Consider the following 144,179-nt stretch of genomic DNA (forward strand, 5'->3'; position numbering starts at 1 on the left):
GCAAACACGGTCCTTAAATTATTTTTTCGTTTCCACATGGTTAAAATGCAACTGCACGATTGTGATATCCCTGACTTATTTCCAGGCTGTCCACATGGGACTGACAGGCACAAAAGAGGGAGGTCAATACGACTGCCTGCCAGCTGTTTGAAAAGAAAAGACCCTCACATGGAACAGAGGGCGACAGACAGATGGCCTGTCAGTTGTCACCAAAGTCATGTGCCATAAGTGCACACATGCATTATACATGTAAATACAGACTGCCTTCAAATGATCATGGATTTTTTTTTTTTTTATGATCAGTATGTCATGTAGTGTCACGTGAGAGCACATCGTGCCATTTCAATATAAAGTAGGGTTGTCAAACGATTAAAATGTTTACCGTATTTTTCGGAGTACAAGTCGCACCGGAGTATAAGTCGCACCTGACAAAAATGCATAATAAAGAAGGAAAAAAACTAATATAAGTCGCATTTTGGGGGGAAATTTATTTGATAAAACCCAACACCAAGAATAGACATTTGAAAGGCAATTTAAAATAAATAAAGAATAGTGAACAACAGGCCATACTTGCCAACCGTCCCGGATTTTCCGGGAGACTCCCGAAATTCAGCGCCTCTCCCGAAAACCTCCCGGGACAAATTTTCTCCTGAAAATCTCCCGAAATTCAAGCGGAGCTGGAGGCCACGCCCCCTCCAGCTCCATGCGGACCTGAGTCCGCTTTCCCACGATATAAACAGAGTGCCTGCCCAATCACGTTATAACTGTAGAATGATGGAGGGCGAGTTCTTGGTTTCTTATGTGGGTTTATTGTTAGGCAGTTTCATTAACGTCCTCCCAGCGCGGTAACAACACACAACAACAGCAGTCACGTTTTTTGTCTACCGTAAAGCAGTTTGTCTGCCGTAAACAGCACTCTTAAAAAGGACAATACTGCCATCTATAACATCAATAACATATACGGCTTTTAGAGAGTGCAGTGCACAACTGCGCACACAACAAGGAGACGAAGCAGAAGAACGAGGAAGATACAGCCATGGCGACGCCGACGACGAGTAAGATGAAGAAATATGCTTTGTTGCACCTTTCCTGCCTGAGTCCGGCGATTAGTTGCAAATCTTGCTTTATTGATTGCTTGCACACAGCCAATCCAACACAAAACAAACTAGTCCCCGCCCGCACTCACGCTACCACTCCCTCTCTTCTCTCGCCCACACACTCACTGACGTCACTCACCTCACATGCTCACTTATTAAAGGGCCACACACACACATACGCTACTCTCATAACAGCTTGTAAGTTCCAAGCCGCAGCTGCGATTGGACCTGGATAGCCTCCGGGAAGAAGTAGTGGACTACCAAGTGCTTGGCACCGAAGATCTTCCTCAGGAAGCAAAGATTGACCGGTTTTGGGCCATGCTAGGGAGAGTTAGAAGATTCCAGACTCTAATGCATTTGATGAAAGCACTTTTGTGCGTGCCACACATCAATGCATCATCAGAGAGGGTGTTCAGCATGGTTAGAAAAATAGTGACAGAGAATAGAACAAGGATGGACAATTCAACCCTTAACTCAACAATGAGTAGATGAGTGTTATGTGTGTGTATATGTGTAAATAAATGAACACTGAAATTCAAGTATTTATTTTATTTATATATACATATATATATATAATAAAATAAATATATATATTTATAGCTAGAATTCACTGAAAGTCAAGTATTTCTTATATGTATATATATATATATATATATATATATATATATATATATATATATATATATATATATATATATATATATATATGAAATACTTGACTTGGTGAATTCTAGCTGTAAATATACTCCTCCCCTCTTAACCACGCCCACCCCCTCCCCCCACCTCCCGAAATCGGAGGTCTCAAGGTTGGCAAGTATGCAACAGGCTGAATAAGTGTAAGTTATATGATGCATAAATAACCAACTGAGAACGTGCCTGGTATGTTAACGTAACATATTATGGTAAGAGTCATTCAAATAACTATAACATATAGAACATGCTATACGTTTACCAAACAATCTGTCACTCCTAATCGCTAAATCCCATGAAATCTTATACGTCTAGTCTCTTACGTGAATGAGCTAAATAATATTATTTGATATTTTACGCTAATGTGTTAATAATTTCACGCATAAGTCGCTCCTGAGTATAAGTCGCACCCCCGGCCAAACTATGAAAAAAACTGCGACTTATAGTCCGAAAAATACGGTAATTGCGATTAATCACAGTTTGTTCATAGTTAACTCAAAATTAATTGCCATAATCACAGATAAATACATATTTTTTTGTCATTAATAAGTCTAACCTGGGCAAGAAAATGTTCATGTTTTTAATGCAATGATTGGACAATTAATTGTTTAATTAAATGTTTGTTTGTTTTTTTAACATTTTGCTTTTTAAACAGCTCAACACAAGGGAGTAGCGGGGGGTGTATATTGTAGCGTCCGGGAAGAGTTAGTGCTGCAAGGGGTTCTGTTGTGTTTATGTTGTGTTACGGTGCGGATGTTCTCCCGAAATGTGTTTGTCATTCTTGTTTGGTGTGGGTTCACAGACGGTATCGTACCGAAAATTATTCATTAGTATCGCGGTACTATGCTAATACCGGTATACCGTATAACCCTACGACAAACTGAAATAAGAACCCAACGTTAGGATTTTGATATACGTTAGTTTTTGCCTGCTCGTCAAAAATGAGTATCAAAACGGTTCTTTGTCCTATATTGTGTTGTCTTAGGCTTGTAGAAATGTGTATTTCGCAAACATTGCAACATTCCTGTACACAGTGTCCCCAGATCCGAACAATCATAGTTTATGATCTATGCCTCTATTAGGAATCTGAAGCTCGGTGGCGCAACAATGCCCTCATTCATCAACCGTGCATAAATAGGCCATCTCTGGAAAAAGGAAGAGGTCTTCATTACTGCTGGGAAATCATTATTCAATTGAAATATGTCAGTCACACAAATGCAACTGTGCATACTGGTACTGTACGGAGAGGGCAAAAGTACATGTACTGCTGCACACAGGTGATATCCATCATTGATATTATGTTGAAATACAGATTTATTATTTCATAATAAATCCATGTATATTACAAACAAACTTATGAGACGCGATGCAAGTGTAAGTCATTGTGCCAATATTGTTCTTATTTTTTTTAATTATTGTATTTTTTTTTTTTATAAATGACTGTGATGATGTAAATGTTATGTTGGAATTTTTATTAATATTGATACTTTTGTTGATATTATTCATTTTTGTTTGACTACTTTTGGATTGTTTTGTGTCATGTTTTGTGTGTCTTCTCAATTGCTCTGTTGATTGCTATTCTGAATGTTGCTGGGCCGGGTTTGGTTTTGGAATTGGAATTGTATTATTATGGTATTAGTGTGTATTATTTTGTTGGATTGATTAATAAAAAAAATTGCAATAATAAAAACTGAAAAAATATGAATTGAAATAACCATAAAGAGTGATTAAAAAACTACTTATTTTTAACTGACACTAAATGGTGCACATAAAAATCCTAAACATTTCTTTTAAGAATTAAATTAAAGGGGAGGAGCACTTTTTGGGGAATTTTGCCGATCATTCACAACCCCTATGTAAGCCAAGAATAGAATATGTTTTTGTTCTATTTTTTATGCATTCTAACTTGTAAATAAACGAGTCTCGATTCCTACAGATTCTCTCAATATATGATTTTGTATCCAGTTTTTTTTAAACTGTGAAACTTAAAACTTGAAAAAAAAAAAAAAAAGCTCATCTTGGCTGCTGACGTATATGAATATGAATCAATTTCAAATTTAAGATTGGAATGAAGAAGAATCGCGATTTGGATGTGAATAAAAACAAAAGAAAACTATATTAAGACAAATACATTTTAATATATATATATATATATATATATATATATATATATATATATATATATATATATACGGTATATATATATCAGTACAGGCCAAAAGTTTGAGCTTCAAGAGGTAGTCACCTGAAATAGTTTTCATTTCACGGGTGTGCTTGAAGCTCATGGAGAGAATGCCAAGCGTGTGCAAAGCAGTAATCAGAGCAAAGGGTGGCTATTTTGAAAAAACTAGATAATGTTTTCAGTTATTTCACCTTTTTCTGTTAAGTACATAACTCCACATGTGTTCATTCATAGTTTTGATGCCTTCAGTGACAATCTACAATATAAATAGTCATGAAAATAAAGAAAACGCATTGAATGAGAAGGTGCGTCCAAACTTTTGGTCTGTGCTGTATATATATATATATATATATATATATATATATATATATATATATATATATATATATATATATCCATCCATCCATTTTCTACCGCTTGTCCCTTTTTTTGGGGTATATATATATATATATATATATATATATATATATATATACTGTATATATTTATATACATCCACATTTTGTTATGTTGCAGCATTTTTCCAAAATGAAATAAATTCATTTTTGTTGTCAAAATTCTACACACAATACCCCATAAAATGTATTAAAAAGAAAAATCACATATACATAAGTGTTCACATTTTGAATATGATGCCACTAGCTTGGCACATCTATCTTTGGTCAATATAATATGTTAAATGTTATTTCTAGAAATGTTCCTAGTTCCAAGCACTAGTTTCTTCTTTTAAGTAATTGACTTTATGTCATCATCTGAATTTTAGCATGACTAATTATGTTTTAAATGAAAAAAAAAAAAAAAAAAAAAAAAAAGAGAATATAACTATTCACCTCAGATATTTTGGTTTTACCTCCATAGAAAAGTATTCTTTAAATATCCTGCAACATCCTGAGGATGCTCAATTAGAGCAGTGTTTTTCAACCTTTTTTGAGCCAAGGCACACTTTTTGCGTTGAAAAAATCCGGAGGCACACCACCAGCAGAAATCATTAAAAAACGAAACTCAGTAGACAGTAAAAAGTTGTTGTCGCAATTGTTGGATATGACTTGAAACCATAACCAAGCATGCATCACTATAGCTCTTGTCTCAAAGTAGGTGTCATGATCCGCGGTCCGGATCATGTTTTGTTTAGTTATGTTCTGTTAGTTTTGGACTTCTTTAGTTCCCGTTTAGGCTTCCTTGTTTGCTTTTGTCACCATGGCGACTAATTGTGTTCACCTGTCTCTGATTAGTGCTCGCCCGCTCACCTGCTTCCCGAGCACTAATCAGAGGCATTATTTAAGTTGCCTTTGCCAGTCAGTCGGCCTGGCTTCATTGATTATGTCACACTGTTTATGTCACCCCTGTTCCAAGTAAATTGTCTTTTTTCCTTGCCATAACTTCTGTCTAAGTCTTAGCTTCACGTGTTAGGCATGCTTGTCTTTTTTTTGTTCTTTGCCTATGTTTTTGGTAGTTTGGTGATTTATGTTAATAAATCAAACCCTACCTTTACGCCTTCGTCCGGAGCCGTCCTTTTTGCATTGGGAGAACGAACCGCAGTAAGCTGCAACCCCCGCGTGACAGTAGGTGTACTGTCACCACCTGTCACATCACGCCGTGACTTATTTTGAGTTTTTTGCTGTATTCCTGTGTGTAGTGTTTTACTTCTTGTCTTGCACTCCTATTTTGGTGGCTTTTTTCTTCTTTTTTTTTTGTATTTTCCTGTCGCAGTTTCATGTCTTTATTTGAGCGATATTTCCCGCATCTACTTTGTTTTAGCAATCAAGAATATTTCTGTTTTTATCTTTCTTTGTGGGGACATTGTTGATTGTCATGTTCGGATGTACATCGTGGACGCCGTCTTTGCTCCACAGTAAGTCTTTGCTGTCGTCCAGCATTCTGTTTTTGTTTACTTTGTAGCCAGTTCAGTTTTAGCTTTGTTCTGCATAGCCTTCCCTAAGCTTCAATGCCTTTTCTTAGGGGCACTCACCTTTTGTTTATTTTTGGTTAAAGCATTAGACACCTTTTTACCTGCACACTGCCTCCCGCTGTTTCCGACATATACAAAGCAATTAGCAACCGGCTGCCACCTACTGATATGGAAGAGTATTACACGGTTACTCTGCCGAGCTCCAGACAGCACCGACACTCAACAACACATCATTTGCAGACTATAATTACTGGTTTGCAAAAAATATTTTTAACCCAAATAGGTGAAATTAGATCATCTCCCGCGGCACACTATACAGTGGTTGAAAAACGCTGAAATAGAGAATTGTCCACCTCCAAAGACATGCACCTGGGGATAGGTTGATTGGCAACACTAAATTGGCCCTAAATGTGAGTGTGAATGTTGTCTATCTGTGTTGGCTCTGCGATGAGGTGGCGACTTGTCCGCCCGAATGCAGCTGAGATAGGCTCCAGCACCCCCCACGACCCCGAGAGGGACAAGCGGTAGAAATTGGATGGATGTAAGTTGAGTAATACTTGTTTTCAAAATAAAATTTATATTTTAAGCTTAAAAGTCCTGCTAATTTCTAGATTTACAAATATTACCTTTATGATGTCGTGTCAAGTAAAATTAACTGGCTCCTTGGATAGATAATTGTATAAACTTTTAGTAGTTTTTGTCCTAAAAGCTAGTCTTGTCATGTAATATTTTGTCATGATACATTTGCAAAAATCCTAACCCTCACTTGCATGCTATGTTTCTGCCCAGTAACCATTTTCAGCCACCCATTGTTCCCTCCATTCGTCCTCAGGCAGCCAGTGACATCAGTCCCCTTTCACCCACTTCTGTAAAGGCTGCAGTGCGAGGTAACCTTCGGTCAAAGCAAGACGCGTTCACGTGCTCTCCCACACCTCCGACATTCCGGCTGCCCAAGTGTGACTCACTTGACTTGTGGCACAAACTGCTGATTCGTGGTCTTTTTTTTTTTTTTTTTTTTTTACAAAGTCCATCACGAAGTGTTGATCGTATCTGTGCACTAACTAAGAACGAGAATGTAAATAAATTCTCATTGCTCTCCGTGGCAGATCGTGATATGTGCGATAGTACCTGAAGGCAACACCAGGCTGTATTTTTAAGCTGCTAGAGTACACAATTCTGTGTTTATTTAGGATGTGGTTCAGCTTTTACAACGTTTATGATAATCATGTATTCTATTCACACCACCTGCTTGAAATGTATTAATATAATTTTAACAGGGTTTGCACAATCCCTTCAAAATAAAAGCACATTTTGTGTCTTATTTCTCCTTTAAACTCATTTTGCTGCACATATATTCTCCTCTCATCCTCCTGCGTGTACTGAGCCGTGAGGTTACTATCGGTCAAATCTCCCCTCCTCCATCATTTGCAGCTCTGAGGTTACTTTCGGTTAAAGCTTTCCATCCTCCTACAGTTCTTCTTCCCGAATTGTCTTGCCAGCGCCCTCATGTAATTATACCTGTGTGTGTGCTATGTCTTTATACAGCAACTAGGCGTTGTTTTGTTTGCACACTTAAATGGAAGTCATCCAAGAGGAACTGAAGCGTGAATCTACTGCAATGTTAAGCAGTTTTGCTGTGTAATTATTTGTCTTGGCATTCGCATCACTGTGATTCTGTGTGATAAATTACATCATCGAGCCCAAACATCATTCACAGTTCTGAAGTGTTTTACATATTTCTATGACAGCATCCCTAAAGTAATGTCAATGTTTAGAAACACACACTTAGGAGTCGGAACGGGTATTGTTTACATTTTAACTTGGGGTGTCAAGCGATTAGAATATTTTAAATGTGATTAATCACAGTTTGTTCATAGTTAACTCAAAATTAACTGGGATTCATCGCAAAAAATAAGATTTTTTTGTCATTAATAAGTGTACCCTAGACCAGTGATTTTCAACCACTGTGCCGTGGCACACTAGTGTGCCGTGATATATTGCCTGGTGTGCCGTGGGAAATTATGCAACTTCACCTAATTGGTCCAAAAAACATTTTTTGCAAATCAATAATCATAGTAATGTGCCGTTGTCTAGTGCCTGTGCTGTGGAGAGCTTGGCAGGGTAACCATGTAATACTCCATGTCAGTAGGTGGCAGCAGGTAGTTAATTGCTTTGTAGAAGTCGGAACGCGTCAAGGATGGTTTGTCGTGATCCCAATAGGCAGAGCACAGCGGGAGACAGCGTGCAGGTAAAAAGGTATGTAACGCTTAAACCATACTTGCCAACCCTCCCGGATTTTCCGGGAGACTCCCGAAATTCAGCGCCTCTCCCGAAAACCTCCCGGGACAAATTTTCTCCCGAAAATCTCCTGAAATTCAGGCGGATCTGAGTGACGTGTCGACAGCTTGTTTTCACGTCCGCTTTCCCACAATATAAACAGCGTGCCTGCCCAATCACGTTATAACTGTAGAATGATCGAGGGTGAGTTTTTGGTTTCTTATGTGGGTTTATTGTTAGGCAGTTTCATTAACGTCCTCCTAGCGCGGTAACAACACACAACAGCAGTCACGTTTTCCTCTACCGTACAGCAGTTCGTCTGCCGTAAACGGCAATGTTGTGACACTTAAACAAGACAATACTGCCATCTACTGTACATGCATATGTGACAATAACACCTAGGGCTTTTAGAGAGTGCAGTGCACAACTGCGCACTGAACAAGGAGACGAAGCAGAATGCATCATCAGAGAGGGTGTTCAGCATGGTTAGAAAAATAGTGACAGAGAATAGAACAAGGATGGACAATTCAACCCTTAACTCAACAATGAGTAGATGGGTGTTATGTGTGTGTATATGTGTAAATAAATTAACACTGAAATTCAAGTATTTCTCTTATTTTTATATATATATATATATATATATATATATATATATATATATATATATATATATATATATATATATATATATATATATAGCTAGAATTCACTGAAAGTCAAGTATTTCTTATATATATATTTGAAATACTTGACTTGGTGAATTCTAGCTGTAAATATACTCCTCCCCTCTTAACCACGCCTCCCCCCCACCCCAACCTCCCGAAATCAGAGGTCTCAAGGTTGGCAAGTATGGCTTAAACCAAAAATCAACAAAAGGCAAGTCCCGCTAGGAAAAGACACTGAAGCATAGGGATAGCTATGTAAAACTGAACTGGCTACAATGTCAACTAAAACAGAATGCTGGACAACAGCAAAAACTTACAGCGTGTGGAGCAAAGACGGCGTCCACAAAGCACATCCCGTTCATGACATGACAATCAACAATGTCCCCTCAAAGAAGGATAGCGTACGCACAACTTAAATAGTCTTGATTGTGAAAACAAAGCAGGGGCGGGCAATAGCGCTCAAAGGAAGGCGTGAAGCTGCTACAGGAGAACACCAACAAAACAGGAAGAGTCACCAAAATAACAGCGCAAGACAGGAACTAAAGCAATACACACAGGAAACAACAACAAACTCAAAATAAGGCACGACAACCTGGTGGGGTTTAATTTTTTAACCTTTTCTGCTGGTGGTGTGCTTCTATATTTTTTTTATGAAAAAAATGTGCCTTGGCTCAAAAAAGGTTGAAAAACACTGCCCTAGACCAGTGTTTTTCAACCACTGTGCTAGTGTGCCGTGAGATACAGTCTGGTGTGCCGTGGGAGATTATCTAATTTCACCTATTTGGGGTAAAAAATATTTGTTGCAAACCAGTAATTATAGTCTGCAAATGATGTGTTGTTGTTGAGTGTCGGTGCTGTCTAGAGCTCGGCAGAGTAACCGTGTAATACTCTTCCATGTCAGTAGGTGGCAGCAGGTAGCTAATTGCTTTGTAGATATCGAAAACAGCGGGAGGCAGCGTGGAGGTAAAAGGGTGTCTAATGCTTAAACAAAAAATAAATAAAAGGTGAGTGCCCCTAAGAAAAGGCATTGAAGCTGAGGGATGGCTATGCAGAACGAAACTAAAACTGAACTGGCTACAAAGTAAACAAAAACAGAATGCTGGACGACAGCAAAGACTTACTGTGGAGCAAAGATGGCGTCCACAATGTACATCCAAACATGACATGACAATCAACAATGTCGCCACAAAGAAGGATAAAAATTGCTAAAACAAAGCAAATGCGCGAAATATTGCTCAAAGGAAGACATGAAACTGCTACAGGAAAATACCAAAAAAAGAGAAAAGGCCACCAAAATAGGAGTGCAAGACAAGAACTAAAACACTGCACAGGAAAACAGCAAAAAACTCAAAATAAGTCAGGGCGTGATGTGACAGGTCGTGACAGTACACCTACATTGAGATAAGAGCTATAGTGATTCATGCTTGGTTATGGTTTGAATTCATATCCAACAATTGCGACAACGACTTTTTACTATCAACTGAGTAGCGTTTTTTAATGATTTCTGCTGGTGTGCCTTCGGATGTTTTCAACGCAAAAAATGTGCCTTGGTTCAAAAAAGTTTGAAAAACACTGCCCTAGACAGATAATTTTCAAGTTTTTATTACCATGACTGGACAAATAAGTTGCTTTTAATAACATTATTTTTTTAAAGGACTTAAACACACTTTTAATGACAATGAAATAAATATTGGTTGATGTCTTGCCAGAGCTTGTATTTTGTGGGAATGCAGAATTTGTATTCATGCTGTGGGAGGAGAGGAGCTACAACATGTTTAGATACCAGTTTCACACATTAATAACACAAATTGTGGATTGCTACAATCATGGTTTGATTGGCAGAGATGTTTGGTAATGTAATCTTTAATAATTCTGATATTCTGTACATTAAATGCTGTACAAGTTAAGGGTATTCATACATCTGCATGGCATTGTTAACTTTCTCTATTTATTAATACAATGTAGTGTTGTCCCGATTACCAATATTTTGGTACCGGTACCAAAACTATTTTGGTACTTTTCTAAATAAAGGGTACCAGAAAAAATTGCATTATTGGCTGTATTTAAAAAATATATATCTTACGGTACATTAAACATATGTTTCTTATTGCAAGTGTGTCCTTAAATAAAATAGTGACCATACAAGACAACTTGTCTTTTAGTAGTAAGTAAGCAAACAAAGGCTCCTAATTTTGCTGCTCACGTATGCAGTAACATATTGCGTCATTTATCATTCTATTATTGTGTCAAAATTATTAAGGACAAGTGGTAGAAAATGGATTATTAATCTACTTGTTCATTTACTGTTAATATCTGCTTACTTTCTCTTTAAACATGTTCTCTCTACACTTCTGTTAAAATGTAATAATACCTTATTCTTCTGTTGTTTGATACTTTACATTAGTTTTGTACAAACGTATGATACCACAAATTTGGGTATCGATCCGATACCAAGTAGTTACAGGATCCTACATCGGACCGGTACTTTTCAGAGGCGGTATAGTACCGAAAATGACTCATTGGTATCGCGGTGCTTTACTAATACCGGTATACCGTACAGCCCTAATACAATGTAATATTCAGTCTGCAAAACATTTTGTAATTGTAGATTATCAATCAAAACTGGTTATATAAGAATATACACTCAACAGTCCTGTCGTGGATTCCACTAACAAGTTAGTCTTATTTGCTGTTACAATATGTTGTATTTTCATTGATAGCCAACGTTAATGCTTTTTATTGATCCAACAAACTAATTGAGAACTAATGTTGTGGAATGGCTACCATTCCATAGTGTCTCTAACACTGGGTTGAGTTTTAGCTGAATGGAGCTAAATTACAGCCAAAAGTTTTGTACTTGGGGAAAAAATAAACTTTGAAACTGAAAAATCTATTTTTGATATTGAATTCTGAAAAATACATTAGCGTATTCAAAATGAAAATAAGTGCACACCATGCTTTTTCCAGTTAGATATACTGTATATACAGTATATGATTCACTTTGGTTATTACATTTTTGTTTTCAGATTGATACGATTGCATGGGTTGCGTGCCATCGGTATCGATTGGCTTAGCCCGAGTAGGACCCCAACACAGAGTAGAAAAAAATAATAAGGCTAATAACAATAAGAACACTCAAAAAGAAGTGAGGAAGAACTAAGGATGCACTCTTAAACTAAGGATGCACTTGTGAGAAACGGAAAAAGCACACAGAAAGTGTAGAGAATAATAATTAACGCGACAATGCCTAAGTGAGTGGAACCAAAGCAAAAGAGATGCACACGACTGGAAGGGTGAATCATCAGGAAATCTACTGGTGCCGAGTAAATGTCCTGGAGAGTTTAGGAAATGAGCATCAGGTGTGCACGCAGTTGGCTACAACACTGCAACAAAAAAAGAGATCTGCGGCAGCGGCACTTTAAGAAGACGACACCAGAGGTCCCTGACCACCAGTCCTTGGCCACAATTATTTCCATGTACAAATTAGAAATCCCACAGTTTTAGCATGTTTATTTCTGTTTGTTTCATTGTGCTTCACCAAGTGTTCATGTTTCCCAATTTATATAGCCATCGTTGAATGCACCATGTATGTGTACAAGAAAACCACTGTGGCCAAATTTGCTGTTATTAGCAACTTTGGGCTGGTTTTGTAACATCTAGTTCCTTATTTGTGTCTGCGTGAATCCCCCGATTGTCTCACAGCTCTCCATCAGCTGATAACTTGCACACCACGCTTGCAAATTTCTTTTTTTTTTTTAATGAGTTGTGACATATGGGCCCCTATATTATCTCATTATTTTGACTTGTCTCATTGTCTCGTCTCCTTTTAGCCTCATTAGTGTTCATGCTGAATTAAATCTGCATGTAGAGCACCTCTTCTCCCTTCCTTTATTCTATTTTTATCATATTTGTTTCACTTAAATTCTCATGCTCTGGTGTCTCTGTGGTTTATGTTGACTCGGGTGCCTGCAATAACCACAAGGTGTATGGAATAAACCTACTGCACTTGTGTTTTTGTTTATTGTTGAGAGCAGTGAGACCATCGGGGATTAACGCAGACACAAATAAGCAACTACATGGTACAAAACCAGCCCAAAGTCGCTTATAATAGCGAATTTGGCAACATTGGTTTTAGTTGGTTTCATCGTGCACAACTATGGTGCTCACAATCATTGTGCTCAGCAAAGCACAATGAATTAAAGCCACATAAACATGCAAAAAATGCGATGGTTGGAGACCTCTGGTGTATAGCCTACATAAGTACCGTATTTTTCGGAGTATAAGTCGCACCGGAGTATAAGTCGCACCTGCCGAAAATGCACAATAAAGAAGGAAAAAAACATATATAAGTCGCATTTTTGGGGGAAATTTATTTGATAAAACCCAACACCAAGAATAGACATTTGAAAGGCAAATTAAAATAAATAAAGAATAGTGAACAACAGGCTGAATAAGTGTACGTTATATGAGGCATAAATAACCAACTGAGAACGTGCCTGGTATGTTAACGTAACATATTATGGTAAGAGTCATTCAAATAACTATAACATATAGAACATGCTATACGTTTACCAAACAATGTCACTCCTAATTGCTAAATCCGATGAAATCTTATATGTCTAGTCTCTTACGTGAATGAGCTAAATAATATTATTTGATATTTTACGGTAATGTGTTAATTATTTCACACATAAGTTGCTCCTGAGTATAAGTCGCACCCCCGGCCGAACTATGGAAAAAAAACTGACTTAAAGTCCGAAAAATACGGTAACTGTGGAGTTGAAATGATTTAGGCACGTGCCTCATGCAAAAATCTGTAAAAAAGTCAATCTGGGGCGTTAAAAAAAGATTTGACTCTGAAAAAGAAAAACTTGAAACTGAGAAACTGTCATGTCTGTGTGATCATGTTTTGTTTTAGTCATGTTCGGTTTTGTTTTTGGACTTTTTGTGCACTTTTGTTTTGTTTTGTCACCATAGCAACCATTAGTTTTCACCTGTCACGTCACGCACCTGTTTCACGTTTTGAGTCACGCACCTGCTTTCACTAATCATGTCTATAGTCCATCCATCCATTTTCTACCGCTTATTCCCTTTGGGGTCGCGGGGGGCGCTGGTATTCAAGTTAATTATTTTCAGTTTGTCGTTCTGACGACATCCCACATTTTTGCTCTGCACATTCCTGACACTTTTTTCATGTCCATCGTTCATGCTGCTCCTTTTGTCCATGCCAAGTAAGTTTTGTTTAATACCACAGTTAGTGTTCTTGTTTAATTGTTCATAGTTTCTGCCTTTGTGCAATTATTTGTTTTCATAGCCAAGTTGTTTCTCCGCCACTGTGCGCGCTTTTCGTTTTGTACTTTTTTTTGTAGTTATAGTGTTTAAATAAATCATGTATTCACCCTCACGCCACATCTGGTCCAAATCACTTGCACCTCGGGAGAACAAACCAAGCCATGGTCCTAGTCTTGACAGAAACACTAATTGAAACAGAAAAAAATACAATTTGAATCTGAAAAAAGATACGCTCATATATTAAAATACTGTATATGAAAGTGAAACATAAAAATAAAATAATTACCAGAGTGAATCATGATATTCATTCTAAAAATCAATTTTTATTTTGAATACACCAATTCATTTTTCAAAAATCAACATCAAAAGGAGATTTTTCAATTTTCATTGCAGAACATCACTAACTTTAAGGGGGTTAAGATAGACGCTCTACTGACTTGGAAACCACATGTGAAAGCAGTACAGTCTAAATTGGCTAAGGGTGTTTTCATTTTGTGGAAAATGCAGAAATTACTGAATCAAAATTCACTTAGAACAATTTACTTGGCTCTTTTATTGCCACATTTACAGTATTTCGCTAAACTTTGGGGGCACACCTATAGGGACACTATTGAACCCCTATTTAAGCTCCAGAAAAAGTGTCAGGACTTGGACTTTGGCGTGGTTTGTTTTCCCATGGTGCAAATGATTTGGACCGGACATGGCGTGAAGGTAAATACATATTTAATTTGAACACTCAAAAAAGGAATAAACAAGGGCGGAAGTACAAAACTTGGCTATAAAAACAAAAACTCGCACAAAGGCAGAACTATGGACAAAAAAACAAAAGACACTAACTGTGGCATTAATCAACAAAACTTACTTGCGATGACGTGAACAGGGCAGCATGGACTATGAACATGAAACAGAGTGTCAAGAGTGATGTCACCAGGCTGATGTCACCAGGCTGACTGCCTGGATACTACAGGCTTAAATAGTGATGACATGGTTAGTGAAAACAGGTGCGTGACTCAAAATGTGAAAATGTGAGACAGGTGCGTGACATGACGATGTGAACCAGGTGAAGACAAGAACTAAAAAGTGTCCAAAAACCAAGCAAACCATAACTAAACAAAACATGATCACAGACATGACAAAAAGGCAATTAGAATTATACATTATGCCCCATATATAGCTCATACAAATTATCTGTTCATAATTACTCATTTTCTTAAAGGGGAACATTATCACAATTTCAGAATTGTTAAAACCATTAAAAATCAGTTCCCAGTGGCTTATTATATTTTTCAAAGTTTTTTTCAAAATTTTACCCATCACGCAATATCCCTAAAAAAAGCTTCAAAGTGCCTAATTTTAACCACCCGTCCATTTTCCCGTGACGTCACATAGTGATGCCAACACAAACAAACATGGCGGAAAGAACAGCAAGCTATAGCGACATTAGCTCGGATTCAGACTCGGATTTCAGCGGCTTAAGCGATTCAACAGATTACGCATGTATTGAAACGGATGATTGTAGTGTGGAGGCAGGTAGCGAAAACGAAATTGAAGAAGAAACTGAAGCTATTGAGCCATATCGGTTTGAACCGTATGCAAGCGAAACCGACGGACACGACAGCCAGCGACACGGGAGAAAGCGAGGACGGATTTGGCGCTCGCCTTCTAACCAACGATTGGTATGTGTTTGTTTGGCATTAAAGGAAACTAACAACTATGAACTAGGTTTACAGCATATGAAATACATTTGGCAACAACATGCACTTTGAGAGTGCAGACAGCCCAATTTTCATCAATTAATATATTCTGTAGACATACCCTCATGTCAGCAGGCCAGGGAAGCTAGGGTCGATATTCTTCTCTTGATCATCTTCGGGACGGTGTGAGCCAAGACATCCAGGGGGTTTAGCTCGCTCGTCTGCGGGAACAAACTGCCGCCATTGCTTGCCGTGCTACCGAGGTCCTTTGTCCCTGAATTGCTCACACACTCCGGCAGATTCAATGGGGGTCTGGCAGCAGATTTCTTTGACTTTATCGTTGGAAATGCATCTGCTTTGAGTGTCGCAGGATATCCACACATTCTTGCCATCTCTGTCGTAGCATAGCTTTCGTCGGTAAAGTGTGCGGAACAAACGTCCAATTTCTTGCCACTTTTGCATCTTTGGGCCACTGGTGCAACTTGAATCCAAACCCTGTTCGTGTTGTTACACCCTCCGACAACACACCGACGAGGCATGATGTCTCCAAGGTACGGAAAACAGTCGAAAAAACGGAAAATAACAGAGCTGATTTGACTCGGTGTTTGAGAAAATGGCGGATTGCTTCCTGATGCGACATCACATTGTGACGTCATCGCTCCGAGAGCGAATATTAGAAAGGCGTTTAATTCGCCAAAATTCACCCATTTAGAGTTCGGAAATCGGTTAAAAAAATATATGGTCTTTTTTCTGCAACATCAAGGTATATATTGACGCTTACATAGGTCTGGTGATAATGTTCCCCTTTAAACTACATTATATAATCAAATACAGTAGCCTTCAAGTTATGTTTATGGCCTCACAAAGGGCTCTACCTGAGTCTGTTTTCACTTAGAGATGATCCACATGAACTTAGGGGTGTCCTGAAATTCAAACATAACATAGTAAATTCCACATTCAAGCCTCAAACGTTATCTATAGCGGGGGTGAAACTGGGGGACAATGTGAGCGGAGAAATTAAACTGTCTTCTAGCCCAGTGGTTCTCAACCTTTTTTCAGTGATGTACCCCCTGTGAAAATGTTTTTAATTGAAGTACCCCCTAATCAGAGCAAAACATTTTTGGTTGAAAAAAAGAGATAAAGAAGTAAAATACGGCACTATGTCATCAGTTTCTGATTTATTAAATTGTATAACAGTGCAAAATATTGCTCATTTGTAGTGGTCTTCCTTGAACTATGTGGAAAAAAGATTGTTTTTTATTTATATTTATAAAGGATTTTTGAATATTTAAAAAAAATGTCACGTACCCCTTGGCACACCTTCAAGTACCCCCAGGGGTACGTGTACCCCCATTTGAGAACCACTGTTCTAGCCTAAGAGTGTTCAACCTTGCGGTAAAAAATGTGTTGTTGGGAAACTATCAAAAACATGACTAGTTGTTTGGACTATCTCAACTGTGGGACACAGGTGCAAAAGAGCTCACTGTGGAATAAGGGACATAACACACCAGACAAGGCTTCAGAAGACGAAAAGATACCCAAGCAAGATGAAACTAATCTCATGGTCGGTCAATGCTATTGATAAAGTGTTTTCCAGCATATGTTGTTCTGAAATTGTCATGTACCCATTAAATCTGCTGTTGAAACTTGGACTATATAACCAACATATATAACCAACATATAAGTTGATTGTAAATTAGGGGCGGGACATGGATAAGCATTCTTGTTTTTTTTCCAGTATCCCTTTTCGGTGGGTGCCGTTGCATGTCTGTCAAATTACAAAGAGTGATGAAGTGTTGCTATATATGTCTGCCGGAATAAATTAATTCATTCATTCAACTTTGCTCAGTGCTGCATTGTGTGGTTTTTTTGCCGTTTTCCGCCCATGTATTTGTTTGTTTGCTTGTCTGTTTGTGAGTGTGACGGTGAAGAGAACATAAAACGGGATATGAGACTTTTTGTGGACAAGAGTCTCTAGGCTAAAAGTTTTTTGTTGTTTTTTTCAATGGCGTGCAACGGTTGTACTACTTCCTCCAACGTGCCACAGGGGAAGAAAACACGAGGACAGACAGTTAACACACGTCAGTATGTCGAGAACAAATGAGGAAAAGGTCTATAAGTGAGCAGAAGTATCAGAAGTTTGTGGGAGACAACACATGACTTTGGTATTTTTGGTTTTTTTTGCTTGTGTAAACTGTCTGAGTGTAAATTATGTTGTGCTGTACAAAAAAACAAGCCAACATTTTTTTGCCCTGACGAGCTAAAAGGCTTTTCCTCCATTAATCCCGTTAGCTTTTAGTGGATATCTCATGCTGTCCCAGTGCCATATTGAAGCATTGTTCTCCAGTCAGTGGAATAACATGTCGTGGCAGCTGGCCGTCTTTTAATTATTTTTTTTTTTATGGGATTAATCACACTTTTGAGTTTGGAATAATCATGATTAATTACAGGCTTTTACCCACCTCCCTAATTTAAATACATTTTAAAGGGGAACATTATCAAAATTTCAGAAGGGTTAAAACCATTAAAAATCAGTTCCCAGTGGCTTATTATATTTTTCGAAGTTTTTTTCAAAATTTTACCCATCACGCAATATCCCTAAAAAAAAAGAATCAAAGTGCCTGATTTTAACCATCGTTATAAACACCCGTCCATTTTCCTGTGACGTCATATAGTGAAGCCAACACAAACAAACATGGCGGAAAGAACAGCAAGCTATAGCGACATTAGCTCTGATTCAGACTCGGATTTCAGCGGCTTAAGCGATTCAACAGATTACGAATGTATTGAAACGGATGGTTGTAGTGTGGAGGCAGGTAGCAAAAACGAAATTGAAGAAGAAACTGAAGCTATTGAGCCATATCGGTTTGAACCGTATGCAAGCAAAACCGACAAAGCGAGAAAGCAAGGACGAATTCGGCGATCGCCTTCTAACCAACGATTGGTATGTGTTTGTTTGGCATTAAAGGAAACTAACAACTATGAACTAGGTTTACAGCATATGAAATACATTTGGCAACAACATGCACTTTGAGAGTGCAGACAGCCCAATTTTCATCAATTAATAAATTCTGTAGACATACCCTCATCCACGCTCTTTTCCTGAAAGCTGAACTGTCCAGTTTTGGAGTTGATGTCAGCAGGCCAGGGAAGCTCGGGTCGATATTCTTCTCTTGATCATCTTCGGTGGCATAAGGGACGGTGTGAGCCAAGACATCCAGGGGGTTTAGCTCGCTCGTCTGCGGGAACAAACTGCCGCCATTGCTTGCCGTGCTACCGAGGTCCTTTGTCCCTGAATTGCTCACACACTCCGGCAGATTCAATGGGGGTCTGGCGGCAGATTTCTTTGACTTTATCGTTGGAAATGCATCTGCTTTGAGTGTCGCAGGATATCCACACATTCTTGCCATCTCTGTCGTAGCATAGCTTTCGTCAGTAAAGTGTGCGGAACAAACGTCCAATTTCTTGCCACTTTCGCATCTTTGGGCCACTGGTGCAACTTGAATCCGTCCCTGTTCGTGTTGTTACACCCTCCGACAACACACCGACGAGGCATGATGTCTCCAAGGTACGGAAAACAGTCGAAAAAACGGAAAATAACAGAGCTGATTTGACTCGGTGTTTGAGAAAATGGCGGATTGCTTCCCGATGAGCGGATTGCTTCCGAGAGCGAATAATAGAAAGGCGTTTAATTCGCCAAAATTCACCCATTTAGAGTTCGGAAATCGGATAAAAAAATATATGGTCTTTTTTCTGCAACATCAAGGTATATATTGACGCTTACATAGGTCTGGTGATATTGTTCCCCTTTAAAAAAGACCACATTATTTAGACACAAAAGCAACTCTATTGTCAGAATGTCATTCAGGATCATTTTAAAAATGTTTTAGGTCATTTATATGCTCAAAAACCTGGGAACAGTTTTATCTACAGGCCAATCAGGGTGTATTTTGGAGAAATTTGCCAGCGAACACACCAGTAGGAGTAATGACCCTATAACAGCCGCCTTTCAGGTAACCATTAACCACCCCCCCCCCCCCCCCCACCCCCCTCCATATCCCACACCCCGGATTGTAAATAATGTAAATAATTCAATTTATATACTGTGATGATTATCTTGTGTGATGACTGTATTATGAAAATAGTATATATCTGTATCATGAATCAATTTAAGTGGACCCCGACTTAAACAAGTTGAAAAACTTATTGGGGTGTTACCATTTAGTGGTCAATTATACGGAATATGTGCTTCACTGTGCAATCTACTAATAAAAGTCTCAATCAATCAATCAAAATATCTCAGGGAGAGCATGTCCCAAATTCCAAGCTGCTGTTTTGAGGCATGTTAAAAAAAAATAATGCACTTTGTGACTTCAATAATAAATATGGCAGTGCCATGTTGGCATTTTTTTCCATAAGTTGAGTTGATTTATTTTGGAAAACCTTGTAACATTGTTTAATGCAGGGGTCACCAACGCGGTGCCCGCGGGCACCAGGTAGCCCGTAAGGACCAGATGAATCGCCCGCTGGCCTGTTCTAAAAATAGCTCAAATAGCAGCACTTACCAGTGTGCTGCCTCTATTTTTTTTTATTTTATTTATTTACTAGCAAGCTGGTCTCGCTTTGCTCGACATTTTTAATTCTAAGAGAGACAAAACTCAAATAGAATTTGAAAATCCAAGAAAATATTTTAAAGATTTGGTCTTCACTAACTGACAAAGAAACAGATAACAGATTTGGTGTCCAGTTCAAAGTGTGACATGATTTATTTAAAAATTTGAGAGTTGACTTTTGTATTTTACATGAGTTATTTGTACAAACATGGTGCAAAGTAATTCATGATTTGTTAAAAAATGTTAGTGGCTAGCTCGTTAAAATGGGATATTGTGATTTCACAAGACTGTCTTAGAAGTGATCATTTGAAAATGTTCAATTTGAAAAATGTGCACTTAGAGAAAATATAAAAATAAAGTGTTGCATATTTATATTTATCTGTTTCTATATATATTTATTGTGAGAAATCATTAAGATGATCAGTGTTTCCACAAAGATAAATATCATTAATTATTAATAATAACATAGAGTTAAAGGTAAATTGAGCAAATTGGCTATTTCTGGCACTTTATTTAAGTGTGTATCAAACTGGTAGCCCCTGCGATGAGATGGCGACTTGTCCAGGGTGTACACCGCCTTCCGCCCGATTGTAGCTGAGATAGGCTCCAACGCCCCCGCGACCCCAAAGGGAATAAGCGGTAGAAAATGGATGGATGGAAACTGGTAGCCCTTCGCATTAATCAGTACCCAAGAAGTAGCTCTTGGTTTCAAAAAGGTTGGTGACCCCTGGTTTAATGCATCTAGCAGGGCATCACAACAAAACTAGGCATAATAATGTGTTAATTCCACGACTGTATATATATGTATCGGTTGATATTGGAATCGGTAATTAAGAGTTGGGCAAGGAATATCGGATATCGGCAAAAAAAAAGAAGCCATTATCGGACATCTCTAGTTAGAACATACTTGCCAACCTTGAGACCTCCGATTTCGGGAGGTGGGGGGCGTGGTCGGGGTGGGGCCGGGCGTAGTTGGGGGCGTGGTTAAGAGAGGAGGAGTATATTGACAGCTAGAATTCACCAAGTCAAGTATTTCATATATATATATATATATATATATATATACATCCTGAAAATATGCAAACAAAACTGTGTTTAGATAATTGATACTTCAAACTTGCATAAATAAATCTTAAGGAATATAACATAACTTGGCTTCTGAGAGCTTCAAAATGTAATGAATAAAATGCTAAAGTTGTTGATAAACAAGCAATTATTTAATAATTAAATATGGTAATTTTAAATGAATTATTATGATAATTTAAAATTAATTATTTCAAATATGTTTATTTTATTGTATAATTCTATGGCTGGACGTAATAAGGAGTCAGAAAAAATAAAAATAAAAATACAATAAATGTTGATGTTTTTAGCAAAATATAGTAAAAATTTATTTTTTTTAATTTTTGTTTTAATTAATAAATATATTTATTTTTAGGTAAGATAAATAATATAATAATATATAATAATAATAATAATATATATAATAATAATACAATGTATGTAATCTCTAGTCTGGATGATTTAGTTCTTGTCACCCTGTTGTCCTCCTGTCATGAAAAAAGGCTGTCCTCACTCAGGTCCACATTGAGCTGGAGGGGGCGTGGCCTCCAGCTCCGGCTGAAAATAGGGAGATTTTCGGGAGAATATTTGTCCCGGGAGGTTTTCGGGAGAGGCGCTGAATTTCGGGAGTCTCCCGGAAAATTCGGGAGGGTTGGCAAGTATGAATACATAAAAAAAGAAAAACATGCGTTTGTCTCACATAAGGATAGTGAATTATATGCAAAATTCGCTTGTTTAGAAAAAAACTCGAGTTGAAAAATAACAATTATATAATATAATAATAATTATAATTCTCTCGCATGTAGCCTGCCTAATTAACCCCTGCACCTCCGGAGAGCGCTGCAAATGAAGCGATTGAGGCGCCAGGAAGGGGACGCTGGCCCTTTAAGAGATGTTTTGACTGGGCACGTGCGCTCCTTATATGGGCGAGAGGCAGCTCGTGGTGACCGATAGTTACCTCTGATGCCGCTCGCTTCTCCGCATCAAGCCGGGGTATAAAAACCTGCTGGGGGTGAGAAAGTGTTTGCTTTGACTCAAGACACTCAACTGCAGAGCGCCGCTACGGAGGAGGAGGTGCCGCCGTTTTTCTTCACTTTTTTATTCCTTCGGAAGAGTCATTTTATTAATGAAAACGGAAATAGGATATTCAATATTCAAAACAAAGGTTAGTGTGTTTTAATTTGGGTGTGATTGTAGTTAAAATGCCTGTATATCACAGTAAAATATATGTATGTTTTCACATTTCACATTTTTGTTATTGGTGATGCGCATTTTGTTGGTTTTTGAGCGATAATTGTCGAAATTATGTTTTGCTGCGAAGCGTCTTTGGACGAATTACATCATGCTGAATCGACATGACAGTGACATAGTTTTTTAAGGGGTGACATTAATGTTCAAATCTGTAATGTTTTCTTTGTTATCATTGTGTGATGTCAATAGCTTAGCTCTCCATCAAGTGGTAGACAATGAAATATTGCTAATATCCGGTATGAGGCTTTCAAAATAAAATGGCTCGTAAACATCTAGAAAAATGTCAAATTAGAAGGAAGAAACTTTTGCATTGGCTTGATTTTAAATGTTTTTGCTGGATTAGGTCGATGTCGGTGGTGGTTAATGCGCTTCAAACATTTTTAAAGCGAAAGGCGTCGTTTACTGTGGCCGATGACGCATGCGTGGGTTAATTACAGGGAGATGCTGAATGACCGATTGTTACCTCGGATCAAAGCAATATGTATTAAAAACATTTTGTCTTTGTTATTGTTTTGCTATGGAAAGTGCAATGATTCATGTTGCAGAGCACTGCGGCTCTTATATTACTGTCATTGAAAACGGTCACGTTCATGCAGTGTTTTGTTTTTTTAAAGGATGAGGCGAAAAATGCATCCACATTTGTGATTTGGGAGATGGCCTAAATAAACTGTTACTCCATGGCATTGCTTGAAAGAATGGACTGACTGAACTTGCTCGATTAAATGTGACATAACACGTGTTCTGCAATTGATGGTAAACAAGTGTAAAATTAGACGTTCGGCTTAGTCACCACTAGGGGCGCTCTAGCTCTGCACCATTCGTGTCCGATAAAGCCCCGTATTTCAAAACAAAGACGTCTAATGTTTGCATGAATGACATGACAGTCACTCGGTGTTTGACGAGTGACTTTTTTTTTAAATCAAAAAGTACGTTGATGTAAAAACAATTCTTTAAATTTCGATGGACTCCAAATCCCCGGGCAAACAAAGATGATGTAATGTTTTGTGCCTCGCCACATGAAGGTGCTGAAGAGGTCCTTCATCACAATGTATTGTATGGCATAGTGGATGGAAAATATAGTGGGTAATAATAATAATAATAAAGTCAACATGCACTGATGTGGTGATGGTTTAGATCAGGGGTGTCAAACTCGTTTTTATTGAGGGCCACATGATAACTATGGCTGTCCTAAGAGGGCCACATTAATTGACTTGACAGATCTAAAATGATGTGGCGGACCACTTTGAATGATGTGGCCCCTTAAATGATGTGATGGACCACATTGAATGGCGTGGCGGTAGGGCTGCAACTAACAACTAATCTGATCATCGATTAATCTGTTGGTTATTACTTCGATTAATCGATTAATAATCGGATAAAAGAGACAAACTACATTTCTATCCTTTCCAGTATTTTATTGGAAGAAAAACAGCATACTGGCACCATACTTATTTTGATTATTGTTTCTCAGCTGTTTGTAAATGTTACAGTTTATAAATAAAGGTTTATTAAAAAAAATAAAAGTAGCCTCTGCGCATGCGCATAGCATACATCCAACGAATCGATGACTAAATTAATCGCCAACTATTTTTATAATCGATTTAATCGATTAGTTGTTGCAGCCCTACGTGACGGACCACATTGAATGGCATGTTGGGTCAATTTAAATTACGTGACAGATCACATTAAATGCTGTGGCAAATCACATTGAAAAATATGGCAGGCCACATTAATTGATGTGACAGACCACATTAAATGATGTGACGTACCACATTGAATGACATGGCGGGCTACTTTAAATGATGTGACATACCACATTGAATGACATGGCGGGTCACATTAAATTATGTGACAGACCACATTTGTGACGCAACCGCAAGAATTTGTGACGTGATGACAAAAAAGCTGACAATTTGATACTAATAACATTCCACCAAGGCTCGCATACTGAAAAGTCAAAGTATGTGAGGACCATTTTGAAATTGTTTTATTTTGTGAAAAAAAAGATAAAAACAGACATATATACTTAAAGACAGAAGTGAGGGTCAACTTTGTGTTATGAGTAATAAAGTGTATTATTATTAGGGCTGCAACAACTAATCGATTAAATCGATTATAAAAATAGTTGGCGATTAATTTAGTCATCGATTCATTGGATCTATGCTATGCACATGCGCAGAGGCTACTTTTTTAATTTTATTTTTTATTTTTATTTTTTTTATTTTTTTTACAAACCTTTATTTATAAACCGCAACATTTACAAACAGCTGAGAAACAATAATCAAAATAAGTATGGTACCAGTATGCTGGTTTTTTTCCCAATAAAATACTGGAAAGGATAGAAATGGAGTTTGTCTCTTTTATCCGATTATTAATCGATTAATCGAAGTAATAATCGACAGATTAATCGATTATCAAATTAGTTGTTAGTTGCAGCCCTAATTATTATTAGTTATTAATTTCAAAATTTCAGCTTTTTCTCATTACGTTACGTTTTTTTTTGCTCTTTTTTGTACATTTTTACTGTTTTTTATTTACCCCTGTAATAATTAATAGTAGTACAATTGCCACATATATTAGAAAGCTGACACAAAGTTGTTTCTTAAAATATATAAGTAATGTCTGTTTTGAGCATGCTTTTACAAAGTGAAAATATATGGGTGCTGGTTAGCGCCTTGCATGGCAGCTCCCTCCATCAGTGTGTGAATGTTTGTGTGAATGGGTAAATGTGGAAGTAGTGTCAAAGCGCTTTGAGTACCTTGAAGGTAGAAAAGCGCTATACAAGTACAACCCATTTATCATTTATTTATTTAATCTGGCAGATGCATACTTAGACTTTTTAGTTTGCAGTCTTTAGTGAAAAGGTATGAACACCCCTATATTAACATATATTCCAAATATTTGTTGTTAAGAATAAAATGCTTGGTCCCCTGACTAATGATTTTAAAAGCAAGTACTTTATCCATCAATGTGTACATAAAAAAATATTAGTAATCAAATGCATAGGGGTTTGTGTAATAATATCATAAGGAGATTATACATTAAAATTCATATATATTCACTGGAACAAACGGCCCTCGGGGAGCATCCATAACTGTGATGCGGCCCTCAATGAAAACGAGTTTGACACCCCTGCATTAGATGAAGGGTTTCAAAACTAATTGCATTGATGGCCACATCACAGTTATGGCTGCCTTCAGGGGGTTACTTGTAACTGAACATCAATGTATTATCACCTCATGGTCTTATAACAAAACTGCCCATGCATTTAATAACTAACAAACTGATGGATAACTTGCTTTGAAATCCGAAATCATGGCAACATATCTTGTTGCATGATCAGATAATATTTGGTTTAGAAGAGCTGCAATTGTATAAAGTACTGTATAATTTTTTGAGTGTATAAAATAAACTGTTGTTTATTGCTGTTAATTGGGTCCACGTCTGACCCTGGTAAATTAATTTACGAGAAGTATGAATATAAATCTAATATTTCCGTAGCCAGAGCATACAAAAACAGTTCATCTTCTACATTTTCTAAATACCGTTTTTAACATTATGAAAGCCCTCTAGACATAAAATAACACCCTCATAGTGGTTCTAGCTGAGGCTGAGCCAATCAGTGGCCACGGTACTGAATCGCTCTCTCTGATTGATTTGGTGTCATCTATTGGCCAATACTACGCTAGTATTGATATTTTTAGTCCATCCATCCATCCATTCATTTTCTACCACTTGTCCATTTAACCATTGTTTTTAAAAAAATGCTTAATTTAGGCCAAAAAATGTAGAATATCCTTAATATGCATCTTTGAAGCGTGATGTGGCAAGGGCTTTTATAGGTTTGAGGTCATTTTCGTTCGGGAAAATCTATAGGTTCTGTGATGGGATTGTTGAATGTGTTCAAAAAGGATGTATACACACACTGAAATCGTTTAACTATGTTTTATTTTTAAAACTTTAATGGAGCTTGTATTAATGCTGGCATTTAAGCAAGCTAACTCCAATGTCCAAGTAGACATACATTCACATACAGCACATAAAACAAACGAAATACAGTATACAAGGCATTATTACCGTAATTTTCGGAGTATAAGTCGCACCGGAGTATAAGTCGCACCTGCCGAAAATGCATAATAAAAAAGGAAAAAAACATATATAAGTCGCACTGGAGCCCGGCTACATACTATTAAAAACAGTGCTTGTGCATATTCAGTAAAAGACATCTAATAAATAAATAAAAGCAGCAACAACAACAACAACAACAACAAAAAAAAAAATATATATATATATATATATATATATATATATATATATATATATATATATATATATATTAGGGCTGTGAATCTTTGGGTGTCCCATGATCCGATTCAATATCGATTCTTGGGGCCACGATTCGATTCAAAATGGATTTTTTTCGATTCAACGCGATTCTCGATTCAAAAACGATATTTTCCTGATTCAAAACGATTCTCTATTCATTCAATACATAGGATTTCAGCAGGATCTACCCCAGTCTGCTGACATGCAAGCAGAGTAGTAGATTTTTGTACAAAGCTTTTATAATTATAAAGGACAATGTTTTATCAACTGATTGCAATAATGTAAGTTTGTTTTAACTAATAAATTAACCAAAAATATGACTTATTTTATCTTTGTGAAAATATTGGACACAGTGTGTTGTCAAGCTTATGAGATGTGATGCAAGTGTAAGCCACTGTGACACTATTGTTTTTTGTTTTTTTTTATAAATGTCTAATGATAATGTCAATGAGGGATTTTTAATCACTGCTATGTTGAAATTGTAACTAATATTGATACTGTTGTTGATAATATTCATTTTTGTTTCACTGCTTTTGGTTTGTTCTGTGTCGTGTTTGTGTCTCCTCTCAATTGCTCTGTTTATTGCAGTTCTGAGTGTTGCTGGGTCGGGTTTGGTTTTGGAATTGGATTGCATTGTTATGATATTGATGTGTATTGTTTTGTTGGATTAATTAATTTTAAAAAAAAAGAAAAAAAAATTGAAAAAAAAAAAGTAATAAATAAAAATAAAAATAAATTGATTTTTTAAAATTGACAATCGATTCTGAATCGCAAATTGTGAGAATCGTGATTCGAATTTGAATCGATTTTTTCCCACACCCCTAATATATATATATATATATATATATATATATATATATATATATATATATATATATATATATATATATATATATATATATATATATATATATATATATATATATATATATACTTTAAAAATGTGTCTACACATTCTATAAAAGGCACAAATACCAGTGTTTCCATATATACGATTGGTACCTAACATAAATTAGTGTGTTAGCTGGTTCTTTAAGAATCTGTATTTTTTTCTACATTGTTTTACAATGAATACAATTTTAAACGGTAATACTTACCACGGGTTATTATTAATAGACCGATTATCATTCCATTACTAGGTAAAATACATTTTTAGAACAACAACAAAAAAATGAAATGCTTATGAATTAGGCATTTTCTTTGTTGTGGTCCAATCACCTTTTCTGCTGTTTAATGTAAAATGATGTGTTATTCAGTTAAGTATACACAATATAATAAATAGATGGTGAAATAATTGCTGTGAGAGCTGCCATTAAACTGAATGACTCAGAGAAAACAGATGTAAATTGCCTACGCCCATGGGTCATTGTGTTGTTTGCTCATCCTGTTGCTTTGTATTGCAACAGTGAAAATGTTTGTCAGTCTACTTTGCTTTCAAGCAGAAAATCGATACAGCTACCAAAACCTCAACTTACGCCTTTGATGATATGAATTAGTTTTAGTGGAGACGATGATGAAATATTAAGGAGTTTATATTAGAGGAGATGTTTTGTAGTACCAATAGAAGCAGACTAATGATTGGATTAGCCCTCAAGCAAATAATCAACACGCTATTTTTCTCTGCCATGTTTGAACATCTTTTTGCCCTGGACATGGTTTTGCTGCTGTGTGTCGCATCCAACCCGCTGTATCTCACAAAGTGAATGGTAAATGGGTTGTACTTGTATAGCGTTTTTCTACCTTTTTAAGGAACTCAAAGCGCTTTGACACTATTTTCTACATTCACACACTGATGACAAAGTGGGCCTCATTAACAGGAACAGTTATTTATAAATAAAAAAAATACACATTTAAATGCATCAGAATATGCAGTGTATGTTGGACTTGTCCAGGGAAATACTTTTTTTTGATAATGGAATAAAACAAACCACTGATGAAATCACCATTATGAAGTAAGATGAGTGATGCTTTGATGTTTACATTTCTATAGAACGACTTTACTATTATAGCTATTAACAAGGTGTGAAAATGTGACTTTTAAATGTTTGCAGAGTACTCTGGCAGTATGTAAACAGATTGTTCTTTACACTTGTCCCCCCTTGTTGTACTGTCATGTGACCTTTGGACGCCGTGGACTTGAAAGATGTTCAAATTTGCCGTGCTCGGCTGCTTGCTTCACTCGAGTTCTGTCTCGCACGCACAACTGTCTGGCTTGCTGGTGTCAAATTTGATAGGTGAATCTGTTGTCTTGTCTTTTTGACAACATTGTATTTTCCTCAGCGAGCCTTTTTTGTATTTAATTATTCCGTTCTGAATGACTTCTACTGATTTATCGGGTTACTGAATTGTTTTCGCTCCAGTTTTAAGCTTCAACCACCAACTCTTGCTTGTTTTTGTGGCTTTGCAGTGAGGAGCTGGAGCGTGCTCAGTGAGTTTGGGGAGACGGCGCCATGGCGGTCTCCACTCAACTGGGCTTACTTCTTTGGAAAAACTTCACGTACCGAAGACGACAGACTGTAAGTCGGAGGAGTGTGCTCAATGTGTTTTTTGCAGTTGTAGACATTACACACTTAACTTTACATATGCTTTACCAAGGACGATTTATTGTCCCAAAAATTATTGCCAATAAATTATATTTTTCTCAGCGTTATTCACACACCAATTTAAGCACTAATGTTAGCATAATATATAATAATTATAACGCAGATAAACCTTTCAAACCTTTAATTTTGCATTAGTGTTTTTTACCCTTGTAATTGAAAGGTCAATAACTCATAAATAAGTAAACAAACAAAAACAAAATGGACACGCAGTAAGGATTGAAATGATTAATTCGATTAGAGAAAGGCTTAAATTTGTATTCTGTTACGTCAATTAATCAGGTAATGAGTGTAACCAGACCACATGGAGTTTCCGGAACTTTAAATACACTAACATAGTTTCCGCACGGCCAATGAATGGGAGCGCAAATGAGAGCGGTGGTGCGTGGGTGGCGTGATCGGCGTGGCAGCGAACAGTGGATATTTATTTATTTTTTGATAATGCACACATCTTTAAAGTGCAAATTCTATGTTGAAGAAGTGTATTTATTAAAAAAAATTGAAGGTTATGGCAAGCAGAAAAATTGTTTATTTAAACTATTTTCCCTAAAATACCCATTGAGGCTATTAAATGTGTTACTTGATCAATTGAACAAGCTAATCAGTTGATTACTCAATTAGTAAAATAATCCTAACCTGCAGCCCTACTCCGAATCTCTATTAGCAAAAAAAATGCACTTCAATGAATAATGAACATGTTTTTCCCCTAGTTGGAAAAACTGGGTCAGGTGGGTCTTTTTTTGCCATCACTTTCCAGAAAATGTGGCATGCTCGCTCGTTTGTCCGTGTTTATCGGCTAATCTCGCTCATAAATATTCGGGACATTTGGCTTTGCGATCATATTTTTTCCTCCTAATTTTTGTTATCATGCAATGCTTCTCACAAGCAAATGGCGACTTGCAACGACTAGCGAGGCCCCCTGTCGCTGTCGGAAAGCTAGCATATTGTGGAAGACTGACAAGAGGGTTCACTCAGTTTAATACTGCCATTTAAAGGGGAACATTATCACAATTTCAGAATGGTTAAAACCATTAAAAATCAGTTCCCAGTGGCTTATTATATTTTTCGAAGTTTGTTTCAAATTTTACCCATCACACAATATCCCTAAAAAAGCTTCAAAGTGCCTGATTATAACCATCGTTATATACACCCGTCCATTTTCCTGTGACGTCACATAGTGAATACAAACAAACATGGCGGAAAGAACAGCAAGATATAGCGACATTAGCTCGGATTCAGACTCGGATTTCAGCGGCTTAAGCGATTCAACAGATCACGCATGTATTGAAACGGATGGTTGTAGTGTGGAGGCGGGTAGCGAAAACGAAATTGAAGAAGAAACTGAAGCTATTGAGCCATATCGGTTTGAACCGTATGCAAGCGAAACCGACGAAAACGACACGACAGCCAGCGACACGGGAGAAAGCGAGGACGAATTCGGCGATCGCCTTCTAACCAACGATTGGTATGTGTTTGTTTGGCATTAAAGGAAACTAACAACTATGAACTAGGTTTACAGCTTATGAAATACATTTGGCAACAACATGCACTTTGAGAGTGCAGACAGCCCAATATTCATCAATTAATATATTCTGTAGACATACCCTCATGTCAGCAGGCCAGGGAAGCTAGGGTCGATATTCTTCTCTTGATCATCTTCGGGACGGTGTGAGCCAAGACATCCAGGGGGTTTAGCTCGCTCGTCTGCGGGAACAAACTGCCGCCATTGCTTGCCGTGCTACCGAGGCCCTTTGTCCCTGAATTGCTCACACACTCCGGCAGATTCAATGGCGGTCTGGCGGCAGATTTCTTTGACTTTATCGTTGGAAATGCATCTGCTTTGAGTGTCACAGGATATCCACACATTCTTGCCATCTCTGTCGTAGCATAGCTTTCGTCGGTAAAGTGTGCGGAACAAACGTCCAATTTCTTGCCACTTTCGCATCTTTGGGCCACTGGTGCAACTTTAATCCGTCCCTGTTCGTGTTGTTACACCCTCCGACAACACACCGACGAGGCATGTCTCCAAGGTACGGAAAACAGTCGAAAGAACGGAAAATAACAGAGCTAATTTGACTCGGTGTTTGAGAAAATGGCGGATTGCTTCCCGATGTGACGTCACAAAATCATCGCTCCGAGAGCGAAAGGCGTTTAATTCGCCAAAATTCACCCATTAAGAGTTCGGAAATCGGTTAAAAAAATATATGGTCTTTTTTCTGCAACATCAAGGTATATATTGACGCTTACATAGGTCTGGTGATAATGTTCCCCTTTAAAGGAATAGATGCTGAGAGCGATGCATGGAGTGAACGCTCTTGCACCCTGTTTTGAAGCAAGATACAATGAAAACAAACGACAAACTTTAGGATTTATTGAGTTAATTTTCATTTATCGTTCGATTAATTGACTTATTGATTATAGGCCCAGGCTTAACTTTATCCCTCAACTATCTCACAAGAGACTACAGGTCTGACGTTTGCTGGAGCTAATTATCATGGATATCAGTCTATTTTAATGTATTTATTAGATTTTTACCACCTGTTATATTATGCTTTTTTATGTTTAATCAGTAATTGTTTAATCTGAAGATGGGTAATACAGAAATGTTGCATAATTTTATGTTTTTGCTAGTCCTGGGCCGATATTCAATAAGTCAATTAACCGGACAATAAATTGAGATAAATTCTGCATCTTTTCCAGCTTCGATTATTGCATTGTGCATGTATTGTTAGGGGTTACAAGACTGGTCACCCTTTAGCGTATGTTTCAGCAGCTGGAAGGACTAGCATTAGCTTGCTCGCTATCCTGATTGCTAACATAAAAACAAGCGACTAACGTATTTTCTTATTAAGAAATGTCATACCCCAATCTAAACTTGTATAAACACATTACTGTGTAAACAGATAAGATACAGTATTCACAGTCAACATTAGGGCTGTGAATCTTTGTGCACCACACGATTCGATTCGATTCTTGGGCGTAACCATTCGATACAGAATCGATTCACTATTCAAAACGATTCTCGATTCAAAATCAATACTTTTTTTTAAAAACATTGGGTGCCAGTTCTATGATTAACTACATTCTTCCATGAAATAGATAAACAGCTCTGATATATGTTCTACATCAGTGGTCCCCAACCTTTTTGTAACTGCGGACCGGTCAACGCTGGAAGATTTGTCCCACGGACCGGGGGGGGGGGGGAGTAAATTATTGTATTTTTTTTTTGTTTTTGTTTTTTTTGTCATAAAAAAATACAATCATGTGTGCTTATGGACTGTATCCCTGCAGACTATATTGATCTATATTGATATATAATGTAGGAACCAGAAATATTAATAACAGAAAGAAACAACCCTTTTGTGTGAATGATTGTAAATGGGGGAGGGAGGTTTTTTGGGTTGGTGCACTAATTGTAAGTGTATCTTGTGTTTTTTATGTTGATTTAATAAAATAAAAAAATAAAAAATAAAAAAAAAAAAAAAATTAAAAAAAAAAAAAAATAAAAAAAAAATATATATATATATATATATATATATATATATATATATATATATATATATATATATATATTTTTTTTTTTTTTTTTTTTTAATTTCTTGTGCGGCCCGGTACCAATCGATCCACGGACCGGTATAGTATATATAGTATTATATAGTATATAGATATAGTATAGAACAGTGGTTGGGGACCACTATTCTATATTACTTAAGAGAAAACTGGTTTTGTTTAATAAAATGCTACCCAAACATTTAATAAAGTGAAATAAAAAATAAGGCGCCAAGAGAAATATCCAAAATTTCTCTTTTCTAAATTAAATCTGTACAGCAGATATGGGCATCTACATCAACAATATAGTAAAGTTTTATCCTTCGGTCAATGGTCAACAAAATAAACAAACAGTTGTACATTCATAGATTGAAAATGAAAATGTTGCAGACCGAAAGGGTTTAGGCTGAAGTTGAACACTTATAGCGCCTAACCCTATAAACAATGTCAAGTACAAGATGAACTTCCGGAAATTATGAAATGTCTTTTGTACAACATATTATAAATACACATTATACACAATATGAACACTGTTCAATTATATACACAGTAAAGGCATGTGAAATATCCTTATACGTGTGTTAAACCTTTGTACCAATTTATATACTATATACAAACAATTATACTTCCATTATTATTTATATCCCACATTTAGTATTTTAATTAACATTGATCATAGTATTAACTACTGTGTTGATTCAAGAGTGATATATTTTTCCAAGACATTGGTCTTAAAATGTTTTTTAAATGTGTGAATGGACCTGGAACATTTTGAGGAATCATCCAAGCTGTTCCACAGTTGAACCCCCCTGACAGAAACACATCTACTTTTTAAGCTTGTTCTTATCTTAGCTTTCTGGAAGACATATGATTTGACTAAGTGGCTGGACAGGACAGATATTTTTTTTTTCATCTATTAAGAACCGATCACCCAATTTGCATTTATTAATAATGATTTTGGACACAATAACTTTATTTTGCCATTTTATGAATTGTTTTGGCTGTGTATATTCAATAATAATAATAATAATAACCGGGATTTATATAGCGCTTTTCTAAGTACCCAAAGTCGCTTTACATGTAGAATATTTGAGGGTCTTCCACCCTCTCCTTAACAAAGACCGAAACTTTTTTATTTATTTTGGTCTTGATTTTTATTCAAGTGTAACATATTTCTGACAGAGTATATTTAATTTCTATTATTAGTTTTTTAGTTTAACTTGGAAATCTGAAAGTTTACATTCCAGTTAAAATATATGCAAAATACATGTTTATTGCATTTGAAAAGCATTATATATTATATATACTTATATAAGTAAAATATTGTTATGTATTATCATTACATCAGTGGTGAATTTGTTGTCAATTATAGTGTTTATTGGCAATGATTTGTAGGTCAATATATCGTCCAGCAAAATGTTTTATCGGCCCAGGCCTAGTTCGAGCTACGCAACCCGTAAAGATTGCACCGATTTAAAAAAAATCCGCAGATGATATGTTATGAGTCATTCGACAATGTGACAAGACAATTACACAGTCTCCATTGTCCAGTCAACATCTTGAGCAACCTGTCGTCCACTCACAGCTATCTCAATCAAATTCAGCTGTGGGCCGAAGCACAGAGCCCACCCTGTGTTTAAACAAGATGTTTAATTTGCATACAATGCCATCCTTTATCCCTCCATCAAGAAGGAACCGTCCCCGAAGTGACGGCGGTGGCACAGTTGCTGCCTCGTTATTCAGTCCAGTTGATTCCAACAAAGAGATACAGTGGGCTGTCAGAAAGAAGGTCTTTATTCTGCCCCCACCACCGTGTTCAGTGCATGTCTGCCATGCTGGTTCAGACTTAGAAAAGCCATATGGAACAGATGGGCAGCAGTGTCTTCTAAACCCGGCAGACTTCCCTCGCTGTCTTCCCTTATTAACCCATATACTGTATCACTTAGTCTCATGCTGGGTTTACTCTTGACAGACCCCCTCTGCTCGCACACATACACTTCTTTTTGTGTCTACAGCATTTAAGATGACCAGAGTCTAAATGAAAAAAATACATAACAATGACAGTTCTGTGAATTTCTTATCTACAGTGAGAGGTTGAAGCTAATTTCTCTTTTTTGTTTGTTTCTTGTCTCAGATTCAGCTGCTGATTGAGATAATCTGGCCTCTCTTCATCTTCTTCATCCTCATCTCAGTTCGGATACACTATCCACCCTACGAGCAGCATGAATGTAAGATGAAACACGGGGGAAAAAACAACAATAAAATCATTTTTGATAGTGATTACATCTTTGCTCAACATTTAGTACACATAGCATCAATTACTAAAAGTTGAATATTACATTACCTCTTTTGTATATGGGCCACTCTATCAAATCGGTGCCACCAGCCTGTTGTACCTCTCTCGACAAAACTTAAATTTCAGTATTTTTTCAACAATAAATCTGATATTGCGCATGATACACTACTCAAAGTTAAAGTTAAAGTACCAATGATTGTCACACACACACTAGGTGTGGTGAAATTTGTCCTCTGCATTTGACCCATCCCCTTGTTCACCCCTTGGGAGGTGAGGGGAGCAGTGGGCAGGAGCGGTGCCGCGCCCGCAAATCATTTTTGGTGATTTAACCCCCAATACCTGGTATGACTTGGCCGGGGTTTGGACTCACAACCTACCGATCTCAGGGCGGACACTCTAAACACTAGGCCACTGAGTAGGTTAGGCAAAATGTGTGTTAGTCCATCAGAAGCTACTTTATTTAATTTTTTGACACGTTTTCTAAGCTGAAGATGACTCATTTGAGTAACAGGAGTGAGTTTTAAAATAAAATGAGCAAATACATGTCATGTATGATAATGGTATGTGACACAAAACACATTACAGTGATTGAAGAAATAATTGTATTTTAGAAATAAACTAATAACTTCAAACATAATTTTATATATAGATGTGGGCATGTATATGTGTATATATGTAAATGTATATATGTATGTATACATAATATGTACGTATATCAAATTTAAGTTCACTGATTTTTTTTCTGTATATGTGTGTATGTTTGTTTGTGTGTGTGTATATATAAATAAATATATATATATATATATATATATATATATATATATATATATATATATATATATATATATATATATACATATGTAAATATATATGTGTATATACTGTGTATATATATATATATATATATGCATATATGTATGTATATACAGTATGTATATGCATATATATGTACCGGTATATGTACATATATATATGTACAAATATCCATCCATCCATCCATTTTCTACCGCTTATTAATATATATACATATATACATGAGTGAAAATATTTTTGGCTTTCCTATGGCCTGCCGTGGTTCTGAATGATGCAACGTCCTGTGGCCCACGTGACTTGTTAAATGTTAAAAATTTAGAAAGGTGATAATATGTCAGTGTAACAGGACTGAGTTAAACCCCAGAGACTTATTTATTCTTATAAAAATTCAAACAGGGAATTACCTGGAGGGGAAATATTTTGGGGCTTATTTTTTAAATATATTTTTCCCCCAAAATGTTGTTAAATTATAGTTGGTATAAAGTGTAACACAAATATGTAAAAAAAAAAAAATATATATATATATATATATATATATATATATATATATATACAATAAGTCGGGTGTACCAGCCACCCCCACAATCACGAGAGGGACAAGCGGTAGAAAATGGATGGATAATACATTTTATTGTAAAATGTAATTTTAGTGAGCAGCGACAGGCAAAAAATGTAGTGCTTAATGTAATTTAACCAGTTTATTAACCATGCAATCAGAGCAATGTGTATGACACTTGGTTTCATACATACATTTATTTTTACAGTCGATTCAGACATTTAAATATTTTCTTTTCTGGGGATGCAAATTGTCTACAGTATATGCAATTTTTACTATTTCTTGTAAGAGTTTTCTGTGTATAAAGTTGAGACATACTGTAGTTTGCGCATTTTCTTGGAAAACCAACATGTGAGTCATTCTTTGCATGTTATCACAAAGGGATCTTTTGGATTTGTCAATATTTGCTTGGACTACTGGGACACATGGTGAGATCTTTAGGAAAATGCAAACAGCTGAACTCGTTCTACAGCTTAAGCCACATCCCAACTCAATGGACTTACAACTTTCAGATGTGTATGGCCTTTTGATAAACTGATGTTATATAGTTCAAATCAAACTGCAATTTTACTCATGGGATCCAAGTTACATCGGAGATATATTACTGAAGAAAAAGTGTATTGGAAGTCGAAGAAGTAGTTCAGCAAGATGGTAGCTACCTCAGTAAATTGCAGCAGCTATAAAGTTAGCTGATAACTGTCCTTCCAATTGTAAAGTCAAGGCCATATATGTGGGATAAAACAGTCAGACTTTTTTGTATAAATATTCCTACACAAACAATTCATTGGTTTGAATAGATTCCAGTTCAGCAAAAACATTTAGAATTTGTCATTTTGCATTAAAACGTGCAGTGAAAGAGAAAAGGCAATATATATGTTACCTGTTGTGAAGATGTATTACAAACAGTGTGAACAATATACTGTATAACAAGAGCAGAATGGCTTTTGCTATAGGAAGTTTGTTTTCATGATTAAATTATTTTTCAACGTCCTACCCTTTAAACGAGGCTCATACATTTCTTCAATATCTTGATGAAATTCATACCAAAAAAACTAATCATGGCGTTTTATGCCAAACTTCACAGGCCATTTCCCTAACAAGGCCATGCCTTCAGCGGGCACGCTGCCTTGGGTACAAGGAATCATCTGTAATGCCAACAACCCCTGCTTCCGGAACCCAACCCCTGGAGAGAGCCCCGGGGTTGTGGGCAACTTTAACGATTCGATGTGAGTGAGAAATATAACCTTCTTTTACATTTATACAGTAGCTTGATCATTGTTTTGTGTGTAATAAACCAAATCAACAGTCTATTTCGATTTAAAAGTAGTAATGAGATCATTATTTTACAATATGTTATTGCTTCATCCTGAAAGTTCTAATATTTCCGGTAAACATATTTAGCTGTATCTTTGTAAATGCTATGTATTTGATACATTATTAAATTGCTGTGGCATGTTTGTGTAATGTTTCAATTTCAATTAAGAATTGATAATTAATTGATTTATTGATTAATTACAGGGTCTGTTTGCAACTTGCGCACAGTTACATTTTTTAAACCAACAAATCTGTGCTGCCAAATGGTAAAAATGTTTTAATCAAATTAATCACACTTTTGAATTTGGATTAATGTTGATGATTATCACAAGTCATTACTCGAATTAGTTAAATTAACATGACATTTTAACGATAAAATGATTCAATTATAGCTAACATTAGTCGCTAAACTCTGCCAAATCGCTATCATCAACTGACAACACACAAAGCTAATGCGCGTGTGGCCGTGTTCTGTAGGCATAGTTTACGTTATTATGTGCTAAAAGCAGGAAGAGGGCGAGTATCATGCTAACAACACTTTGAAACCTTTGCGCCCTCAAGGCAGCCGTGTAAATATTGCAAACCGACCCTTTACTCAATTGAATATTCATTAAGAATTTGACTGTTTGTGTATTTCTCACTGGGATTGGGTGTGTTTCCAGAATCTCCCGACTCTTCAATGATGCCAAGAAGATCCTGTTGTACACCCAGAATGACAAGAGCTACGAGGGCTACCGTGGGCTGCTGAGGGCCCTCCACAAGATGCAGAAGAACACCCCCCGTAAGGACTTTGTTTTTCGTAACTGAATTCTAATTGACCACCGAACTGTTGAGTTCACTGTTTTGATGCACAATAAGAGGGAAGGAAAACACTCCTACACAACCTTAAACACAGCAAGGTGTCTCATTCACACATCAGCATCCACTTAATTTCCATCTAGTAGGGGTTTACCAATACAACTACACTTCCGACACAATACTGATATTGGAGCCCTGAGTATTGGCCGATACCGATATTAATCTGATACGATATCAACAAGAATCATAATACACACTTTTATTATTTTGTAGTGTGAAATGTTGGAAAAGGCTTGGTCAAGTGAATAATGACAGGTATGAAAAACACGAGCCTTATAAAAAAAAAACGTATGCTGTCTTTAATTTGGAATGGAGTGGTAATTAGTGTTTTTGGCGGCACCGAGTGATCGCAATCATTTATTAAGTTAGGCTTATGAATCATGACGCAGTAAGTTAATGATTCAGGCATGTTTGTTAGTGGACTCTTATAGTATGCTTCTGCCTTGGAGACTGTATCTGCAAGTAATATGCAACTATATGTTTTTTTTATAGTTGTTTATATTGACAAATGTTGTGTTGTGGACTGCAATATTGTTCAATTAAAGGGGAACATTATCACAATTTCAGAAGGGTTAAAACCATTAAAAATCAGTTCCCAGTGGCTTATTTTATTTTTCGAAGTTTTTTTCAAAATTTTACCCATCACGCAATATCCCTAAAAAAAAGCTTCAAAATGCCTGATTTTAACCATCGTTATATACACCCGTCCATTTTCCTGTGACGTCACATAGTGATGCCGATACAAACAAACATGGCGGATAGAACAGCAAGTTATAGCAACATTAGCTCGGATTCAGACTCGGATTTCAGCGGCTTAAGCGATTCAACAGATTAGGCATGTATTGAAACGGGTGGTTGTAGTGTGGAGGCAGGTAGCGAAAACGAAATTGAAGAAGAAACTGAAGCTATTGAGCCATATCGGTTTAAACCGTATGCAAGCAAAACCGACGAAAACGACACGACAGCCAGCGACACGGGAGAAAGCGAGGACGAATTCGGCGATCACCTTCTAACCAACGATTGGTATGTGTTTGTTTATGAACTAGGTTTACAGCATATGAAATACATTTGGCAACAACATGCACTTTGAGAGTGCAGACAGCCCAGTTTTCATCAATTAATATATTCTGTAGACATACCCTCATCCGCTCTCTTTTCCTGAAAGCTGATCTGTCCAGTCCAGTTGGAAATGCATCTGCTTTGAGTGTTGCAGGTTATCCACACATTCTTGCCATCTCTGTCGTAGCATAGCTTTCGTCGGTAAAGTGTGCGGAACAAACGTCCAATTTCTTGCCACTTTCGCATCTTTGGGCCACTGGTGCAACTTGAATCCGTCCCTGTTCGTGTTGTTACACCCTCCGACAACACACTGACGAGGCATGATGTCTCCAAGGTACGGAAAACAGTCGAAAAAACGGAAAATAACAGAGTTGATTTGACACGGTGTTTGTAATGTGTTTGAGAAAATGGCGGATTGCTTCCCGATGTGACGTCACATTGTGACGTCATCGCTCCGAGAGCGAATAATAGAAAGGCGTTTAATTCGCCAAAATTCACCCATTTAGAGTTCGGAAATCGGTTAAAAAAATATATGGTCTTTTTTCTGCAACATCAAGGTATATATTGACGCTTACATAGGTCTGGTGATAATGTTCCCCTTTAAGGACAGTTATTAGGTATGTCTAGCTTGTGTGCTATTGTGTGCTTAGCTGTTGTGTAGCTGCTAGCTCCTAATAGCCTACAACATTTACCTTTTGTAATGACTTCACTAAAATACAATAATTATTGGAGGACATTGAGATGTTAACTGGCTGTCCAACTTGGCACAAATAAACGTGCTTCAGGACCGAAGCTTTTAGATGCATGTTATCGCTGTCTGGCAGCCTGGGGGGGCCCCTCCAACTCCCAGAAGTCATTGGGTGTTGCACTTCCTTATCTCTCACATTGTGTGCCAGCAGAGGTGCAAGGCAGAAATCTTGCATATTTACCACACTGAAAATGATTGTATAATCGGTACACCAATCTGCACATTGTCCCAACTGGAATGTTGCCGCTTCCTGGCTCTGAGGGCGTACTTGAGAGCACACCGTTCAGACATTTTGAATTGTTGGGCAACATTTTGTAAGAGAGTGAGAAAAAAGATCCATTGACATGACCTCGGCTGCAGAGAAAGGTTGTGTTTCTAAAATAACGTCCTGTTGCCGACTTTACTGGGCAGACTTGGTGCAGACCGTTTCAAATTTAGGAATGAGTGCGCTTCCCAGTCTGCAGTTCTGTAGAACCATTGAATGCTTGTTGAAAGACAAATCGTGAAGAAAAAGTAATCAATTTGGTTTTAGAACCCATTGTAGATGCGTATGAATAGCACAATGAGCAGCCGAAACAAGATTTAAAAACAAACATAATTGGCTCAAATAAACCACACTACTAATCCAACACAAACAAGTAAGAATGTGGCACAAGAGCAAAAAACAGTAGTAATGTCATAACTAAATTGATTAATAAACAAGCAAGAGCGTGTTCTATTTGTGTCGCTTTGCAACAGAAATAAGCCTCCAATGCACATGCCATCAGTTCAATTAATTTCCAATTTGAAAAAAATGGGTACAATGTAATCTTGTTTGCACATTAGACCCTGAAGTGGAGTTTGGTCATTATGCAACTAAACAGAACAACAGAGGTTCTTGTTGTTTTTGAAAATCATCTGTTCTTTTTGTCCAGAATTACAAAACATCCCTCATGCAATAGCTCTGCCAGGCAAAGCATACCCTCAAAAGGACAATTGTTGTACATTAATAGAAAATCACATTTTTGTCAAAATAGTGATATATTTGTGTAAAGCGGGATTACTGTTGATATTGTCCTGTTTTTTATTTTGTGGACATTCTAACTGGAACCCTTGCATGTTCTGTACATGTAATCATAATTGATTACTAAATGCACAGTGTGAGGCGATCTTTGACCGCCGTGAAGGAATGAATTGATCTGGAAAAAGGAGCTGTTTAAAGCTGGATGGAGAAAGCACACACGGCTCTACTGCAGACTATCGGCATTAGAGTTTGGATCAAAGAGGGGACACGCTCACGTGTCTGCTAACAATTGAGCAGCTCATGTGATTCTGAAAATAAAGGGAGAGTGGGAATGGCCATATTTAGCATATAACCGGAATGGCACTTATTAGAGTGCAGACCTCCAACAAGGATTATTTGCCAACCTTCATTGATTCAAAGAAAAAGTCATTGCAACGTTTGCATTTTCAGAACAGGCCTCTTTTAGCAGAAGCTCAAAATGGTCCAACCTGAAACTAGTGTACCGGTAATTGATTTCACTACTCTTCGAGTTGTTAGGTTATAAAATTGGCAGTTTGTGGTTCACAATAATAGCAGCCTGTTTATGGACCAGTTTTGGTCGTGACAATCCAGCTGTGTCAATGTTAATACAGAGCTCGGCCCTTGCAATTTTCAGTCTTCAAGCTTGAGTTGGGCTCAAGAAAAATTCTGATCCTGATAACGCACAGAATTTCAACCACTTAGACACTCTTGCGCAGATTAGATAAAAGAACGACCTGGAATGGACTCTTGCATTCTTGGCTGACTGCACAACCCTTCATTTTAATGAGGTTTTAACATCTATGTTGCTGTGTCCTCAAGGGTCTTTGTATGCCATGTGCCAATGGGGGCCTTTGTGTTCTGCAGGGACGCTGATTAGACCCTATTAGCACTCCATGGAGAGTCACCTCAGGAGAGTTCAGGTCACACATAGACACTGGTGCACGATTTAAAACACACTGTGCTCATGCAGACATACCATGTAGTTCTCTCTTGCTTCCTCCCTCGGGATGTTCACTTGGTGTGCGTCAAAACTCTTGTTTTATGTGTGTGCGTCAGACAGGAAGAAACTATTTGGCTGCATGTAGAGCAAAGCGGAACAGCCCTAAGTAACCTCAACCGAAGCGGAGGAGCTCAATGTGTGTGTGCAATCACAGATTTGAGTTAGGATGTTTAGAGGAATGTTTTGACATCCTTGAAATTTAGAACAGGAACTGAAAGTCACCCAGAGTTGCAAAACAGACAAGTACTTAGGGATGGGTACCGAATTCGGCACTTTTACAAGCGCAGACTAAATTGTGTTGCTACTACCCGGTATCGATTCACGTAAAATCAAACCTTTGTTGCACGTAACATCCCACATCCAACACTAGTATCGCGCGTACAGTAAGGCTCCACTCTTCAAAATGCACTAGCTCGATGCTTACTTACATTGGATTTGCCGTAGACATGCTACAGATTAGCATTAGCGATTTTACATGGCAATTTAAACACCTCCAAATTTGGTCACGAAAACTACAACTAAGATGCTCGTTACAATCAAACAGCTGGTGTGTAATAATTACCATCCTTACAGTACAACACCTTTTTAGGGAGCAACAAAACACGAGACTCATCTTAACGCACTGTAGTCCATACACTACTGTCATCTAACTAAGGTCTTGGAATTGCCACTACATGCAAAGTCTACTATATGATACTTGCAAAGGAGACTCAGAAATGTGAGAAAACAAGTGGACAGCATAATTATCATTATCAGCTCACTGTTAAATGTAAACAAAATATATACATTAGGCAATTTAGCCTTTTTTACCACATGAACACTCACAGCATTACTGAAAATTGGTACCGTTGAGTCCCTGATTATACTGTAGTTTGTAGTGTTATGTCATAGGCAATATCATAGTATGCATAATAACATACGAGGTGTTTCAAAATGCTTACATTGCTGAAATGTTCAGTTCTGTCATCCACTGCTTTGTTTTGAAATGACCACTGTTTGTACTTCTCTGTCCCTCCTTTGTATCAAAAGTAGGGTGTTTATGCTTACTATACATTGTTCTTGTCTTTTTGCTTCTAGGTTTCAAGCTGAAGGACTTTTTGAAAGATAACGAAACCCTCTCCCACTTCTTGCATCACAACGCCTCGCTTCCCCGTCACGCGCTGAAGCAGATCGTAGAGGCTGACGTCAATCTGGAAAAGGTAGACTATCACACTTGCTATTACCAAAATGTCAAAGCCCAACACAAAACAGTGGCTATTTGTTGTCCAAAGTGAACCATACCTGAATTAAACATACTGTAGCGTAAAGCCATAAATCCTTGTCCTCACTGCTCCTCGGTGCTAATGCATAAATCCAGTGACCTAAACTCGAAACAGACTAAGGCCTTTATACGAGAAAAAAAACCCATTGTGGACACAAATTATTTTATTCTGATTGAATAAAATTGTACAGATATTTAAATGTCATTATTAATTTTATATACATGACACTGCATTGGAGAATCATCTTCACACACACGCTTCTCCTCTCCCATTAAAATCATCCTAATTTCTCTGGCCAACCAGCTTACACCCACGTCAACAACAGCTGCCAGTAAGTCACATAATAGCAGAGAGCGAAAGTCACATGACCGCTCCGTTTCCTGCAGTCCCCTCCCCCTGTGCCTCCTTAAATGCAGACACAGAGCTGTGATGTGACTCCTCTCCACCCACCGCTGCTACGCAGACGTTTATTGATCAGTGAGGATGCACTTCATTTAACCTGGCAGGAACATTATTCAAGGAAAGAGACTTGCTCGCTATATTGGTAATTGTTTTGCAGCGATTAGATGCAATTCCGTGCTGAACATGTATAAGGGTTGTTATTAGAGATGTCCGATAATATCGGCCTGCCGATATTATCGGACATCATATTAAGCCTTTCGTCGGCTTTGTTAGTAAGTGTCAATATTTTCTTTGTTTTTTCCTTTCTTTTTTTTTTTTTTGCCGATAAATGCTTTAAAATGTAATATCCGAAATTATCGGTATCATTTTTTTTATTATCGGTATCGTTTTTTTTTTTTGTTTGTCTGTTTTTGTTTTGTTTTTTTAAATTAAATCAACATAAAAAACACAAGATATACTTACAATTAGTGCACCAACCCAAAAAAACTCCCTCCCCCATTTACACTCATTCACACTCATTCACACAAAAGGGTTGTTTCTTTCTGGTATTAATATTCTGGTTCCTACATTAAATATAAATATATGTCAATACAGGGATACAGTCCGTACTATTAGTTAGTACTATTAGTACTATTAGTGGACCAGCAGCACGCACAATCATGTGTGCTTGTGCGTGCTGCTGGTCCACTAATAGTACTAACCTTTAACAGTTAATTTTACTAATTTTCATTAATTACTAGTTTCTATGTAACTGTTTTTATATTGTTTTACTTTCTTTTTTTATTCAAGAAAATGTTTTTAATTTATTTATCTTATTTTATTTTTTATTTTTTTAAAGTACCTTATCTTCACCATACCTGGTTGTCCAAATTAGGCATAATAATGTGTTAATTCCACGACTGTATATATCGGTTGATATCGGTATCGGTAATTAAAGAGTTGGACAATATCGGAATATCGGATATCGGCAAAAAGCCATTATCGGACATCCCTAGTTGTTATGATTACGACCATTTCTCTTCAGTAAGCGCAAATGACTTGCCAGTTAATAATAATGCTTGGGTTTACAGTACATACAAAATGTGTTATTTTTATTATAATAATAATAATAATTAGCTTTATTGTCTCCGAGGAGAAATTTGTCTTGGACATCAAGACACAGCCTTTTACATACATACATATATACCGTATTTTTCGGACTATTAGTCGCAGTTTTTTTTTCATAGTTTAGCCGGGCTCCAGTGCGACTTATATATGTTTTTTTCCTTTTTTATTATGCATTTATGGCAGGTGCGACTTATACTCCGGTGCGACTTATACTCCGAAAAATACGGTACATACATACATACATACAGTTCATATGACAATACAGTGACGACAGTGAACACTGCGCAGGTATATCAGTTAGTTATGAGATCACACATTACACTCCCCCCATATTGCACACCTCCCGTATTGCACTATCCCAATATTGCACCCCTTATAATTGCATCCGGTTATTACAATAGTTTTCTGTTGTTAAGTGCTTTGATTGTCAGTGGGACAAAGGAACATCTACACCTGTTGAGTTTGTTTGTTGCTGTTCTGTACCATTTACCATAACGAATAATATGTAGCAATAATCCCTTTAAATAGAGAACTGTGTTGAACCAAGAATCGATTCTGATTTAACCCCAAAACATTGGAATCGAATTGAATCATGAGTTGTTGTAAGATTCACATCCCTTTTGCAAAGCCAAATGCTCGGGGCGGGAATATTCAGCTTCAAATGAGGGAGCAAAATGAGCCAAGCACAAGCAAGTATGCCTCATTTGTTGGAAAGTACGAGCAAAAAAAAAAAAAAAAACTGACCCAGGTTTTGTAACTTGAGAAAAAGTGCACTTCTATGATGTCCAATTTTTGCTAAAAGAGATGAAGAGTTCATTTTATTCTCGTTTTTTTACTTATTGAGGATAATTAAGTCATTACCTTCCAGTTACAAAAAATAACTCATGAGAAATGTAAATTATTATATATTATGACTTAGGGCTGCAACAACTATTCGATTAAAATCGATTCTAAAAATAGTTTGCGATTAATTTACTCATCGATTCGTTGGATCTATGCTATGCGCATGCGCAGAGGCAATTTTTTTTTTTTTTTTTTTTTTTCAAAGGGGGAACATTATCACAATTTCAGAAGGGTTAAAACCATTAAAAATCAGTTCCCAGTGACTTATTTTATTTTTCGAAGTTTTTTTCAAAATTTTACCCATCACGCAATATCCCTAAAAAAAGCCTCAAAGTGCCTGATTTTAACCATCGTTATATACACCCGTCCATTTTCCTGTGACGTCACACAGTGATGCCAACACAAACAAACATGGCGGATAGAACAGCAAGGTATAGCGACATTAGCTCGGATTCAGACTCGGATTTCAGCGGCTTAAGCGATTCAACAGATTACGCATGTATTGAAACGGATGGTTGTAGTGTGGAGGCAGGTAGCGAAAACGAAATTGAAGAAGAAACTGAAGCTATTGAGCCATATCGGTTTGAACCGTATGCAAGCGAAACCGACGAAAACGACACGACAGCCAGCGACACGGGAGAAAGCGAGGACGAATTCGGCGATCGCCTTCTAACCAACGATTGGTATGTGTTTGTTTGGCATTAAAGGAAACTAACAACTATGAACTAGATTTACAGCATATGAAATACATTTGGCAACAACATGCACTTTGAGAGTGCAGACAGCCCATTTCAGGCGCGCTAAGAACATATATTTTTCCACGATTTCAGCACTCAGATTAACCATACCTAAATAGACACAAAATACTGCATTACACAAGACTACCCGAATGTACTCGAATGATTGAAAAAAATAAATGTTTTTAAGCCAAATTATTGGTAAACACAGTTTATGTATAATAATTTACGTAAAACCGCGAGTAATGAATAAAGTTTTCATCAATTAATATATTCTGTAGACATACCCTCATCCGCTCTCTTTTCCTGAAAGCTGATCTGTCCAGTTTTGGAGTTGATGTCAGCATCTGCTTTGAGTGTCGCAGGATATCCACACATTCTTGCCATCTCTGTCGTAGCATAGCTTTCGTCGGTAAAGTGTGCGGAACAAACGACTGACCATTTCGTCGGCTTTCCCCACAGCCTCGTATTTTGAACACATTTCATCCAATTTCTTGCCACTTTCGCATCTTTGGGCCACTGGTGCAACTTAAATCCGTCCCTGTTCGTGTTGTTACACCCTCCGACAACACACCGACGAAAGTGAGAAAATGGCGGATTGCTTCCCGATGTAACGTCACGTTGTGACGTCATCGCTCCGAGAGCGAATAATAGAAAGGCGTTTAATTCGCCAAAATTCACCCATTTAGAGTTCGGAAATCGGTTAAAAAAAAAAAGGTCTTTTTCTGCAACATCAAGGTATATATTGACGCTTACATAGGTCTAGTGATAATGTTCCCCTTTAATATATCTTTTTTATTTTATTTTATTTATTTATTTTTTATAAACCTTTATGTTTAAACTGCAACATGTACAAACAGCTGAGAAACAATAATCAAAATAAGTATGGTGCCAGTATGCTGTTTTTTGTAATAAAATACTGGAAAGGATAAAAATGTAGTTTGTCTCTTTTATCCGATTATTAATCAATTAATCGAAGTAATAATCGACAGATTAATCGATTATCAAATTAATCGTTAGTTGCAGCCCTATTATGATTACATTAGTGCTTAATTTTGTCACAAAATATTTCTAAAAATACTATCGTTCATTGCCAAAAATTTGTGGGACAATATCGATATCGTCCAGCAAAATGTTTCGGTCCAAGTCTACCATAGATAGTAGACTGTAGCAGGGATGGTTCTTCACAGTCCTATTTCACGTGTAATGAAACTAATAACCACGGTCTACTTCTCCCTCTATGTGTCCAGGTTCTGACTAAGGGTTTTGGCTTCCATCTCAGAGACTTGTGTAACGCAACACCTCTGGAGGAGTTTGTCCATATTGCTGACCGCAATGTATCTCGCCTGACGCAAGAGATTATCTGCAAGTCGTCCAAGGACTGGCTGAACAAGGCCCAAAGCCACTTCCTGTCGAACTTGGACTTCCTCAAGCCCATTCGAGTAAGTGTGTCTATCAAGAAAATTATGCAACAGTTTGATCTTCAGATTATTGAGTCTAACTTACTTTATAGACAAAGACAATGAATGCACATGTTTTATGCTTTAAAAAAAAAGCATTGGTCATTTTAGTTTTACATGGACACTACTCACAGTGACAATATTCATCATTAAAAAGATAAGCAATAGAAAATGAGTGGCTGGAGATTTTTGTTTGTGCAACCTTTTACTGCTTCATCTTAAAGCAGCCTTTACTGGATACAATAAAACAGGAAATAAATTGTCACCTTTCCCCTACATTTGTTTCTCCCAATAAAGCTGCCCTCTTCCCCTCCATACTCGTGACAGACAAGTGAGTCATACGGGTGTTGGACACACAGAGGTGAACAAAATGTTCTGTACAACTGATGTTTAAAGACTTTAAAAAAAAAAACCACGAAGGAGCAAGGACAGTAAACATGTTTAATGACAACTATGCATCCAATTTGGGGAAAAAAAAAATCATGGTTATTTTTTTATATAACTCCATCTTTCCCCCCCTTTTGGTTAGTCCGTGTTGATGTGTGTTGGTGTTATTGGAAAGGCCAAAACAAAACAAGGATGTGTGTTAGTAGAATAGAAAGTTGAAGCATTTCTCTGCTTCTCCATTGTTCTTTTTGAAACCCGCAACACCTGTGTTTTATTGTGCTTGAGACATTTTAGCAGCTGAGTGTGAGATACGAGAACAGACACGTTGTCCTCCCAGCAAAATGACACAAAACACACAAGAGGCTTGGGACATGTATTTTTAATTTTAGTTTTTTTTTTTTTTACAGCTTCCTTCTTTTCTCCCCCATGTAATCATTTGTGAACTTAGTGAATGTTTTCTATTGTTTGGCTTCCACAGTGGAAATGTATTATTGTACTGAATTATTGTAGCAAACAGGTTTTTATATAACCAAAGATATCTTTGGTCAAATTCTCACAATTGTGAATAAAAAACAACATTTAATGACTTACCAATTTCAGATCATTTATTTTGTCCCTTTTTTAATTACATTTTTATACTATTTGACTCAAACCTGAATTTAAAGGGGAACATTATCACAATTTCAGAAGGGTTAAAACCATTAAAATCAGTTCCCAGTGGCTTAGTATATTTTTCGAAGTTTTTTTCAAAATTTTACCCATCACGCAATATCCCTAAAAAAAAAAGCTTCAAAGTGCCTGATTTTAACCATCGTTAAAATCCAGCGTCCATTTTCCTGTGACGTCACATAGTGATGCCAACACAAACAAACATGGCGCATAGAACAGCAAGCTATAGCGACATTAGCTCGGATTCAGACTCGGATTTCAGCGGCTTAAGCGATTCAACAGATTACGCATGTATTGAAACGGATGGTTGTAGTGTGGAGGCAGGTAGCGAAAACAAAATTGAAGAAGAAACTGAAGCTATTGAGCCGTATCGGTTTGAACCGTATGCAAGCGAAACCGACGAAAACGACAGCCAGCGACACGGGAGAAAGCGAGGACGAAATCGGCGATCGCCTTCTAACCAACGATTGGTATGTGTTTGTTTGGCATTAAAGGAAACTAACAACTATGAACTAGGTTTACAGCATATGAAATACATTTGGCAACAAGATGCACTTTGAGAGTGCAGACAGCCCAATTTTCATCAATTAATATATTCTGTAGACATACCCTCATGTCAGCAGGCCAGGGAAGCTAGGGTCGATATTCTTCTCTTGATCATCTTCGGTGGCATAAGGGACGGTGTGAGCCAAGACATCCAGGGGGTTTAGCTCGCTCGTCTGCGGGAACAAACTGCCGCCATTGCTTGCCGTGCTACCGAGGTCCTTTGTCCCTGCATAGCTCACACACTCCGGCAGATTCAATGGGGGTCTGGCGGCAGATTTCTTTGACTTTATCGTTGGAAATGCATCTGCTTTGAGTGTCGCAGGATATCCACACATTCTTGCCATCTCTGTCGTAGCATAGCTTTCGTCGGTAAAGTGTGCGGAACAAACGTCCAATTTCTTGCCACTTTCGCATCTTTGGGCCACTGGTGCAACTTGAATCCGTCCCTGTTTGTGTTGTTACACCCTCCGACAACACACCGACGAGGCATGATGTCTCCAAGGTACGGAAAACAGTCGAAAAAACGTAAAATAACAGAGCTGATTTGACTTGGTGTTTGAGAAAATGGCGGATTGCTTCCTGATGTGACGTCTAGAAAGGCGTTTAATTCGCCAAAATTCACCCATTTAGAGTTCGGAAATCGGTTAAAAAAATACATGGTCTTTTTTCTGCAACATCAAGGTATATATTGACGCTTACATAGGTCTGGTGATAATGTTCCCCTTTAACAAAATGCATGTTTCAGAGTAATATTTTTTTATTTGTAAAAAAACCCAAAATGAACAGAATAGAATAAATAACTTTATTTTAGCATTAGATATATTCTTATGATATTGTTTATCTTTGATTACGTTATTGTATATTTACTCTATGCTCTCTGTCATCCTTACAGAAAGACGTAAAGTCGGATCCCAGGGTAGTTCAGGAAGTCTCAGCTGCAACGGATTATCTTCTGGAGAGCCTCGGAGAACTGGCGGTGGAGGTACAATAACTAAACGTGCCTACATGATTGCGTAGATCCAAAGCATAGATCTGTGAGTAGGGACACACAAACCAGACACACAGCCTGCGGCCAGTGTAGTAGCGCTCCAAAAATCAATGATTATCAGCGGTTAGAAAGTTGTGACCACCATCTCATGGCTCATGGCAAACATTCACTTTGCATAAATGTTTTCATTCATCCAGGCAAACAATATTTTACCAAAAATAGTTTATGCACCGTTCTAAACCAATCTTTTCAGCATCCATGTATTTATAAACTACATGTCTAATCTCCAATGAACATTATATGGATACTCATTAGTGTAAAACATGAATAAAGTATTGAATATTAGCTCACTTTTTCACAATAACAACCCCCCTGTCCTACTTTGGTTCTGTTCTGCTTTGCTGACACAGCATTACCATACAGCTGTGTGTGTTGTTACTCTTTCCTGTCCAGTCAGCAGTAAGAATAACAAACTGTGTTTTTATTCTTATCCTACCGGTGCAACGTTCAGCATTTTCTTCCCTTTCCTCCCTAAATTCCTTAATTTTTTTGCTTGGCACTGAGTTAGAAAGAAACACTATGCGAACAAGGAAAACGTTTAAAAAGTTGGGGAACTTCCTAAGATTCTCGCCTAAGTTTGGTCCAGTTTGACCACATTTAGGGTTTTTGAGGGTCCAATGATGAATGGATCAGTAATCACTGAGTATGCTCCCAAAAGCAGATGTTGACTGAAATAATTTTGTTCCAAGCTGAAAATGGCAGCTTGCTTAGCAGATCAGAGGCTGGCATAATGGAGCGATGGCCATCTGTAACCCGTGTTTTTTTTGTTTTTTTTACCACCAAGAATCTGCAGCCATTGCGTCTCAAGCCAAAAAGAAGTATGAAACACCGACAATATTTACAAAATGTCTTTTCATGAGTGAATGCTATCACCAAACCATGTCAGGTATCTCTGATACAGTGTATCTGGTATGTAAACATGGCTTTGAATGCTGAGCTCACTCACTAAAGCATTCTCAAAGTATGAGAGAACCATCAAATATGTATTCATAAAATGTCCCTCTGAATTCAAAGCAAGGTCTGCACAATAAAATTATATTAGCATAGATTAAGGTCTTTCATGTGGCCCGTCATGCTATTAAACTAAAGGGGTCACATGATCATGGCCTGGGCTTTTATAAAGATTTGAATATTTTTTTCTTTCATTTAAATCCGAAAATACGACAACATAATATGTTGTCGTATATGTGGGCTTTGTACCGAGGATGTCGTTGTGGCTTGTGCAGCCCTTTGAGACACTTGTGATTTAGGGCTATATAAATAAAGATTGATTGATTGATTGATAAAAAGTAAATATAAAATATATTCCATCCATCCATCCATTTTCTACCGCTTATTCCCTTTTGGGGTCGCAGGGGGCGCTGGAGCCTATCTCAGCTACAATCGGGCGGAAGGCGGGGTACACCCTGGACAAGTCGCCACCTCATCGCAGATATATCATATATATAAAATATATTTTGCTTTCAAAATCCGTTAAGAAGGTTGTATCAAATTAAGAATGTGTAACACGACCTACATCCCCTTGCAAACATGCAAAGCTTACATTTATGCATTCTACCACAGCGCCAACATTTGAGAACCAGGATGAGGTAATATAAGAAAGAAACAGACAGTAGTACTTCAACTCATAAGCTTAATTGGTTCTGTGAGAGAGCTCTTAACTCAAAACACTTTTATCTCAAATTATTGTTGCCCATTGAAATTAATTGAAATCAATATAATTGGTGCTTAGCCCTCACAAAAACAGCACACATTTATAATGTAACATTTTTTTTAATAAGAAAAACTAACTTTTAAATGACACAATTTTTATAAATACAATATAATGAAATGTACAACAAATAACTACAGTAGTTTTATGACATAATTTAATAATAATGCACATAATTAACATTAGAGAGTGGATTTATACGGACAAAGTTATCTTTAGGTTTCACCTTTGCATATCATAGCACATAATTCAAGAAACCTTAGTTAACTGTTTTTTTATTTTTTATTTAGTTTTATTGAGACAAAGATAATTTATGTATTTAATATTTGTTTACTTACTGTGGTATATTATTTGTTTATTATTTATTTGTTCACTGTTATGTTACAGAGAACAAGGAAATAGGATGCTATTGGTATGAAAAGGGGTAGGATTAAATAAAATAATCTTCTTCCCACTCCTTTTCGGACGTGCTGTAATGAAACAACTGGAAATATGTGATGAATTACATTGTATTGTATGCATGTTCCAAATAAACTGAAACTGAACTGAAATGAAAAGTTCAGACAGAGACGTTAATTTTTAAAGACATTTATTATTTCAAATTATTATCCACTAATGATAATCCTACATGAATCAGATAATTTCAATCTCTATTCCTTACAGTGTGATATAAAAAGAAATGTATTTATAATTAGGGATGTCCGATAATGGCTTTTTGCCGATATCCGATATTCCGATATTGTCCAACTCTTTAATTACCGATACCGATATCAACCGATACCGATATCAACCGATATATGCAGTCGTGGAATTAACAAATTATTATGTCTAATTTGGACAATCAGGTATGGTGAAGATAAGGTACTTTAAAAAAAAAAAATTATAAAATAAAATAAGATAAATAAATTAAAAACATTTTCTTGAATAAAAAAGAAAGTTAAATAATATAAAAACAGTTACATAGAAACTAGTAATTAATGAAAATTTGTAAAATTAACTGTTAAAGGTTAGTACTATTAGTGGACCAGCAGCACGCACAATCATGTGTGCTTACGGACTGTATCCCTTGCAGACTGTATTGATATATATTGATATATAATGTAGGAACCAGAATATTAATAACAGAAAGAAACAACCCTTTTGTGTGAATGAGTGTAAATGGGGGAGGGAGGTTTTTTGGGTTGGTGCACTAATTGTAAGTGTATCTTGTGTTTTTTATGTTAATTTAATAAAAAAAAAACCAAAAAAAAACCGATACCGATAAAAAAAAAACGATACCGATAATTTCCGATATTACATTTTAACGCATTTAGCGGCCGATAATATCGGCGATATTATCAGACATCTCTATTTATAATCATATTAAAATGAATAATGATAGGTACCATTATTTTTTTTTAAAACACATTTTGGCTACCTTATATTAAATTTGTCGGCACTATTTTGTAAAAAAAAAAAAACAGCACCAAAAAATAATTTACCGGGGTTTAAGGATTTTTTAGTCCCCTTAATATATAATGAAAATAATAAGTATTATTAAAGACTAGGGTTATACGATATAAGTAATTATTTGGAAACGGTACTATACTGCCTTTTAAAAAATACCGGTACCTTTTATGCTGCTGTGCGGCGGTGACTACAGAGCCGAGGTGTCGAAACGCACACACAAAGCGCATACAAGCAGTAACATTGTGGAGAGGAAGAATGGCAAAAAAACGGCAATTCTCCTGGTTAATAAAGAGGGTGCGTGAAGTGCAATATGGAGGTATTTGGGCTTCAAAACTAACGATAAAGGTGGCGCTGCAAGTGTTCACCAAACGTAGTGATTAGTATTACCACCTTTGCTTCAAACTTAGGTAAACATTCAAATAATAAGCATTTAGATTTTCTGTTAAAATAAAGCCCATTTTTTTCCATTTTCTACCGCTTATTCCCTTTGGGGTCGCGGGGGGCGCTGGAGCCTATCTCAGCTACAATCGGGCGGAAGGCGGGGTACACCCTGGACAAGTCGCCAATATAAAAATTTTTTTGGGGTATCGATATACATACCAAATTATTTATATCGGGACAAACCCACTAATGACCAAAATGGGGCCACAAACAAAATCTTGTTTAGAGCCACACAAAGCCCTGCAGGTAGGGTTTCTGTGGCTGGGTGATCAAGATGAACTTTAGTAACCTCAGACAGACTCCTCTTAGAGGAGGTTACTGTGAGTCAAACAGGCTGCTGATGATGACTGTGTGTCTACTTGTGATCCATGCCAACACGGTCATTGTTTCCCTGGGAGAAGACTGTTTCAATTAGTGCCCTTGGAGACCATTCCACATTTTGGGCCAGTAGTCACACACATGCACACACACACAAAAATAGCAAATCAAAAGAAAAGAAAGAAGCATCTGACAGCAGAGAAGACAAAATGGTCTCCAGTCAAAGCTTGTGTAGCACAATGCAGCATGTAACACACTCATTGACCTGCAGCATGCACCCAGTTAGACATGGCACACAAACATTGCACGCAATTTCTTTGCATGTTGGCGCTTTGATGCAGCTGCAGGCTCAGACAGGATTTGCAGCAACCTCTTTATATGTTTGTGTGTCATGCATTTATGACATGTTGACAAACATACCGAAGACAGCGTGTGTGCTGTAGGCGAGAGTGGGAAAAAAATGTTAAATGAAACCGAGCAGAGTGTGTGTGCTTGGTAGCATTTGTCAGTGTAATAACCGAGTACTTGAGGAGCCTGCGTAGGTTTGTCTATTAGGAGAGTGACCGAGAGTAACCTCGTTTGGTTCTCTCGCCTTCTTCTCCCTCTCTCTGTTTCGAGCTTCTACTCCCGTTCTCTCTCAAACACAAGTTTATTTTACCCAACGACCGGCGTTATCTTACGATTTGGTTTCCTCCCCTGTATATTTGCTCATATTTTTGGTTTTCTCCTTTAAACCTGGCTATATTTTTTTGTCTCTATTTCCTCCTCAGAGCGTGAGCTTTCACCATAAACTCAAGTAACCTCCTCCAAAGCTTCACAATCCTTTCTTCACCCTTGTTCTTTGTTGCACAAAAACCCGCAGCCCCACCGCCCAATTCGTTTCTTATCACGAGTCGGTGACTATAATGCAATTAATGCACAACATGCTGAAACTTGTTCATTGTCTCAATGTCAGTATATCTGCTCACCTCGCAAAATGAAGCCAAAAGGAAGTGAAGGGTACCAGAAACATGGGAAAACAAATTGTGACTTGTTTGAATCATGTATTCCAGTGTTTTTCAACCACTGTGCCGCGGCACACTATTGTCTGGTGTGCCGTGGGAAATTATGCAACTTCACCTAATTGGTCCCAAAAATATTCTTTTCAAATCAATAATTATAATCTGCAAATAATGCGCTGTTGCTTAGTGTCTGTGCTGTGTAGAGCTCGGCGGGGTAAACCACATAAAACTCCATGTCAGTAGGTGGCAGCTGGTAATTAATTGCTTTGTAAAAGTCAGAATGTGTCTTGTGAAACGAGGATGGTTTGTTGTGATCACAATATGCAGGTAAAAACTTATATTTTGCTTAAACCAAAAATGAACATGAGGAAAAGGCAATGAAGCATACGAATGGCTATGCAAAAACACAAGTAAAACTGAACTGGCTACCAAGTAAACAGAAACAGAATGCTGGACGACAGCAAAAACTTACGACGTCCACAAAGTACATCCGTACATGACATGACAATCAACAATGTCCACACAAAGAAGGATAGCAACAACTTAAATAGCCTTGCTTGCTAACACAAAGCAAGTGCGGAGAATAGCGCTCAAAGGAAGACATGAAACTGCTACAGGAAAACACCAACAAAACAGGAAGGGCCACCAAAATAACAGCGCAAGACAAAAACTAAAGCACGACACAGGAAAACACCAACAAACTCAAAAAAAGGCACGACGACCTGGTGGTGTGCCTCCGGAAATTTTTTATGAAAAAAACGTGCCTTGCCTCAAAAAAGGTTGAAAAACACTGATGTATTCAACACGTTTTTAACAAAATAAACAGCTACAAAAGCAAAATACATTGAAAGCATGACAAACAATCCACAACAAAACTCACAAAGGACATGATGCTAGGTAAAATCACAACAATAATAGAATACAATTAGGTAAAATAATCACAATAATTATATAATTAAAGAATAACTAAGAAAATAAATGTATAAAAGAAGTTTCCTGCACATGCCTTCCATAATAAATAGATATTATGTGTGTCAAATTCTACTAAAACTACGGTCACAACAATATGTTTAGTGCAACAAATGAAACATGAATAATAATAACACAATAACCACAACGTTTAGCATTAGAGATAAAATGCAGATGTCACACTAACCTATGCAGTTATCTACCAGGGCTCACACACACACACTCACACACACACTTACTACAGAACCGATAGCACTGGAGATTTATCACTGTCTGCCCAACTGCTGAGTGTCTACACCCCGCCGCACACGCACGCGCACACACACACACACACACATACACACACACACACACACACACACACACACTCACACACACACACACACACACATTCTTGTATGTGTGACCTTCTTGAGACCGTCAAAAAATGCCTACCTCTTTAGGACCACCATTTCTAGATATATAAACATTTGTATTTACACCATTAATAATATATACAAATTATGCAAATGTAAACAAATTTAAGCTTTTAGTTATTTATTTTTTGGAATTTTGTTGTCTGTAATTGGTTTTAATCTTTATTATTTACTTTGTTATTACAGTATGTCTCCATATACATATTTATTTTATTTATGTTTTAATTAATTTTGACCAAAGGGGGCGCATTTTAATTTCTTACACACACTTGTTACTATATATGTTGAACAGAGGAGGAGCACTTTCACATTTTTACACACACTTGTTATTTCATATGTTGACCAGAGGGGGACCACTTTTAAAAACGACACACAGTCAATTTGAAAAATCCCTCCTTTTTGGGACCACCCTAATTTTGATAGATTTCACCACCAGGGGTGCAAATGAGACATTCTCTATTAGATGCAATGGTTTTCTGTATTGGGACCATGATTTTGGTCCTATCTTGTTCACCGGTCCTCATATGGTAGGCACTTTTCCTTGTTGATGTCTCAAGAATGGTAGAAATACAAGAACACACACACACACACACACACACACACACACATTGAGCCATGTCTAAAATACCATTCATAGTGCAACTTATGATCATCAGTACACACCTTTCAATCGCACTCGCACCAGTCTCTGGTATCAAAGTTAAAAGTTAAAGTACCAATGATTGTCACACACACACTAGGTGTGGCGAAATTATTCTCTGCATTTGACCCATCACCCTTGATCACCCCCTGGGAGGTGAGGGGAGCAGTGGGCAGCAGCGGTGGCCGCGCCCGGGAATCATTTTTGGTGATTTAACCCCCAATTCCAACCCTTGATACTGAATGCCAAGCAGGGAGGTAATGGGTCCCATTTTTATAGTCTTTGGTATGACTCGGCCGGGGTTTGAACCCACAACCTACCGATCTCAGGGCGGACACTCTAACCACTAGGCCACTGAGTAGGTTAAACCCGATAGTGTGCTTGTGCGGTTACTGGCATCATATTTTTATGGCGTTACAATGGATGATATAATATGATATGCTTTTTTTTTTTTTTTACATAGACATGCCTGAAAGGTGTTTGGCCACATTTTACATAACATTCTGTTGTTTAGAATATTTGCCTTTAAGATATTATATGTTCAAATATTTATATCTGTTCTGTGCCTGACAAGTGACTTGACAGTTGTTGGCCTTTTTTTGTTGACTGAAAGGCGACTTTTTTCATCCTTACAGTGTTTGACTTTAATGACTTGATGATATTTTATATTGAAATATTTTCTTAACAGCTGAATACTAATGCGTAGAACTCTGCGTTCTTTTCCTTATTTTATCAACATCTGTACACACTATACAGAAGAGTATTTGGACAACAGTAAGTTAGCTTCTACTGCCCTTAATCTAGGGTTTGAATTTGAGATATTTGTGCTGTTGCCTCACAAACTGTTTTATTTAACCACAAACGTGTTTAGTGGGCTTTAGATCAGGGCTGTCACATTCTTCTACACCAAACTAATCCAATTAGGTCTTGTTTTCTGCACTGGGGCACAGTCATGCTGAAACAGACACATGCATTTCTTTAAACTAAATTCTTAAGATGAATAAACGAAACACTGAGGAGTGTAGTATTTAAATAGAACAGGGCACTCAAACTCATATTTTGTGGCCCTGTACTTAACATCATAGTTTTGTGTAATTGCGGCCTGAGCGGCTAATAGTTAAATATATTATTGCAATTTTGAATCCTATTCAAAAGAGCACTAATTTCTTTAACGGTACAAACACAAAAATAACACATTTGGCAACACAAAAAGCAACTTCTGTAAGAAGGCAGAAGTATCTCTGATCATTTCCTGGGGAAATCAACAGTGTCATATTATAAATGTTTTTATATTCAATTTGCCATTTATAATGGCTGAAGGCCTACCACAGCTTTGGGGTGGCTATAGATTTAGGTATAACTACCTTTATATTATATATATATATATATATATATATATATATATATATATATATATATATATATATATATATATATATATATATATATATATATATATATATACTTTATATACACAATATAACATACATCCATAAACGTGGACGCATGTGAAAAAGTGCAATATATTTATCTGTACAGTAATCTATTTATTTATATATATTTATATATATCTATTTATTTTTTATATATATATTTATATATTATTTATATATATTTATTTATTTATATATGCACCTTATTGCTTTTTTGTCCTGCACTACCATGAGCTTATGTAACAAAATTTCGTTCTTATCTGTGCTGTAAAGTTCAAATTTGAATGACAATAAAAAGGAAGTCTAAGTCTAAGTCTAGTCTAAGTCTTTATTTCCCGGGCTATAGAGTGGACCGGCATTTGAGCCACATCCACCAAATTTTAGAATAAAAAATATTTGTACAAATATTAGCCGCGCCATACTATAAGCGGCAGATATATACCGGTACCAAATATTTTGTAAATGTTTGTTTACATACCTTAATTGTTTCCAAACGGTGCCTATCACATGGCAGTAGAACGGCTGATCAAGCAAAAATAGGTTATCGTTATGGACCCCACAAGCTGTACAAGCTAGCCCCCCAATTAGCTAAATGGTCTCAATAGTGACGGTTTGGTGAATTTACGAAACTGAAACAATACAAAAAGAATGCCATTGTAAGTTAATAATACCAACACAGACACTTGCAAACGTGTTAGCATATTCGCTAATGCTAGCAATGCTAGCTTGATCACATTACGATAGCACGTACAGATATGCATGAAAACACTCCTACAGACATCACACATGGGATAATTTAGTAAGTATGAATGGTTTTAGTTATATTGTAAAATTTACAAACGTTGCTTGGAGTGATGAATGAAGAATCCCTAGAAACGCCATTGAAGATTTCACTTATAGTTTAAGGCATGAAATAGGAAGTACATTTTCAACCTACAGCACCTGCATTGAGTGAACTCGTCCAAAAGATGGCTGCATAGCACAAACAATAACACACCTTTTCAGAGTCTCTGTCCGTGTAATATGGAAACTTTTTGTTGAATACAAACAATTATGACCGTTAACACGGCAAAATCCGTAAATTAGCCGCACCGTTTTAGTGTACAAAGCGTTGGAAAAAAGAAGCGGCTTATAGTCCGGAAAATACCGTCATTAAACTGAGTTTGAGACCCCTGACAGAAGTATGTTTACTATGTAGAACCTACATTTTGACTGTTTTTCCGATGAAGAGCTGACCATTTTTGTTTGAGTTGTTGTTCGTGCTCCCAAACTAATCATCACATAGACTCGCAATATTATGGCTGGCGGGGGTCTTACGTTTTTACGCTGACGTCTCCTCTCCTGTGTTTCTCCCTCAAGCTTGCCAGCATGAAGAGTTGGAAAGACATGCGAAATGAGATCCTGTATCTCACTGCGAATGCCACAGGCTCTCCGAATCAGATGTACCAGGCTGTGTCACGTATTGTCTGTGGTCACCCCGAGGGGGGCGGCCTTAAAATCAAGTCCCTCAATTGGTATGAGGATAACAACTACAAGGCGCTGTTTGGAAACCATGGCAACGACAGCGACAACGATCCTATTTCCGCATACGACAACACATCCAGTAAGTGTCTGCATGATCACTGGTATTTAGGTGCCAAACAAAGTAGCCATACAATGTAATAAATGCTTTTTCTTTGTTTGTTTTGTCAAGCTCCTTACTGTAACAGCATGATGCGAAACTTGGAATCCAGTCCCATATCCAGGATGATCTGGAGAGCTCTGAAGCCTTTGCTCATGGGAAAGATCCTCTACACCCCAGATACTCCAGCGACGCAGAGGATAATCCACGAGGTAAAGTGTCGAGAACATTGCTTGAAATCTTTCAACGCATCAACCACTGAATGTCGACTGATACGTGTGATTGTTTGCTCCAGGTGAACAAGACTTTCCAGGAGCTGGGCCTGTTGAGGGACCTCGGAGGAATGTGGGATGAGATGAAGCCCAAAGTATGGAACTTCATGGAGAACAGTGAGGAGATAGACTTAGTCAGGGTGAGTGACCTGCACTCAGAGAACACGCTTGAACATAATAGTCTGTATACCTCTGTGACCTATGTTTAATTATGGTGCTTCCAAAAAGGGGACATTTCATTTCAAAAATACTCATCAAGCCTCACCATCCATCCTACTTTGTTATGGACTAATGTGTTTACGGTTATATATCCACAACAGTCCCCCGAAGTTTGTTTTCCCTTAGGCTGATGAGAATACTTAGAATTGACAAAACAAAGTTATGTCACTCTGTAGTTAAAAGTTAATGCTATGTTTTGGGCGAATCTTACGGGGTTAATTGTGACATTTGCTGTGGCTGGATGCTTGGAACTCCAACTTTTGCTTGCAACTTAAAGCATAACAATTATCTCAAAACACTCTTGAGGTTGGGGCACTCAAGTTAAAGGGGAACATTATCACAATTTCAGAATGGTTAAAACCATTAAAAATCAGTTCCCAGTGGCTTATTATTAACCATCACGCAATATCCCTAAAAAAAGCTTCAAAGTACCTGATTTTAACCATCGTTATAAACACCCGTCCATTTTCCTGCGACGTCACATAGTGAAACCCACACAAACAAACATGGCGGAAAGAACAGCAAGCTATAGCGACATTAGCTCGAATTCAGACTCGGATTTCAGCGGCTTAAGCGATTCAACAGATTACGAATGTATTGAAACGGATGGTTGTAGTGTGGAGGCAGGTAGCGAAAACGAAATTGAAGAAGAAACTGAAGCTATTGAGCCATATCGGTTTGAACCGTATGTAAGTGAAACCGACGAAAACGACACGACAGCCAGCGACACGGGAGAAAGCGAGGACGAATTCGGCCATCGCCTTCTAACCAACGATTGGTATGTGTTTGTTTGGCATTAAAGGAAACTAACAACTATGAACTAGGTTTACAGCATATGAAATACATTTGGCAACAACATGCACTTTGAGAGTGCAGACAGCCCAATTTTCATCAATTAATATATTCTGTAGACATACCCTCATCCGCGCTCTTTTCCTGAAAGCTGATCTGTCCAGTTTTGGAGTTGATGTCAGCAGGCCAGGGAAGCTAGGGTTGATAGGGGGTTTAGCTCGCTCGTCTGTGGGAACAAACTGCCGCCATTGCTTGCTGTGCTACCGAGGTCCTTTGTCCCTGAATTGCTCACACACTCCGGCAGATTCAATGGGGGTCTGGCGGCAGATTTCTTTGACTTTATCGTTGGAAATGCATCTGCTTTGAATGTCGCAGGATATCCACACATTCTTGCCATCTCTGTCGTAGCATAGCTTTCGTCGGTAAAGTGTGCGGAACAAACGTCCAATTTCTTGCCACTTTCGCATCTTTGGGCCACTAGTGCAACTTGAATTCGTCCCTGTTCGTGTTGTTACACCCTCCGACAACACACCGACGAGGCATGATGTCTCCAAGGTACGGAAAACAGTCGAAAAAACGGAAAATAACAGAGCTGATTTGACTCGGTGTTTGAGAAAATGGCGGATTGCTTCCCGATGTGACGCCACATTGTGACGTCATCGCTCCGAGAGCGAATATTAGAAAGGCGTTTAATTCGCCAAAATTCACCCACTTAGAGTTCGGAAATCGGTTAAAAAAAATATGGTCTTTTTTTTTGCAATATCAAGGTATATATTGACGCTTACATAGGTCTGGTGATAATGTTCCCCTTTAAGTCTAGCATTTGAATTGAGGTACCATTGTACACAGATCTAATATCTGAACCCACTGATCATTTTTTAATTAACAGATGAAAACATTTAATTAGGATCAGATGAGGTTCACATGACATGCTTGCTTAGCTAGCTTTCACAATGTCAGCACTGCCTCCCAGTGGTCAATGTTTGAATTACCTTTGAACACTTGTCTATTTTCTTGGACCCTTGAAAAAGTCAAAGTATTGCTCAACAAATGTTTTTCATTCCATATACTGTACACCTATAAATAACACTTTACCTAATCGTTATTCCTTTTAGCAGTGAAGTTAATACATAATACCAGTATTAAATGAATGTGTCAGTGCGTATAATTTTAAGGTATTTTCCCAGTAACCCTTTTATTTTTGTTTAAATGCATCAACATATTTGTATCTGACAATAGCATAATTCATGCTTCTGAAGCTGTGGTATTTTTTGGGTGCCTATTCAGCCTTAACATAGTTTTCATTGTGGAACAGGGTGATAAACGCTAAGAGCGTGGGAGTGAGATGAGATGTGAAAAAGAGGTCACAGGCCACAAACTTTATAGAATAGTACATCAGCAGCAAAAAAATTTAACAAATATCAACTAACCCTTGACGCTTCCAGTTTTTGTTTTATGTCAATATTTAAACCCATTTTTATTGAGCTCATTCTATGTTTTAAAGAACGTATTCTCCTTTTTCTGCAGACATTGCTCCAAAATAACGCCAGCGCCACTTTCTTGAATACTCATCTCAGTGGCACTGAGTGGCGCGTGTCCGACCTGTCGCGCTTTCTCTCCAAGTCTGTGGTAGACCAAAAAGCTGCAGGATCAGCATACACCTGGAGAGAGGTCTTCAACGAAACGGACCAGGCCATCCAGACCATTACCCGCTTCATGGAGGTTAGTATACATTTGATTACATTTTGGCTCAATGAGGGTTGCATTTGAACATAGATTAGTTTAGTCCCTTTGCACACATACACTCGCTGTCATGCTTATGTAATGTCTTTCATTAAGGTTAAGTTGCGAGAAGTAAATAGACAGCTAATTGCCTATGTAGGTCATCTCCTCATCATTGATTAAATGCTCTTGGACCTGCACACTGTAAAATCAAGTCATGGCCAGGCCTAGTGGGTCACTGTGTTCCTCTGTGCTCACTGGGTCATCATGCCAGCCAGGGGCAAGCCTTAGATAAAGATCTACCGCATGTATATTTATTATTGCCTGCGTTCCTGCCCTGCTGTAAAAGGTTTTTTTTTGGTTTTCTCTAATTAAATTCTTGGTGTATCGCCCCGTGACTTCTCAATTGTCATGCTCCGATGATATAAGACCATGAAGATTAGCTTTTTTCCCAGTTAAATTCATGGTTCCAAGAGGAGAGATTGCTTGTCTATAAATCCAGCTAGTGATCGAAAATGCACACACTTGCGTCAGAAAAGTAAACACAGGACATGTCTGGTCCCACTGTAAATAACATACCGACCTACTGACCTACTAGGTGGGATTTACCTCACAAGGAGCTTTCAAGACATACCTGCTGTCATCTCTCACAAGAGCTGTCAAGGCCAACAATAATAAATATGTCTGTTAGAACTGCAGAACTGTTGAGTGCTCATACTGCCTTTTTATCCCCTCTCAAACGCATGGTACAGCTGAGTTTAAATCTGCTGAGTATAGGAAAGGCTCAGCTAATAATGTTGCCCATGTAATGTAATCTCCTAAAAGCCAGCGTCATCTGCAGCAGACATTTGTGTTTTCCATAACAGGGCTAGTTTTTATTATTTTTTTCGACATTTGTAACTCTGACAAAATATACGGGCAAATGTCCATTACAGAGGATGGTTTGTTTTAAGGGAGGTCATATGAAAAGTAGGGTTGTCAAAATAACAAGTTAACTCATGTGATTAATAATAAAAGATAATTCCATTAATCATGTATAGTTGCAGAATATTAATTTATTATTTTTTTGTTTTTTTTATTTAATTTAACTAATTATTTTATTTATTTATTATTATTTATTAATTTTGAGCATGTTGCTCATTTACCTTAAATGTGGATGATTGCCTGAAAAGAAAAAATTTATTGTTCTACGATCAGTAATCAGGTCAAAGATGAGTGAGGAGACGACAAATTTAGTTTCAAAATACACTCCGACTGGACTGTATATAAAACTGCTGCCAAATAAATGAGGTACTTTTAACTAATACATTTTAAAAAAATCCTTTATGACATTCTGATAATAAAATTGCATTTTTGTCAAAATATGTGGGTCTTTTTTAGGTCAATTAAAATTATGTAAGGAAGAAATGTTATTTAAAAAGAGTGATAAAACTGATTAAAATGATGCGTTATTTGTTAAATGTATATTTACTCGTTAAATGTATGTTTAATCCTCAATAACCTTAACCATTCCTCTTTTGCCGCTCAGTGTGTGAACCTGGATAAACTGGAGCCAGTCGCAAATGAAGAGCGCTTAGTTAACAAATCCATGGGTCTGCTTGACAACCAGAAGTTCTGGGCAGGCATTGTGTTTCCTGACATCGCCCACGGCAACAGCTCTGACTTGCCCTCTAACGTCAACTACAAAATCCGCATGGACATCGACAACGTTGAGAGGACCAACAAGATCAAGGATGGGTATGAGAGAGAAGAATCTCACCATTTTTTAAATTACTATTTCATGTTATTGTGCTAATAGGATTGTCCAAATGTTTGCAGCTACTGGGACCCTGGCCCCAGAGCCGACCCCTTCGAGGACTTGCGTTACATATGGGGCGGATTCTCTTACCTGCAAGATGTGATTGAACAGGGAATCATCCGAGCTGTGACGGGCAGCAAGGAAAAGACTGGTGTTTACATTCAGCAGATGCCCTACCCCTGCTACGTGGATGACATGTAAGTGCCTACACAATGTAGAACTAAAACTACGGTCATTTCCGGACTATAGAGACCCGTAAATAAATGCTGCATCCACCTAATTTTAGGACAAATTTTATTTTATACTTACATTGGCCGCACAAGTCTACAAGCAGCAGGTGTGCACATTGAAAATATTTACACAGGTCGCTTGTGTTTATTCGCAAAATTTACAAAAGACAGTGTCTGTAACACGGCATAGAGTATCCTACCAGAGAGTTCTCTGAGCGCAGTCTTCACCCTTCTACTCCTCCAACGTGCTGAAACCACTAAAGTCGTCTTCTTTGGCATGCGGCGGTCTGTCCTTTCGGGATCTCTTTATTGGTCATAGATTTCCTCTACCGATGGCCGGGTCAATCGTCTTTGGCTTTGGGGCTGCGTTGTGTGCATTTCGTTGTCTTCTCCATGACGAGAGTGAGTCTATAACGCTCTAAATGGCTAACTGAATGATTGTGTGAGTGCCTTTAATTTAATGTTAACAGTTTCCTTGGTCCACCGTGACCTGTTAGACCAGGGGTCGGCAACCCGCGGCTCCGGAGCCGCATGCGGCTCTTTGACCACTCTGATGCGGCTCAGCTGCATACTTGCCAACCCTCCCGATTTTCCCGGGAGACTTACGGATTTCGGTGCCTCTCCCAGGGCGAATATTCTCCAATTTTCACCCTAACAATAAAAATATGGACGTGCCATAATGAAACAGCATCTAACGCCCTCTACAACCTGTACAAACAGCGTGCCGTCCCAACCACACGTTGTATGAGGCTTCTGCTTGCACACGTAAGTGACAGCAAGGCATACTTGATCAACAGCCACACATAAACAACTTTAACACTCTTACTGTCAGGACTTGGACTTTGGCGTGGTTTGTTTTCCCATGGTGCAAATGATTTGGACCGTACATGGCATGAAGGTAAATACATATTTGATTTTAACACTCAAAAAAGGAATAAACAAAAGGCGCGCAGAAGTACAAAACTTGGCTATAAAAACAAAAACTCGCACAAAGGCAGAACTATGGACAAAAAAAACAAAAGACACTAACTGTGGCATTAATCAACAAAACTTACTTGCGATGACGTGAACAGGGCAGCATGGACTATGAACATGAAACAGAGTGTCAGGAGTGTGTCAAAAGTGATGTCGCCAGGCTGACTGCCTGGCAACTACAGGCTTAAATAGTGATGACATGATTAGTGAAAACAGGTGCGTGACTCAAAATGTGAAAACGTGAGACAGGTGCGTGACATGACGATGTGAACCAGGTGAAACTAATGCTTACTATGGTGACAAAGGGAGTGAAGACAAGAACTAAAAAGTGTCCAAACACCAAGCAAAACATAACTAAACAAAATATGTGACACTTACTAATATGCGCCACACTGTGAACCCACATCAAACAAGAATAACAAACACATTTCGGGAGAACATCCGCACCGTAACACAACATAAACACAACAGAACAAATACCCAGAATCCCATGCAGCCCTAACTCTTCCGGGCTACATTATACACCCCCACTACCACCAAACCCCGCCCCCCCCAACCCTGCTCCCCCACACATCAACCATCCACCCCCTTCCGTGTGTATAATGTAGCCCGGTAGAGTTAGGGCCCGCACACTGTTTGTACAGGTTGTAGAAGGCGTTAAATGCTGTGCCATCACGGCACGCCCTTATTATTGTTGCTAGGGTGAAAATCAACAGACGTTTGAGAGAATAGTTGCCCTGTAATTCGGGAGTCTCCCGGGAAAATCGGGAGGGTTAGCAAGTATGACGCTGTCAAGCGCCATTCATATAAAACTCGCGGGCCGCACTAACATTACATTTTCATATTAAGGTGCGGGCCGCGTGTCTGAGACCCCTGGTTTATACAAAGCACAAAGCAAAAAAAACTTTGTATGCAGTGTAATTTCATTTTAAATTTCAAAAGAGTTTTGTGGCTCCCATTGTTTTCTTTAATTTGTGAAACTGGTCAAAATGGCTCTTTGAGTGGTAAAGGTTGCCGACCCCTGTGTTAGGCAATTTCATTGGTCTGATGTGATTTATTGGCGACATGTAAAGCTTGTGAACACATCCATGAATGAGCCGCAGCATTATAGTCCGGAAAATACGTAAGCAATTGATTAAAAAAACAGAGTACATTTCTAATTCATGTTTGCTTTCATAGTTTCCTACGGGTGATGAGTCGATCGATGCCCTTGTTTATGACTTTGGCGTGGATGTACTCCGTGGCCATCATCATCAAGGGAGTGGTCTACGAGAAGGAAGCCCGGCTCAAGGAGACCATGAGGATCATGGGACTGAACAATGGCATTTTGTGGCTCAGCTGGTTCATCAGCAGTTTGATTCCATTGCTTATCAGCGCTGGCTTGTTGGTCATGTTGTTGAAGGTAGGTGTAATTATTTGTCTCTCTAGCTGAACACTAACCTGTAAATTAATCTGGAAAGTAATAGATGTCATGTTAATCTCTATCCCTTCTCTCAGACCGGAAACTTGCTGCCTTACAGCGACTCAGGGGTCGTCTTTCTTTTCCTGAGCTCCTTCGGCGTAGTAACCATCATGCAGTGCTTCCTTATTAGCACATTGTTCTCTCGCGCTAACTTGGCAGCGGCCTGCGGTGGAATCATCTATTTCACCCTCTACCTGCCCTACGTGCTGTGCGTTGCCTGGCAAGACTACATCGGATACGGAGCAAAACTTGTTGTGGTGCGTTGATGGAACTCAATCATCCACAAATAACCAGTTTGTAAAATATTGTTTTGTCCGGATTAAAGTGTGTCTACTCACCGTCCTCTCTGCAGAGCCTGCTGTCTCCTGTAGCTTTTGGATTTGGCTGTGAGTACTTATCCCTGTTTGAGGAGCAAGGCGTGGGAATCCAGTGGTCCAACTTGCTGGCCAGCCCTCTGGAGGAGGATAGCTACAACCTGACCACCTCCATCTGTCTCATGCTCTTTGACGCTGTGCTCTATGGACTGATGACATGGTATATTGAGGCTGTGTTCCCTGGTGAGTCTGGACGAATTACTCTTCGAATGCCTTTACAAAAAATTAGGGATGTACTAAAAAAAACAAAAACGTGAATGGCAATGTACTGAAAGACAATGTAATTATTTCCACTGCAGGCCAGTATGGAATACCCAGACCTTGGTATTTCCCTTTCACAAAGACATACTGGTGTGGCGAAAAAGAGAACCAGAACCTCTCAACGCCTTTGTCCACGAAAGGCAACGCTGATGGTACAAATAGTGCTTGTTTTGTGAAGTTAAAAATGTTTTAAGTAGAGCCAGCTTCTGGCATAAACAGTCATGCGGTTGTTTAGGTTCATAACCGATCACTTCAGTAGCTGATCATCACCGCGGTCGATGTTCTCTGCAGCTGTTTGCTTGTCCTACTTTGATGGACTGAATTACCTCATGGATACAGTTATCCTTTTTTTCTGCTAAACTTATATACCTTGAGTCAACATGTTCTTTGTAATAGTTTTAGTTCAGTTGAGCAGCATTCCAGCCACATCCATTCAGATGCTCATTTAGCATCGCTTTGAAGGCTGTCGTCGTGACATATTTACAGCCGTTTTTCTAAAACGGCCATACTATATATTTTTACATTGTAGACAAACATTTCCCCCAAAGATATGTCTAAATAACATGTGTTTCTTCATAGTTTTTGCCCGTTTATTATGTTGTGTTTACATTTTCAATTAATGTTGACGGGGCATAGCAGTTTTGAATTGGCTTCACTGCGGTAGGAGATATCAACCAATTTTTTTTTTCCAATATTTTTACTTTTTCATATAACTTTGGACATTATCTGAAATATAAACACATGATATTGGATTGAACTGAATTGTAGTTGTCAATGTAATCTTTTTGTTTATTGTTCATATGTGATTGTCTACAGTAAATACAAATCTATTTAAATGATAATAATACATTATAAACCTACTTGAAATACGTTTTTATTGTATGTTTCTGTTATGCACACACTCCGGCTTCCGTAACCCGCCTGGTTTAGTCTCTGCTTTTTTCCCGTTCCGTTCGGAACTCGAACCTGGGTCGTCCAGCATGAGAGACGAGCATGCTAGCTACCGAGCTAAAAGCCCATGCTATCAACCCAAGAGTCAGGGATTGAGGTTTACTTCGGTACACATGGCCAAGCCTCTCTGGCTGGCCTCCGTTACACATGACCAAATCTCCTTCTGGTCGCCAAAGTAATACAACAAACCCTCCGTTTATCGTTGATAATTGTTTCCAGTCCCGGCCGTTGTAAATTAATTTCCTCGAAGTAAGAATTATTAATTATGAATGGAATATTTTTTAAAGCTCGAGGATAAAAAACCTGTTTAAGAGTTTCTAAATATGGTTTCTAACGTGAAGAAAGCCCTCTAGCCATGAAATAACATCCATATAGTCACCTGTACAAGCCGCAAACCTTTAAGTGCGATTTGGAGAGAGAATGTATTACAGTACTCACTAGGCTGCAGTCAGCCCTAGTGTGTTACACAAGTAATATTAAACAAGGGTCGAACATCTTGTTTAGTGCCACAATGATATAAAGCTACAACTGAAGCTAAGATGCTAATATTGGTCTTGAATTGTATCTCCAGCTGTGTGCATAGAGGAGGAGCCAAGCCACATTGAGCCAGGTGTTTACATTGAGAACCTGGTGAAGGTCTATAGCCATGGAAACAAACTCGCAGTAGATGGACTATCCCTGAGATTCTACGAAGGACAAATCACCTCCTTCCTCGGCCACAATGGAGCTGGAAAGACCACAACAATGTACGACAACACACCCTTCTTGTAAACAGAGCTCTGTGTTGACGAGTTACTGACTTGTACCTGCTTCTTTTTACGACAGGTCGATCCTGACAGGGTTGTTTCCGCCCACCTCAGGAACGGCCTACATCCTGGGCAAAGACATTCGCTCAGAACTTAGCAACATCAGGCAAAATCTGGGTGTTTGTCCCCAGCACAATGTTCTTTTCAGCATGTATGTGGAAAGTTTTGGTCACATTTGCATTTAAGCATTTTGATATTATTAGAAATTCTCTTAACATTTATTTGTGGTCTGACCGAAAATAAATCCAGGCTGACAGTGGAGGAGCACATCTGGTTCTACGGCCGCCTGAAAGGACTGCCTGCGGAGATGGTGAAGGCCGAGATGGAACAAATTGTTAACGATGTTGGATTGCCTCACAAACGACAGTCACGCACCAGCACACTTTCCGGTTGGCTCTATTATTTCTCATTTCAAAACCTTTCGCGCATTAATATTTGTGTTTCATGCAAGAACTTGTTTTTCTTGATATACTAAAAATTGTTTTCTTCCCTTTGTTGTCAATTCAGGAGGGATGCAGAGGAAGTTGTCTGTGGCCTTGGCTTTTGTCGGAGGCTCCAAGGTTGTGATCTTGGACGAACCCACTGCTGGTGTTGATCCTTATGCACGTAGGGGAATCTGGGACCTGCTTCTTAAATACAGACAAGGTACAGGAAACAAGAACAATCTGGGTGCAGACCACCGCCAGATTGTGAACAGTTAAATTAAAAACACTAATCTTGAACTACCGTAATTTCCAGGCTATAGAGCGCAATTAAATATAAGCCGCACCCACCTAATTTTTGGCAGAATTTGATTTTGTACATATATCGGCCGAACAAGCCTAAAATCCGCAAGTGTAAACATTGAAAATAGGAACTTACAGGAAAAGTCATTGAGTGCAGTCTTCGTCCTTCTCCTCCGCCTACGTACAGAAACTATTAAAGTCGTCTTCTTCGGGGCGCGGCGGTCTGGCCTTTTGGGCCCGTAAGTGATGGTTAATTTATGTTCCGTGCGGCAGCTGTTTCCTTTTCCAACAGTCGGGTTGATCGTCTTTGGCTTTGGGGCTGTGACGTCACATCGGGAAGCAATCCGCCATTTTCTCAAACACCAAGTCAAATCAGCTCTGTTATTTTCCGTTTTTTTCGACTGTTTTCCGTACCTTGGAGACATCATGCCTCGTCGGTGTGTTGTCGGAGGGTGTAACAACACGAACAGGGACGGATTCAAGTTGCACCAGTGGCCCAAAGATGCGAAAGTGGCAAGAAATTGGACGTTTGTTCCGCACACTTTTCCGACGAAAGCTATGCTACGACAGAGATGGCAAGAATGTGTGGATATCCTGCGACACTCAAAGCAGATGCATTTCCAACGATAAAGTCAAAGAAATCTGCCGCCAGACCCCCATTGAATCTGTCGGAGTGTGTGAGCAATTCTGGGACAAAGGACCTCGGTAGCACGGCAAGCAATGGGAGCAGTTTGTTCCCGCAGACGAGCGAGCTAAACCCCCTGGATGTCTTGGCTCACACCGTCCCTTATGCCACCGAAGATGATCAAGAGAAGAATATCGACTCTAGCTTCCCTGGCCTGCTGACATCAACTCCAAAACTGGACAGATCAGCTTTCAGGAAAAGAGCGCGGATGAGGGTATGTCTACAGAATATATTAATTGATGAAAATTGGGCTGTCTGCACTCTCAAAGTGCATGTTGTTGCCAAATGTATTTCATAGGCTGTAAACCTAGTTCATAGTTGTTAGTTTCCTTTAATTCCAAACAAACACATACCAATCGTTGGTTAGAAGGCGATCGCCGAATTCGTCCTCGCTTTCTCCCGTGTCGCTGGCTGTCGTGTCGTTTTTGTCGGTTTCTCTTGCATACGGTTCAAACCGATATGGCTCAATAGCTTCAGTTTCTTCTTCAATTTCGTTTTCGCTACCTGCCTCCACACTACAACCATCCGTTTCAATACATGCGTAATCTGTTGAATCGCTTAAGCCGCTGAAATCCGAGTCTGAATCCGAGCTAATGTCGCTATATCTTGCTGTTTTTTCCGCCATGTTTGTTTGTATTCACTGTGTGACGTCACAGGAAAATGGACGGGTGTTTATAACGATGGTTAAAATCAGGCACTTTGAAGCCTTTTTTAGGGATATTGCGTAATGGGTAAAATTTTGAAAAAAAACTTCGAAAAATATAATAAGCCACTGGGAACTGATTTTTAATGGTTTTAACCATTCTGAAATTGTGATAATGTTCCCCTTTAATGTTTACAATTTAATTGGTCAACTGTGACCAGTTTGAAAGTTTCATTAGTCTGATATGACAAGGCTAAATTTATTGGCGGCATGTGAAGCTTGTGAAAATCCATAAATTAGTCACAGAATTGTATAAAGTGTATAGTGCACAGGGTGGGAAAAAATGTATATCAGTAGTAACTTGTAGTCCGGAAACCATGGTAATGTAAAGAAAAATAGAATCTAAAGTCTACAAATTTAACAATCACTTTTGAAACATTGAGTGTTTCCAAAGTGTAATTGGGTGGTTCTTAAAATAATACTTATTATACCATTGTAAAAACCCAGGTTGACGTACTGTACCTAAAAACATGCAGATCAAAACATGATCTCCTGATGTAAGAACTAGAGATACACATCAGTAGTTAGTAATGTTTAAAATGATCAGTTTTGCATATGATAAAGTAGAAGAACATCGATGTAGACTATAGATAACACTAATTGTCCATTTGGCAGGCCGCACCATTATCCTGTCAACCCATCACATGGACGAAGCAGACATCCTGGGTGACCGCATTGCCATTATCTCCCACGGCAAGCTGTGCTGTGTCGGCTCTTCGCTCTTCCTAAAGACCCAGCTGGGCACGGGCTACTACTTGACCCTGGTTAAGAGAGACTACGATTTGGCACTTCAGTCTTGCAGGAATTCTGCCAGCACCGTTTCCTATAGCAAGAAAACCGAAAAGGTAAGCAAAAAGCGAGTGTTAATTATCTTCACTTGCATGGTTGTGATGATGCTATCTTGTTCTTGCTTAACTTTGATTTGTGCTTCCACACAGGAGGATAGCGTGTCTGAGAGCAGTTCAGATGCAGGCCTTGGCAGTGAACCAGAGAGTGAGACCACCACAATTGGTAACACAAAAGTTTCAATTAATGTTGACTTAATACATTGGTAACGCCTGTTTATTTTCACCACTCAGACGTTTCCCTCATCTCCAACGTGATATTTAAGCATGTCTCAGAAGCTCGCCTGGTGGAAGACGTTGGACATGAGCTCACTTACATCTTGCCCTACCAGTCAGCCAAAGATGGAGCCTTTGTGGAGCTCTTCCATGAGCTTGATGACCGTCTCACTGACCTGGGAATATCAAGCTATGGCATATCTGACACCACCCTAGAGGAGGTAAAGAACTGGAAAGGCTTCAGTACTGCAGAATGATTTACAGTATCTTTCATGGGAATATACAAGATTGCTAACAGCTTTTGTTGATGTTTAATTTACTGTGTGTCTTCTCATTCAGATTTTCTTAAAAGTTGCTGAAGACAGTGGAGTCGATGCTGTGGAACTTTCAGGTGAGATTTGATGGAATTAGCATTTTATATCATAAAACTTTGTTCAACCCATTTTGTACGCATATGAGAAGACACAAATAAAACGGATACGTAAAATAATCAGTCTGATGGTGGCGTTTATTTGCAGACGGAGTAGTGCCAACGCGGACTCGTCGCCGTCATGCATTTGGAGACCATCAAAGCTGCCTGAAGCCCTTCACAGAGGATGACTTTGACTGCAACGATTCTGAAGGTACACAGCAGGAACTCCTTTACACAGCATTGCAGTGTCTTATTATTTTCATGTATAAAATGTACGGCTGTTGAAATTAACATGCTAATGTGAATTAATCCATTATCATTATTAACCTGGTTTATAAAATGTACGCAATTTAGCAGTGCAGAATAACTCAAAATCCCTTAAATGTCTGTGGCAACGCAATTCGGGCAGTTTGTCCAGGTAGTGTCCAAGTCAATATGGAAGATGATAAACAAAGCATTGGTCCTCTTAATGGGAAATGTGAGCAAAAAGAAAACATGAGGAAACAGTCGGCTGATAGAGTATTATTCACACTCTGCAGGAATGAGTTTTCTTTTCACAGAAGTTACTTCCCGCCTAAAATAGCACATTAAAGGGGAACATTATCACCAGACCTATGTAAGCGTCAATATATACCTTGATGTTGCAGAAAAAAGACCATATATTTTTTAACCGATTTCCGAACTCTAAATGGGTGAATTTTGGCGAATTAAACGGCTTTCGTTGTGACGTCACATCGGGAAGCAATCCGCCATTTTCTCAAACACCGAGTCAAATCAGCTCTGTTATTTTCCGTTTTTTCGACTGTTTTCCGTACCTTGGAGACATCATGCCTCGTCGGTGTGTTGTCAGAGGGTGTAACAACACGAACAGGGACGGATTCAAGTTGCACCAGTGGCCCAAAATGCGAAAGTGGCAAGAAATTGGACGTTTGTTTCGCACACTTTACCGACGAAAGCTATGCTACGACAGAGATGGCAAAGATGTGTGGATATCCTGCGACACTCAAAGCAGATCCATTTCCAACGATAAAGTCAAGAAATCTGCTGCCAGACCCCCAGGAAAAGAGAGCGGATGAGGGTATGTCTACAGAATATAATAATTGATGAAAACTGGGCTGTCTGCACTCTCAAAGTGCATGTTGTTGCCAAATGTATTTCATATGCTGTAATCCTAGTTCATAGTTGTTAGTTTCCTTTAATGCCAAACAAACATACCAATCGTTGGTTAGAAGGCGATCGCCGAATTCGTCCTCGCTTTCTCCCGTGTCGCTGGCTGTTGTGTCGTTTTCGTCGGTTTCGCTTGCATACGGTTCAAACCGATATGGCTCAATAGCTTCAGTTTCTTCTTCAATTTCGTTTTCGCTACCTGCCTCCACACTACAACCATCCGTTTCAATACATGCGTAATCTGTTGAATCGCTTAAACCGCTGAAATCCTAGCTAATGTTGCTATAATTTGCTGTTCTATCCGCCGTGTTTGTTTGTATCGGCATCACTGTGTGACGTCACAGGAAAATGGACGGGTGTATATAACGATGGTTATAATCAGGCACTTTGAAGCTTTTTTTAGGGATATTGCGTGATGGGTACAATTTTGAAAAAAACTTAGAAAAATATAATAAGCCACTGGGAACTGATTTTTAATGGTTTTAACCCTTCTGAAATTGTGATAATGTTCCCCTTTAATAACACAAAAGTAATACCAGGTGTAGATAAATGTTTGTTTACAAAAACAGACGATGAAAATGATATCGAATAAAAATGTACGGTTAGTCAACATTAATCCACTGCAATCCGGTGAATAATCTGATTAAACAAATGATTGTTTGACAGCCCGAGTAAATATATCAAATGGAAAAAATTTTTTACTCAGTTTTCCTTATTGCTCATTTGTGCTCTGCTGTGTCTTTCCAGAATCTCGTGAGACCGACTGGCTTAGTGGAATAGATGGTAAAGGCTCATACCAGGTCAAAGGATGGAGTCTAAAGCGCCAGCAGTTTGTAGCGCTACTCTGGAAAAGATTCCTGTATGCTCGGCGTTCCAGGAAAGGCTTTTTCGCCCAGGTATGCCGATGCTTTTTTTTTGTTAACATATTACTCATCTGGACAAAATCGTCAAATCTTGAGAAATTGAACATGGAAGTAAATGTGGGCTTGGTCTTCTCACAGTTATTTCACACCAAACAATGTTTTATGTCCTTGCATCTCAATTATATTCTGACATTAAACATAAATTAATTATTACTGTTAAGAACTTGATAGTATTTATCTATTTATCTGTACAACGTACTGTGTGAGTAACATACCTTATACATGCTGCTGACGACAACTCGTGTTTTTCAAAATTCTCCATCTCTCTGCCTCTGTTAACTCCGTACACATGTGTTCCTGTGTACTTACTACTTCTACTAGGTACAACAGGAACCTGTTGGTCAAATTTGGCACTGCTGCCACCTAGCTGCAGGCTTTTATATTGTCCTAACATGAATACTATAGTGTGGACACAAATAATGAAAATATTCCCTGCTGCTCGAGGCACCCACTGGGGGTCCGACCCACTGCTTTATGGAAATAATTTTTTGTGCAATAGGGAAAAGTTACTCTGTAACAGAAAAAAGGCGTCCTTAAACTTTTTTCACAAAATTGGATGTATAGAATTGTCCAAAATATCTTGATACAATTAAGAATTAGGGTTAAAGGACAGGGGTTTAGCCCGATTAGTAACTAATAAATTGATAAGTATGTTTTATTGTTTTTGTTTATGTACTAGTTAGACAATGTAATGTACCATACCATACCAACTTTATTTATAAAGCCCTTTAAAGACAAGCACAGTTGAAAAACAAAGGGCTGTACACTACAAAAAAATGGAGGCAAAGGACAGACTAAAAAATAACATTTAAAACAGAAATAAAAATACACATTTAAAAAGCAAATATAAATTACCCTAAGAACAGTTTGTTAGATAATGTAATGTAATGTAATGTCATGTAAATATTTTGTGTGTTTTTAACAAACATTTCGTATGTTTTGTTTGCCTCCAGATTGTCCTCCCAGCTGTATTTGTGTGTATTGCGCTGGTGTTCAGCCTAATTGTGCCTCCATTTGGAAAGTACCCAAGTCTGGCTCTGGATCCTGGAATGTATGGGGAGCAGTTTACCTTCATCAGGTTTGCTTGGAATCTTAAATCCTAGTTGAGATATAAAAAAAACAGCTGAGAAACACTTTTTGTCTGTCTTTAGCTACACTGAACTGAATAGTGTGATAAGACACAAACACACTAAATACAACAATTGTGTCTTTACAGTAATGACTTACCCGAGGACCCTCACACCAACAAACTTCTTGGAGCTCTGACAGACAAACCAGGATATGGAACACGTTGCATGGAAGGACAACCCATTACGTGAGTACTTCATCTTTCATAACTTAATTTTCGGTGAGATCAATATAGCATCTCTACAGGTGGTTCATATGGCCCCATTTGTAGCGGTTTACCTGATACATGAAACGTGACGAATTGCGGGGGTGCACTATCCACTTTGGCCGCCAGACTGCAGTGTTGAATATCTTAATTTTTTTTTTTTGCCAATTCCATCTTTGACCACAGCATCAGTTTTGCTCTGTAGAGTGGCGCTTTCCATCATTTTCAGCAGACCGCATTGCAAAATGATAAACCCCTCACGCGAGATCCACCCAGGAATGGGGCCATATAAACCCCTTCCCTACTATAGGTATCAAACCATACAATCATATTCTCCATATGCTACAGGGATACTCCGTGTGCAGCAATGGAGGACGAGTGGTCCGTTCCACAAGTACCTCAAAGTCTCAGGGACATGTTTGACAAAGGCAACTGGTCCATGGAGAATCCATCTCCTCTGTGCGAATGCAGCTGTGAGGGACGCAAAAGGATGCTGCCCGAATGTCCAAGCGGTGCAGGGGGTCTTCCACCGCCACAGGTTAGCAACACCCTATCATTTAACTCAATTGTACAGTATAACTGTTTGAATTACATGTAAATTAACCATTTTGTCTGCTTTTTGTATCCAGATTAGGTTAAGCGATAAAGACACTCTTCAAAATTTGACTGGTAGAAACGTGTCAGATTATCTGGTGAAGACTTACGCTCAGATCATTGGCAAAAGGTAGCGCTGATTACCCATTTTATCGTCATCATTAGCATTCCCATGTATTTTTGAGAAAATGTTTATAATTAAACCTCTTTCTTGTCTAACTCATCACAGCCTGAAGAACAAGATTTGGGTCAATGAGTTCAGGTACCTTTATCTGACATTTAATCTGTTTATTGATTTCATGAGTGTATCTGGGTTTTGAATAGTTTACAATATCTCTGTATAGATACGGTGGCTTTTCACTCGGGGCCAGAGGCTCTCAGCTTTCAGCCCACAGCGACCAGATCGATGATGCCATTGCTCAACTCCGCAGACGCTTCCATCTAGAAAGGGTGAGAGATTTTATTTGTAATATTTTGTAGTGTTTTCTATGCATTCTTCTTTGTGGCATGTTTTATTAGACATGCTATTATGTCTTCTGCAACAAAACAAAACATGACTGACCGGTCTTTGTCACCTCCAGGGGACAGCTGCAGATCGTTTCTTCCGTAGTCTCTCCAACTTCATTCAAGGGTTGAACACCAACAATAATGTCAAGGTTTGAGCTTTCTCACATGCATATGAGGCGGTCATGTAATAATACTACATCAGCAATAAACTTAGATATCATATCTGTCCATAGATCTGGTTCAACAACAAGGGCTGGCACAGTATCGGCTCTTTCCTCAACGTGATGAACAATGGAATCCTTCGAGCAAGCCTGCCAGCCGGCAAAGACTCTGCCAGGTTTGGCATCACTGCCTTTAATCATCCTCTCAACCTCACCAAGGAACAGCTGTCACAAGTGGCACTGTAAGTGTTCATTTTGTTGCTAAACCAAAAGTAACACTGACAAAGAAACTAATCAGTGACTTACCTTTTAAACCCTTCAAATGTTTCCTCAGAATGACAACATCAGTGGATGTGCTGGTGTCCATCTGCGTGATCTTCGCCATGTCCTTTGTGCCGGCCAGCTTTGTTGTTTTCCTCATTCAGGAGAGGGTGAACAAGGCCAAACACATGCAGTTCATAAGCGGAGTGCAACCATTCCTCTACTGGCTGGCCAACTTTGTCTGGGACATGGTAAGACACGTTAGCAGTGGTGCAACATAGGTTTACAGAGTACATGCACTTTTCGTTAGGGCTGGGATATTTAACTAAATTGTTTTGGTGGCCTCTTTATCAGAAAGCCAAAGACCCGAGGGTCGGACTTATCCCTTCACTTATTCTTACAAACCCCGTTTCATATGAGTTGGGAAATTGTGTTAGATGTAAATATAAACGGAATACAATGATTTGCAAATCCTTTTCTACCCATATTCAATTGAATGCACTACAAAGACAAGATATTTGATGTTCAAACTCATAAACTTTATTTTTTTTGCAAATAATAATTAACTTAGAATTTGATGGCTGCAACACGAGCCAAAGAAGTTGGGAAAGGGCATGTTCACCACTGTGTTACATGGCCTTTCCTTTTAACAACACTCAGTAAACGTTTAGGAACTGAGGAGACACATTTTTTAAGCTTCTCAGGTGGAATTCTTTGCCATTCTTGCTTGATGTACAGCTTAAGTTGTTCAACAGTCCGGGGGTCTCCGTTGTGGTATTTTAGGCTTCATAATGCGCCACACATTTTTAATGGGAGACAGGTCTGGACTACAGGCAGGCCAGTCTAGTACCCGCACTCTTTTACTATGAAGCCACGTTGATGTAACACGTGACTTGGCATTGTCTTGCTGAAATAAGCAGGGGCGTCCATGGTAACGTTGCTTGAATGGCAACATATGTTGCTCCAAAACCTGTATGTACCTTTCAGCATTAATGGCGCCTTCACAGATGTGTAAGTTACCCATGTCTTGGGCACTAATACACCCCCATACCATCACAGATGCTGGCTTTTCAACTTTGCGCCTATAACAATCCGGATGGTTCTTGTCCTCTTTGGTCCGGAGGACAAGACGTCCACAGTTTCCAAAAACAATTTGAAATGTGGACTCGTCAGACCACAGAACACTTTTCCACTTTGTATCAGTCCATCTTAGATGATCTCAGGCCCAGCGAAGCCGACGGCATTTCTGGGTGTTGTTGATAAACGGTTTTCGCCTTGCATAGGAGAGTTTTAACTTGCACTTACAGATGTAGCGACCAACTGTAGTTACTGACAGTGAGTTTCTGAAGTGTTCATGAGCCCATGTGGTGATATCCTTTACACACTGATGTCGCTTGTTGAAGCAGTACAGCCTGAGGGATCCAAGGTCAAGGGCTTAGCTGGTTACGTGCAGTGATTTCTCCAGATTCTCTGAACCCCTTGATGATATTACGGACCGTAGATGGTGAAATCCCTAAATGCCTTGCAATAGCTGGTTGAGAAATGTTTTTCTTAAACTGTTCAACAATTTGCTCACGCATTTGTTGACAAAGTGGTAACCCTCGCCCCATCCTTGTTTGTGAATGACTGAGCATTTCATGGAATCTACTTTTATACCCAATCATGGCACCCACCTGTTCCCAATTTGCCTGTTCACCTGTGGGATGTTCCAAATAAGTGTTTGATGAGCATTCCTGAACTTTATCAGTATTTATTGCCACCTTTCCCAACTTCTTTGTCATGTGTTGCTGGCATCAAATTCTAAAGTTAATGATTATTTGCAAAAAAAAAAATGTTTTCATCAGTTTGAACATCAAATATGTTGTCTTTGTAGCATTTTCAACTGAATATGGGTTGAAAATGATTTGCAAACCATTGTATTCTGTTTATATTTACATATCACACAATTTCCCAACTCATTTGGAAACGCCAGCGTCCTCGACAGTATAGACGTTTGATTTTGGTGTTTGTTGCCCGCGACCAGTCTTCCTCTCAGGGAATAAAACACACTGGTCAATCCCAAATTCTTTTGGATGACATATATGTTGAGTAGGAAGGACCACAGAGACAGAATAGTACTTGGCCAAGTTTTACTAAAGCTTTAAGAGACCAGCCCTTACAATGCGATAATAGCAGCATCAAGAAGCGGTCTAAAATCAAACGAAAAGAGTCAGCTTATTTAGTGTGAAAACAGCCCCTCCCGCCCAGAAAGAAATATGTTATTTCTAAAAAGATAAGGCTTTCTCCACAGGAAGGGAGTATGTTATACTCCTACGCGCACAGCGCCTTCAAGGTGAAACAGAGTTTACTAGCGGACAAAAGATAAAAAACACGGAGATCACGAGAAGACACACTACATAGGAAAATACTAGCCGCTTTAAACATGACTATGGATTAAAAAGGAACAGTTAAAAATATCTCATTCTCACATGTGTTTATTTTATCAGAGTTACAGCAGCGCTCTGCTGTTTTTAAGAATCTACTGCAAAAATGTGAGACTATCACTAGTTTTTTCAACTAAACTCATACTTGCCAACCTTGAGACCTCCGATTTCGGGAGGTGGGGGGCGTGGTTGGGGGCGTGGCTAAGAGGGGAGGAGTATATTTACAGCTAGAATTCACCAAGTCAAGTATTTCATACATACATATATATATATATATATATATATATATATATATATATATATATATATATATATATATATATATATATATATATATATATATATATATATATATATATAAGAAATACTTGACTTTCAGTGAATTCTAGCTATAAATATATATTTATTTTATTGTGTGTGTATATATATATATATATATATATATATATATATATATATATATATATATATACCTACTCAGTGGCCTAGTGGTTAGAGTGTCCGCCCTGAGATCGGTAGGTTGTGAGTTCAAACCCCGGCCGAGTCATACCAAAGACTGTAAAAATGGGACCCATTACCTCCCTGCTTGGCACTCAGCATCAAGGGTTGGAATTGGGGGTTAAATCACCAAAATGATTCCCGGGCGCGGCCACCGCTGCTGCCCACTGCTCCCCTCACCTCCCAGGGGGTGATCAAGGGTGATGGGTCAAATGCAGAGAATAATCTCGCCACACCTAGTGTGTGTGTGACAATCATTGGTACTTTAACTTTAACTTTAACTTATATATATATAAAAGAAATACTTAAATTTCAGTGTTCATTTATTTACACATATACTTGTTGAGTTAAGGGTTGAATTGTCCATCCTTGTTCTATTCTCTGTCACTACTTTTCTAACCATGCTGAACACCCTCTCTGATGATGCATTGCTGTGTGGCACGCACAAAAGGGCTTTCATCAAATGCACTAGATGGCAGTACTGTCCTGTTTAAGAGTGTCACAACATTGCTGTTTACGGCAGACGAACTGCTTTACGGTAGACCAAAACGTGACTGCTGTTGTTGTGTGTTGTTACCGCGCTGGGAGGACGTTAATGAAACTGCCTAACAATAAACCCACATAAGGAACCAAGAATTCGCCCTCGATCATTCTACAGTTATAACGTCATTGGGCAGGCACACCGTTTATATTGTGGGAAAGCGGACTCAGGTCCGCATGGACCTGAGTCCGCCTGAATTTCGGGAGATTTTCGGGAGATAATTTGTCCCGGGAGGTTTTCGGGAGAGGCGCTGAATTCCGGGAGGTTTGGCAAGTATGCTCGTGGGCCACCAGTTGAATAGCACAAATGATGAAAAAAGAGACCTAAAATGGAACCTTGTAAAAGACTACGAGTATCCTTTAAATGTTTTTTTTTTACAAACGACGACTGACTACGTCGGAAGTGATCAAGCTACAGCAACACCTTAGTAACATAAATCACATTACGAAAAAAAATGATGCCTGCCCAAAAGGAGAGGACTTAAAGGGGGTGCCTTTAAGAACGCCTCAATTATGTAAATCACAAGTTTTGACCCAGGTGTTCCTTTTTTGCTAGAAAAGTTCAAATGTCAATGCAAGGATCTGCCAATGTGTTAAGTGGTCCAAGTTCCTCTATACAACACCAGTAATTGTAGTGTTTTTAGGAATTTGCTGCAAAAATGTTTATCTACCAAGTTTTGAACTAAACTTGGGGGCCAGATTGATGTTGTTTCAATAGATCTGGGTTAGAGGCTGCCATCGCTTTAACATTCAGAATAGTTTTAGTTACATGTTTTTGTTCTTCTTTTTTTTCCAGTGTAACTACATTGTCCCTGCCACACTGGTTATCATTATCTTCATCTGCTTCCAACAAGATGCTTATGTCTCCTCCACCAACCTGCCTGTGCTGGCCTTGCTGCTGCTGCTCTATGGGTAATTTCCTTTATGGAATCATACAGTCTTCTAACTTTTTAAGCATTTTGGACTCAGACCTTTCTGATTGTTAAATGTTCGTTCCAGATGGTCCATCACCCCTCTGATGTACCCAGCGTCCTTCTTCTTTAAGATCCCCAGCACAGCCTACGTGGTTTTAACCAGCGTCAACATACTGATCGGAATCAACGGCAGCGTGTCCACATTTGTACTGGAGCTGTTTGGAGGCAATGTAAATAACAACTTCCCTGTCAATTTGTTTTTCCAACAAGCATCACAACTATTACAGGACTGAGACTGAATAATTGATACTTTTAGGAGATCGGTGGTATCAATGACATCCTGAAGAACGTGTTCCTCATCTTCCCTCACTTCTGTCTGGGGAGAGGCCTAATCGACATGGTGAAGAACCAAGCAATGGCTGATGCTTTGGAAAGATTTGGTAAGCACAGTAAAGTGGCCTGGCAGGAAGAGGAAACTGATCCCTACTGTTTTTACTGTGAATATGTTCCTGTGGGTTTTTGACAAGATGGATTTGTGTGTCTTAAGGTGAAAACCGTTTCCGTTCTCCCTTGGCTTGGGACATGGTGGGAAAGAACCTGTTCGCAATGGCCATTGAAGGAGTGATCTTCTTTTGCATCACTGTCCTCATTCAGTATCACTTTTGCATCAAGGCCAGGTAACTGCGTTACAATTGTTATTCTAATGCCTCTGTTCTAACCCCTTCACAAGATGTATGGTTTTATTTTCCATGATGTTCTCACCTCCCATATATATGCCTTTGCACCGTTTCAGATCATCCTCCAGTCACCTGAAGCCTATTGGAGAAGAGGATGAAGATGTGGCCAGAGAACGACAGAGAATCCTCAGTGGAGGAGGACAGTCCGACATCTTGGAGCTTCGGCAGCTCACTAAGATTTACAAGCGGAAACAGAAGCCAGCTGTGGACCGACTCTGCGTTGGCATCCCCCCAGGCGAGGTAGGAAATGTACATTTTACCCTACAAGGGACGGGCGCTGTGGCCTGAAATAAATATTGCGATAACGATATACTCACGTATGCAGTAACATAATGCATTATATACAGTTGCATTATTTTGTAAAAACTATTATTAAAGGGGAACATTATCACAATTTCAGAAGGGTTAAAACCATTAAAAATCAGTTCCCAGTGGCTTATTTTATTTTTCGAAGTTTTTTTCAAAATTTTACCCATCACGCAATATCCCTAAAAAAAGCTTCAAAGTGCCTGATTTTAACCATCGTTATATACACCCGTCCATTTTCCTGTGACGTCACACAGTGATGCCAAATCAAACAAACAAAAGGTATAGCGACATTAGCTCGGATTCAGACTCGGATTTCAGCGGCTTAACACTGTCTGATAAGATAATTACTAACAACTATGAACTAGGTTTACAGCATATGAAATACATTTGGCAACAACATGCACTTTGAGAGTGCAGACAGCCCATTTCAGGCGCGCTAAGAACATATATTTTTCCACGATTTTAGCACTCAGGTTAACCATACCTAAATAGACACAAAATACTGCATTACACAAGACTACCAGAATGTACTCGAATGATTGAAAAAAATAAATGTTTTTAAGCTAAATTATTGGTAAACACAGTTTATGTATAATAATTTACGTAAAACCGCGAGTAATGAATAGTTTTCATCAATTAATATATTCTGTAGACATACCCTCATCCGCTCTCTTTTCCTGAAAGCTGATCTGTCCAGTTTTGGAGTTGATGTCAGCAGGCCAGGGAAGCTAGGGTCGATATTCTTCTCTTGATCATCTTCGGTGGCATAAGGGACGGTGTGAGCCAAGACATCCAGGGGGTTTAGCTCGCTCGTCTGCGGGAACAAACTGCCGCCATTGCTTGCCGTGCTACCGAGGTCCTTTGTCCCTGAGTTGCTCACACACTCCGGCAGATTCAATGGGGGTCTGGCGGCAGATTTCTTTGACTTTATCGCTGGAAATGCATCTGCTTTGAGTGTCGCAGGATATCCACACATTCTTGCCATCTCTGTCGTAGCATAGCTTTTCGTCGGTAAAGTGTGCGGAACAAACGACTGACCATTTCGGCGGCTTTCCCCACACCCTCGTATTTTGAACAAATTTCGTCCAGTTTCTTGACACTTTCGCATCTTTGGGCCACTGGTGCAACTTGAATCCGTCCCTGTTTGTGTTGTTACACCCTCCGACAACACACCGACGAAAGTGAGAAAATGGCGGAATGCTTCCCGATGTGACGTCACGTTGTGACGTCATCGCTCCGAGAGCGAATAATAGAAAGGCGTTTAAATTCGCCAAAATTCACCCATTTAGAGTTCGGAAATCGGTTAAAAAAATATATGGTCTTTTTTCTGCAACATCAAGGTATATATTGACGCTTACATAGGTCTGGTGATAATGTTCCCCTTTAATCTTCTTGCCAATTTACAGTTAATAGCTAGTTATTTTCTGTTGTAACATAGTTCTGTCTACACTTCTGTTAAGACTGCATAGGCACTTATTTTTCCGTTGTTTGGATATTTTACATTTGTTTTGGGTGATTCTACATATCCAATCCAATCCACTTTATTTATATAGCACATTTAAACAACAAAATGTTTCCACAACAATATTAAAAACAATATTCAAATATTATCCTTAGCTCCACCTATGACTGAATAAAAACAAAAAATAAATACATATAAGACCAATATAAAATAAATATGATTAAAAACGATTTTAAAGGGTAAAACCAATTAAAACAGTAAATAGAAATCAAAATTTTAAAAACACAGAGGACCACACAACTCACGTCGTGTTAAAAGCCAGAGAATAAAAGTGGGTCTTAAGACGAGACTTAAAACACTCCACTGTGGGAGCAGTTGGAACATGGAGGGGCAGAGTGTTCCAGAGCTTAGGGCCGACCACAGAGAAGGCCCTGTCTCCCCTGGTTTTAAGTCTGGTCTTGGGCACCACGAGCTGGAGCTGGCTCTCGGACCTAAGAACCCAATATCTGGGTATTGATCCAATACCAAGTAATTACAGAGGCATTATTGGTCATACCTGCCTAAAATCTTCAAAATCATTGAATGATTACATTTTTTACCCTTACTGTCGATATCTGTATCGATCTGTCCTCCCACCCTTCTTTACATTCAAGAGTCCCAGCTTATCAAACAAACTTGATTGATAATAGGGTTTAAAAATACTGGCAAACACTTTCGAAGGCTCAACAATAGACATTTACTTCCCAGAAATAAATGAAATGTGGGTTAAAGCTATATGGTGGTTTTCTTTATCTTGCAGTGCTTTGGTTTGCTGGGAGTCAATGGAGCTGGCAAAACCAGTACGTTTAAAATGCTGACAGGGGATTCGGTGGTCACAAGTGGAGAGGCCTATCTGGCAGGAAAGAGGTAGGACACTAAATGATATTTATTGATGATTGGTGTTGTCTCATTGGAAGTAGAACATTAAAACTGTTTGTCTGACTCCAGTGTAACAACAGAAATAGATGAGGTGCATCAGAACATGGGCTACTGTCCTCAGTTTGATGCCATCAATGACCTGCTGACTGGACGGGAGCACCTTGAGTTCTACGCCATTCTAAGAGGCGTGCCGGAGAAGGAAGTGTGTGAGGTCAGTAAAGCACACACACACAAACCAGAGAGACACTTGCACAGCAGAGATAATTGATGACACAGATAATTTATCAAATAATGGTTACTTATAAATAATCTGTCTCTACATGTCGACCGTGTCCCTCGGGAAGTCCTGTGGGGAGTGCTCAGAGAGTATGGGGTATCGGACTGTCTGATTGTGGCAGTCCGCTCCCTGTTTGATCAGTGCCAGAGCTTGGTCCACATTGCCGGCAGTATGTCGGACACGTTTCCAGTGAGGGTTGGACTCCGCCAAGGCTGCCCTTTGTCACCGATTCTGTTCATAACTTTTATGGACAGAATTTCTAGGCGCAGTCAAGGCGTTGAGGGGATCTGGTTTGGTGGCTGCAGGATTAGATCTCTGCTTTTTGCAGATGATGTGGTCCTGATGGCTTCATCTGGCCAGGATCTTCAGCTCTCACTGGATCGGTTCGCAGCCGAGTGTGAAGCGACTGGGATGAGAATCAGCACCTCCAAGTCCGAGTCCAAAAGGGTGGAGTGCCATCTCCGGGTTGGGGAGGAGATCTTGCCCCAAGTGGAGGAGTTCAAGTACCTCGGAGTCTTGTTCACGAGTGAGGGAAGAGTGGATCGTGTGATCGACAGGCGGATCGGTGCGGCGTCTTCAGTAATGCGGACGCTGTATCGATCCGTTGTGGTGAAGAAGGAGCTGAGCCGGAAGGCAAAGCTCTCAATTTACCGGTCGATCTACGTTCCCATCCTCACCTATGGTCATGAGCTTTGGGTTATGACCGAAAGGACAAGATCACGGGTACAAGCGGCCAAAATGAGTTTCCTCCGCCGGGTGGCGGGGCTCTCCCTTAGAGATAGGGTGAGAAGCTCTGCCATCCGGGGGGAGCTCAAAGTAAAGCCGCTGCTCCTCCACATCGAGAGGAGCCAGATGAGGTGGTTCGGGCATCTGGTCAGGATGCCACCCGAACGCCTCCCTAGGGAGGTGTTTAGGGCACGTCCGACCGGTAGGAGGCAGCGGGGAAGACCCAGGACACGTTGGGAAGACTATGTCTCCCGGCTGGCCTGGGAACGCCTCGGGGTCCCACAGGAAGAGCTGGACGAAGTGGCTGGGGAGAGGGAAGTCTGGGCTTCCCTGCTTAGGCTGCTGCCCCCGCGACCCGACCTCGGATAAGCGGAAGAAGATGGATGGATGGATACGTGTAATCTTGTATTTAGGGCCTGATTTACTAATATCCACATAAAAAGTACTAAATAGCATTTGCAAACTATAAAATTGCGTGTTCTATTAGTGGGTGTGTTGGAGGTACAATTGATAAGTGCGAAAGTGGTGCAGCTCGCTCTATTTAAATGAGGATTTTGCGTGTGTACAGGCTGTCACCATGGAGACACTCCTTTCCCTCCAAATGTATGGCATCATGTGGTCCAACCTGTGGCGTTTTGTCATTTTGTTAACGCGTTGCACATAAATATAATACGAGCAACGTTTTCCAGCCTATATTAAAGCGCGATCTAGAAAACAAAACCTATTTTTAGTATGCTGACGGTGAGCTCTGCGGTGCTCTCCTGTGTTGTGATTGTGCATAAAAAATACATATTTCAAGGTTTTTTTCCATATAGGAGCTGTGTTATAATTGTATATTTCCGATGTGAAAAAGCTAAAGGCATAAAAAGAATGCCAGCAGACACCAAAACGAATAAATTGAATTTGTTTAAAACAGCCCATTTAGTCATCCAGCAGTTCGAAAATTGTAAAATGATATTGCTGAATAGACTATATGTGTAAATGTGATGACACGCTCACAGACGGGAACATTATCTCTCTGAATCGTCTCTTTGCAGCGCGATCGCACTCCTTTCTCACAGCTGATTGAATCTCACTATTATGCTGGATCCACTATGGACTGGACTCTCACAATATTATGTCAGACCCACTCGACATCCATTGCATTCGGTCTCCCTTAGAGGGGCGGGGGGTTACCCACATATGCGGTCCTCTCCAAGGTTTCTCATAGTCATTCACATCGACGTCCCACTGGGGTGAGTTTTTCCTTGCCCTTATGTGGGCTCTGTACCGAGGATGTCGTTGTGGCTTGTGCAGCCCTTTGAGACACTTGTGATTTAGGGCTATATAAATAAACATTGATTGATTGATTGATTGATTATGCATATTCGCAATTTGGCATTATTTTAAACATGCTAGATATAGATGCAAAATTGCGGCAGCAGAACAGTTTTAGTCTTAATAAATCCTCATTGGAAGTGCCAAATGATTATACTGTATTTGCATCTTCTCCTCACAGTATTGTGGGCTTTCTGATGATCAGCATATATTCTGCATATTCACTCTAAATTGATTGCACTCTCCATTTTGCTCATTTGACCACGGATTTACACTGAATCCGAAACGGGAGCGGCACGGCACACGCACAGCGGCGGACTCTTTCCGGGTTTTTTTTGTAATCAATGTGTCCGTTTTCACCGCTTGCGGAACGTCACGACATGCTGTTGACGTTCCGTTGATTATCTTGTGTGATGACTGTATTATGATGATAGTATATATCTGTATCATGAATCATGGACCCCGACTTAAACAAGTTGAAAAACTTATTCGGGTGTTACCATTTAGTGGTCAACTGTATGGAATATGTACTTCACTGTGCAACCTACTAATAAAAGTCTCAATCAATCAATCAATGCGCATTCCAGCGCTAAATATACGCAGAGCTTCTATTTTTGCCAAACGCTGCAACAAGTTATTCACAAACACAAAATAAAATATCCAGTTTACTTTCAAAATAAAATACTCCGTCGTCAAGGCAGGGCGTATGTTTCCTAATGGGCGGCGACGGAACTTGTCAAAGCTTATCAGACTTAAGTTCATCTTGTTGTTATCAAGGCAAAACTGTCGTTGGTGTTGCCGTTCATCACCGGTTATTAATGGCAGGCCCGAGTTTACATTTTGGTGGATTTATGAAACTGAAACAATACAAAAGGAATGCCATAATAAGATAGTTATACTAAAACAGACACTTGTAAACATGTTAGTGTATCCGCTAATGCTAACAACGTTAGCTTGATTCCATTACGATAGCATGTACAAATATGCATGAAAACACTATTACAGACATCACACATAGGACGGTCTAGTACAGATCTGGGCACATTAAGGCCCGGGGGCCACATGCGGCCCGATAAGCTTTTCAATCGGGCCCGCCGGACATTCTCAAATAATTTTTTTAGATCTTTAAGATGGAAAGTGTAGCTGCCATTATGATGTGTAGTGATGTTTTCTAATGACCGTAAGTCTTGAACTATACTAAGTCTTTCAATGGTTGCAATCTGCGCTTTTGCATGATATACTAGTTACTATTGTAATCTAATTAGTTACTATTGTAATCTTAATTAGTTACTATTGTAATCAAATTAGTTACTATGGTCATCTAATTCACAGCAGCTCAGACGAGGCACCAAGCAGCGTGGGTGGGGAGCGTTTCCACAGAGTGTTTCCAGAGACTTAAATGTGAAGGAGATTTTTTACAACAAAGTTCTAAAGCTTAGTGATGTATCACAGTGGTCCCCAACCACCGGGCCCAATGGTACCGGGCCGCACAAGAAAAAAAAAAAAAGAAAAAAATGTATTTGTATTAAATCAACATAACACAATATATACACTATATATCAATGTATATCAATACAGTCTGCAGGGATACAGTCCGTAAGCACACATGATTGTATTTCTTTATTAAAAAAATAAAAAATAAAATAAAATAAAATCACCCCCCCCCCCCCCCCCCGGTCCGCGGGAAACATTTTCAAGCGTTGACCAGTCCGCAGCTACAAAAATGTTGGGGACCACTGATGTATCAGATAGTAGGTGGGTTTTTTTTTCCTTCGTTGTTTCGCGTTCATATTTCGCTGTGTTTGTTGAATTTTGTTGCGTTTCGCTTGATTGTAAAATATGTCAATCGACGTTCATATGTTGTCAATATTCAGTGTTTTATCGTTCATAGTTAATATTGTAAACCCCACATTCTTTATTTTCATGTACATTCTGGCTCATTCAGAAAAAATAAATAAAATTCCATTCGGTTTTTAAGGCGGTCTTTCATAACGTTTTTAGCATTCAATCAGACATTATTGTGAGGTTTTGCATTAGTTTTCCTAAAAATAAATATACCGGCTTCCAGACACATTTTTTTCTCTAAATTTGGCCCCGCGAGTCAAAATAATTGCCCAGGCCTGGTGTAGTAAGTTTGAATTGTTTTACTTATACTGTAAAACTTACAAACATTGCTTGGAGTGATGAATGAAGAATCCTTTCGAGTAGAAATGCTGTATAGACGAAACGGGACTTGTACTTGCAGTTCAAGGCACAAAACAGGAAGTACACTTTCAACCTGTTGTGAGTGAACTCGTCCAAAAGATGGCGCCATAGCACAAACAATATCTCACCTTTTCAGTTGCTCTGTCGGTGTTATATGAAAACTGTGTTGGATACAACACATTATGGCTGTTGGCAAAGAAAAATCCTTAAATTAGCCGCAAGGTTCAAAGCATTGGAAAAAAGTAGCGTCTGTATAAGGGATATGTGGAGGTTGCCCTCCACATAGTCTGGTGTAACAATGTTTTTATTGGGCGCACACGCGCCAGGTCAGCACTCTTTTCAGCAACTTTTCAGTCTTTCAGCTGCTCTTCCTCTTGCGGCGTGGTCTCGGGCGCATGTCTGACTCAAACTCCCAACTACTGTGTCTCAGCCCGGCTGCTGCTATTAAGCATGGCAGGTGATTGGATGATCAGCCCCAGCTAGGTAATCCAATCACCTGCCAGCTGTGCTTCGAGGCCGGTCCTTACACACCCCGCTCTGCAGCAGGCCCGCAGACCACGCCCCCCCTCCACAGTATATAATCCAAACAATTGTGACCACTGCAGCTCGCTGTACTTGCTTATGACATTCCCCATCCCAGCATTTTGAGGCATTGTTGCTTTTTCTCCACAAGGTGGCAGAGTGGGGCATCCGCAAGTTGGGGTTAGTCAAGTATGTGGACAAGAGCGCAGGCAGCTACAGTGGAGGCAACATGAGGAAACTGTCTACTGCCATCGCTCTCATAGGAGGACCACCTGTTGTGTTCCTGGTCAGTAGGGAATAAACACACAATCGCGCAGATGCTCCGAAATGAAATGAATTCACACCACTTTGTGTTTCAACAGGATGAACCGACAACAGGCATGGACCCTAAGGCACGGCGCGCCCTGTGGAACGCCATACTGAGCATCATCAAAGAGGGACGATCGGTCGTCCTGACCTCCCACAGGTTAGATGCTCACACCTGCAGTGTAATTTTAATGATTTTTGCCCAAACATGCATAATCTGAGTTTTGTGGATTTGTTTTCACAGCATGGAGGAATGTGAAGCACTTTGCACCAGGATGGCCATCATGGTCAACGGCAGGTTCCGCTGCCTGGGGAGTGTGCAGCACCTTAAAAACAGGTAGGAACCGCAGCAGAAAATAAAGTTATGACGTCATAAATGCACGGACTATAATCGTCATCTTCGACTCTTCAGGTTTGGGGATGGCTACACCATCATCCTGAGGGTGGCCGGACCGGATCCAGACCTCCGGCCGGTGATGGAGTTTATCGAGCAAGAACTTCCAGGCAGTAACCTGAAGGAGAAACATCGCAACATGCTTCAGTACCAGCTTCCCTCATCCCTCACCTCCCTTGCACGAATCTTCTCCCTGCTGGCCACCAACAAGGAGGCACTTAGGATAGAGGACTACTCTGTCTCTCAGACCACTTTAGACCAAGTAGGCTGCCTTCCTTTTTCTACATTTTCCTATTGTTATATATATGTATGTATATGTATATGTATGTATAAATATGTATATGTGTATATATATGTATTTATGTATATATATATATATATATATATATATATATATATATATATATATATATATGTATGTGTGTGTGTGTGTGTGTGTGTATGTATGTATATATATGTATATGTACTGTATATATATTTATATGTATATGTATGTATATATGTATGTATATGTGTATATTTATATATATGTATATATATATATATATATGTATATATGTATTTATATGTTAATGTATGTATATATATGTATATACTGTATATGTATATATATATTAGGGCTGCAACAACTAATCGATTAAAATTGATTATAAAAATAGTCATAATAATAATAATATATGCTATGCGAATGCGCAGAGGCTACTTTTTATTTTATTTTATTTTTTTATTAGAAACCTTTATTTATAAACTGCAACATTTACAAACAGCTGAGAAACAATAATCAAAATAAGTATGGTGCCAGTATGCTGGGTTTTTGTTTTTCAATAAAATACTGGAAAGGATAGAAATGTAGTTTGTCTCTTTTATCGATTAATCGAAGTAGTAATCAACAGATTAATCGATTATCAAATTAGTTGTTAGTTGCAGCCCTAATATATATGTATATATATATATGTGTATATATATTTTCATAATAATATATATATTCTTCATTTAAAATGACAGTAATCCCTTGTTTATCGCTTTTAATTGGTTCCTGGCCTGACCCTGGTAAATGAGTATCCTCTCAGACTAAATTATTATTAATAAATTGAATATTTTTATTGCTCGTGTAAAAAAAACAAAAAACAACCTTCTAACTGCGGTTTTAAACATTATGAGAGCCCTGCATGAATTCCGGGAGGGTGCGTGTCTTGCCAGAACACCGGCTCAAATTTGAACGCATGCTGCAACGAACGCGTCATTATCCACTGTGCGAAGCCGCTTCTAAGATACTAATCCTCACCACCGTGGCTGAAAATTAACACGTTTTTTTTTAGGTAGCATTATCACTGGAGGACTCGAGCAGTGTTTCTTAACCTGAAGGCCGTGGCCCATTCTTGAGCCCCCGAGACAAGGTTTATCCTGTTAAACTGTAAATAGTATATATATATAACTATTGAAGAAGATTAAAATCACGAGTAAGATGACTAATTTAGTGGTAATATTTGTATTGCACGTGTTTTAGCACACCAACACCTTTAGTAAATCAGGCTCTATGTATAAAGTGGATACAAGATGAATACAATTTCTAATTTAGATATTTTTTATTGATTAAAAAATGTTAAAGTACCCATGATTGTCACACACACACTAGGTGTGGCGAAATTATTCTCTGCATTTGACCCATCACCCTTGATCACCCCCTGGGAGGTGAGGGGAGCAGTGAGCAGCAGCTGTGGCCGCGCCCGGGAATCATTTTTGGTGATTTAACCCCCAATTCCAACCCTTGATGCTGAGTGCCAAGCAGGGAGGTAATGGGTCCCATTTTTATAGTACATACTTTTTATATTAATGTAAAATTACAAAACCCAAAACAAGTGAAGTTGGCACAGAAAACATTGATTTGCAGAACCTTTTCACCGTATATTCAATTGAATAGACTGCAAAGACAAGATACTGGAAAACTGTTATTTTTTTGCAAATATTACTTCATTTAGAATTTGATGCCTGCAACATGTTTCAAAAAAAGCTGGCACAGGTGGCAAAAAAGACTGAAAAAGTTGATGAATCAAATGCTTATTTGGAACATCCCACAGGTGAACAGGCTAATTGGGAACAGGTGGGTGCTATATTTGGGTATAAAAGCAGCTTCCATGAAATGCTCAGTCATTCACAAACAAGGATGTGGCGAGGGTCACCACTTTGTGAACAAATGCGTGAGCAAATTGTCGAACCGTTTAAGAACAACATTTCTCAATGAGCTATTGCAAGGAATTTAGGGATTTCCCCATCTGCGGTAATATCATCGAAAGGTTCAGAGAATCTGGATAAATCACTGCACGTAAGCGATGATATTACGGACCTGCATCAAAATCCGACATCAGTGTGTAAAGGATATCACCACATGGGCTCAGGAAAACCACTGTCAGTAACTACAGTTGGTCGCGACATCTGTAAGTGCGAGTTAAAACTCTACTATGCAAAACGAAAGCCATGTATCAACAACACCCGGAAACGCCGCCGGTTTCGCTGGGCTTCGAACTCATTTAAGATGGACTAATGCAAAGTGGGAAAGTGTTTTATAATGTTTTCATATGATTTGATGTACATTTTTTTTTAAATAATGACATGATTATTATCATTTTAATTTGGTTCAAATATTCATTATCTTTCCTTTTCTGTACTCCGTCAAGGTGTTTGTAAATTTTGCCAAGGACCAAAGTGATGAGGACCACTTAAAAGACGTCCACCTAAGCAAACGGGACGCCGTAGTGGTGGACATTTCCCAGCTAAACTCTTTCCTCATGGACAACAAGACCAGGGAGAGCTGCGTCTGATTCCAGCAGTGGGTACTGCCATGCATCATCATCCCCCCCCTACGGCGTCATCCCGCGACAGATAATCTGAAGTGGACGACGGGCCTTTTTTTTTTTTGGTTTCTCATTTGTAGTCTCCATTTGTTTTTTTATTGTAAATCCTCAGTGGACCTGCTGTTAAACGCACAGCCTCTGAAGACGTGACGAGGCAGACTGCAGGTTTTTCGTGAAAGACACTGAACTTGATGCAAATCAATGCAAGAAATGTCTATATTTAAAGACGAGAGGATACCGGTGGGAGGGTTTGGAGACCGGCGCTTCTAACCCTCCACCGTATCGGACACTTGAAGTGCGTTTTGACTGGGAGAGCGGCCAGGCTACCCACTTTTTGAAAGCCTAGTCCGAAAAGTTCTGATCATTCACTGCCAACTGCAAAAAAAAAAAAAGGACTAACAAATCTTATTCAGGGTCTGATCTATTTGTTACCAACAGCAGTTTTATAACACAGTGACAGTCCGACTCATTTCAAAGGAGGAACACCAAACGTTTTTTACAAATTAATTTTTGTTGTTGTTTTCAATATGTATACGATAAGTCGTAACTTTGTTGTATTTTTTTGAAAACCTTTTTTTTTTTTATTGGTTTCTTCTTGACGTGGGGTCATCATCACAGTGCCTATGTGAAGGGGAGGAGGAAGGAGTACATCTGAGCACTCCTTTATGAAGGACTACAACAAAATAGGCTGCCAGGGAATGTTCCAGACAAAGCACAGAAACTGCTTTTGTTTTTTCAAAGGAAGCTCTCACGTCTCGTAACGTGCAACTCGATGTCTGAACGTGTTTTACTCGCCGTCTTGAAATGGTTGTGACTTCCTACGAGTGGAAACGGACGAACAATGTAAGCTCTGTTACATTGTCGACGATTATTGCATGCTCCCCTCTGCCCGGATGCACACTTGCCACTATTCTAGTGTGCTTTAGGCCATACTTGCCAACCCTCCCGAAATTCAGCGCCTCACCCGAAAACCTCCCGGGATGAATATTCTCCCGAAAATCTCCCGATTTTCAGCCGGAGCTGGAGGCCACGCCCCCTCCAGCTCCATGCGGACCTGAGTGAGGACAGCCTTTTTTCAAGACGGGAGGACAACAGGGTGACAAGAACTAAATCATCCAGACTAGAGATAAATTGTATTATTATGTTTATCTTACCTAAAAATAAATATATTTATTAATTAAAAAAAAATAAAAAATAAATTTTTACTATATTTTGCTAAAAACATCAAAATTAATTGTATTTTTATTTGTATTTTTTCGGACTCCTTATTACATCCAGCCATAGAATTATACATTAAAATAAACATATTTGAAATAATTAATTTTAAATTATCATAATAATTCATTTAAAATGACCATATTTAATTATTAAAATAATTGCTTGTTTATCAACAACTTTAGCATTTTATTCATTACATTTTGAAGCTCTCCGAAGCCAAGTTATGTTATATTCCTTAAGATTTATTTATGCAAGTTTGAAGTATCAATTATCTAAACATAGTTTTGTTTGCATATTTTCAGGATATATATATATATATATATATATATATATATATATATATATATATATATATATATATATATATATATATGAAATACTTGACTTGGTGAATTCTAGCTGTCAATATACTCCTCCCCTCTTAGCCCCGCCACGCCCCCACCTCCTGAAAACGGAGGTCTCAAGGTTGGCAAGTATGGCTTAGGCATGGAAGGACTTGGATCATTTGCGCGTCAAGTACCTGTGGGCTTTACATCCAATTGTTATTAGTGGGGATGGAAGTAGGAAGGCGGCACTCGCACATGCGAAACGATGAAAAAGTACCAGTATTGGAACTGAAGATGGCGCTTGAGTTGGGACGTAGATGTTTCTGTGCAGTAGCAGTCTTGTGACGTTAACAAAAATATGTCTGCGGCGGAATCGAGAAAGTATCTGTGCCAAATTGAGCTGCATACAGTAGGGAAGGGATTGATATAGCCACATTCCGTGAGATGCAATGCAGTCTGCTGAAAATGACGGAAAGTGCCACTCCACATATTAACTGGCGCTGTGGTCAAAGTTGGAACACATTTTAAGATATCCAACACTCTGGCGGCTAAAGTGGATAGTGCACCCTCTTTGTCACGTTTCATGTGTCAAGTAAATTGCGAAATCCCTTTTCTACTGCATTTATCAACCAGCAGAGACAACTGTTTTGTAAAATGTGGGAAATGTGTGCTTTCATGTTTCCCCCATTAGGTCAGTCAATTCAAAGCAATCGTCAAAGGACATCTGATGTAAAATAGTGACAAAGTTGCCAAACTGTGCTGCCATGACTTCAACGACAACTATTGACTGGACACACAACCTGGGACCACAGCAATTGAGTTAATCTGACCAAATGATATACATATCCAGGGCTCAATTTGATAGTAGGCTTGTATTACCGGTGCTCAGTGTTATCACAGAAGGGGTTTCCTAACAGCTCTGGACTAGTTAGAAAAGCTGTTACGCTTCATAATGTTGAAGAAGATGAAGAAGAAAAAAGCGTGATTAAAGCCAATGGGATATCAAAAAAAGAAAAAAGAAAAAGTAATGCACTGGAGCACCGAAACATTTGTTTTGAAAGGTGAAGAAGTCGAAAGGATTAGACACGAGCGACAGCGGTAATGTGGTTTCCTTCTCTTGTGCTCAATATTATTATTCGTTTACATTTTTTTTTTTTTTTCAAGTATTAAACAGCTGTTTGAGTCTGTTACCTGTTATGTAAAGTAAATATTATAATAAAGTTGATACGTTTAAAACCAAAAAATTAACTGTCTTTGTGTCACACCGCGGTGAGGGGAAGTCTTGTCTTGGTTTTTTCTGTCTTGTGATTTGCATGTTTTATTTTGAAAAGCAACTCCTCTTGTTTCAGATCACTTCCTCTTGTGTCACCAGTCTGACGTCATTCCTGACCCTTGATTGTTTCCACCTGTTTCCCACTACCCTCATGTTCCATATAAGCCCATGCCTCCCCTTGTTCTGTGCCAGATTGTCTCGAGCTTTCGTGCCTGTCTTGCGTCCAAGTTCATGTTTATGTCCATGCTTTACCTCGTCCCACGTCTACGTCCTTGTTTCCAGAAATTCCCACGCTGTAATTTTGAGTTAACTTTTTCTCCTCCCTCAGAGCGACTTTTGTTATCTTGCCTTTTTTTCAACCGCAGTGGTGAGTTGTGATTTTTTCCTAATGATCTTTCCTCAAAATTTTTAAGTGATTTTTTTGTTTACATTTATTAGAGTAGTAATTTTTATAGTCATTATTTTCTTCCTCCTGTTGGAGCGTTTTTTGTTAAAAGTTTTTGATAGCAGATACGGTGCTAATTATAATTTGTCTTTATTTTTGTATTTCCTCCTTTTGGAGTGATTTTCGGTTTTTCCCTTTTTGGAACATTTTTTCGCTATCTATTTTTGTGATTCATAGTATTTGAATTTACTCTGCTCTGGAGGTTTAAAGAGTTTTTTCAAAATAAAAGCTTTATTTAGAATCCCATCTCTGCATCTGAGTCCCTTCCTCATACTTGCCAACCCTCCCGAATTTTCCGGGAGACTCCCGAAATTCAGTGCCTCGCCCGAAAACCTCCCGGGATAAATATTCTCCCGAAAATCTCCCGATTTTCAGCCGGCGCTGGAGGGCACGCCCCCTCCAGCTCCATGCGGACCTGAGTGAGGACAGCCTTTTTTGAAGACGGGAGGACAACAGGGTGACAAGAACTAAATCATCCAGACTAGAGATACATTGTATTATGTTTATCTTGCCTAAATATAAATATATTTATTAATCAAAGATAAATAAATACATTTTTACTATATGTTGCTAAAAACATCAAAATTAATTGTATTTTTATTTGTATTTTTTCTGACTCCTTATTACATCCAGCCATAGAATTATACATTAAAATAAACATATTTGAAATAATTAATTTTAAATTATAATAATTCATTTAAAATGACCATATTTAATTAATTAAAATAATTGCTTGTTTATCAACAACTTTAGCATTTTATTCAATACATTTTGAAGCTCTCAGAAGCCAAGTTATGTTATATTCCTTAAGATTTATTTATGCAAGTTTGAAGTATCAATTATCTAAACAGTTTTGTTTGCATATTTTCAGGATGTATATATATATATATATATGAAATACTTGACTTGGTGAATTCTAGCTGTCAATATACTCCTTCCCTCTTAACCACGCCCCCCACCTCCTGCAATCGGAGGTCTCAAGGTTGGCAAGTATGCCCTTCCTTCGTCCAAGTCTGACACTTTGACTTATTTTTGGAGAAAATGTGACCGTCCATATATCAGGGGTCCCCAAACTACATCCCACGGGCCCGCCAGCATCCACAATCCGGTCCCAAGTTTAAAATGAAAAATATTACATAGAGATGCGCGGTTTGCGGACACAACCGCGGAGTCCGCGGATAAACCGCGGGTCGGGCGGGTAAAAATAGATTTTAAATAGATGCGGGCGGTTGGCGGTTGAACCAATTCGGAAATATATATACATAGTTAAATGTTGTTACCCACATACGAAAAACGAGCAGCACTCTTTGAAACAGTCAATTGTTCATCAGGCACCGCGTCCCAGCAACAGTGGCGCAAGTGAGCGCTCCTTCAGCGCAGCAGGGCGCATTTTAGAGGCCAGGCGCTCTCGCATGAATCCTGGCACTGTAGATGCCATTTTATTCCTGCATAGTGCTAACAAAAAAAAAAAGCAAGTAGACATACGGTTGGATATGTTAAACGAATTAGTCTACGTTACCTATAGGCTATACCAAATAAGCCCATGTCTAACCTGTATTGAGTTCGGTCAGCTAAATAATTTTGATGGTTACGTGTTGTTTGGGCGCACTACAATTTTTCTATTCGAGATATACGACTATGTGTGAATAATTATTTGGCCTCTCTTTCAAGTGAAGCGCATCTCCGATTGGCGACAATTTAAGGTTATTTAGCCTGCTTTGTTTGTCGCGACCGTCTATTTTCATTATAATTCAAGTTTGATGATAAAGTGCAGTCTGATGGGTTTGATTTCCCCCCTTCAGCTATTTGCCTTGGCCAATAAGTTGCAGGTCATTTTTTATTATTATTTATTTTTGTTTAAATAGAGATGACATACATATGTTATTGTATAATTTAAGTTTGTGCGCGTGATTGACAGCCTAAGGCTTATGAGGCACATTTTTTATTTATTTTTTTATTTCAACTTAAAAACGTATGAGCCTATGCCTACAACATAGGCTATGTGTTTATCTTTATTTTCCTGCCTGTCGTTGACAATGGAGATTGTCTGATATTTTGTCATGGCTGCAGATCAATCAATAAAGGTTCATCTTTGTCGCGAAATTGTTCACTGTTTCACTGTGCACCCCGGCCTCGTCCCTATTTGAGCATTATAACGTTAACAAGTTAATATTCATTGAAATAAATTCAGAACATTTTTTTTACTGACGAAAATATAGGCCTAGTCTTTCTAAAACATTTTTTTAACTTCTTAAAAGCCTTGTTCTGCTTGCTGCAACTGCGCACACAAAGTGTGAGGAACGCACTCCTGATCTGAGGGCATTGGCAACAATAGTCAACACTTTCTTAATGGAAATGACAATAATATTATAATAATGATAAATAATATTATCACGCATTAATATCTCTTAGCCACTAATGCGTGGCCAAGAGATATTAATGCGTGGCACGCATTGAATGTCTCTGCTCCATTGGATCAGTCTCCTTTCTTTAACAGGCAAAAGCTTTCTAACCTCACTAATGCCTTGCATCGTCTATATTAAATATATAACAACGGTCGGATGGCGGGCGGATGAGGTTTTGATAAAATGTTGGTTCGGGTGGATGGCGGATGGTTGACGACTTTTGTGATGCGGTTGTGGATGAAATAATTGCCTATCCACGCATCTCTAATATATATACATTAGGTCAGGGGAAAAAATACAGAAACAGGCTTGTAGGGATGAAATAGCCTCTGTATATTCCGCTCTATCCCGGTATTGAGCACTGTATAACGGATAAACCACAGAAACCTTACAGGTAAAAGCCAGTAAATTAGAATATTTTGAAAAACTTGATTTATTTCAGTAATTGCATTCAAAAGGTGTAACTTGTACATTATATTTATTCATTGCACACAGACTGATGCATTCAAATGTTTATTTCATTTAATTTTGATGATTTGAAGTGGCAACAAATGAAAATCCAAAATTCCGTGTGTCACAAAATTAGAATATTACTTAAGGCTAATACAAAAAAGGGATTTTTAGAAATGTTGGCCAACTGAAAAGTATGAAAATGAAAAATATGAGCATGTACAATACTCAATACTTGGTTGGAGCTCCTTTTGCCTCAATTACTGCGTTAATGCGGCGTGGCATGTAGTCGATGAGTTTCTGGCACTGCTCAGGTGTTATGAGAGCCCAGGTTGCTCTGATAGTGGCCTTCAACTCTTCTGCGTTTTTGGGTCTGGCATTCTGCATCTTCCTTTTCACAATACCCCACAGATTTTCTATGGGGCTAAGGTCAGGGGAGTTGGCGGGCCAATTTAGAACAGAAATACCATGGTCCGTAAACCAGGCACGGGTAGATTTTGCGCTGTGTGCAGGCGCCAAGTCCTGTTGGAACTTGAAATCTCCATCTCCATAGAGCAGGTCAGCAGCAGGAAGCATGAAGTGCTCTAAAACTTGCTGGTAGACGGCTGCGTTGACCCTGGATCTCAGGAAACAGAGTGGACCGACACCAGCAGATGACATGGCACCCCAAACCATCACCCAACCATGCAAATTTTGCATTTCCTTTGGAAATCGAGGTCCCAGAGTCTGGAGGAAGACAGGAGAGGCACAGGATCCACGTTGCCTGAAGTCTAGTGTAAAGTTTCCACCATCAGTGATGGTTTGGGGTGCCATGTCATCTGCTGGTGTCGGTCCACTCTGTTTCCTGAGATCCAGGGTCAACGCAGTCGTCTACCAGCAAGTTTTAGAGCACTTCATGCTTCCTGCTGCTGACCTGCTCTATGGAGATGGAGATTTCAAGTTCCAACAGGACTTGGCGCCTGCACACAGCGCAAAATCTACCCGTGCCTGGTTTACGGACCATGGTATTTCTGTTCTAAATTGGCCCGCCAACTCCCCTGACCTTAGCCCCATAGAAAATCTGTGGGGTATTGTGAAAAGGAAGATGCAGAATGCCAGACCCAAAAACGCAGAAGAGTTGAAGGCCACTATCAGAGCAACCTGGGCTCTCATAACACCTGAGCAGTGCCAGAAACTCATCGACTCCATGCCACGCCGCATTAACGCAGTAATTGAGGCAAAAGGATCTCCAACCAAGTATTGAGTATTGTACATGCTCATATTTTTCATTTTCATACTTTTCAGTTGGCCAACATTTCTAAAAATCCCTTTTTTGTATTAGCCTTAAGTAATATTCTAATTTTGTGACACACGGAATTTTGGATTTTCATTTGTTGCCACTTCAAATCATCAAAATTAAATGAAATAAACATTTGAATGCATCAGTCTGTGTGCAATGAATAAATATAATGTACAAGTTACACCTTTTGAATGCAATTACTGAAATAAATCAAGTTTTTCAAAATATTCTAATTTACTGGCTTTTACCTGTATATATATTTATATATATATGGTTTTGAGGTTCGTAAAAGCAGTCTGTGTCAGATCAAACAGTCACATTCTTAAAATGTGATGTGCAAACATCATTGCATAACATATTTGTTATGCGCATGTTTATGACTCCGCGTGTGTGTTTACATTCACCTGCTGTGTTCCCATCCACGCCCCATTGTGTCACCCGTATAAGCACGTCAGAGTCGGTGCGAGCTTACTCATTCGCCAACGTTTACCATGACTGCAAAAGTTATTCTGTTGGGACTTGTGATCATCTGTCTGGCTGCAGGTAAACAAAGAATATTTTGTTTTCACAGTATTTTGGCGTAGGAAAAACACATTGTCTGTGAAGCTGTACTCATGTTTTTTTGGGGGGGTTTTTTTGCTTTTACAGACATAAAGGCGTCAGGACCCCTGAGAAAGGTGAAACATGTGTTGTAATGAAATGGTTTTTTTTTTTGATTGATTGAGACTTTTATTAGTAGATTGCACAGTACATATTTCGTACAATTGACCACTAAATGGTAACACCCGAATAAGTTTTTCAACTTGTTTAAGTCCACGTTAATCAATTCATGGTATGTCATGTTGTATCTGTTTAGAGCAGTGTTTTTCAACCACTGTGCCGCGGCACACTAGTGTGCCGTGAGATGCAGTCTGGTGTGCCGTGGGAGATGATCTAATTTTCACCCATATTTTTTGCAAACCAGTAGTTATAGTCTGCAAATTATGTGTTGTTGTTGAGTGTCGGTGCTGTCTAGAGCTCAGCAGAGTAAACGTGTAATACTCTTCCATATCAATAGGTGGCAGCCGGTAGCTAATTGCTTTGTACATGTTGGAAACAGCAGGAGGCAGCGTGCAGGTAAAATTGTGTCTAATGCTTAAACCAAAAATAAACAAAAGGTGAGTGCCCCTAAGAAATGTAATTGAAGCTTAGGGAAGGCTATGCAGAATGGAACTAAAACTGAACTGGCTACAAAGTAAACAAAAACATAATGCTGGACGACAGCAAAGACTTACTGTGGAGCAAAGACGGCGTGCACAATGTACATCCGGACAATGTCCCCACAAAGAAGGATAAAAACAACTAAAATCTTCTTGATTGCTAAAACAAAGTAGATGCGGGAAATATCGCTCAAAGGAACACATGAAACTGCTACAGGAAAATACCAAAAAAAAGCGAAAAAGCCATTAAAATAGGAGCGCAAGACAATAAGTAAAACACTACACGCAGGAAAACCGCAAAAAACTCCAAATAAGTCAGGGTGTGATGTGACAGGTGGTGACAGTACACCTACTTTGAGACAAGAGCTATAGTGATGCATGCTTGGTTATGGTTTAAAGTCATATCCAACAATTGTGACAACGATATTTTACTGTCAACTGAGTTTAGTTTTTTAATGATGTGGTGTGCCTCCGGATTTTTTCAACGCAAAAAATGTGCCTTGGCTAAAAAAAAGGTTGAAAAACACTGGTTTAAAGAATGTTCATGTTACGTCTTCGGGGACGCATAGCTGTGCTGGTGTGTTCCTTCCAGTACAGAAGACAAGCAGGAGGAGTGTGCAGGTAGGATTAAGTATTTTTAATAAATAAAAGGCAGGACAAAAATACGAAACTGAGGACGCTAGCAAGCGTGGAGCTAAACAAAAAAACAAAATGTCACCAAGGGTGATAAACAAGGAATGCTAGCGTGCACAAACTTACTATGAGGAGAAAACCAGAGGAAACGTAAATGTTGCATAAAGCAAACATTGACCCAGCACTTACTGCTGGGTGACAGGAAACTATAAAGGGGAGTGATTAGCCAAAACACCTGGTGGAAACACTAATTGCAAAACTAAGACAGGTGAGGAGAATCAGTGCCCATGGAAACCAAGAATAAACAGGAAAAGAGGGTGCAACCAGGAAACAGACTAAAACCAGAAACATAACCAACATAAATCATGCCATGATCCGGGTAACGATCATGACATAACCCCCCCCTTAAGGGACGGATCCCAGACGTCCCAAACTAGAAAACCCCTCCCCAACAAAAAAACCCCCAGAAAGTCAAAAGTCACGGGAGGGTGGAGGGAGGACTTGGTGGTGGGCTGCCAGGCCATGTGTCCCCGAAGCCACCGGGGACAAGTCAGGTGGCGGCGGCGGGTGGATTGTCGCCGCAATCGTCGAGGCGGGCGACCTCGGAACGGCCATGTCTGTGGCCGTTGAGGAGGCGGACGAGACTGGCGCCAGAACCTCAGCAGTCTTTGAGTCCTGTACCAAAGTCTGGGGCGTCGCTGCTGTTGGCGCCAAAAGCGTCCATGAAAAGTCCAGAAACGACAAGGTGGGCGGCGCCGTGGTGCGGCCCGCCGGACAAGAGGAGGTGGGCGGCGCCGAGGTGCGGCCCGCCGGACAAGAGGAGGTGGGCGGCGCCGTGTGCGGCCCGCCGGACACGAGGTGGGTACGTCGTAGGCGAGGCAGGCGCGGGAGGCGTCGTCGCCGTGGTAACAGGAAGCGTCGTCGCCGTGGAAACAGGAGGCGTCGTCGCCGTGGAAACAGGAGGCGTCGTCGCCGTGGAAACAGGAGGCGTCGTCGCCGTGGAAACAGGAGGCGTCGTCGCCGTGGAAGCAGGAGGCGTCGTCGCCGTGGAAGCAGGAGGCGTCGTCGCCGTGGAAGCAGGAGGCGTCGTCGCCGTGGAAGCAGGAGGCGTCGTCGCCGTGGAAGCAGGAGGCGTCGTCGCCGTGGAAGCAGGAGGCGTCGTCGCCGTGGAAGCAGGAGGCGTCGTCGCCGTGGAAGCAGGAGGCGTCGTCGCCGTGGAAGCAGGAGGCGTCGTCGCCGTGGAAGCAGGAGGCGCCGTCGCCATGGAAGCAGGAGGCGCCGTCGCCATGGAAGCAGGAGGCGCCGTCGGCGTGGGCGGAGCCAGAGACGGAGCAGGCGGCTCGTCTGTCGGCGTGGGCGGAGCCAGAGGCGGAGTAGGTGGCTCGTCTGTCGGCGTGGGCGGAGCCAGAGGCGGAGCAGGCGGCTCGTCTGTCGGCATGGGCGGAGCCAGAGGCGGAGCAGGCGACTCGTCTGTCGGCGTGGGCGTAGCCAGAGGCGGAGCAGGCGGCTCGTCTGTCGGCGTGGGCGGAGCCAAGGACGAATCAGGCAACGGAGTCTCTGTGGGTGGTGGATGTCTCAGCTGGACTGCTGGGTTGGCCGTAGGGGGAATCATCACCTGCAGTGCGGAGAGTATACTTCCCATCTGTTTCTCCAATGCATCAAGGCGGGCATCTTGGTGCTCCGCCATGGCGTTGACGCAAGCCCCAAGAACGCCAAACTGTTCCTCCTGTTGTCCAAGTTGTTTGGACTGTTGGTGCAATGCCCTTTTTACTGGGTCGGTCTCTGCGGGGTCTCTTGTGCTTTGCAGCGCTGGAGCAGGAGGTGGAGAGGATGGCGTTTGCAGGACCACCAGGGTTGATGGTGGCGTCAGAGTGGCAGGCGTCCGGGCTGTCGGCGTGGGAGGAGCCAGAGGAGTGGGCGGAGTGTTCTCTGCTGATTGGGATTGTTCCTCCAGTTGCAGTTCAATAAGTACCTTGCGGTACCACTCATCCACCCAAGCCGGACTGTACTTCTCTGGTGGGTCCAACTTGCTTTGTGGCACTGGGGCAGGAAGTAGGACCGAAGCAGACAGCGCCCCCGCTGGAGGAGAGGCAGGCAGTATCCTCAGTGGAATGAGGTCTGCTTGTCCCACTGACACGCTACCAGCACTGCCCCCCCCCCCCCCCCCTCAGGAAGCAGATTCCAGATGCTAGATGGAGCTGGTGGGGGGAGCGCTTGTTCGGCGGGAGCAGAGGGCACGGGCGGGTGGGCTCTAGGAAGCCTGGAATCTGGCCTTGTGAGTCTGCGCCGCTGGCGCCTTTCTGGACAGTTGCCAGCAGGTGGTGACTGAGGGGAGGAGAAGCCGCACGGGAAGAGCCTGGCAGACATTGTTGAGGGCAAAGTGTCCGTCTGGTACCCCTTCTGCGCCTGCTCTGAGCTGCCCCGCTGCCCGAGCCTTCGCGTACCGGGTGGGGTGGACGACGTCCGGGTGGCTTGAGAGTGGGGGAGGAAACGGGTCTCTGCTTCCGTGAACTTAGCCATTAGCTGCTCCCATGCTACCATGGCGTCGGCCGGAAGGTCTTCTTCGGACAGCTCGGCTTCGTCCTCGTGTTGCCACGGCTGGGTGTCCGCTTGGAGCTCCAGGAGGATCTCTTGTTTGTCCGTGTTGGACAGGAACACTTCGTCTGGCTGGGTCAATATGTTACGTCTTCGGGGACGCATAGCTGTGCTGGTGTGTTCCTTCCAGTACAGAAGACAAGCAGGAGGAGTGTGCAGGTAGGATTAAGTATTTTTAATAAATAAAAGGCAGGACAAAAATACGAAACTGAGGACGCTAGCAAGCGTGGAGCTAAACAAAAAACCAAAATGTCACCAAGGGTGATAAACAAGGAATGCTAGCGTGCACAAACTTACTATGAGGAGAAAACCAGAGGAAACGTAAATGTTGCATAAAGCAAACATTGACCCAGCACTTACTGCTGGGTGACAGGAAACTATAAAGGGGAGTGATTAGCCAAAACACCTGGTGGAAACACTAATTGCAAAACTAAGACAGGTGAGGAGAATCAGTGCCCATGGAAACCAAGAATAAACAGGAAAAGAGGGTGCAACCAGGAAACAGACTAAAACCAGAAACATAACCAACATAAATCATGCCATGATCCGGGTAACGATCATGACAGTTCATACAGTTATAAAATCATAGTCATATATATAGTCATGGCCACTATTGCCCCCACCTGTGGAACAGCATGCTGAAGCAGAGATTGTTGGTATTTAAAAAAATATAATAAAATGTTTAAGTCACACCTTTTAATAAAATGTTTAAGTCACACCTTTTTAATCAGGGTTTTTACTGATCATTTCAGACTTTTCTTAGGTTTAATTCTGTTATTTTCTTTTTATTTCATTATAATTCTCACAATTTTCTGTTTTTGTTGGGGTTTTTTTATCATTTATGTTCTATTTTTACATACTGTATTTTCCAAACTATAAATTGTTGTTTTTTTTCCCCATAACTTTGAACCCTGCGGCTTATACAAAGGTGCGGCAGGTCTATGGATTTTTATTCGCTACCGGCTAATAAATTATGGAATGGATTATGCAAATAAAATCAAACAATGTGCTTAAATGATCCACTTTAAGTGACTCAAACTCAAAGTGTTTACAAAGTCCAAGGAAGAAGAATCCTGAAAAACATATTTAACCTTTTTAAAAAAAAAAAAATTGAGAAAATCTTATTAATCTCATACAAGATGGAAAAAATACATCAATGACTTTTCTGTTTTGTTTGGTCAGCCGTTTTACTGCCCTGTTACAGGCACTGTTCGGAAACAATTAAGGTATCTAAATAAACATTTACAATTTTTTATGTAAATACCTCATTTCACAATATTTTCTTTTCTAAAATTTAATGGGTGTGGCTTGTATACCGATGTGGCTTATAGTCCGGAAAATACAGTATATTTTAAATTATAGTTTATATTATTTTTTTCCTCTATCCTCCGCACTTTGTGTTGCAACTTGCCTACGTACAAATAGTGGTATACGAATAAAGTTTGATTGATTGATATAAGTACAAATACATAATATGTGATCCAATACAAAACCTTCTTTAAAAAGCTAATACTGCTTATTTAGGATTGACACTGTGGGTTTGTTGACACACTCTCAGCTCAATTTTCAATTGTTTATCATCTTTTAAGCAGAAAATGAGCAAGCAACATGAACAGGAAACACATCTTTAGGCCAGCCTACTGTATCTTTTTAGAAGTCGTATATGTGACAACCAACCCAGCTGGATTTTTTTTTTGCGAGCATTGAGGCTAACAACCATGTTGAGGTCGCTAACAATTTTAAACTATAGTTTTCCTCTGACACTTTTTAAGGTCAACAATTGTTTTCTTATGAAGCCATTGTGTACAAATCTATAAGACAAAGACTAAGGAAGTGTATATGTGTGACAATTAGAGATGTCCGATATTCCGATATCAACCGATACCGATATATACAGTTGTGGAATTAACACATTATTATGCCTAATTTTGTTGTGATGCCCCGCTGGATGCATTAAACAATGTAACAAGGTTTTCCAAAATAAATCAACTCAAGTTATGGAAAAAAAAATGTCAACATGGCACTGCCATATTTATTATTGAAGTCACAAAGTGCATTTTTTTTTTTTTTTACATGGCTCAAAACAGCAGCTTGGAATTTGGGACATGGTCTTCCTGAGAGAGCATGAGGAGGTTGAGTTGGGCGGGGTTGAGATGTGGGGGAGGGGGGGGGGAGCGGGGGGTGTATATTGTAGCGTCCCGGACGAGTTAGTGCTGCAAGGGCTTCTGGGTATTTGTTCTGTTGTGTTAATGTTGTGTTACGGTGCAGATGTTCTCCCGAAATGTGTTTGTCATTCTTGTTTTGTGTGGGTTCACAGTGTGGCGCATATTTGTAACAGTGTTAAAGTTGTTTATACGGCCACCCTCAGTGTGACCTGTATGGCTGTTGACCAAGTATGCATTGCATTCACTTGTGTGTGTGAATAGCCGTAGGTATTATGTGATTGGGCCGGCACGCAAAGGCAGAGCCTTTAAGGTTTATTGGCGCTCTGTACTTCTCCCTACGTCCGTGTACACAGCGGCGTTTTAAAAAGTAATACATATTACTTTTTGAAACCGATACCGATAATTTCCGATATTACATTTTAAAGCATTTATCGACATCTCTAGTGACAATCATTGCCACTTTGACTTTAACTTAATATACAAATGAACATGAAAAACACTACTCTAGAGAGGACTGTGTAGGTGAGCTCCCATCCTAATTCCACACATTTCCATACCACAATTTGAGAGACAGTGTGTCAACCATTGTATCGTTGATAACTTAAGCAAAATAATGTTGTTTTTCTTGTCTTCTTGGAAGCCATCGTGTCCTAACACAGGTCCCCATTTGGCATGTCCCATGAACCTCGCCCCTGTGTGTGGCAGTGATGGAAACACATACGCCAACGAGTGTACCCTTTGTGTCCAAAGACTGTGAGTACACACAGCTGCTTCATAAACATATATATATATATATATATATATATATATATATATATACACACACACACACACACACACACATAGCACAGTCACTCACTTCCACCAGTCTTTTACTAGGAATAAGTGTTCAAAGTTCATATCTGGTGTTAAACAGAGCAAATCAGCAGTTTCTATTCTGCGCTCCGATTGGCTCAAAGCAACCTCCCACGCAAGTTGACACGTGATGACACAGGATTGTGTAAGTTTACTTAGGCGTCAAGCTTCCACTGGTTAGAAAAAAAGAAACAGTTTTAATTAAGGCTGTCAATCCATTATAATATTTATTTGCGATTAATTTACTGCACACCTGCCGAAAATGCATAATAAAGAAGGAAAAAAACATAAGTCGCACTGGAGTATAAGTTGCATTTTTGGGGGGAAATTTATTTGATAAAAGCCAACACCAAGAATAGACATTTGAAAGGCAATTTAAAATGAATAAAGAATAGTGAACAACAGACTGAATAAGTGTACGTTATATGAGGCATAAATAACCAACTGAGAACGTGCCTGGTATGTTAATGTAACATATTATGGTAAGAGTCATTCAAATAACTATAACATATAGAACATGCTATACGTTTACCAAACAATCTGTCACTCCTAATCGCTAAATCCCATGAAATCTTATACGTCTAGTCTCTTACGTGAATGGGCTAAATAATATTATTTGATTTTTTACGGTAATGTGTTAATAATTTCACACATAAGTCGCTCCTGAGTATAAGTCGCACCCCCGGCCAAACTATGAAAAAATAAAACGCGACTTATAGTCCGAAAAATACGGTAGCTTGATTTATTAAAATATATCATATGAAATGAGGCGTGTAACTGAACCAAAGAAGTATGGCGTGACTATGTGTTGCGTCTGAGTATTACAAGGGAGTCGTAGAAGGTGCGTGTTGAGTGAGAGGCGGAAGTCCAGGAAGGGCAAGGCAAGCTCGGAGGTCCGTGGGCAGGCGTGAAGTCAAGGGCAGGAGCGAGGCGTCAAAGTCCGTGTCCAGGTGGGAGGTCGAGATCCAAAGAGGCAGCCGGGGAACCAGAAGGAATACGGGGAGACGAGACACACAGCTCGAATCCGGGGAGCGAAGAGGGACTGCGGGAACACGACACCGGACAACACGCAATGAGCACAGAGGTGGGGACACACAGAGAGAGAGCTAGAGACATGTGGGCTTACTGTACAATACAGGTAGCTACGTTCTGGCCCGGAATGCAGGTTTGTAATGGCTTAAGAAAAAAAAAACACAGGAAAACAAGAGCGAAATCCCAGATGGATAAAATTGTTCGTCTTTAATAAGTGTACACTCGACAGATAATTTAAGTTTTTATTACCATGACTGGACAATTAGTTTGCTTTAATTAATTTTTTTTTTTTTTTTTTAAAGACATTATGCTTTTTTCAACAGCTCAACACAAAAAGGACATAAACAGGTTTTTAATGAGAATACAAAAAAAATTACCGGCAGTGGGTTGGTGTCTTGCCAGAATTTGTATTTTGTAGGAATACAGAATTTGTATTCCTGCTGTAGGAGCACTTGCATTCAGAGGAGGAGCTCCACCATATTTAGATACCAATTTTACCAAATGTAATATGCGATGTTTCGACTTGAATAAATTCCTCTGATATTCTTTATCTATTACTAAAATGAAATGTCCAGCCTGCTAAATATTCTGTAATTGCGGACTATCAATCAGAATAGGTTATAAAAGGATATACACTTTATTTCAGTCTACCAGAATACATTTGTTTGGGGTAAAAATATCACAGATTACATTACAAAACATGTTTGACAAAGCACGATCGTAATGTCAGACAATTTTTCATTTTTGTATGGTAGTTAGACCGTGGAGATACAATTGTGTGATTGGTATGAGAAGGGTAGACTTAGCAGGTTTAGACGTTGACGTCTTGGATAAAAAATTACTCTAGACTGCTCTGCTTTTATTCCATTTGACTAAACCAGTTAGTGTATGATATCAATGCACTCAACTGTAATCCAAACACGTCAGTAAAGGTTCACCTTTTTTGCAAGCGGCCATGTTCACCATCACGCGTTCGCTTCAATGACGTCTTCTCACGGCGATCGAATATTAAATTGTCTTGTCGAGAGAACGGCTTTCCATGGCTTTGAACGTAGGATTTCCATAATGTCTCCTTTCTTCGTGCGTCTTTGCACGCTATTTTCAAACTCGTGGCTCAACACTAACTGAACGCCGTTACATTTCCCGAGCTACGGAACGGATCAAGGGTCAAAAAGATGTCAGGGCACGTTAAAAAAATTAGCGCTATTAAAGGAACGTATAGTTAACACGTTATTATCGCGTTAACAGTCTATTTCTCATCAAATTTAACATTTTAACGGCTAATTTGTATTGTTTGTTCTGAAAGTCATATTTACGTATATATGTTGTTGTTTTCTCTGTGTATAGCACTACAAAGATGGACATTTTGGTTGCCAAGGAAGAAAGCTGCTGAACTTTGCAGTTGCCAAGCAAGATGGATATTAACAGTGAAAATGTTTTAAATGATTCTAATCATCAAATATACCATTGATAACCATCAAAAGTTAATGACTCTTTGTGCTACTGATGAGTAAAAAATAAAGAGGGTGAACAATCACTTTCCTGTCCTTTATTTTTTGATGCTATGAAACAACTTTGTTCAAAGAAATATTGAAGAAAAGATCGTGAAGCTTATACATCAGTGGTTCTTAACCTGGGTTCGATCGAACCCTAAGGGTTGAGTCGGCCTCAGGGGTTCGGCCGAGCCTCCGCCACGGAGGTAAAGACACATCCGACTTATCGTGTAAATAAAGGACACTTTCCTGTCCTTTATTTTTTGATACTATGAAACAACTTTGTTCAAAGAAATATTGAAGAAAAGATCGTGAAGCTTATACATCAGTGGTTCTTAACCTGGGTTCGATCGAACCCTAAGGGTTCGATGAGTCGGCCTCTTGGGTTCGGCCGAGCCTCCGCCACGGAGGTAGAGACACATCCGACTTATCGTGTAAATAAAAACTTCTCCCTATCAGAGTATTATGGACCCAACAATGTTCCCCTTAATTTTCCATCTGATTTGCAGGTTGTTTGATTGATCGAATTAAACTTATACTAGCAGATTGCAAAGGAAGAGAATACATTATATGAAACAGTTCAGTATACAGTACATATTCCGTACAATTGACCACTAAATGTTAACACCCGAATACGTTTTTCAACTTGTTTAAGTGGTAATGTGTGTAAGGTGTGTAATTTGTTGAGAGTTCATGCACTGTGTTGGTTTTGTTCTTTGAACAAGGTGATGTTCATGCACGGTTCATTTTGTGCACCAGTAAAAGAAAAAAACGTATGACTTTTTCTTGAATTTGAAAAAAAAAAAAAAAAAAAAAATATTTTTCACTAAAGAAGGGTTGGGTGAATGCGCATATGAAACTGGTGGGGTTCGGTACCTCCAACAAGGTTAAGAACCACTGTTATACATTACAAGATGACTACACTTTCTCTTAACCTCATGAATCACCGCCTCAGGAGCTTAAATACCGTACAAAGAATGGCTGTGACTCCAGCCGGCCAGCAGATGGTACTGTTTAGTGTTCTTTCCTTGAAATATGAATTATGTATTTAATACAGAGCAGGAAGGTGTTGGGTATAATGTGTTCCTGTGTAGGCTCTCTGACCAGTGCCTCCAGCCCTTGTTGTCAGTCAAACGTTTTGGGGCGGCTATAATAGCGACACAACACGTGACAAAATTATATAATGATTGTTGGTGGCTAAAATAAAAAAAAATAAAAAAAATATAAAATAAAAAAAAATATATATATATATATATATATGTGTGTGTGTGTGTGTGTGTATTTATATGTATATATATATATGTGATATGTGTGTGTATCTGTATGTGTGTATATATGTATATATATGTGTGTGTACATACCTGTATATATATATATATGTGTGTGTGTGTGTATATATATATATATATATATATATATATATATATATATATATATATATATATGTGTGTGTAAAAAAATATATATATATATATATATATATATATATATATATATATATATATATATATATATATATATATATATATTAGGGGTGTGGGAAAAAATCGATCCGAATTCAAATCGCGATTCTCACGTTGTACGATACAGTATCGATTCTCATTTTTCAAAAATCGATTTTTTTATTATTTTATTTTATTTTTTTTTATTTTTTTTTATTAATCAATCCAACAAAATAATACACAGCAATACCATAACAATGCAATCCAATTCCAAAACCAAACCCGACCCAGCAACACAATAAACAGAGCAATTGAGAGGAGACACAAACACGACACAGAACAATCCAAAAGTAGTGAAACAAAAATGAATATTATCAACAACAGTATCAAGATTAGTTACAATTTCAACATAGAAGTGATTAAAAATCCCTCATTGACATTATCATTAGACATTTATATATATATTAAAAAAAAGAACAAAAGTGTCACAGTGGCTTACACTTGCATCGCATCTCATAAGCTTAACACACTGTGTCTAATATTTCCACAAAGATAAAATAAGTAATATTTTTGGTTCATTTAATAGTTAAAACATATTTACATTATTGCAATCAGTTGATAAAACATTGTCCTTTACAATTATAAAAGCTTTTTACAAAAATCTACTACTCTGCTTGCATGTCAGCAGACTGGGGTAGATCCTGCTAAAATCCTATGTATTGAATGAACAGAGAATTGTTTTGAATCGGAAAAATATCGTTTTTGAATCGAGAATCGCGTTGAATCGAAATAATCGATTTATAATCGAATCGTGGGACCCCAAGAATCGATATTGAATCGAATCGTGGGACACCCAAAGATTCGCAGCCCTAATATATATATAGTCAAGGTTTCTGTGGTTAATCCGTTATACAGTCCACATTACCGGGGTAGAGTGGAATATATGTTAGGTCAGGAAAATACATTGTATATATTATTATATATTATTTTTATATAATAATATAATAATTTTAATTTTATATATTAATATAATATATATACCATCATAAAATATCATAAAATATATTATATAAAATAAAAAATAATTAAAAAAAAATCCCCTGAAGAGCAGGGAAACCTGCGAAACAGGCTTGTAGGGATGAAATAGCCTCTGTGTTTTTTCCTGACCAAACGTATGTATATATATATATATATATATATATATATATATATATATATATATATATATATATATATATATACATACACGCCGTATTATTCGGACTATAAGTCGCACCGGCTGAAAATGCATAATAAAAAAGAAAAAAAAACATATATAAGTCACACTGGAGTATAAGTCGCATTTTTCGGGGAAATTTATTTGATAAAACCCAACACCATGAATAGACATTTGAAAGGCAATTTAAAATAAATAAAGAATAGGCTGAATAAATGTTCGTTATATGAGGCATAAATAACCAACTGAGAACGTGCCTGGTATGTTAACGTAACATATTATGGTAAGAGTCATTCAAATAACTATAACATATAGAACATGCTATACGTTTACCAAACAATCTGTCACTCCTAATCGCTAAATCCCATGAAATCTTATACGTCTAGTCTCTTACGTACGTGAATGAGCTAAATAGTATTATTTGATATTTTACGGTAATGTGTTAATAATTTCACACATAAGTCGCTCCTGAGTATAAGTCGCACCCCTGGCCAAACTATGAAAAAAACTGTGACTTATAGTCCGAAAAATACGGTATATAAAACGTGTATATATATATATATATATATATATATATATATATATATATATATATATATATATATATAAATATATATAAAATGTACACATAGGAATGTAACTATATAGGTGGTATAAAATGCACACATAAAACAAACTTTAAATGGACTATAAGGTTGTATTAAATACTTACACTACTTTATATAAATACTTGATTTAACCAATACAGAAAAAAGGCTTGGTATGCAGGTCCAGATGCACAGCTGTGCAAGAAGTCAATGCTCTTGACTTGGACTTTTTCACCTATTATGTTGTTTTTTTCGTTTGCACATTTTGAGTCACTGTGTCAATATAGTCTTCTTTGTGTGTGGGTTTTTGTTTGTCTACAACCTTTACCTCCAGTGATCGCATGCACGCCCCACTTTGTTGCCTTTATAAACAACAGTGAGACAGTCAGTGCCAGTGTGCCATCATGACTGGGAAATGTTTTCTGTTGGGACTCCTGCTAATCTGTGTGGCTGCAGGTACACAAAAAATATATGTGTTTTATTTAAAATGTGTATTTTATTAATCCTGTTGTCCTTTTGATACATTTAATGTCAGGTTGAAATTTACAACATGTAAATTCAATGACTAGAGTTTTAATAACAATTTCTGCTTTTACAGATACAACGAACTCGGGAAACGGGAGAGAGGTGACATGATGTTTATTGAAAAATAATAATAAGAATAATTTAATTATTTCTAAATGTGTATTGTTTATGAGAACATCACTATGCTGCCCAAAGTCAGCTAGGGTAGTTTAAAATAAAATAAATAAAAAAATAAATAAATAAATAAAACATAAAAAATAAATATATATATATATATATATATATATATATATATATATATATATATATATATATATATATATATATATATATGTGTGTACACACATATATATGTATATATATATATGTATTTATATACATATACACATAAAAATATATGTATATATACATACACAGACACACATATATATATATGTGTGTGTATGTATATATATATTTTTTTTTATTTTTTTTTTATTTAACACCAACACTTCTTATATACTTATGTATAGATATATACATACATTATATACAGTCTATACCCACAACATGAGGATACAGTATAAAATACCAAGATCCAAAAGAAGAGCTTTATTTACAATGATTATTAACAATATGTCTGACAATGTAGTTGTAGTTGTCAGTTGTGAACTACATTAAATCCTTTTGAGAGTAGTTTTGAATATGCCTCGCCACATTGCGGCTTCACCACATCCCATATTTTTTTCTGCTTTTTATTTAGGATAAGCTATGATTGGATAGACTTGATCCATCCCACAAAGGGAAATGTTGTGTTTGAGGTGCAGATTGAGTAACACAAGTAACATGCAATGAAAAACAATGAAAACCTAAAAATGAGTAATAACCAATAAATAATACATATTGCACACTAAATGATTGCACTATGGCATGCATAATTATAATTTAATTCATACTGAAGTACATTAACATTATAATGATATTTAAAACAATTTCAGTTCCTCGAATATTCACCTTTTTTTTTTTTTGTTATTTACTGTCAATTTTTGCTTGTTTTTGGCAGCCATCATGTTCAAATCTAAATGAATTCTTGATATGCACCTCGAGCTATGAGCCTTTGTGCGGGAGTGATGGAGCAACATACAGCAACGAGTGTATGCTCTGCGTCAGAAGACAGTGAGTATACACACGCACACACAATCAGGACTTTCTGGGAAGAAAAGACAGACAGAAAAAGGGTTCAAATTGCAACTTTGTGGAGACAATTCAAAATCAGTGGTGACTATTCTGCACTCTTGATCAAGGTCAGTTCTGATTACTAGATCATTAATGCAATATAATCATAACTGTATGTGTTTTCTTTTGGTATTTAGTATTTTGAGTAAATCCTGCATTTAACAAAACTGCTGATGTTTATTTTTGTTACTTAACATTTCCCCTTCATAGTCATTACATCTTAGGTAGTAAACATTATCAAACTAATATATACCGTATTTTCCGGAGTATAAGTCGCTCCGGAGTATAAGTCGCACCGGAGTATAAGTCGCACCGGCCGAAAATGCATAATAAAGAAGGAAAAAAACATATATAAGTCGCATTTTGGGGGGAAATGTATTTGATAAAACCCAACACCAAGAATAGACATTTGAAAGGCAATTTAAAATAAATAAAGAATAGTGAACAACAGGCTGAATAAGTGTACGTTATATGAGGCATAAATAACCAACTGAGAACGTGCGTGGTATGTTAACGTAACATATTATGGTAAGAGTCATTCAAATAACTATAACATATAGAACATGCTATACGTTTACCAAACAATCTGTCACTCCTAATCGCTAAATCCCATGAAATCTTTTACGTCTAGTCTCTTACGTGAATGAGCTAAATAATATTATTTGATATTTTACGGTCATGTGTTAATCATTTCACACATAAGTCGCCCTGAGTATAAGTCGCACCCCCGGCCAAACTTTGAAAAAAACTGCGACTTATAGTCCGAAAAATACGGTAATTTATATTATAGATTTAGTTATCATATGAAATGTATTCAAGCCAAGTTGAAATGTGTTTTGTGTTTTCTCTCTATAGCACTACAAAGGAGAACATTTTGATCGTCAAGGATGGAAGATGCTGACCTGTGCATCTCAACAGTACAAATAATCCAAATCATCAAATAAAGCATCCAGAAATAATGGTCGATTCTGTTATTGATGTTTTGTTTTTTTCCCCCCAAAGCAAGCAAAGTATAAACCTAACATTGTTATTGTTATGATGCCATGAAGGCATGTGGTGAGTGTTGTTTGCGAACTAAAGACTCAAAGTTTACACTTCTTGCACTAAGTAACAGAATTGTCAATAATGTGTGTGGTGGGAGACAGAAAGATTAGAAGCGAATGACAGTAGGATGTTGCATGCGACGGTGAAAATTAGAGATGTCCGATAATGGCTTTTTTGCCGATATCCGATGTTCCGATATTGTCCAACTCTTAATTACTGATTCCGATATCAACCGATACCGAAATATACAGTCGTGGAATTAACACATTATTATGCCTAATTTTGTTGTGATGCCCCGCTGGATGCATTAAACAATGTGACAAGATTTTCCAAAATAAATCAACTCAATTTATGGAAAAAAATGCCAACATGGCACTGCCATATTTATCATTGAAGTCACAAAGTGCATTATTTTTTTTTAACATGCCTCAAAACAGCAGCTTGGAATTTGGGACATGCTCTCCCTGAGAGAGCATGAGGAGGTTGAGGTGGGCGGGGTTGGGGGGGGGGGGGGGGGTAGCGGGGGGGGTATATTGAAGAGTTAGTGCTGCAAGGGCTTCTGGGTATTTGTTGTGTTGTGTTTATGTTGTGTTACGGTGCGGATGTTCTCCCGAAATGTGTTTGTCATTCTTGTTTGGTGTGGGTTCACAGTGTGGCGCATATTTGTAACAGTGTTAAAGTTGTCTATATGACCACCCTCAGTGTGACCTGTATGGCTGTTGACCAAGTATGCTTGGCATTCACTTGTGTGTGTGAGAAGCCGTAGATATTATGTGATTGGGCCGGCACGCAAAGGCAGTGCCTTTAAGGTTTATTGGCGCTTTGTACTTCTCCCTACGTCCGTGTACCACTCCGTACAGCGGCGTTTTAAAAAGTCATAAATTTTACTTTCTGAAACCGATACCGATAATTTCCGAACTGATACCGATAATTTCCGATATTACATTTTAAAGCATTTATCGGCCGATAATATCAGCAGCCCGATATTATCGGACATCTCTAGTGAAAATGCAAGTTTTAAATGCAAGTCACATGGTTTCAACTAAGGCTGCAGCTAACGATTATTTTTCTATCGATTAATCCATAGATTATATTTTCGATTAATCGGTTAATCTATAGATTATTTTTTCGATTAATCTATAGATTATTTTTCCTTTTACCGATTATTTTTTTATTTAAAATGAAGATGAAAAAATAAATGAAGGCCAGTTTTTTCAAAAGGCATGGCTTTTATTTACAAAAAAAAAAAGTATGGCCACTCAGTCAACATTGACAACAACATGACAAAATATTCTGTAACAATGTAAACATTTAAAACTTTTAACATTTAACAAAATTAAAAGTAGCTTATTTGCTTTTTAATGTGCAAATATAAAAGTAAACATCCAGTGCAAATATTAATATTCTGCAATAGTATAAGCATTAAAGGATTAACGCCGGATCAAACTCGTTTCGCAAAATATTAATTTTATTAGCGCATGTCTAGAACTTCCGCCGGGTCAAACTCGTCACGTCACGAGTGACACTTCCCCTGTCATAATTTTCAAAATGGAGGAGGCTGATTTTCATCCATCCATCCATTTTCTACCGCTTACTCCCATCGGGGTCGCGGGGGGCGCTGGAGCCTATCTCAGCTACAATCGGGCGGAAGGCGGGGTACACCCTGGACAAGTCGCCAGCTCATCGCAGGGCCAACACAGTTAGACAGACACCATTCACACTCACATTCACACACTAGGGCCAATTTAGTGTTGCCAATCAACCTATCCCCAGGTGCATGTCTTTGGAGGTGGGAGGAAGCCGGAGTACCCGGAGGGAGCCCACGCAGTCACGGGGAGAACATGCAAACTCCACACAGAAAGATCCCGAGGCCGGGATTGAACTCACGACTACTCAGGACCTTCGTATTTCAATCATTTGAAATCGCATAAAGGGAAGAAGATTAAGAGCTATTCAGTAGGATTTAAGGTCCAACATATTGAATATGCTAAAAAGAACAGTAAGCAGCTATGTTTTATTAATATACCGTAGCTGCGTGTGTCAAATATGAGTCATTAAATGACTCCCGCCTCCTGGTGGTAGAGGGCGCTAGTGATCCTTCTTGCGACTACCGGTACTGCAGAAGAAGACAACAAGCAACAAGCGTGTGCAGCGATCGTTTGCTTGCACTTTTAACATGGAGGATTACATATCTAAAATAAAACAGTTTTCTAAACTGGACTTTCAATCGAAGCAGGAGGTACTACTTAAAGGAATATCTCCATCAAGACAGAGACTTTTAAAACTGAAGAAAGATAAGGAAGACTTCTATAAACAAGTTATCAATGCTTTTGATCAGAAGCAGCTGCCCATGGACTCATTTATAAGTAAAGGTAAGACCATAATAAAGTTTTTTTTATTAAATGTGCTTTTCATGATGGTATCCTTACATCACTCAAATATATATATATATTATAAGCGCAGGCCTAAATTTACCTCACGCCTTTTGGTAAGCGCCGGAGTGAGAAGAGGTTTTAAAATAATTAGTGCATGCTTGCCTATCCCGCACGCTCTTGGTAAGCGCAGGAGTGAACAGAGGTTATCAATTAATTAGCGCCCCGGCGGCTATTCAAGGAAATACGGTATGCAACGCGTCGACGCACAAAAACGGCGTCGACGTATTTACGTAATCGATGACGTCGACGCGTCGTTTCAGCCTTAGTTTCAACCAGGAAATACAGAAGTGAAATTGAAAAGAATACATCTTTATTGACATTGCGCCTAAAAAGTACAACACAATTTGCAGTATAAAGGGGTAGACTGAACAGTTTCTATAGGGGCAAGGAGGGAGGCTTAGTTAGAGACCAGGAAAAAACCTCGAGCAGCAATAGGCGCATATAAGCACTGTTAAACTCTACCGCGTCTTTCGATAGACCTACTCAGTGGCCTAGTGTTTAGAGTATCCGCCCTGAGATCGGTAGGATGTGAGTTCAAACCCCGGCCGAGTCATAACAAAGACTATAAAAATGGGACCCATTACCTCCCTGCTTGGTACTCAGCATCAAGGGTTGGAATTGGGGGTTAAATCACCAAAAATGATTCCCGGGCGCGGCCACCGCTGCTGCCCACTGCTCCCCTCACCTCCCAGGGGGTGATCAAAGGTAATGGGTCAAATGCAGAGAATAATTTTTCCACACCTTGTGTGTGTGTGTGACAATCATTGGTACTTTAACTTTAACGATTGGACAGTCAGAGGCCAGGTCCTTCTGAAAGCTTTAACCAGATTTATTCAAAACAGGTCACAGGTTAAAACTACAGCATTGGTCTCAATCAGCAGTCCGTGAGCTCCTGCCAAGAGGAATGAGCCTCCATCAATAATTATTCGCTCTTCTTGTAATCGATGAGACAAAAAAAAAGTCCACGTGGCCCAGAAAAACACGTTCATGGTCAAGCGAGTCCTTCCAAAAGAGGGGTCGAATCCAGGGGAGTCCATGAGGAGATGGGCCAACAAGGCCATGGAGTGGAGCCATCGGTCGATATTGTTATGACCAGTTGCCCGGGTCATGTGTTGTTCTGTTAGTTTGACTACCTCAGTTCTGTTTTCAGCACCCCTGGGTTTTGTGTTTTGGTTTCCATGGGTGCTGATTAGTTTCACCTGCCTCTGATTAGTGTTCGGGATGCTCACCTGCTCCTGGGCACTAATCAGAGAGCTACTTATTCCTGCCTTTCGCCACACTCGGTCTGGCTGTCTTTGTAACGTCGTGGTCGCATTTTACTGCGTGGATCGTTCTCCCAGGATGCAGACGGAAACTCCGGAGGCAAGGTGCAGGTGAGACAATGATGTATTCGCATAAATCATAAAGAATGCAAAATAATAGTGATGGGTTGATGAGGCGTCATGAAGCGTTTCGACACATTGCAAAACTGTATTGATGCTGTGTCACTAAATACTGACATCTGCTGGACATTAAAAATCACTACAGGCAATCTATGGACCGACTCAACTGACACTGATTTTATGACCTAGTATATACAATAGATAGATAGATAGTACTTTATTGATTCCTTCAGAAGAGTTCCCTCAGGAAAATTAAAATTCCAGCAGCAGTGTACAAAATTGAGATTGAATTTAAAAAGTAAATAATGGGGGTATAAATGGAAACAAAATCGAAAAATATTACAATAGAATAATATATATATATATATATATATATATATATATATATATATATATATATATATATATAAACCAGGTCATTGTATTTCATTTAGGATTATTTCATATCTTCATTTAAATACAAATATATTTGTATCTTTTTTTAGATACAGTCAATAAATAATGTGAACATGTATCATAACATGGAAATCTAAGAGAACGTGTTGTGAATGAGGATGCTTGTGGACTGGGATTTTTAATTTTATTTTTTTTACACATTTTTATAAAAAAAAAAAAAAGTTTTTCCAACGTATTAAAGGGGAACATTATCACAATTTCAGAATTGTTAAAACCATTAAAAATCAGTTCCCAGTGGCTTATTATATTTTTCGAAGTTTTTTTCAAAATTTTACCCATCACGCAATATCCCTAAAAAAAAGCTTCAAAGTGCCTCATTTTAACCATCGTTATATACACCCGTCCATTTTCCTGTGACGTCACATAGTGAAGCCAACACAAACAAACATGGCAGAAAGAACAGCAAGCTATAGCGACATTAGCTCGGATTCAGACTCGGATTTCAGCGGCTTAAGCGATTCAACAGATTACGCATGTATTGAAACGGATGGTTGTAGTGTGGAGGCAGGTAGCGAAAACGAAATTGAAGAAGAAACTGAAGCTATTGAGCCATATTGGTTTGAACCGTATGCAAGCGAAACCGACGAAAACGACACGACAGCCAGCGACACGGGAGAAAGCGAGGACGAATTTGGCGATCGCCTTCTAACCAACGATTGGTATGTGTTTGTTTGGCATTAAAGGAAACTAACAACTATGAACTAGGTTTACAGCATATGAAATACATTTGGCAACAACATGCACTTTGAGAGTGCAGACAGCCCAATGTTCATCAATGAATATATTCTGCAGACATACCCTCATGTCAGCAGGCCAGGGAAGCTAGGGTCGATATTCTTCTCTTGGTCATCTTCAGTGGCATAAGGGACGGTGTGAGCCAAGACATCCAGGGGGGTCTAGCTCGCTCGTCTGCGGGAACAAACTGTCGCCATTGCTTGCCGTGCTACCGAGGTCCTTTGTCCCTGAATTGCTCACACACTCCGGCAGATTCAATGGGGGTCTGGCGGCAGATTTCTTTGACTTTATCGTTGGAAACCTGCTTTGAGTGTCGCAGGATATCCACACATTCTTGCCATCTCTGTCGTAGCATAGCTTTCGTCGGTAAAGTGTGCGGAACAAACGTCCAATTTCTTGCCACTTTCGCATCTTTGGGCCACTGGTGCAACTTGAATCCGTCCCTGTTCGTGTTGTCACACCCTCCGACAACACACCGACGAGGCATGATGTCTCCAAGGTACGGAAAACAGTCGAAAAAACGGAAAATAACAGAGCTGTTTTGACTCGGTTTGAGAAAATGGCGGATTGCTTCCCGATGTGACGTCACGTTGTGACGTCATAGCTCCGAGAGCGAATATTAGAAAGGCGTTTTATTCGCCAAAATTCACCCATTTAGAGTTCGGAAATCGGTTAAAAAAATATATGGTCTTTTTTCTGCAACATCAAGGTATATATAGACGCTTACATAGGTCTGGTGATAATGTTCCCCTTTAAATTTTAGACAATTTCTCTTCTTAGTTATTATTTCTCCGGCTGTAGAAAAGACTCACTCACAGGGCACAGAGGAGGCGTCAGTGCGACACAGTTCGCGCATCGGTCACGTGACCGAAACAGCTCATGATCGGTCACATGACCTTCTAAAAGCGGTAAGCGCACCGACACAGGGTTTTGCTCTATGAGCTCGCTGCATGCATCGGTGTTGCCGGACCCATCACTACAAAAAAAATAAAACCATCGTGCCGATCGCACGGGAAGCAAAGCTGAGGAAGCTAGCGCGAAAGCATAGCATAAGTAATCAAATAAGTGGACAACGCAACTTGTTGCAAAGAAGCACATAAAACAGCCAGACCAAGTGTGGCGAAAGGCAGGAATAAGTAGCACTCTGATTAGTGCCCAGGAGCAGGTGAGCGTCCTGAACACTAATCAGAGGCAGGTGAAACTAATCAGCACCCATGGAAACCAAAACACAAACCCAGGGGCGCCGAAAACAGAACTGAGGTAGTCAAACTAACAGAACAAAACATGATCCGGGCAAGGGATCAGAACAGATATGAGGAAGATGGGTGTCCAACTAAAACTATAGAATGTGTAATCATTCTATTGATATTAGTTGTGAGTTTACACAATCATCATCATTCTTACAGTCCTGTGCAAAGATTAGGAATAGCAATAACAGTTTAATTATTAAAAAAGATCCTGTCAGGACTCCTGACCTGTCACCTTGACTCCTGAGTAAAGGCATACAGACTGCCGCCAACTTAATACAGTTGGTGTTTAAAACTGTATAGAGTGTATTTAAAAGTAAACTTACTAAAATATTATAACAGCACATATTATGCATATTTTTGTGTAGTATTAGTCCATTGCTGCGTGTTTGTCCATAAGCCTGGAAGCCCCTCCACTCGGCTTCCAGTCAAACATCCCAGGTGTCTTTGAAGAAGGATGAAGGGATATCAGATATCAGAGCGTCTTTTACTGCTATGGTCTCACTGGAGCGTTTACAGCACGACCTTGCCAAGGCCAGTGCAAAGGAAGCCGAACTGTAGATAAGGATTGTTTTGGTTAGAGCGAGCAGAAACATTGCAATGGTTTGTCTGCTCTATATATCTATTCTGGCTCTTAAAGTGGTCATAATTTCGCCTTGTAGTGCGGAAAGCTTCTCCGAGATGTTTCCCAGTTTGTGATTCAATTCAGAAATCGTCAAATTTTGAGTGCCAACACGATGGGCCGCCTCTGAGCCCCTTGAACGGCTGCCATCGTCTTTCGGATTTGTCTATAGACTAGAGCAGGGGTCACCAACCTTTTTGAAACCAAGAGCTACTTCTTGGGTACTGATTAATGCGAAGGGCTACCAGTTTGATACACACTTAAATAAATTGACAGAAATAGCCAATTTGCTCAATTTACCTTTAACTCTATGTTATTATTAATAATTAATGATTTTTATCTTTTGTGGAAACACTGCTCATCTTAATGATTTCTCACAATAAATATATATAGAAACAGATAAATATCAATATGCAACACTTTATTTTTATATTTTCTCTAAGTGCACATTTTTCAAAATTTGTAGAGAATAAATGATGAAAAAAACACTTAATTGAACGGTTTAAAAGAAGAAAACACGAAAAAAATGAAAATTAAATTTTGAAACATAGTTTATCTTCAATTTCGACTCTTTAAAATTCAAAATTCAACCGAAAAAAAGAAGAGAAAAAGTAGCTACATCATTAGTAATTTTTCCTGATTAAGATCAATTTTAGAATTTTGATGACATGTTTTAAATAGGTTAAAATCCAATCTGCACTTTGTTAGAATATATAACAAATTGGACCAAGCTATATTTCTAACCAAGACAAATCATTATATCTTCTAGATTTTCCAGAACAAAAATTTTAAAAGAAATTCAAAAGACTTTGAAATAAGATTTAATTTTGATTGTACAGATTGTCTAGATTTGCCAGAATATTTTTTTTTAATCCATCCATCCATCCATCCATCTTCTTCCGCTTATCCGAGGTCGGGTCGCGGGGGCAGCAGCCTAAGCAGGGAAGCCCAGACTTCCCTCTCCCCAGCCACTTCGTCCAGCTCTTCCTGTGGGACCCCGAGGCGTTCCCAGGCCAGCTGGGAGACATAGTCTTCCCATCGTGTCCTGGGTCTTCCCCGCGGCCTCCTACCGGTCGGACATGCCCTAAACACCTCCCTAGGGAGGCGTTCGGGTGGCATCCTGACCAGATGCCCGAACCACCTCATCTGGCTCCTCTCGATGTGGAGGAGCAGCGGCTTTACTTTGAGCTCCTCCCGGATGGCAGAGCTTCTCACCCTATCTCTAAGGGAGAGCCCCGCCACCCGGCGGAGGAAACTCATTTCAGCCGCTTGTACCCGTGATCTTGTCCTTTCGGTCATAACCCAAAGCTCATGACCATAGGTGAGGATGGGAACGTAGATCGACCGGTAAATTGAGAGCTTTGCCTTCCGGCTCAGCTCCTTCTTCACCACAACGGATCGATACAGCGTCCGCATTACTGAAGAAGCCGCACCGATCCTCCTGTCGATCTCACGATCCACTCTTCCCTCACTCGTGAACAAGACTCCGAGGTACTTGAACTCCTCCACTTGGGGCAAGATCTCCTCCCAAACCCGGAGATGGCACTCCACCCTTTTCCGGGCGAGAACCATGGACTCGGACTTGGAGGTGCTGATTCTCATCCCAGTCGCTTCACACTCGGCTGCGAACCGATCCAGCGAGAGCTGAAGATCCTGGCCAGATGAAGCCATCAGGACCACATCATCTGCAAAAAGCAGAGACCTAATCCTGCAGCCACCAAACCAGATCCCCTCAACGCCTTGACTGCGCCTAGAAATTCTGTCCATAAAAGTTATGAACAGAATCGGTGACAAAGGGCAGCCTTGGCGGAGTCCAACCCTCACTGTATGCTCTGGCACTGAGCATACAGGGAGCGGACTGCCACAATCAGACAGTCCGATACCCCATACTCCCTGAGCACTCCCCACAGGACTTCCCGAGGGACACGGTCGAATGCCTTTTCCAAGTCCACAAAACACATGTAGACTGGTTGGGCAAACTCCCATGCACCCTCAAGGACCCTGCCGAGAGTATAGAGCTGGTCCACAGTTCCACGACCAGGACGAAAACCACACTGTTCCTCCTGAATCCGAGGTTCGACTATCCGGCGTAGCCTCCTCTCCAGTACACCTGAATAGACCTTACCGGGAAGGCTGAGGAGTGTGATCCCACGATAGTTAGAACACACCCTCCGGTTCCCCTTCTTAAAGAGAGGAACCACCACCCCGGTCTGCCAATCCAGTGGTACCGCCCCCGATGTCCACGCGATGCTGCAGAGTCTTGTCAACCAAGACAGCCCCACAGCATCCAGAGCCTTAAGGAACTCCGGGCGGATCTCATCCACCCCCGGGGTCTTGCCACCGAGGAGCTTTTTAACTACCTCAGCAACCTCAGCCCCAGAAATAGGAGAGCCCACCACAGACTCCCCAGGCACTGCTTCCTCATAGGAAGACGTGTTGGTGGGATTGAGGAGGTCTTCGAAGTATTCCCTCCACCGATCCACAACATCCGCAGTCGAGGTCAGCAGAACACCATCCTCGCCATACACGGTGTTGATAGTGCACTGCTTCCCCTTCCTGAGGCGGCGGATGGTGGTCCAGAATTGCTTCGAAGCCGTCCGGAAGTCGTTTTCCATGGCCTCACCGAACTCCTCCCATGTCCGAGTTTTTGCCTCTGCGACCGCTGAAGCCGCACACCGCTTGGCCTGTCGATACTTGTCCACTGCTTCAGGAGTCCTATGAGCCAAAAGAACCCGATATTACTCCTTCTTCAGCTTGACGGCATCCCTCACCGCCGGTGTCCACCAACGGGTTCTAGGATTACCGCCACGACAAGCACCAACTACCTTGCGGCCACAGCTCCAATCAGCCGCCTCGACAATAGAGGCGCGGAACATGGTCCATTCGGACTCAATGTCCAGCACCTCCCTCGTGACATGTTCAAAGTTCTTCCGGAGGTGGGAATTGAAACTCTCTCTGACAGGAGACTCTGCTAGACGTTCCCAGCAAACCCTCACAATGCGTTTGGGCCTGCCAGGTCTGTCCGGCATCCTCCCCCACCATCGCAGCCAACTCACCACCAGGTGGTGATCGGTAGAAAGCTCCGCCCCTCTCTTCACCCGAGTGTCCAAAACATGAGGCCGCAAATCCGATGACACAACTACAAAGTCGATCATGGAACTGCGGCCTAGGGTGTCCTGGTGCCAAGTGCACATATGGACACCCTTATGTTTGAACATGGTGTTCGTTATGGACAATCTGTGACGGGCACAAAAGTCCAATAACAAAACACCGCTCGGGTTCAGATCCGGGCAGCCATTCTTCCCAATCACGCCTCTCCAGGTTTCACTGTCGCTGCCAACATGAGCATTGAAGTCCCCCAGTAGAACGAGGGAATCACCCGGGGGAGCACTTTCAAGTACTCCCTCGAGTGAATCCAAAAAGGGTGGGTACTCTGAGCTGCGGTTTGGCGCGTAAGCGCAAACCACAGTCAGGACCCGTTCCCCCACCCGAAGGCGGAGGGAAGCTACCCTCTCGTCCACCGGGTTGAACTCCAACGTACAGGCTCTGAGCCGGGGGGAAACAAGAATTGCCACCTCTCACTGCCGGCAACGCCAGAGTGGAAGAGAGTCCAGCCCCTCTCGAGAGAACTGGTTCCAGAGCCCTTGCTGTGCGTCGAAGTGAGTCCGACTATATCTAGCCGGAACTTCTCCACCTCGCGCACTAGCTCAGGCTCCTCCCCCCCCCCAGCGAGGTGACGTTCCACGTCCCAAGAGCTAGCTTCTGTAGCCGAGGATCGGACCGCCAAGTGCCCTGCCTTCGGCTTCCGCCCAGCTCACATCGCACCCGACCTCTATGACCCCTGCTATGGGTGGTGAGCCCATTGGAGGGGGGACCCACGTTGCCTCTTCGGGCTGTGCCCAGCCGGGCCCCATGGGGCCAGGCCCGGCCACCAGGCGCTCGCCATCGTGCCCCACCTCCGGGCCTGGCTCCAGAGGGGGGCCCCGGTGACCCGCGTCCGGGCGAGGGAAATCTGGGTTCCTTGTCAGTGTTATTCATAGAGATCTTCGAGCTGCTCTTTGTCTGATTCCTCACCTAGGACCAGTTTGCCTTGGGAGACCCTACCAGGGGGCATAGAAGCCCCCGGACAACATAGCTCCTAGGATCATTGGGACACGCAAACTCCTCTACCACGTTAAGGTGGCAGCTCAGAGAGGAGTAAAAGTGTTTAAAAATCCTAAAATAATTTTTAAGGTTGTATTTTTTTCTCTAAAATTGTCTTTCTGAAAGTTATAAGAAGCAAAGAAAAAAAATTAATGAATTTATTTAAACAAGTGAAGACCAAGTCTTTAAAATATTTTCTTGGATTTTCAAATTCTATTTGAGTTTTATCTCTCTTAGAATTAAAAATGTCGAGCAAAGCGAGACCAGCTTGCTAGTAAATAAATACAATAAAAAAAAAAAATAGAGGCAGCTCACTGGTAAGTGCTGCTATTTGAGCTATTTTTAGAACAGGCCAGCGGGCTACTCATCTGGTCCTTACGGGCGACCTGGTGCCCGCGGGCACCGCGTTGGTGACCCCTGGACTAGAGCAACGCTCAATCCAATCAGAATAGCCTGGCACACGGTCTTCCACTTCTCCCAAGGGTCCCACGACCCACGTCCATTGGAAGCACAGCGAAAACAAGTCTTTTTTTTTTCTTTTTTTTTTAACCCACAATTGACCGATTCATGGCTCTAAATGTTTGTAAATAAAGAAATAACTTTGGTTTTGGGACCTGTCAGTATATTGTTGTGCTTATAAAGCAATGGTATTCAATGTGATCCATCTTGATTTAACTTAGGCAGAAAAAAGGAGTAACACGAAGGCCCAGATGCACAACTGGGCAAGAAGACACAACTCTTGACTTGGATTTTTTCACCTGTTATGTATTTTTATTTTGTGTGCAAATTGCGAGAAGATGTGGACGGATTCAACATTCTTACTAAAAAGTGTATTAACTTCACAAAAAAAATGTGGGTGGGTGTTTTTGTTTGTCCACATTCACCTCCAGTGTTCACATGCACGCCCATTGTGTTGCCTTTATAAACACAACACTGAGACGGTCAGTGTCAGCGTGACTTATTGCCATCATGACTGGGAAAATTCTTCTGTTGGGACTTCTGCTCGTCTGTGTGGCTGCAGGTACACATAATACATAGCTTTTATTAAAAAATGGTATTTTGTTAAACTTGAGTCCTTATGATAAATGTACTGTTGGTTTGAAATTGACAAAAATTGAAAGTTCAGTGACCTTGAGTTTCATAATAACTTCTGCTTTTACAGATACAAAGGACCCGCGAAACGGGAGAGAGGTGACGTGACTTTTATTGTAGTAAAAAAAAAAAGAAGCATATTTCTGTAAAAAAAAAGAAGAAAAAATCATTAAGCTGCCCAGAGTGTGTGTGTGTATATGTATGTATATATATATATATATATATATATATATATTATATATACATACATACATACATACACACATATGTATGTATGTATGTATGTATGTATGTGTGTGTATATATACACATATATATATATATATATATATATATACATACACATACATACACACATATATATATATATATATACACACATACATACACACGTATGTATGTATGTATGTATGTGTGTATATATACACATACATACACATATATATATATATATATATACACATACATACACACACATATATATATATACATACACACACATATATATATATATATATATATATATATATATATATATGTATGTGTGTGTGTGTATATGTATGTGTATATATATATATATATATATACACATACATACACACACATGTGTATATATATATATATATATTTATATGTGTATATATATGTATATATATATATATATATATATATATATATATATATATATATATATATATACACATACATACACACACACACACACATGTGTATATATATATATGTATGTATGTGTATATATATATATATATGTGTGTGTATATATATATTAGCGATGTCCGATAATATCGGCCTGCCGATAAAGACAAATGCTTTAAAATGTAATATCGGAAATTATCGGTATCGTTTTTTTTTGTTTTTTGTTTTTTATTAAATCAACACAAAAAACACAAGATACACTTACAATTAGTGCACCAACCCAAAAAACCTCCCTCTCCCATTTACACTCATTCACACAAAGGGTTGTTTCTTTCTGTTATTAATATTCTGGTTCCTACATCCATCCATCCATTTTCTACCGCTTGTCCCTTTTGGGGTTGCAATATATATCAATACAGTCTGCAAGGGATACAGTCCGTAAGCACACATGATTGTGCGTGCTGCTGGTCCACTAATAGTACTAACCTTTAACAGTTATTTTTACTCATTTTCTTTAATCACTAGTTTCTATGTAACTGTTTTTATATTGCTTTACTTTCTTTAATATTCAAGAAAATGTTTTTAATTTATTTATCTTGTTTTATTTATTTATTTATTTTAAAAAGGACCTTATCTTCACCATACCTGGTTGTCCAAATTAGGCATAATAATGAGTTAATTCCACAACTGTATATATCGGTATCGGTTGATATCGGTATCGGTAATTAAGAGTTGGACAATATCGGAATGTCGGATATCGGCAAAAAAGCCATTCTCCCTAATACATACATCCAGTAGATGAGCGCACACTGTTCAGTATCGTAGCCACTGATTGGCTCAGCCTTAGGCGGCATTACTATATTGGATTAAAAGAGTGTAAAGGTGACTAAAGACTTGTAATTAATGTCTAGATGGCTCTCATAATGTTGAAAAACATATATATAGAAGGCCCTAAATATAATATCAGTATATATATATATATAATATGTAAATTTTACACATTTTATATTGCTCATATAATAAATTTTTAGTCTACTTCATACATGCATTATCATTTCCATCCTTACCCTTTCCATCCTTTGTAACTGAGCTACTGAGTGGAACAATTTTCCTTGTGGATCAATAAAGTTTGTCTAAGTCTAAACAGTTTTTTTATGCTTTGGCTATAAAAATATTTGATTTACAATTGATTCCTACTTCAATTAATTTAGCACTGTCCTGTCTGGAACCCAATTAACGATAAACAAGGGATGATTTTATTTTGGTTCAGAATAAGGGACAAAATATTAGAGACACCACTTCCCACAATGATAATTTCATTAAAACCGATGTACATTAACATTGCAATGACATCTTAAAACGATATTAGTTTATTGAGCATTCAAATATTTCTCTTTTTTCAATTTATTGTAATATTTTTCTTGTTTTCTGGTAGCCAATCTGTTCGGCTATAAAAGGACCTGTGATGTGCGCCATGATCTATATGCCTGTGTGCGGGAGTGATGGTTTCACACACGGCAACGAGTGTATGCTCTGTGGGAAAAGACAGTGAGTATACACACACACACACACACACACACACACACACACACACAACCATCACTTTCTGGCGAGTTTTTTTTAGACCAAAAAGGGTTATAATTGCAACTTTGTGGACACTTTTCAAAATCCGCGGTCCCTGTTATGAACTCTTGACCAAGGTCAGTTCTGATCACTAGATAATTATTGCAACATGATTATAGGATTTTGCGAGGTTTTATGTGGGCGTTCAAACTTTTTTTTTTACTTTTTTTGTATTTTGAGGAAATTCTGTGTTTACATTACTGCAGTGTATTTTTGTTACTTAAAATTTCACCCTCATCGTCATTTCATCTTAGGTAGTAGATTTTACCAAGATAATAAATAATCTATGTTATACATTTACAACCTTTTTGTAACTGCGTGGGGGGGTAGGCCGATGGTATTTTTTTATTTTTTATTTTTATTTTTTTTTGTCATCAATCAATCAATCAATTCCTTTATTGTCATTCAAATCAAATCAACTTTATTTATAAAGCACATTTAAAATTTACCACAGGGGTAGCCAAAGTGCTGTACAATGAACAGGTTAAAAGATAAAACGAGTACCGAGCAAACACAACACAACACAAACCGAACACGATAAAAAAATAAATAATTAAAATAGAATTAATAAAAACATAAAAACATAAAAACAGGATCACAGCAGGTGTATTATGGGGCGCCATTGCAGGATGGATATCACTCAGTGTTAAAAGCCATGGAATAAAAGTATGTTTTTAAGAGAGATTTAAAAACAGGAAGACAGGAGGCTTGTCTAACACTCAGGGGTAGGTCGTTCCAGAGCTTGGGAGCAGCAACGGCGAAAGCTCTGTCACCTCTAAGCTTCAGCCTTGTGTCAGGGACCGTCAACAGCAGCTGATCGGCTGATCTTAAGGATCGGGTGGGGCAGTAAGGCTGAAGGAGGTCGGAGAGATAGGTTGGCGCGAGGTTGTTTAGACATTTAAAAACAAATAAAAGGAGTTTAAAATTGATTCGGTAACGCACAGGGAGCCAGTGAAGGGACGCTAAAATAGGGGTGATGTGCTCACGTCTGCGGGTCTGTGTTAGCAGACGAGCAGCAGAGTTCTGCACGAGCTGCAGGCGGGCGAGGGAGGCCTGGCTAATGCCTACATACAGGGCATTACAATAATCAAGACGAGTCGAGATAAAGGCGTGGATTAATTTCTCAAGATCATGTCTTGATAGAAGCGGTTTCACTTTCGCTATTTGGCGTAATTGATAAAAGCTTTTTTGAACGACGCTGCTGATTTGTTTTTCGAATTTAAAATCTGAGTCAAACTTTACCCCCAGGTTTGTGACAGAGTCGCTGAGATACGGGGTCAGAGTGCCGAGGTCAACGTTGGGGGAGGGAGAGCGACTTGGACCGAACAACATAACTTCTGTTTTATCTTCATTTAGGCTCAGGAAGTTAGTTGAAAGCCAGACTTTGATGTCGTGCAGGCAGTCAATAAGACGTTGAACCGTGTTAGTTTGTGCCATGGGAAAATAAATCTGGCAATCATCGGCATTGTCATAATACCACTTAAGTCATACATGAACAACAAGATTTTGTTTGAGCTTTGTCCAGCGGCATAGACTCTGCATTGATGTGCAGCTTGACAATAGTTTACATTTTAGCATTTTAGCATTGTCAGGAAGATCGCGATAAGAGGGACGTGGGGGTGGGAACAGTTTGATGTCTGATGGGTGTTACGTTGATGTTGCAGCAATGCAATGTCCAGAGCACAATTATTGAGGTGGTGAAGAGTGAGGTAATAAGATGGTCCGGGGCAGCAAAGGGGCTGGCTGTTCATTTAGCAGTCTCACAGCCTGGGGATACAGACTGTGAGACATTCTGGTGGTCCTGGCGCGAATAGATCTATACCTCCTTCCAGAGGGTAACAGGTTGAAGAGGCCATGTGCTGGGTGGTATCTGTCCTTCAGGATGTTGTGTACTCGCTTTAGGCGGCGAGTTGTGTACATGGCACTCATCTCCGGGAGTATCGTCCTTGTAATTTTCCCCGCCGCTTTAACCACTCGCTAGAGGGCCTGTTGGTTCGCTTTAGTGCAGCTAGCAAACCACACTAAAAATCCGTAAGTGAGGACACTGCTGGTGGCACAGTTGTAAAAGTTGACCTTTGATTTCTGCGGAATGTTTGCGCATTTTAGTTTCCTCAACAAAAAAAAAGACGTTGTTGGGCCTTTCCGACTGTATAAGTCGGAAAGGTAGGTTTTTTGTCATAAAAAAATACAATCATGTGTGCTTACGGACTGTATCCCTGCAGACTGTATTGATCTATTTTGATATATAATGTAGGAACCAGAATATTAATAACAGAAAGAAACAACCTGTCATGACTTGGTCCTGGGGTTTAGTTTTTCTCGAAGGCAACGGAAAGTTGGCTCGGGCGAGACTGGAATGAAGGTACATTTTTATTTAAACACTATAAATACAAAACAAGGAAGTAAACAAAAGGCGCGCACAATGGCGGAGAACAAACTATGAAACCAAACACTTGCACAAAGGCAAAAACTATGAACAACAAAAAACACTAACTGTGGCAATAATAAACAAAACTTACTTGGCATGGACAAAAAGGAGCAGCGTGAACGATGGACATGAAAAAAGAGTCAGAAATGTGCAGAGCATAAATGTGGGGATGTCTCCAGCAAGACAAACTGAAAAACAATGAACTTAAATACTACAGACATGATTAACGAAAACAGGTGCGTGACTCAAAACGTGAAACAGGTGCGTGACGTGACAGGTGAAAACTAATGGGTTGCTATGGTGACAAACAAGAGTGCACAATGAGTCCAAAGGTGGAACAGGTGAAACTAATGGGTAATCATGGAAACAAGACAAGGGAGTGAAAAGCCAGAAACAAAAAAGTCCAATAACTAAACAAAACATGACTAAGACAAAACATGATTACACAGACATAACACAACCCTTTTGTGCGAATGGGTGTAAATGGGGGAGGGAGGTTTTTTGGGTTGGTGCATTAATTGTAAGTGTATTTTGTGTTTTTTATGTTGATTTCATAAATAAAAAAATAAATCCTTTTTTTTTTTTTCTTTTAATTTCCTGTGCGGCCCGGTACCAATTGATCCACGGACCGGTAGTTGGGGACCACTACTTTATGCCATACATAAAGAATTCAAGCAAAGTTGAAATGTGTTTTGTGTTTTCTCTCTACAGAAAGACAATGGAGAACATTTTGATTGTCAAGGATGGACCGTGCTGACCTGGGCATCTTAACAGTGGAAATCATCAAATAAAGCATTCAGACATAACGGTTGATTCTGTTATTGATGTTTTTCCCCAAAAAGCAAAGTACAAACCTAATATTATTTATGTTATGATGACCTGAAAGCAGGTGGTGAATGACCGCTCAGTTGTTTGCAAATGAAAAACTCAATGTTTACACTTCTTCTACTGAGTAACAGAATTGTCAATAATGTGCGTTGTGCGTGTGTGTGTGTGTGTGTGTGTGTGTGTGGTGAGAAGCGAACGAAAGGATGTTGCATTCAACGGTGAAAGGTCAAATGTTCGAGTCACATGCTTTTAACCAGGAAATACAGAAGTGAAATCTGTCCATTGGAAGCACGGTGAAAACGAAAAAGGTTTATTTTTAAACCCACGAGAGAGGGTTTAACTATAATGACGGATCAAGTGGAGCATGTGTAAGTACTTTTGCCATAATTACATTTATTTCTGTGTCTGTTTACAATGCATCTTACAAACATTTTCTTGTAATTTTGCTTAATTTAAACGATACACCACGGCAACCTGCAAGTAGAATAACAAACATATAGTCGGGTGATCTTGTCAATCAAAACAAAGCAATACTATCTTCGTCAAACGAGATTATTGGGTATGGCTCGGTGTGTAATGACACTCATTAGATTCTGCAAGTTAGACTGAAAGGCGTGGGTACGTGTGTGTGTGCACTATGCAATGACACGTGTTTGATTTTTTTTCCAATTTTTCTAGGGAAGCCATTGTTCTGGACTGTCAAAATGGAATCTCGATTGACCTCTTTCTGCATCTTACGCTTATCCCAGCTGTAAGTCCTCTGTGGTCATGGTTTATTCGCTTTAGGCATATACTAAAGAAAATTCCATTTGCACAGTTCATCATATCCGAAAAAGATTAAGAAGAAACCAAGCTTTTTTAATTTCACCCTATATCAAAATCTTACTAATTGCGGATAATGCACGCATGTGGGTTTAACGTGTTGACATCACACTGTGTTTACCTATTACACTGTAATTCTGCATTTAAATACTGTAATTAACTGTAAAACCTCAGCTGTAATGTAACAATATATAGTTTTAACCTTATTGTAATTAACTGTAGAACAGTGGTTCTTAACCTTGTTGGAGGTACCGAACCCCACCAGTTTCATATGCGCATTCACCGAACCCTTCTATAGTGGAAAAAAAAAAAATATATATATATATTTTTTTTTTTTTTTGTTTGTTTGTTTGTTTTTTCAAATTCAAGACAAAATTATATGTTTTTGGTAACACTTTAGTATGGGGAACATATTCTAAGTAACAAAGACTTAATTTAGAGTTATTTGGACACTAGGGGAACATATTCTAAGTAACAAAGACTTAATTTAGAGTTATTTGGACACTAGGGGAACATATTCTAAGTAAGACTTAATTTAGAGTTATTTAGACACTAGGGGAACGTATTCTAAGTAACAAAGACTTAATTTAGAGTTATTTGGACACTAGGGGAACATATTCTAAGTAAGACTTAATTTAGAGTTATTTGGACACTAGGGGAACATATTTTAAGTAACAAAGACTTAATTTAGAGTTATTTGGACACTAGGGGAACATATTCTAAGTAACAAAGACTTAATTTAGAGTTATTTGGACACTAAGGGAACATGTTGTAAGTAACAAAGACTTAATTTAGAGTTATTTGGACACTAAGGGAACATATTTTAAGTAATAAAGACTTAATTTAAAGTTATTTGGACACTAAGGGAACATATTCTAAGTAACAAAGACTTAATTTAGAGTTATTTGGACACTAAGGGAACATATTCTAAGTAACCGAGACTTAATTTAGAGTTATTTGGACACTAAGGGAACATATTTTAAGTAATAGAGACTTAATTTAAAGTTATTTGGACACTAAGGGAACATATTGTAAGTAACAAAGACTTAATTTAGAGTTATTTGGACACTAAGGGAACATATTGTAAGTAACAAAGACTTAATTTAGAGTTATTTGGACACTAGGGGAACATATTTTAAGTAACAAAGACTTAATTTAGAGTTATTTGGACACTAGGGGAACATATTCTAAGTAACAAAGACTTAATTTAGAGTTATTTGGACACTAAGGGAACATGTTGTAAGTAACAAAGACTTAATTTAGAGTTATTTGGACACTAAGGGAACATATTTTAAGTAATAAAGACTTAATTTAAAGTTATTTGGACACTAAGGGAACATATTCTAAGTAACAAAGACTTAATTTAGAGTTATTTGGACACTAAGGGAACATATTCTAAGTAACCGAGACTTAATTTAGAGTTATTTGGACACTAAGGGAACATATTTTAAGTAATAGAGACTTAATTTAAAGTTATTTGGACACTAAGGGAACATATTGTAAGTAACAAAGACTTAATTTAGAGTTATTTGGACACTAAGGGAACATATTGTAAGTAACAAAGACTTAATTTAGAGTTATTTGGACACTAAGGGAACATATTGTAAGTAACAAAGACTTAATTTAGAGTTATTTGGACACGAGGGGAACATATTCTAAGTAACAAAGACTTAATTTAGAGTTATTTGGACACTAGGGGAACATATTTTAAGTAATAAAGACTTCATTTAGAGTTATTTGGACACTAAGGGAACATATTTTAAGTAATAAAGACTTAATTTAGAGTTATTTGGTTAAGGTTAGGGTCAGGGTTAGAGTTATAATAAGGCCATGTTGAATAAGGCATTAATAAGTACTTAATAATGACTAGTTTGGAGCCAATATGTTACTAAATTGCATGTTAATAAGCAACTAATTAATGGTGAATATGTTCCCCATACTAAAATGTTAGTGTTTTTTTTTTACTGGTGTACAAAATGAACCGTGCATGAGCATCACCTTGTTCAAAGAACAAAACCAACACAGTGCATAAACTCACAACAAATTACACACCTGCAAGTCAGTGTGACTTCTGCTGTTGCCGTATCCGTAATACGCCCGATAGGGAGAAGTTTTTATTTACACGATGAGTCGGGCGTGTCTCGACCTCCGCCGAACCCCTGAGCCCGACTCACCGAACCACTAGGGTTCGATCGAACCCAGGTTAAGAACCACTGCTGTAGAATTACAATTGTGAATTTATAGTATATTGTAACGTTATTGTAATCAACTGTAAAATCACAGCTATGCAGTTACAGTCAATTACTGTAAAAAAACAAAGAAGACGATCGCAGACGATGGTGTGTTTGTGTCAACAATGGCTGTCAAAGTTAACATGATAATAACGTGTTAATTATAACTTCCTTTAATGGCTAATTTTCTAAATTTGCGATTTGACCTTCGGCCCGTTCCGTAGCTTGGGGAAATGTGTAATGGCTTCCAGTTACTGTGGAGCCACGAGCTCGGAAATAGCTAGCAGAACTCTCCGGACATGACGAGACAATTTTACCTTCAATTGCTGTGAGACGACATCATACTTGCCAACCTTGAGACCTCCGATTTCGAGGGGGGCGTGGTCGGGGGCCGTGGTCAGGGGCGTGGTTGGGGGCGTGGTTATATATATATATATATATATATATATATATATATATAGTATAGCAGTTGTGCACTGCACTCTCTAAAAGCCCTAGATGTTATTGTCACATATGCATGTACAGTAGATGGCAGTATTGTCCCGTTTAAGAGTGTCACAACATTGCTGTTTACGGCAGACGAACTGCTTTACGGTAGACGAAAACGTGACTGCTGTTGTTGTGTGTTGTTACCGCGCTGGGAGGACGTTAATGAAACTGCCTAACAATAAACCCACATAAGAAACCAAGAACTCGCCCTCGATCATTCTACAGTTATAACGTGATTGGGCAGGCACGCCGTTTATATTGTGGGAAAGCAGACGTGAGAACAGGCTGGCCGCTGTCGACACGTCACTCAGGTCCGCATGGCGCTAGAGGGGTGGCGTGGTCTCCAGCTCCGCCTGAATTTCGGGAGAAAATTTGTCCCGGTAAGTTTTCGGGAGAGGCGCTGAATTTCGGGAGTCTCCCGTAAAATCCGGGAGGGTTGGCAAGTATGGACGACATCATTGGAGCGAACGCTGCTGGCGTGCATTGCCGCTTATAGAGAGGAGGAGCTTCACGTCCGTGTTTACTCTACAGTTGAGTCAATTTTATCTGGGATTTTCGTTAAAACAGTTCAAGTCACACATGTCCGTTTGGTGGCTTCACAATAATAGCGCTACGCCTCACATACGTAGTAACCAACAAAGCAACAAAAAAATCGTCTTACAAATACGATCATGCTATTCTGTTATTCTTTGATATTTCTACCTAAATAAATGTTTTCTGGCATATTGAAATTAAGTGTATCGTAATGGCAGTGGCGATATGAAGAAGGAAGATTGTCTTTGAACAAACTCGTCTTCTTCTTCGCTCCCACTGAGAGTACCGTATTTTTCGGAGTATAAGTCGCTCCGGAGTATAAGTCGCACCGGCCGGAAATGCATGATAAAGAAGGAAAAAAACATATATAAGTCGCACTGGAGTATAAGTCGCATTTTTGGGGGAAATGTATTTGATCAAATCCAACACCAAGAATAGACATTTGAAAGGCAATTTCAAATGAATAAAGAATAGTGAACAACAGGCTGAATAAGTGTACGTTATATGAGGCATAAATAACCAACTGAGAACGTGCCTGGTATGTTAGCGTAACATATTATGGTAAGAGTCATTCAAATAAGAACATGCTATACGTTTACCAAACAATCTGTCACTCCTAATCGCTAAATCCCATGAAATCTTATACGTCTAGTCTCTTACGTGAATGAGCGAAATAATATTATTTGATATTTTACGGTAATGTGTTAATAATTTCACACATAAGTCGCTCCTGAGTATAAGTCGCACCCCCGGCCAAACTATGAAAAAAACTGCGACTTGTAGTCCGAAAAATACGGTAAGTTTAGTACTGCGGGCATGCCTGCCACTGTCATCTGATTACAGTTCACTACACAATATTAACGTCGCTATGGTACATTCTTTCATAACCTGTTCTGATTGATAGTCCGCAATTACAGAATGTTTAACAGGCTGAATATTATATTGTATTAATTAGTAGGTAGAGAAGGTTAAAACATTGTCGTGCAGAAATATGAATGAACATTTATTTAGGTCGAAAAAATATCACCTAACATCTTTTGAAAATCAAAGAATGATGGTAATAATCCACATTTTGTGTTACTAATGCGTGAAACTGGTATCTAAATATGGAAGTGTAGCTCCTCTCCTTTCAATGCAATTGCTCCTAAAGCAGGAATACAAATGATCTATTCCTACAAAATATAAACTCTGGCAAGACACTAACGCGCTGCAGGTATTTTTTTTTTTAATTCTCTTTAAAAGCATGTTTATGCTGCTGCCCACTGCTCCCCTCAGCTCCCAGGGGGTGATTAAGGGTGATGGGTCAAATGCAGAGAATAATTTCGCCACACCTAGTGTGTGTGTTACAATCATTGGTACTTTAACTTTATATATTGTTTGTGTTGAGCAGTTTTAAAAATCATAATGTTTAAAAACATGTCATTAAAGCAAATTAATTGTCCAGTCATGGTATTAAAAACTTTAAAATCATCTGTCTACGGTACACTTATTAAAGATGAAAACATTTTATCATTCTGTGATTAATTACGATTAATTTTGAGTTGACTATGAACAAAATGCAATTAATCGCTGTAGAGGTTGCCCTCTAGTGGGTTCCTCGGACCACCACACACTGCCACGAGAGCCCGGATTTCAGGGTACAACACTGTTTTTTTTTTCATAAATCGTGCAAGCCTTTTGCTTTCCAGCAAAATTTATTTTTCTGAGTTTGTGTGTCTCTCTCTCTCTCTCTCTGGCTCCCACTCCAACTCCAACCACGTGTGTCTCATCCCGGCTGCTGCTAATAAAGGCGACAGGCGATTAGATAACAAGGCCCACCTGGGCCATCGACTCACCTGTCGCTGTCTTTGAGGCCGGTCCTGGCACACCCCGTTCCGCGGCAGGCGCGCAGGCCACGCCCCCCTCCACAATCGCGATTAAATATTTTCATCGTTTGACAAACCTTGCGTCAAAATATCTGGACTGCAGGAAATTAAAAAATATATATACAAATCGTCTATTCAGCAATATCCTTTTATCATTTTAAAGCTGCTGCGTGATTTATGTGGCTGACTAAAGTAAATTCAACTGATGCATTTTGGTGTTTATTGGCGTTTTTTTATTTTATTTTATTGTGTTCGTTTTATCATATAGGAAACATATATTTAACATATCTCCGATTTGAAAAAAATGTCTCGCAATATGCATTTTCCTATGGCTTGAACATTGCAGCGCACCCTCGCAGTTAGTGCAAGCGTCTGTCGGACGTCCTATTTTTCCATTTGTTGTAAAAAAATTTAAAAAATTACATATTTTAGGGTAAAATTCTGGTGACTTTCCAATTTTTACTGTAAAATCGACAGATTTTTTTTTTTTACATGGTACAGATGCATGGAGCAAATTCATATATTGTTCGCTGTTTCAAGCGGCCCTCTGACGGCAGCCGTTACTGCAACGTGGCCCTTAATGAAAACGAGTTTGACACCCATGCTTTAGTAGATCAGGCCCAAAAAGTCAGTCCGCATAAACACTTTTTCCTATATTTAATATGCAGCTGTAATGTGAAGGCAGCATGTGCAGCAGTGCCATGGTCACGTTTGTTTTCTTTTGTCTTCCAGGTGCTGATTGCCATCGTGCTGTCATTCTTTCAGAGGAGAGCAAAAATATTGGCCATTGACAACAAACTTCCTTTCTTGCAAGGGCGTTTTGGCATTGTGGTGTAAGTCATTAACAGGAAGGTGCAAACTTAATGACAATTTGAATGATATTGTAACAGTCGATGTACAAAACTATAGAATTGAAAGTTTGACTCACTTTAAAGTAGTGTTGTAAGCATACCAATATTTTGGTACCGGTAGTAAAATTATTTCGATACATATCGGTACTTTTCTAAATAATAAATTGCATTATTGGCTTTATTTTAACAAAAAATCTTAGGGTACATTAAACA

The 144,179-nt window shown here is 39.1% G+C and overlaps 5 protein-coding genes across 6 annotated transcripts in view; all 5 read left to right on the forward strand.

Annotated features, from left to right (window-relative positions):
* Positions 1-22,500: 22,500 nt before the first annotated feature.
* Positions 22,501-98,917, forward strand: LOC133570122 (phospholipid-transporting ATPase ABCA1-like). The gene is made up of 49 exons (XM_061922811.2): positions 22,501-22,646; positions 29,466-29,574; positions 35,342-35,435; positions 37,957-38,098; positions 38,849-38,967; positions 43,953-44,074; positions 48,477-48,668; positions 51,181-51,270; positions 61,074-61,317; positions 61,408-61,547; positions 61,631-61,747; positions 64,146-64,340; positions 65,869-66,077; positions 66,159-66,335; positions 68,523-68,745; positions 68,841-69,062; positions 69,158-69,362; positions 69,479-69,592; positions 70,963-71,137; positions 71,217-71,348; positions 71,447-71,586; positions 71,705-71,842; positions 73,926-74,155; positions 74,249-74,321; positions 74,390-74,592; positions 74,711-74,762; positions 74,890-74,994; positions 76,698-76,846; positions 77,827-77,951; positions 78,090-78,188; positions 78,555-78,744; positions 78,836-78,930; positions 79,030-79,062; positions 79,145-79,250; positions 79,382-79,456; positions 79,541-79,710; positions 79,803-79,980; positions 83,987-84,102; positions 84,190-84,334; positions 84,421-84,544; positions 84,652-84,781; positions 84,898-85,081; positions 87,412-87,518; positions 87,600-87,741; positions 92,729-92,863; positions 92,940-93,043; positions 93,128-93,220; positions 93,296-93,539; positions 95,953-98,917. Exons 2-49 carry the CDS (start codon positions 29,509-29,511, stop codon positions 96,094-96,096), a joined length of 6,807 nt encoding a protein of 2,268 aa, XP_061778795.2. The 5' UTR covers positions 22,501-22,646; positions 29,466-29,508; the 3' UTR covers positions 96,097-98,917.
* Positions 98,918-103,960: 5,043 nt separating this feature from the next.
* Positions 103,961-113,541, forward strand: LOC133624366 (probable pancreatic secretory proteinase inhibitor). The gene is made up of 4 exons (XM_061987856.2): positions 103,961-104,068; positions 104,174-104,202; positions 110,758-110,870; positions 113,352-113,541. Exons 1-4 carry the CDS (start codon positions 104,017-104,019, stop codon positions 113,395-113,397), a joined length of 240 nt encoding a protein of 79 aa, XP_061843840.1. The 5' UTR covers positions 103,961-104,016; the 3' UTR covers positions 113,398-113,541.
* Positions 113,542-117,063: 3,522 nt separating this feature from the next.
* On the forward strand, positions 117,064-119,441 carry LOC133624365 (probable pancreatic secretory proteinase inhibitor). Its single transcript, XM_061987855.2, has 4 exons — positions 117,064-117,198; positions 117,341-117,369; positions 118,310-118,422; positions 119,338-119,441. Exons 1-4 carry the CDS (start codon positions 117,147-117,149, stop codon positions 119,381-119,383), a joined length of 240 nt encoding a protein of 79 aa, XP_061843839.2. The 5' UTR covers positions 117,064-117,146; the 3' UTR covers positions 119,384-119,441.
* Positions 119,442-131,453: 12,012 nt separating this feature from the next.
* Positions 131,454-137,152, forward strand: LOC133570121 (serine protease inhibitor Kazal-type 1-like). The gene is made up of 4 exons (XM_061922810.2): positions 131,454-131,567; positions 131,709-131,737; positions 133,731-133,843; positions 137,058-137,152. The coding sequence occupies exons 1-4, from the start codon at positions 131,516-131,518 to the stop codon at positions 137,101-137,103; spliced, it is 240 nt and encodes a 79-aa protein (XP_061778794.1). The 5' UTR covers positions 131,454-131,515; the 3' UTR covers positions 137,104-137,152.
* A 246-nt stretch (positions 137,153-137,398) lies between these two features.
* The window catches only part of stra6l (STRA6-like), a 46,333-nt gene continuing 39,552 nt past the window's right edge, over positions 137,399-144,179 (forward strand). For both annotated transcript variants that reach the window (XM_061922808.2, XM_061922809.2), the window contains exons 1-3: positions 137,399-137,542; positions 137,853-137,925; positions 143,848-143,948. In XM_061922808.2, coding sequence (XP_061778792.2) covers positions 137,520-137,542; positions 137,853-137,925; positions 143,848-143,948 — 197 coding nt within the window. In that variant the 5' untranslated portion in view covers positions 137,399-137,519. The remainder of the gene's footprint in view (positions 137,543-137,852; positions 137,926-143,847; positions 143,949-144,179) is intronic.

Source organism: Nerophis lumbriciformis, linkage group LG27, assembly GCF_033978685.3.
Source record: "Nerophis lumbriciformis linkage group LG27, RoL_Nlum_v2.1, whole genome shotgun sequence".
NCBI classification, from domain to species: domain Eukaryota; kingdom Metazoa; phylum Chordata; class Actinopteri; order Syngnathiformes; family Syngnathidae; genus Nerophis; species Nerophis lumbriciformis.

Bases quoted from the DNA above. Each gene is read 5' to 3' on its own strand.
- LOC133570122 (XM_061922811.2), top strand. From the start codon at position 29,509: ATGGCGGTCTCCACTCAACTGGGCTTACTTCTTTGGAAAAACTTCACG. The intron at 71,843-73,925 runs GTACAGGAAACA...TCCATTTGGCAG, and splicing joins GCTTCTTAAATACAGACAAG to GCCGCACCATTATCCTGTCA. The intron at 78,189-78,554 runs GTGAGTACTTCA...CATATGCTACAG, and splicing joins ATGGAAGGACAACCCATTAC to GGATACTCCGTGTGCAGCAA.
- LOC133624366 (XM_061987856.2), top strand. From the start codon at position 104,017: ATGACTGCAAAAGTTATTCTGTTGGGACTTGTGATCATCTGTCTGGCT. The intron at 104,069-104,173 runs GTAAACAAAGAA...TTGCTTTTACAG, and splicing joins GATCATCTGTCTGGCTGCAG to ACATAAAGGCGTCAGGACCC. The intron at 110,871-113,351 runs GTGAGTACACAC...CTCTGTGTATAG, and splicing joins ACCCTTTGTGTCCAAAGACT to CACTACAAAGATGGACATTT.
- LOC133624365 (XM_061987855.2), top strand. From the start codon at position 117,147: ATGACTGGGAAATGTTTTCTGTTGGGACTCCTGCTAATCTGTGTGGCT. The intron at 117,199-117,340 runs GTACACAAAAAA...CTGCTTTTACAG, and splicing joins GCTAATCTGTGTGGCTGCAG to ATACAACGAACTCGGGAAAC. The intron at 117,370-118,309 runs GTGACATGATGT...TGTTTTTGGCAG, and splicing joins ACTCGGGAAACGGGAGAGAG to CCATCATGTTCAAATCTAAA.
- LOC133570121 (XM_061922810.2), top strand. From the start codon at position 131,516: ATGACTGGGAAAATTCTTCTGTTGGGACTTCTGCTCGTCTGTGTGGCT. The intron at 131,568-131,708 runs GTACACATAATA...CTGCTTTTACAG, and splicing joins GCTCGTCTGTGTGGCTGCAG to ATACAAAGGACCCGCGAAAC. The intron at 131,738-133,730 runs GTGACGTGACTT...GTTTTCTGGTAG, and splicing joins ACCCGCGAAACGGGAGAGAG to CCAATCTGTTCGGCTATAAA.